This window comes from Zea mays, chromosome 1 (assembly GCF_902167145.1).
Source record: "Zea mays cultivar B73 chromosome 1, Zm-B73-REFERENCE-NAM-5.0, whole genome shotgun sequence".
NCBI classification, from domain to species: domain Eukaryota; kingdom Viridiplantae; phylum Streptophyta; class Magnoliopsida; order Poales; family Poaceae; genus Zea; species Zea mays.
This window is the reverse complement of record NC_050096.1, coordinates 266435583-266578888: the sequence shown is the minus strand read 5'-3', so window position 1 is coordinate 266578888 and position 143306 is coordinate 266435583. Positions and strand designations below refer to the sequence as shown.

General features: G+C 47.1%; 6 protein-coding genes and 1 pseudogene across 16 annotated transcripts; 4 read left to right on the top strand and 3 right to left on the bottom strand.

The window, feature by feature from the left end:
- Positions 1 to 13680: 13680 nt before the first annotated feature.
- LOC103643809 (elongation factor-like GTPase 1) lies at positions 13681 to 17507 on the top strand. Of its 2 annotated transcripts, XM_023301355.2 has the most exons (2): positions 13681 to 16918; positions 16993 to 17507. In XM_023301355.2, exon 1 carries the CDS (start codon positions 13754 to 13756, stop codon positions 16886 to 16888), a length of 3135 nt encoding a protein of 1044 aa, XP_023157123.1. In that variant the 5' UTR covers positions 13681 to 13753; the 3' UTR covers positions 16889 to 16918; positions 16993 to 17507. The 2 variants fall into 2 exon arrangements, with proteins under 2 accessions (XP_023157123.1, NP_001361539.1); NM_001374610.1 differs by having other exon boundaries at positions 13699 to 17055.
- Positions 17508 to 19557: 2050 nt separating this feature from the next.
- Positions 19558 to 24188, top strand: LOC100275636 (uncharacterized). 2 transcript variants are annotated; one of them, XM_020549044.3, is made up of 3 exons: positions 19558 to 21182; positions 22905 to 22951; positions 23913 to 24188. In XM_020549044.3, exons 1-3 carry the CDS (start codon positions 19830 to 19832, stop codon positions 23953 to 23955), a joined length of 1443 nt encoding a protein of 480 aa, XP_020404633.1. In that variant the 5' UTR covers positions 19558 to 19829; the 3' UTR covers positions 23956 to 24188. The 2 variants fall into 2 exon arrangements, with proteins under 2 accessions (XP_020404633.1, NP_001143155.1); NM_001149683.2 differs by lacking the exon at positions 23913 to 24188 and adding an exon at positions 23046 to 23499 and having other exon boundaries at positions 19704 to 21182.
- Positions 24189 to 25380: 1192 nt separating this feature from the next.
- Positions 25381 to 30514, bottom strand: LOC100274874 (uncharacterized). Of its 2 annotated transcripts, none has more exons than XM_008670792.4 (7): positions 30115 to 30514; positions 27906 to 28124; positions 27073 to 27317; positions 26727 to 26996; positions 26390 to 26527; positions 25994 to 26052; positions 25381 to 25913 (listed from the first exon to the last, which is right to left on the bottom strand). In XM_008670792.4, the coding sequence occupies exons 2-7, from the start codon at positions 28114 to 28116 to the stop codon at positions 25808 to 25810; spliced, it is 1029 nt and encodes a 342-aa protein (XP_008669014.1). In that variant the 5' UTR covers positions 28117 to 28124; positions 30115 to 30514; the 3' UTR covers positions 25381 to 25807.
- Positions 30515 to 76635: 46121 nt separating this feature from the next.
- On the bottom strand, positions 76636 to 101154 carry LOC100192896 (uncharacterized). Of its 7 annotated transcripts, XR_004849971.1 has the most exons (15): positions 100841 to 101149; positions 100154 to 100319; positions 93185 to 93488; positions 91611 to 91643; positions 91407 to 91498; positions 91238 to 91311; positions 91036 to 91130; positions 90893 to 90965; positions 89767 to 89909; positions 89398 to 89617; positions 82635 to 82686; positions 82491 to 82544; positions 81947 to 82277; positions 77211 to 77285; positions 76636 to 77085 (listed from the first exon to the last, which is right to left on the bottom strand). XR_004849971.1 is itself a non-coding variant. In XM_020538784.1 (13 exons), the coding sequence occupies exons 1-13, from the start codon at positions 100862 to 100864 to the stop codon at positions 77080 to 77082; spliced, it is 1146 nt and encodes a 381-aa protein (XP_020394373.1). In that variant the 5' UTR covers positions 100865 to 101149; the 3' UTR covers positions 76636 to 77079. The 7 variants fall into 7 exon arrangements, 4 of the variants coding, with proteins under 4 accessions (XP_020394373.1, XP_020394390.1, XP_035815502.1 ...); XR_004849951.1 differs by lacking the exon at positions 81947 to 82277; XR_552448.3 differs by lacking the exon at positions 89398 to 89617 and having other exon boundaries at positions 100841 to 101139.
- Positions 101155 to 102782: 1628 nt separating this feature from the next.
- On the top strand, positions 102783 to 104409 carry LOC103645520 (5-amino-6-(5-phospho-D-ribitylamino)uracil phosphatase, chloroplastic-like; annotated as a pseudogene).
- Positions 104410 to 105011: 602 nt separating this feature from the next.
- LOC103643791 (nuclear pore complex protein NUP96-like) lies at positions 105012 to 117755 on the top strand. Of its 2 annotated transcripts, XM_020547273.1 has the most exons (3): positions 105012 to 105142; positions 105228 to 105325; positions 117300 to 117501. In XM_020547273.1, the coding sequence occupies exons 1-3, from the start codon at positions 105113 to 105115 to the stop codon at positions 117499 to 117501; spliced, it is 330 nt and encodes a 109-aa protein (XP_020402862.1). In that variant the 5' UTR covers positions 105012 to 105112. The 2 variants fall into 2 exon arrangements, 1 of the variants encoding a protein (XP_020402862.1); XR_002266864.2 differs by lacking the exon at positions 105012 to 105142 and having other exon boundaries at positions 117315 to 117755.
- Positions 117756 to 121859: 4104 nt separating this feature from the next.
- Positions 121860 to 122561, bottom strand: LOC118473243 (uncharacterized; the record flags this gene model as incomplete). Its single annotated transcript, XM_035962026.1, has 2 exons — positions 121860 to 122402; positions 122481 to 122561. Coding segments are annotated over 2 exons (624 nt in total), but the record flags the coding sequence as incomplete, so codon positions are not given.
- Between the last annotated feature and the right edge of the window lie 20745 nt (positions 122562 to 143306).

Below are 143306 nucleotides of genomic sequence, written 5' to 3'. Positions count from 1 at the left end.
CAGCGTCAACATACCAGCCCGAGAGCTTGGGCCCCGACTGTGCACCCGGGCTACGGCCAGTTCGCATGAGGGAACGACTAGACCAGCCGAAGCATTACGCAAGGCATTAAGACCTCGAAGGAGTGTAACCACTCCTCCGAGGCCTCGGGGGCTACACCCGGCGGGTGCGCTCGCGCGCACCCACCGGAACGAAATGCAACCGAGAAAGGCTGGTCCCCTTGCAAAAAAGTGCGACGGAAGCCTCCAAGCGAGTGCTAACACTCCCTTCGAGGCTCGGGGGCTACTGTCGGGGACCATAATTAGGGGTACCCTCAAGACGCCTAATTCTCAGCTGGTAACCCCCATCAGCATAAAGCTGCAAAGGCCTGATGGGTATGATTAAGTCAGGGGTCAGTCCACACGAGTGACTCGATCACGCTTCGCCCGAGCCTAGCCTCGGCCAAGGGCAGCCGACCTCGAGAGACTTCCGTCTCGCCCGAGGCCCCCCATTTTACGGCGGACACACCTCCGGCTCGCCCGAGGCCTTGGCTTCGCTTAGAAGCAACCCTGACTAAATCGCCGCGCCGACTGACCAGGTTGCAGGAGCATTTAACGCAAAGGTGGCCTGACACCTTTATCCTGACACGCGCCCCCCGGCAGAGCCGAAGTGACCGCTGTCACTCCACTGCTCCACTGACCAGTCTGACAGAAGGACAGCGCCGCCTGCGCCACTCCAACTGCAGTGCCACTCGACAGAGTGAGTCTGACAGGCAGTCGGGCCCTGCCAAAGGCGCCATGGGAAACTCCGCTCCACCCGACCCCAGGGCTCGGACTCGGGCTAAGACCCGGAAGACGGCGAACTCCGCTCCGCCCGACCCCAGGGCTCGGACTCGGGCTAAGACCCGGAAGACGGCGAACTCCGCTCCGCCCGAACCTAGGGCTCGGACTCGGGCTAAGACCCGGAAGACGGCGAACTCCGCTCCGCCCGAACCCAGGGCTCGGACTCGGGCTAAGACCCGGAAGACGGCGAACTCCGCTCCGCCCGACCCCAGGGCTCGGACTCGGGCTAAGACCCGGAAGACGGCGAACTCCGCTCCGCCCGAACCCAGGGCTCGGACTCGGGCTAAGACCCGGAAGACGACGAAACTCCGCCTCGCCCGACCCCAGGGCTCGGACTCCGCCCTGGCCGCGGCCGAACGACCTCCGCCTCGCCCGACCCAATGGCTCGGACTCGGCCTCGGCAACAGAAGACAGACTCAACCTCGGCTTCGGAGGAGCCCCCACGTCACCCTGCCTAGGGCACAGGCCTGCCACGTCAACAGGAAGCGCCATCATCATCCTACCCCGAATCGACTCGGGTCATGGAGAACAAGACCGGCGTCCCATCCGGCCAGCTCCGCCGGATGGGCAATGATGGCGCTCCACAAGCTCTGTGACGACGGCGGCCCCCAGCTCTCTTACGGAAGCAGGGCGACGTCAGCAAGGACTCGACCGCTCCAACAGTTGTCCCTCCGCCAGGCTCCGCCGCACCTCCGACAGCCACGACATCACGCCAGCAAGGTGCCAAGACCTCTCCGGCTGCCACATTGGCATGTACCTAGGGCGCTAGCTCTCTCTCCGCTAGACACGTAGCACACTGCTACACCCCCCAATGTACACCTAGATCCTCTCCTTACGACTATAAAAGGGAGGACCAGGGCCTTCTTAGAGAAGGTTGGCCGCGCGGGACCGAGGACGGGACAGACACTCTCTTGGGGCCGCTAGCTTCCCTCACCCGCGTGGACGCTTGTAACCCCCCTACTGCAAGCGCACCCGACCTGGGCGCGGGACGAACACGAAGGCCGCGGGACTTCCACCTCTCTCACGCCCGACTCCGGCCACCTCGCCTCTCCCCCCTTCGCGCTCGCCCACGCGCTCGACCCATCTGGGCTGGGGCACGCAGCACACTCACTCGTCGGCTTAGGGACCCCCCTGTCTCGAAACGCCGACAAGGACTATGACGAGTTCTAGTTCTTTCTTAGTGGCAAACCCCCAGTCAGCTGCCTGTGTAGGCTTAGATTCTACGTTTCGTATTTCCACACTTCAATAGTTATGTTAAAGACAATGGTTATGTAATAGACTCTGTGGATGTCTTGGACATCTTGTTGTAATAAAGTGCCTTTCCGCTATTTATTTTGAGCATTGTGTGATGATGTCCAATTATGTAATCGCTGTGTACGTGAGTTCTGATCCTGGCACGTACATGGTTCGCATTCGGTTTGCCTTTCAAAACTGGGTGTGGCAACAATGTTAGCGACACTAATATCGTTGGGGTTTATGGCACCACCAACAAGGCATTGGTGCATACGTTAGGTTGTAGTAGTGATAGTTGCCTAGAGGGGGTGAATAGTCAACAACTTGAAAAATCAATACTTGAAACAAATTAAATCCCAAATTAGAGGTTAGATCAATATAATCAGTACAAATAGGAGAAATGAGAGGGAAGTTCTCTTATGAATATAGAATTTACTAAAAGAGCAACTCAAGCGACATCAGTCAAAGTCCAATCAAGAGAACTTAGATAGGGAGAGAGATAAGAACAAATCACAATGAAAAGTAAAGAACACAAGAGACATGTGATTTGTTTGTCGAGGTTCAATTACGAAGAACCTACATCCTAGTTGAGGTGTCCCAAAGGACGAGTGTCGGAGCACAAAAATCTAGGCCCTTGCGCCCATGAGCCAGCGAGGGAAAAGAGATAAACCATTGTAAGAGGCCCCTCCTTCTGCTATAAAAGGATGAATCTTTTTTTACCTTTTCACGCTCACTTCCAAGATAAACCATTGTAAGAGGCCCCTCCTTCTGCTATAAAAGGAGGGGTTAGCCTCATGAGTAGAAAAACAGGTAAGAGAACCAAAGACAACTACACACTGTACGATAGGAACACTCACACCTCATAGAGACTTGGGAATTCTCCCACACCCGCCCCTTGTAAACCCCTAAAGGCACTCCACAAAGTCTAGATCCTCATGTTAGCCTTTACAAAAAGTATCACAAAAAGCAAGAGCAAAGACACATCAACAACACTAAGGAAACAACTGCTCAAGCACACTTTCTCTAACATCACTATCTCAGCTCAGATGGAGTGTTTCGATCTCTTAAAATGTCATGGATGTGTTGCACAAGTGTATGGGAATGTTGCTCAGCTCTAAAGGTGATTCTTGTGTAGAGTATGCTGGTCAGGGGTATTTATAGCCCCCAAACCCCAAAAATAGACATTATAAGAAATATGTAAAATCCGCTCTTTCCTCGTGGGCACTGGACCGGTCCGGTGCACCACATGACCTCCAATGATAACTTCAATCAATGGGATATGCTCTGGCCCTACCTTCTGCAAACTCACCAGACCGGTCTGGAGCACCACCAGACCCTATCACGTGTCTTGCCATGTCAGCTAGCCATTGAAACCGATTGTTGAAAGCTAAAACTTCCCCTTGGACCTGATTGGTCTGGTGCACACTAGACTAGTCCGACGTGCTATGGTGCTTCGAGCTTCTTCTGCAGACTTCTCTAGAAATCTGGCCCGGCGAGCCACCGGTGCGCTACACTAGAATTGCGCTTCTATAGTGTTATTTGGTAAAGTGGTTCGGCTCACCATTGGACTGGTCTAGTGCACGAGGCCATCGAAGCCACCGGAAGAAGGGTTTCGTGCGCCATTAGACTGGTTCGGTGGACCCCAGAACAATTGGAACTTGACAACTTTTTGCATATCTTCTTCCAAATAAGTCTGCTAACTTCGAAAACCTTCATGTGACTTAGACAAACTTATTTTGAGTATTTCCAACCGATCTAAGTCACAGATTCTCATTTTTTCTTGCCTTGAACCCAGAATCTTGTTCTAGGTTCAAACTCGGCTCTAAATGCACCTTTTTTGAAATATGTCATTCCAAAGCCTCTAAGGCACTCAAAAAAGTTGCTAAGGGCAATTAGAATTTATCCAAACCTATGAACTAGTCATAATTCACCTTATCCAAGATTTGCCCTATTTGCCTCTATTTGAGCTGTAAGTTGAGCTAGATTCCACAATCTAGCACTTATGGACCTGCAAGTACACACTTAGAAAACTAGTTAGTACTCGAGGTTATGTTGGTCATTAATCACTAAAACCAAGTTAGAAGTGCATATAGCTCATTTCCCTTTCAAGTAGGCCCAAGACCATCATCGAGCTAATGGTAATCGCCAACGACCATGCGTCTGGAGAAGAGACGATTAGCACCACCTTCAGCAATCGAATAAAGAACCATCCCAAACATAAGTGCGAGTGTGCGACCTTAGTGATTGGAGGGAGAAACAATGTCGACATCATGACCTCCCCCGACCATACGACACAAGAATGATCACCACCACCGAACAAATGGCCTAAGCTCCATGACCTCTATGCCTGCCACTAGGCCCTTGAGACTAGCATGGCCGACGTAGATAAAAGACTTGGCCATGCACTGAACCCAACTAATTTTAAAAGCTCATGAATGCACCATGTTCGCATCACATTCTACTCGTGGGGCACACGTACCACGATTACGAGCTCCTTCGGCGCTTCCTCACACCACGACCAACCATCTCGCCTACCAACGATGTGTTGCCAAATGAGGCGATAGAATGAGATGATGGTCGGTTCCCTAAGACTAATGGTGGCTTATCAATTTTTGGCAACTTTGTGTGAAGACCATCCACCACCACCACGAGCTCTAGTACAACCATGGCGACCAACACATGGCAACACCTAAGAGATAAGATATTTCTATATATTCCCAAGTTCTTTGATCTAAGGAATTTGTGTACCTTCATTTGAACCAACCAACAGCTCGCCATAGCGATGATCTCATGACACCTAACCCCGCCTAACAAAAAACCCTAAGTGAGGACTATGCTCGGTCTATGCTTGCCATAATGATGGCTTTCGGCTACACAATTCTAACCTAGGACAACCGAAAAGTGAACAATATGCCATGACTAACTAGGTTGGGCACACACCAACACATGTTGCCCCTCTTACAGCTAAAGGCCCCACGCGTCAAGAAATCAGCAGAAATCAACACGAGGAGGAAAACGAGATATCACGTTATGATTGAGCTCATCACGTACAAAGGGAACAACTTATAGAAAGTCACAAAATCCTAAACCCTAAACCATAAACATTCTACCACAGAGACACTTCTTTGGCTTGTACCTAACAAAAAAGATACCCAGATAATACCATGAACCCCGTCGGCAACCGTGCTTGGTCTTAGAATGTACAGTGTATGTGCATAGGCCTAGACATGACCACTTCCGTCGAAATGGGCCACCCACCACAATTCCCATTCATCACCTACTATCACGTCGCCCCCCTCGCATCGATGCCTCCCCACTTGAGGATGTCGTGCTTGTCGCTCACCACACCCTTGAAACATCATGAAAAAAATCAAGGTTGGTGGCTGTGAGAGGGCGCTGAGGGGACCACAACCATCACCATGTGTGATAGTTTTCATCCTTGGAATGGTCACAACATCACTATGGCAAAGACGAGAAGGCCCCGATCAAGTGGTGACAATTGCTCTGGGCAGTAGTACTCCTCCAAGGAGTGGTGACCAGAGCGTAGTAAGAGAGTGAGGAGGCCAAAGCCCTCACCTTGTGCAATAGTACACCTAGAATGATTCCTATGTCCCCATGATGTTAAGGGAAATCCCTAAGGGGCAACTATACTCCTACGAGGAATCAACGTCCCCACTCCCTAGGGTGCAAAGGACCCCTAAGATACATTAAGGGTAGAAGCAAAGGCAAAAGACAACAACCCTCAAGGCACATGATTACATAGCTTGACAGTTAGATAAACAATACCAGAGAAGGATTTTCTTTTAGCTAAGATGAAATTTGTTAGATGGTAATAATGGTATTGTTGGGTACTTGTTCTCAAGTACTATGAATTAAGAACAAGGCAACACAAAATGTTAAGAGTTAATACCCTTCGTCTTTCGAAGCATTATTTCCCATAGGATATAATAATCTTCAGACGAAGGTGATGAAGGACATACCTTCATCATCATAGCGCATGTTAATGAAAGAAGTATATGCAATATAAAAGACAACATGAATAATTATACGACATTGTTAATATATTCCTCATTATCATGGATAAATAGAAACAATATTGAATTACATTTATACCTTCGACTTGACAGAAAGCAAAAGTCCAAGTGTGACGCACGAGCGAGTACAAGTCAGCGTGAACAGTACAGGGGAACTGTTCATCTATTTATAGGCACAGGACGCAGCCTGTGAGAAATTACATTCATGCCCTTTATATTTACTATCGATTTATAGACGAAACTATGAGGACTAGATTGTCTTTTCCCCTTTAAGTCAGTTCCTTCTTTCCGCTATTTAGTCGAAGCTTCCTTGCGCATAGCTTCGGAGCGACTCCAACCTTCGTCACGATCATGCTTTCCACATCGTACATGCTTTTAACCCGAGTCCAAAGGTACCTGTTTATATGTCACACTTGGAAGATATTGTTAAATCACGTTTTTGAGGACCTTTGGAGGACGAAGGCCCCCAACAGTAACCCATCGCAGTATTAATTTGTTAAGATAACGAATTCAGACTGCGACATGGACGAAGGCCTTAAGCCAAAGGTCCGAAAAAACACCTTCCCTTTGCTAGAATAGCAACAGTCATTGACAAACGGGGCCCCCCAATTTGGAGCACGCTGAGCGTATAAATAAGAACTCGCACCAGCTGTATTTGATACGCTGCTTGTGCCATTTGTTTTACTTCCTCAATTTTGCAGCACTTGCTCACTAACGCTTGCTAGTTTTCAAGCTTTCTGAGCTTCGGCTAAGAAGTCGCATTTTTTGTCCTTGCTGAAGGAGAAATGTCTCAAGACAAGAAGGTTGTTGCTGAGACGAAGCTGACTGAAGAGGAGAAGCTTTTAGAGGAGAAGAAGGCTATGAATCCCTGCATTGCTAGATTTATCGAGTCAATGGCAAAAACAAATACAGAGAAGATTACTAAGGAGATACTGGAGGGCTTGTCTGAAGATACTAGTGATAGTGACAGTTATGATGCAGAAAGCGGGGGCGAAGATTCTGAGGATCGGCCCTGGAGGCCAAGCCATACAATATTTGGGAAATCAACAATTAAATAGAGTCATCTTGACAATATGAGAGGAAGATACTTTTGGGATATGTCTATTGTAAAAGTTGGTGGAGACAGCAATGTCCCTGCCCCCGAGGAAAACGAAGTTGTGATCTACCGAAGCTTTTTGAAAGTTGGGCTTTGGTTCCCACTAAGCAGGTTTGTAGTTGAAGTGCTAAAAACCTACCAAATCTTCCTTCATCAGTTGACACCCGAAGCCATACTGAGGATGGGAGTCTTCGTCTGGGCAGTAAGAAGCCAAGGGATAGAGCCCAGCACAAAATGTTTCTGCAGCATGCACGAACTTCTGTATGAGACGAAGGCCATGGGCAAAGAACAGTATCACAACAACTTCAGTTGTTATGGATTTGTCGCCCGCGCCAACGCAAGCCACCCAGTGCCAACATTTCGAAAGAGATGGCCCGGAACTTGGATGGAAGAATGGTTTTATGTGAAGAATGACTTGACGGCGAGGGAGGACATCAAGGAGGTTATCATGCGCCCCATATGGTCCCGCTTTGGTCTCTGAAAGCCGAAGGTTGAAATTGATGATGCTGCGGAAGTGTGTCAGAAGGCCTTCGCACTGTCTGCTTTTTCATTGGTACAAGAGATTTGATTCAAGAGCACATAGCATTCAGAGTGTGGTCGCTTGCGGAAGGCTGGGAAATGCCGAAGGAAATCATCAATGATCCTAGCGAAGGTGATTTGGTCCGGCTGAAATACGCCTTCAGGTTTGGAGATAAATTTGATGAACCAAACGATGGTTGGCTGAAGTGTATTGAAGTTACAAGTGATGAACTGCTTGGATCATATTCCAAGGCAGAAGATAATGCATTATCCACAGCCTTCGGAAGTCGGGGAAAGAAGAGATTGAATAGAGTTTTTGATGCTATTGGCTTCGTCTACCCCGACTATCGCTACCCACTGCGGGGACAGGGGAAGAAGAGAAAAGTTGATGCAACGACCGCCCCAGTTGAGCCTGTGTCGAAGGCTACAAGCAAAAAGTTGAAGGTACTTACCAACCGGGCGCGTTACATTAAACCGGTCGTGGTTCCTGAGTTTGGCGCAGGGACATCTTCTTCTACCGAAGCAAAGCGCGTTGCCCCGACCGTGCAGAGTACTGAAGAGACGATTGTAGTGCCGAAGATGCCTACAGTCGGGCCAGCCGAAGCTAGAGATGACAAGGTTGAAGAGCTACAGGTGGAAAAGGTGATAAAAATGCCAGAAATCTTGAGCCCACCGATAGAGACAGATTTGCCAAAGATGCAAAAAATTCCTGCCGCCACTCCTAGAAGGAGGAGGATGGCCAACGTATTAGACGCTGTTATAGAGACTACGAAGGCCTTGAGCCCTGCTCCTAAGAAAATTGTCGAAGCTACGAAAGCTCAGGCCGAAGCCGAAGCTAGGCCTTCAATGTCCACCGAGACGGAGCCTACCGCACCTGAGAACAAAACAGCAGGCAGAGTGTACGAGAAAAGACCAACACTCCTGCTCGCGAAGCTCCGATCGAAGATGTTGACTACATTATTCGGCATGCTGCAGGAAAAAGATTGTCCAAAGAAGAAATTTTTGAAGCTAAACACTATGCCCAGGAACTAAAGTACCCGAAGGGGGCCTTAGTGTTCAACGGTACAGACGAAGATGATTTCTTGTACTGTCTCCCGGACAATAAAGAATTATCTGTGTGCCGGGAGATGGCCAGAAGTATGGGCTTCCCGAAGCTCGAAGCTGGCCTTTGCGCCATGACGAAGGTCGATCTTGCAGATAGTCTTGCATACAACAGTCTGAAGGTATAGAAATTATGAATTTTGAAGCTTATGAACTCTGGAATGAAGTCTTTTGCTCTGATATTAATCCTTTTATTCTTTCTTGCAGGGCTTAATACTTAGCAACGCCCTAAGGGCGCAAAAAAATGCTGAAGACGAGAGCTGCACTATAGCTCTCAACAACCTTCGAACAGAGGTTATCAGGCTGAGAAATGAAGCCTCAGAAAAAGACAAAATTCTACTTTCATTGGTGGATAAAGTAAAATAAGATGAAGCAAATTTCAAGGCTCAAGCTGAAATTCAAAAGAATGAGATCGAAGACCTTCAGAAACAGCTGGCCGAAGCCAAAGAAAAATGTGGGCTCGCTGAGGCCAACTGAGATATTAGTGAATATTGGAAAAATTATTTAGAAAAAACAGTTGAAGAACTGCGCGCATCCAAAGAAAGATGCTTCGAAAAATCCCTGGGCTGCGTGGAGAAGATAAAGGCTAGCATCGCCAAAGTGGGTGCCTATTCTAACAAAGATAACTTTATACGAGGTGACCCTGAAGGTGTTATCAAATGGATAAGCAGAGAGGCCAAAGCTTTTGAAGAAATTTTAAGTGATCGCGGGGATGTCTGCGCGTTCTCTGGTGCGAGAGAAATTTCAGCCATCCTGGAGAAGGCAAGTTGCGATCATGTCAGGACCCTGGCTCAAATCGAAGCTGCCTTCTCCGTGGATGACACAAAGGATCCTTCAGCTGAAGCAAGCTTAATGGGCGGAAAATTTTACACTGACATCTGGGCGAATGGTGGCCGTGAAATAGCTCACGAAATTATGAAGAAGAGCGAAAAAGACATCCATGACGCTCGAGTACAAGCTAAGCAAGCTGAAGAAGCTCCAGAGCGCGAGAGGCGCATAGGTATTGTTTCGCGGCATCTAGCTTCGACATTTGTTTTCGTGACTTCAAAATAATTACTTTTTTCTACTGCGCATATGTAAATTATTTCTAATTCAGTTCTTTGCGTTGCATGAAACTTTATATTCATACCATTTTTGAGCCTTCGGCGAAAAAAGAACACCTTCCCTTCTTTTCATGTTTCGTAAAGAAGAAAACCCGTACTTCGTGAAAATATCCATGCTTCGTAAAAACATCCCAGCTTCGTAAACAAAAGATCCCTTCTTTTGCAATAGAGCTGACAAAGCTGTATTTCTCAGCTTACTTTGTGCCTTAGCTCATTTTTATTTTTTATAAAGCAGTCTCCGAAGGTCGACTTCGTATTCAATTCATGTCATCGGTGCAATATGATGTATGATGTGATGTTATACGGGATGATGTGATGATATGATGCGAATTATGATGCTAACGCCGAAGATATGCTCCCACACGCCCACACTAGAACACACCATTTCTACGTCCCCTTAGGAACGATCGGAATCTCTTTGCCGTTTTTTCGGTTTCACTGCTTATTTTTCGGTGTAAGTTCTGCATCCCCTTAGGAACGTCTTTTGAACTTCTTCGCCTTCTATTTCGGCGGTATCACCGTTGACTTTTTGGTGTAAGTTCTGCATTCTCTTAGGAACGTCTTTTGAACTTCTTCGCCTTATATTTCGACGGTATTTGGCTCTGCATTCCCTTTGGAACAACTTTTGAGCAGAAAACTTACACTGCGCTCCCTTAGGAACGACTTTTTTCTAGCTTCGTCAAAACTTACACCGCTCCCTTAGGAACGACTTTTTTGTAGCTTCGGTAATTTTCGAGCTTCGTAAATCTGTGAAGAAGATATATTTCACTATTACAAGGAATTAAAACTAGATCTACATTACTTGTTCTTTATTGAAAAACAAAAACTGACATATAATATAAGAAAATTTTCAAAGGTAGGATATTTCTCAATAAATGTTCTTTGATTCCGGCACAGTACTATTGACTGTGTGAGCTTCGGATTCCTCCCTGAATTCCCGTTGCTGTTGAGAGTACTGGTGCCCTTCTGGCTGCTGGCTTCGAGAATAGGTCGATTGTAGTGGTGGTGGGGGTGGTAGTTGTGGCCAAGAAGCCTGTGAATGGCTAGCCGAAGCACCAAAAGCTGCAGGATGATTGCCCACATACTCTGGTATGTAGGGAGAATGGCACGAAGCAATGTGCAATACCTGCTTCGGCTGATTCTACCGAGCTTGGGCTTCTGCTATCTCCTTTTGCTTCTGAATGGTGATTTGGCACATTCTTGTAGTATGGCCCTTATCTTCACCACAGAATAAGCAATAGATCTTTCTAGGATGATCCCCAAATCTTCCTCCAAAGCCCCTGGCGCCTCTGCCCCTTAGAACTGGTGGCCTGAAAGAGCTTTGCTGTTGCCCCGAAGATTGTGAGGGGTATTGCGACCTCTGAGGCTGACTCCCTTTGTCATCACTCTGAGTGGAATTATGGATTGACCTGACATGTCTCGGGTGGATTCTTCCTCCGAAGCCCCTGGTCATTTCCGAGAATCTGTAAGCTTCCTCCCTTCTTTGGCGGAAGTCGTTGTCAGCCCGGATGTACTCATCCATTTTCTCAAGCAGCTTCTCCAGAGTTTGTGGGGGCTTCCTAGCGAAGTACTGAGCCATAGGTCCTGGTCAAAGGCCCTTAATCATGGCCTCAATGACAATTTCATTGGGCACCGTGGGCGCTTGTGCCCTCAATCGCAAGAACCTTCGGACATACGTTTGGAGGTATTCCTCATGATCTTACGTGCATTGGAACAAGGCCTGAGCTGTGACTGGTTTTGTCTGAAAACCTTGGAAACTGGTCACCAACATGTCCTTAAGCTTCTGCCACGATGTGATGGTCCCTGGCCGAAGAGAAGAATACCATGTTTGAGCTACATTCCAGACTGTCATGACGAAGGACTTCGCCATAACTGCAGTATTTCCCCCATACGAAGATATAGTTGCTTCGTAGCTCATCAGAAACTGCTTTGGATCTAAGTGCCCATCATACATGGGAAGCTGAGGTGGCTTGTATGACGGGGGCCATGAGGTAGCCTGCAGTTCTGCTGCCAAGGGAGAAGCATCATCAAAAGTAAAGGTATCATGATTAAAATCATCATATCATCCATCTTCGTTGAACAAGCCTTCTTGACGAAGCTCCCTGTGTTGGGGCCTTCGATCTTGTTCATCTTGAACAAGATGACACACTTCTTCAGTAGCTTCGTCGATCTTCCTTTGAAGATCAGCCAGCCACGCCATCTTCTCCTTCTTCCTTTGTACTTGCTGATGGATTATTTCTATGTCCCTGATCTCTTGGTCCAACTCCTCCTCCTGGAGTGTTGGACTGGTGGCTTTCCTCTTTTGGCTTCGAGTCTCTCGGAGAGAAAGAGTTTCCTGGTTTGGGTCCAGCGGCTGCAGTGCAGCAGTTCCTGGCGCTGAAACTTTCTTCGGCGGCATGACGAAGGTCAGTGCTTGCCGAAGGTGGTCGAAAGAGTTCACCGGAGGTGGGCGCCAATGTTGGGGACTTGTTCTCAAGTACTATGAATTAAGAACAAGACAACACAAAATGTTAAGAGTTAATACCCTTCGTCTTTCGAAGCATTATTTCTCATAGGATATAATGATCTTCAGACGAAGGTGATGAAGGACATACCTTCATCATCATAGCGCATATTAATGAAAGAAGAAGTATATGCAATATAAAAGACAACATGAATAATTATATGACATTGTTAATATATTCCTCATTATCATGGATAAACAGAAACAATATTGAATTACATTTATACCTTCGACTTGACAGAAAGCAAAAGTCCAAGCGTGACGCACGAGCGAGTACAAGTCAGTGTGAACAGTACAGGGGAATTGTTCATCTATTTATATGCACAGGACGCAGCCTGTGAGAAATTACATTCATGCCCTTTATATTTACTATCGATTTATAGATGAAACTATGAGGACTAGATGGTCTTTTCCCTTTTAAGTCGGTTCCTTCTTTCCGCTATTTAGCCGAAGCTTCCTTGCGCGTAGCTTCGGAGCGACTCCAACTTTCGTCACGATCATGCTTTCCACATCGTACATGCTTTTAACCCGAGTCTGAAGGTACCTGTTTATATGTCACACTTGGAAGATATTGTTAAATCACGTTTTTGAGGACCTTTGGAGGACGAAGACCCCCAACAGGTATAATGCAGATATATTTTACACATGGACACACGAGTATAGGTTGTACACTGCACACGTCTACCCAACGAGTAGAGATTCTTGCCCATTAATATACTCATGGGTTAAAATCATTCTATACTCTCCTTTATATCAAGTATTTGGGTTTCAAGTACCCGTTAGCATCTCTACTCAAAAGGAAATAGTTTCTACGGTACGACAAAACACATTGGATTGCAAAATTTCAATTGTTTGCAAAAAGAAAAATCACTTTAAAATGAACTGAAATTGGGCAGAGCAACACAAAAGTCTTCCCCGTTGGTTAACTTAAGACTATCTATCTCACTTTATAAACAATATAGTTTATGGTATAAAACAATATTTTTATACAATTAATATACACGACCTGCTAAGCCTAAGAATATTCGCAGCTGTCCAGTTTTTTGCTTAGGAGGAGAGGCAAGGGGAGGGGTGACGGTGGCGGTGACGACACGAGAGTTTTCGTTCCCGGATTGCCAATTGTGTGCCGCTGTTTATTTTTTGTCCGACAATTGACGATCGGACGGCATGAGTATAACTTAGCCTCAGATCCAACGGTTCGCGTAGCTTACTTGTCCGGTACGAAGCAAAGTCGGCCCTATAAACACTGTCATCCTGGACCCGCTCCAAGGCCCAAACAAGCCTTTTTCTGCCTGCTTCAGACCGCTCCAAAGCTCCCCAAGCCCAAACCCTAGCCACCACGGCAATGGCGGCGGTGGAGAGGGCCGACGAGTCGGCGGCGACCGCGGCGGGTGACCCGCGCCACGTCCGCAACACGTGCATCCTCGCGCACGTGGACCACGGCAAGACCACGCTGGCCGACCACCTGGTGGCGTCTTGCGGGGACGGGCTCCTCCACCCGAAGCTCGCCGGACGGCTCCGCTTCATGGACTACCTCGACGAGGAGCAGCGGCGGGCTATCACCATGAAGTCCGCCGCCATCGCGCTCCGCTCCCGGGCCGGCCACCGCATCAGCCTCATCGACTCCCCGGGCCACATCGACTTCTGTTCCGAGGTCTCCTCCGCTGCGCGCCTTTCGGACTCGGCGCTCATTCTCGTCGACGCCGTCGAGGGGGTGCACATCCAGACGCACGCCGCGCTGCGCCAGGCCTTCATCGAGCGCCTCCGGCCCTGCCTCGTGCTCAACAAAATCGACCGCCTTATCACCGAGCTCAGCCTCACCCCCGCCGAGGCCTACGTCCGCCTCCACCGCATCGTCTCCGACGTCAACTCTATCTATTCCGCGCTCCGCTCCCACTCCTACTTCTCCCTCCTCTCCGCACTGGAGGACAACCCCTCCACAAGCTCTTCGTCCTCAGCTGAGGACCTACCGGAGGACTTTGAAGACGACGATGACAACGAGGACGCCTTCCAGCCCCTCAAGGGCAATGTCGTCTTCGCCTGTGCACTTGACGGCTGGGGCTTTCGCCCCCAACAGTTCGCCAACCTCTACGCCAGAAAGATCGGGGTCAACCCCTCTGCCTTCCTGAAAGGATTGTGGGGCCCCAGATATCTAGATAAGAAGACGGGGAAGGTTGTAGGGAAGAAAGCCATCAAGAGCTCAGACCCACAGCCAATGTTCGTGGAGTTTGTGCTAAGTGCCCTGTGGAAGATGTACGAGCTGGTGCTGAAGGATGGTGGTGAGAGTAAGGGGGTGAAGAAATTGATTGTAAACTTTGACTTGAAAATTCCCGAACGAGAGCTGAAGAACAGAGATACAAAGGCTGTGCTGCAGTCCGTCATGAGCCGGTGGCTGCCGCTGGCAGATGCTGTGATGGATATGGTGGTGGAGTGCACGCCTGATCCTGTTGCTGCTCAAGGGGTCAGGGTTGCAAGGCTTATGCCAAAGAGGGAGGTTACTCCAGAAGATGCTGCTGGATGCCCTGAGGTTGTTTCGGAGGCAGAGAGGGTGCGGAGGTGTGTTGAGGCCTGTGATGTGAGTGCTGATGCGCCAGTGGTAGTTTATGTGTCAAAGATGTTTGCTGTGCCATCTAAGATGTTGCCATTGAAGGGAGTGTATGGGGAACTATTGAACCACCAAAGTACCAGTGAGTCAGAGGAGTGCTTTATGGCATTTGCGAGGGTCTTCAGTGGCGTCCTTCATGCAGGGCAGAAGGTATTTGTGCTATCACCATTGTATGATCCAGTAAAAGGGGATACGGTTCAGAAGCATGTGCAGGAGGTGGAGCTGCAATACTTGTATGAGATGCTAGGACAAGGCCTGAAGCCAGTTGCCAGCGTGGGTGCAGGGAATGTGGTTGCAATCCAGGGTCTTGGGCAGCATATATTGAAGAGCGCCACATTGTCGTCCACCAAGAATTGCTGGCCCTTCTCGAGCATGATGTTCCAGGCGTCTCCGATGCTTAAGGTTGCAATTGAGCCCTCAAATCCAGCTGATTTAGGAGCTCTTGTTAAAGGGCTTAGGCTTCTTAACCGGGCAGACCCATTTGTTGAGTATACAGTTTCGCAGAGGGGCGAGCATGTCCTTGCTGCTGCTGGTGAGATACATTTGGAGCGGTGCATAAAGGATTTGGAGGAGAGATTTTCAAAGGTCAAATTGGTGGTCTCAGACCCCCTAGTTTCTTTTAAGGAGACAATCGAAGGGATGGGTGTCAGTTTAGTGGAGAGCTTGAAGAACCCACAGGAGTTTGTTGAGAGGACTACTCCAAATGGTAGGTGTACTGTGCGAGTCCAGGTCTTGAGGCTTCCCATTGCCCTGACTAAGGTCCTTGAGGAAAGTGAACAGTTGCTTGGTCAAATAATTGATGGGAAAACAGCAAAAAGGGATGGTGTTTTGGATCCTCGCCTTTCTCAGGAAGATGGTGATTCCGCTGCAACTCTAAGACAGCGGATGATCGATGCCATAGACAGTGAATTAGAAGCAATATCTAAGCAAGTTGATAAAGAAAAACTCGACAGGTATAGAAAGACATGGCTTGGACACCTTGAAAGAATCTGGTCACTAGGTCCTTGGCAGGTTGGTCCAAATATCCTTCTTTTGGCTGAATCAAAATCAAGTGGTGGTGCAGTAACTGTCCAGGATGGAAGGCAAGGTGTACTTGTGAGTGGTCCAGCTCATGTCTCTGAGAAATTGGGGTTTGTGAGGGATTGCGATACCAAAAATAACAACAATCTTGACAATGGTGAATATGCAACGGATGCTCCTGAATCATTGCATATAGAGTCTACAACACTAAGGAACAGCATTGTCTCAGGATTCCAGATTGCCACTAATGCTGGGCCTTTATGTGATGAACCTATGTGGGGTCTTGCGTTTATTGTTGAGCCTTACATATTTGCTGATGGCTCTGATGCTGCCAACCAATCTGATCAATACAATGTCTTCAGCGGTCAAGTAATCACTGCGGTTAAAGAAGCATGCAGAGCAGCTGTTCTTCAGAACAAGCCAAGGCTTGTTGAGGCTATGTATTTCTGTGAGTTGACCACGCCAACCGAGCAGTTAGGTGCAACTTATGCAGTTCTTGGTAAGAGGCGGGCAAGGATTCTGAAAGAAGAGATGCAAGAAGGAACCTCGTTATTTACAGTGCACGCTTACCTGCCAGTTGCGGAGAGCGTTGGATTTTCGAATCAACTTAGGAGTTTAACTGCAGGTGCAGTTAGTGCTCTCCTCGTTCTTAGCCACTGGGAAGCTATTCCTGAGGACCCCTTCTTTGTCCCAAAGACGCAGGATGAGCTCGAAGAATTCGGGGATGGTTCAAGCATTGGGCCAAACTTGGCTAAAAAGCTTATGAATTCTGTCAGACGAAGGAAAGGACTGCATGTCGAAGAGAAAGTTGTGGAGCATGGCACAAAACAGCGGACTCTCGCTAAAAAAGTGTAGTTGTTGGCCAATGGCCTCCATACAGATGCGGTAGGAAAACCACATCTCTTTTTGTCCAAGGTTCTGTCTTGGTATACTGAAACATACTCAAAATTTATATGCAGTGAAATAGCTTTCATTCAGTACGACATTGTTGTTTGAGAGAGTTGAGATGGGATATGTACGGGCGGCATTGGTGGTGCCTTGGTCTACAATATTAGAAAGATCACAGTTTGTTGTGAGGAAAACGGGGACGATTTACCAAAAAAAAAAAGCCCTTCATGATAGGTATTTTCTGGACCTTCGTATCTTGCAATACCAATGAAATAGCATAGAGCGCCCATTTTGTCCTGGGAGCAAGAGCAAACTTCGTCTATTATTGGTTTGCATGTGTACTGAGTGAGTGAGAAGCTATGTTCTTTGTAGGAAGCTATGTGTACTGAGAGTGAGAAGCTATGTTCTTTGTAGCAAGCTGTCTTGTTGCTCTAACAGGGCGACAGAACACTCGGATAAACATTTTTGTAAACCTACCCTTTGTGGAAGGGACTGTTGGAGCACAAAAAACTAACTCCCTACATGGCGTGTATAGAGTGATACTATTGAATGGCATAGAATACCTTCTACTATTGAATAGCTTTTATTTTGAGCTTGTCTTTTCTTGTTAGGGTGATTTTCATTTTGTTAATGGTTATTGGTTTGCATGATGGCTACGGCATCTTTCATAGGATCGGAGCCAACATTTTTACGGATGTGGCTCCAGTGTCTTTCGGCGCGTGGATGCACATTAGTCCGGGCTTGTTTAAGAGTCAGGGATGGCTATTCAATTTTGATATAGCAAGAGTATTTTAGACCTTTCAATCCTCTCAATGCCTTAGCGATAATCACCGCCTCCTTGAAACACACACAAGAGCCCGTTCCCGTGCACCACCGGGGGGCCGCACGAGTTTATGATGATGCCGATGGGGACAGAAGCTAGCATATATGACGTGATAGTTCATAGAACCAAACTAGTATCAGCGACGACGACGCAAAAGCTAAAAACGAAGCAGTCTGGGACTCGTTTATTCAGAACACATACCGCCATCTTTATACTAGGCTAGATGGCCTTGTTACCGCTAAGCTACTTTTGGCAGTAGTTTTGAATGAAAGCCAATCTCTTTTAGTTAGCCTTTTTTTTGCTCAAAAGAAAAATAAAACAGGCTGACGAAAAAAAAAAAGAACCCATAAGTCAGAAACAGCGCGCCCAGTTCGTTTTGTGGATCTGCGGTTGCCGATCGAATTTTAATCGAACTGTTGTGGCGCGCCACCCCATCTGATGTCTAGTCTAGTCGTCGTCAAGCTCAGCAGAATGCACGCCCGTTGATCTTTATTCAAAAACTGAGAGGTATACTGCACTATGCCAGAGGAAGCCTAATCTACTATATGACAAAACATGGTAAACCATCATAAACGAATAACAAAGAAAAACAATACAACTCGCGACATTGATAATGTCGATAAGGCTAGAATAGTTACTTGGTACTGCTGAGTATTTTTCACATACGGTACCATCCGATCTTGTCCTACGGAGGACTCATCTCTCTCTCTCTCTCTAAAACATATAGTAAAATTTGTCTAATAAATCAAATATGTGCTGGTAACATGTACGGAGTAAACCTTAGCATTTTTTTTTTGATTACATGTTTTTATTTTGTTTTCTGAACCGGCAGGAGCAGGAGACGCAGGCGTCGATAAGGACGGCTGGCAATGGCATGGCCAGCGCAGAAGGATCTCAGTTCCAGCGGAAACAGAGAAGCGTACTTGCTTGCAAGTTGAAACTTTGCAAGGATTTAATCAGGCCACGTGTTGAAACCATCGTCGTGCCTACGGATCAATGTCGTCCGACCCACGGTTAGACTAGCAGGACAGCATCCGTGCTGTACTGTACTCCCCTCCTGATCCTCTGGTGAACTTGGAACTTGCGAGTCGCACGAAAAGGGCAGATGGAAGGACACGGTGGGTCCACCTCGTGGTCTCCCGTCCACGTAAACAATTATTTAACTGGCTGGTCAATAGTGTTGTGCTTAACGGTTTTCATCACATTATTATTATTATTATTAAACCTGACAGCTCTCATTATCGCTGTACTACCCTTTTCCTATTAGATTGATCGCCACCATTAAATATATTTGACTGGGGATTAAAATGCTGAAACGGTAGCCTGCAGATAAAAAACCCTGCGGGGGATCGATACGGCCATGCAGCCCATCATTAGGAAAAATCTGCGTACAGAAAATTAACAAAGAGTATCGAAGGGAATGCATTATGGGTTGCTTAATAATTCTATCCATCCATCCGCCCGTCCGTTCGTTCGTTCGAAACACATACCGTATCGGACGGCCATTTGCAATCGTTTTTCACCTGTTCGCGACGAACAGTACAACCAAGCTAGCTAGCTAGCCTGTTGTGCTGTGCTGTCCACATGCAACTGCCGTTTTCTTGACTGGCTCCAGATCCTTGGAACGCGTCCACGTCTACGATCCAATACACAAGCATGCATCAACCTTTGCTCATAAATATCTCAAGAGCGTCGCGCTCTGGGGATGGGCAAAAAGTGTGGACGCTCCGTGTACTAGGCGGTGTTCACTGAGAAAATTGGGCGACATTGCAATGGACAAGTTCCACAGTCGACGACATACTGTATCTGTATGTAGGGCGCCACACCGTTCAAGACTGCAACTGCACGTACCTTTCTCACAGACCCCACTTGCAGCCGGAGGAGCCTACTTGGGGCCCACCTCGCGAAGGGGAAAAGCCGAAAAGAAGAAGAGAAGGCGGCTCAACACATCAAACCCAACTCCCCGCACCAATTCCTTCCAAGTTCCTTCCAACTCGCTCCCAAATCCAGACGAGAAAAAGCTCCGCGTCTGCGGTTTGATTGCGCTCGCGCCCCTTCCGAATCCTCTCGCCACCCCCCGCCGTCATGGACGACGACCACGACCACGACGCGTCGTCGCCGGCCGCCGGGGAGCGGTGCCCGTGCTGCTCCTCCCCCTCCTCCTCGCCGGCCGTGCCGTGGCGGCGGTCCGTGAAGCGGAAGCTGGGCGCGGAGAAGGGGGAGGAGGGCGGGGAGGCGGGGCCCACGGCGCGGGTCGAGGCGGAGGACGAGTGCGCGGCGCTGCGGGAGGCGGTGGCGGCGGCCCAGTCCACGGCGTCGGCGCTGCGGGCCGAGGTCGAGGAGGAGCGCCTCGCCGCGGCCAGCGCCGCCAGCGAGGCCATGGCCATGATGCTCCGCCTGCAGCGCGACAAGGCCGAGGTCCAGATGGAGCTCCGCCAGTTCCGCCGCTTCGCCGACGAGAAGATGGCGCTCGACGCCGCGGACATCGACCAGCTGCGCGCGCTCCTCGCCCAGCGCGCGCGCCGCCTGGTGCGCCTCCGCGCCAGGCTCCGCGAGTACAGGCGCCAGTTCCTCCACCTCGGCATCCCGCTCCCCGAGGGCGAGGACCTCCTGTTCGCCCAGACCGCCGCCGAGGAGGAAGAGGACCTACTCCTCCTCGAGGGCGAGGACGGCTACGCCGATGGCGATGGCGATGGTGATGGAGGGTACTACCCTCAGCTCCGCTGCAACGACGGGGAGTACTACTACGAGGACGAGGAGGAAGAAGATGCGGTTGCCCTCGATCTGGAGCGCCGGATCTGCCGCCTCGAGCACGATCAGGAAACTCCCCTGCTTGAGCCACCCCTTCAGGAAGACGAAGAGGAAGGCACCCACCTCTACACAGAAGAGGCGTTGCCGGACTTGTCTGGGCATGAGCAGGGTGGCCTCTATGCTGATGACATGTTATCTGTGGACGGTGTGGAAGAACTGAGCGACCTCCACAATGACGATGAAGAGCTGCCAGAGTCTCCTACTGCTGGCCGTGGTGATAGGGTGGAAGCAAGCGAGGCTGATGGTGTTGACAGTGGCAGTGATAGGGTATACACCATTGACAAGGTGCATCAAGGTGAGTCTGCGCCTATTGCAAGGGTCATGGATAAGTACCAGGGTGAGGCGGTGGAGCCAGACATTAAGAAGCTTTACATGAGGCTGGAGGCACTGGAGGCTGATAGGGAGTCGATGAGGCAGGCCCTTGTGGCAATGCGCACAGAGAAGGCACAACTTGTTCTTCTTTGTGAGATTGCGCAGCATCTTGCCAAGGATGGAGTTCCAGCTGGGGTGGGGCCAGGTGTACACCGTTCCCCTAGAAAACGAGCAGTTGGGATTGTAGAAAGGAGATTCACGGAGGACAAGAGGGTGGCACTCCTCAAGACATATTCCGTGGTTGCCTTGTTTAAGGTATGTTGCTTGTTTTACTGGTAGGATACTGGCTGTGCAAAACATTGCAAGATTTTGCTGGAGATCGCCTCCATTTAGTAGATTATTAATACCGTGTGGTCTATTAAGATCTAAGTTACGATGGTTGTGTGCTGATTTAGTATAAAATCACTTGTAGATTCATTCATTTGATCAAACTAGGATGCTGCTATCTAATATCTATGACCTTTCCAGCAGATATTTGAGCATATTTAGGAATTATTGTTGTAGAATGCATAATATTGCTGTTGCTGCAATGCAGCATGTAGTTAATATGATTATCTATTTGCAACTGTTTTCTTAGTTTATTTCATTAGGGGCCAAAGTAAGTTGGGAACTGTTATTTGCTTTACACAATATGAATTCAAGCCAGGTTGGTTCTGTGCAATATTAAATGCAGCACACCTGAGACTGTCCGCAGCGGTTCTCCCAAAATTTTCCCCTCTATTACTCTATATCCCCCTTCTCTTCTCCCTCCCACAGTGGTTTCTCCTAAATTATCCCCTATACCCCACTACAAACATAAAATATTATTTTTGCATATTTATTCATCACTCTATCTATTTTTCTCCAAATAAAAAATACCGATAGGCACATAACTCCAGGTAAGGGACCGGCTGCCGTTTCCCCGAATCTGGCGGTTCACTGTTTTCACCTCTTAAACTGTAGCGCGCAGGGGCCTGTTTAGTGTGCGGCGTTGCAGCTCACGCGGCACCCTAAACCCCTACAGGGCTAGGGGAGCGCGAGTCAGGCGGACGCTGCTGCAGCTAGCCTGAGCTCATCTATTCTTTACATCAACCAAGAGATAAATTTGGAATATCAGTCTCCATGGTTCTTGCTGACTGTGACTTATTTTATTGAAATTCATGTTGCTTATTGCTGTGACATAATTTCTTCCATATATATATATTTTTTAAGATAAGGCCAGAGGATAGCACTTTCAGAGTTCTGTTTGTAATTTGTTAATCCAGTTCTGCTCACCTTTAAGTAGGGGTGGTAATGGATCGCGATCCAAATGCTTCTTCACAAAATGATAGGGGCATAAATAAATTTTAGTTAAAAAATGAATAGAAATAGAGTCTGATCCTAATTTGATCCGATCCTTAAATCTTATAGTGTAAAATTTAGAGCCCATTGTCACCCCTACCCTTGAGCATCTGTTAGAGAAAAAGTACATGGCATGAGTGAAACTTAGAGGGTGTTTGTATGTGTGTTTAGGTGGCAGGGTGTGTGTGATTCCTTGCCACTCTTGATGTCATATAATTGTAGTGCTTGTGGCAAATGGCTTGCTGGTCAACCGTGGATTGCCAGACAATAAATGGCAAGTTGTGTACTTTCACTGTCCTAATTGCTTTTTGCTTGTACTGCCTGTGCCTATTTGTGGGGTGTGATGTTTTTTCTTCTGCAGTCACTTCTTAACCATGTGACCAACATACCATTAAAGCACTAACACATGAATATCTATCTACCTAGCATAAAAGTTGAGTAAAATAAAAACAATTAAATAAATAAAAACTGGATGTAGGCATTATTCCAGAAGAGTTTAATTGGATTGCTACATTACACCTCTACATAAATGTCAAATGTTCTTTAGACGTGAGCTCGTGCCGTGACATCCCTTTGTGCTTACACGGTCCTTCCTGTTCATGATGATAACCAAGTAGTCTATTCCCAAACCTAAGTATTTGTTGTTATCTTTTGCAGTGGGTCCTCACTTTATTTGGCAAGAAAAAGAAGCTATCTCAAAGCAGGTAGGGGACTTCAATTGGAATTCAGTTCATGTTATATACTTATTTTATCTGTAAAGCACGATGATATTGACTTCTTTTCCTACTTGGTTGATAGGTATACTTTTGGCTTATCAAGTAATAATGTTGGTTTGCTCCTACTCTTGGATAAGTGCCCACGGATCCAGAAAACCCTCATGAGAACAAAGTAAAACCTGCCGAAAAGAAGCAGCAGCAGCAGCTGTACAATGTAAATAAATAGCTGTCAGTTGGGAAGTTTGCATCGGATTGTTTTTTTTGTTAATGCTGGGTGGAGCCAGAGTTCTTTTGATTCTTTAGTTGATGATTTTCTGATTTCACATCTTTGGTGATGAGGATATGCGCGTTGGTCTTGCAATCGTTCAAGTCACAAAAAAGCTATTGCTTTGCTTCTTTCTCACCAGCAAGAGCTACAATGCATGTATAGTAATACACTGGTGGTTGGTTTACTTGCTTGCAGGTTGATGAGTGAATATTTATGACTTTTAGCTTACATGTCCAAACTGCAAACTTTTGTAAAAAAATGTTCCTTGTATTCAAATTAAATCTGTTTATGCTTGTAGCCTAGCGGTTAAGGACTTCTGAGTAGCACCTCCAAGACTTGAGTTTGATTCCTATTGGGATCGAATTTTCAGGCTTGGTTAAAAAAATTCCCTCGTTGTGCCCTATCCGCTCTCGGGTTGCGATGTCTTGTGTGCCATCCTTCGGTTGGGCTGTTGTAGAGTGGACAGTTGACGTCGACCCGTTAGTGATGGAGGGTCAGGGTTTAGAGATTTTTTCGGTCGGGACCATTGTTTCGGTCTCTTCTTATATGGAATACCGGGAGGATGGACTTTTTCCTCCCCGACTGGGTTTTGTATGTTCAGATTTGCTGGATTGGCAAATCTGTTAACCAGAAATTTGTGTAAAATTCCTGATCTGAACCGCCCTTCCAAAATATATGCAGGTGGAGCCAATACAGGTACGTTGTCTTTATGCTCACGCATTGACTGAAACCTGATATTAGCTGGGTGTGTTAGCCGGAAAATATCTCGCAGGACCTATGCTATGCATATCAGCATATCTGTACATATTGATTCTCTTGTAGTCTATATGTACACCCGCGGATGAGTTAGCTGAAGTTTTTGTGAAATTCTTTACCTGGACATCTGGCGCTTGTAAGCTTACATAAATAATAAATATACTGAATTTGTCTGTGAATGACAGATCCAGACGTCCAGTACAGGTAAGCAACTTACCATTGCACTACTTCAGCCGAGCCAGCAAACTATTTGGAATTTTGGATGATATATATACTTCAGTGTACCCACATGGCCACATGTATCCCAAAAGTGCTGTTTTGTTACATGATGTGGTCTGTACTTTAGACTTTCTATTATATTTAAGTAAAAAAAAACTCTCTCATCTCTCCACACACACAATGTCTCCAACCATTTTCCCTATCCAGTTTCTCTATACACTATAACTCGGTTATCTAACATTTTTTTCATTAGTTTTTCGACTCTAAAAAATCATAATCTATTCATACTACAGTAATGTATATTATTATCATGTTACAGAGCTTAAAAAGGTTAATATTGCAAAGAAATGAAATATTAAAGAATAGAGGGAGATTAGAGCTCACTCCATATATGGAGTAGCTATAGAGGCATTATGGAGGGGCAAAAGAAATGAAATAATTAAAAATAGAGAGATTAGAGCTCACTCCATATATGGGAGAGCTATCACCATAGGGTTGGAAAAGAGCCAAGCTCGGTGACCCAACAAGTCAAGTTCGGTTCGACTCATTTACATTCGGTGTGATTGGTTAGGTAGACGAGTGTGGCCTACCTCGTACGAGCTTGGCTCGTTGGAAGCGGACGCTCGCTGCGTACCTACGCATGCAACCGGGGGTGATCATTTTGTCCTCCGCTGTAGCTGTAGGGCTTGGCCTTGCGTGCACAGGTAAGCAAACAAAAGTGGTACTTTGGTCGATGCATCTAGAGAGTCTGGATAAGTAAACGCAGGCAACCAATCACACCGATTGTGATTTCGGAGATTAGACTTGGCTCGGACTAGCGAGTCACCACACTAAGTCTCATTAACATAAATTGTATATTTTATTATATATTTTTATTATATATAATCTGACAACATATTCTAAACTATACATAGCATTGTGTCTATAAAAATAAATCAATAACATAATAACGTAATAATGTAACAATATAGCACCGTGTCATTAGACTGGATCAGACTTGTTTAGGCTTAGCTCGCTGTTTCAGCTCGGATGGCTCAAATTCATTTAGGCTCATGAGCCTCTCTGAGTCTGAGGGAGTCCGAGTCGGCTCGCGAGCCTCGAGCTTTTTTTTAGCCCTAGACAAGGAGCACTATAGGGAACTGTTGGAGCCGTTGTCGCCATAGTACACTGAATATGAGGTGGGGGTTGAACTTTGGAGATGGTCTTAAGAGGTTCAGGGCAGCTGGACAACATTTGACTTCACTTTTACAGGCAAATAACACACCAACAATCAGTAAATAGGGTAAATAACCCAATAATCAGTAGATATGTAAATACAATATGAGTTTCGTCATTTCAAGCTTGTAGTAGAACGGAAGGAACAAAGAAATTAGTTAAATCCGTTCGATTCTTCCAAATCTGAATCAGGCGGAGAATGATAGAATGCAACTGATTTTGTTTGCTTCTTCGATGGGCTCAGCTTCTGCTATGTCAATTTCTGTTATGTGAGCGCAGTTAACTTAATTGATTGACGCTTGCCAGGAACTAAAATATGTAATTAGCCAGAGAACCTTCAGATGTAATTAGCCACAACAATTGAACTGGTAAGAACATTGTAGCTTTCAAATCCCCATCGATAGCATTGCCTGTGAGTCCCAGTATTCTTTGGCCTGCTTCACCATCACACTTCGCTCTTCGCGCAGTCTCTGCAGAAAGTAATCTTTGTCCCTGGTTAAACAAGAGATGCAAGTCAGCTCTAGCGCACACATAATTCTGTCTCACAAGAGGTGCAAGTTAGATTCCAATACCTTCTCTTGAGGAGCAATTCTAGTTCAGTCATACGCACAGCACGATCAAACACACCAACCTGTAGATCGAAATCATCACCATGTTAGCTGAAACAATGTACGTACACAACTTTTGTCATGTGTTTATGGGACAATACATCGTTTAGAACGTAGCATGAACACCAAGGTGATTTATGGGTGGTGTTAAAAAAACAAGAACAACCTAGGATAAACTAGGTGGCTTTGCATATTAAGAAGAAAAAAAGAAACTATTTTCGCCTCGACGGTTTATGGGTGATGTAGCAAATACGGTTAAAGAAAACATGTCACAAACAGAAGACACGTTTCACCACAGCAAGGAGGTCAAGGAGACTGAACAAGAATGATCTCTGGCAGCAAGTAGGATTGCTCACATACCGCTCGGCAGACAGGGCACTTGGCCTCCGGAGGTGCCGACTTGACACCCTGGAAGATGTAGACAGAAGCAGCACCACATGCACAGGCTTTGCAGAACAGATGCCCACAGCTAAGCGCATAAGGGTTGAACAAAGTGTCCTGTACACATTGCAAGTGGAAAAAACATCACAAATGGATGTTAAAATCAGCTCACATATATTCAAGCAAACTGGAGAAAGAAAAAAAATACCCTGCAGAGACAACATGCAAAGTTTTCACAGCAATCTTCCCTACCAACAAGGGCTATCCTTTTAGATATTTATGAGCCAAAGAAAACAGAAGTTAAAGAATATCTCACCAAGCAAATTGGACAAGTTAGGCTGTACTCATACTTCAGAGTTTCAGAAATGGTCATTGTTAGTAGTGGCTGTGCTCCACTCAGGTCACAGGAAAAATTCTTGAAGAATCCATTCTTGAAGAACTCTCCAGCTCTAGGTTCATCAGCATCTGAATCATCGCAGTTAAGATGGAAAGCAGCAAGCTCTATCAGCCAAGGTGACTGCAACAGTTCAATATGCTCAGTTTGCATCTTGCTCTTGAAATCTCTGCCACTCACAGAACCATGTATCTGCAGGATTATAACTATATAAATACACAAAGATACATTCAATATGTCTGCTGGCAATAAGGAGGTCAACACTTACCTTGTCATATTTCTTGAGAATTTTGCGAATAGCAATAGCATTCATGGTCACATAATTGAGAAGCATTCTGCCTTCTTGAACCATTATTTGCTGATCATCTATGAAACACTGCCTAAAACGCCATATACAGCGTTGTAGTCCTGAAGGAACATGAAGATGGAGGAGACGTTGTACTCTAGATCTGAAACAACCTGCTATTTCTGATGCTTCCTTGTTGAGTTCTGTAAAGAACATCTCATCACACACTGAACAAGAAAGATACTAAAAGTTAAAATCACAGCAGTATAGATTGTAAGACAAGCATAACAAGATGAAAAAAGGAGTAGCAAAATGTTAAGTTCATGATCTTAAGTAAACAATTCTAGCTAGGCTATCTAGTTCTAGATTTCCAGCTATGAATTTATATGGTGGGACCAGGATTAGTCCATAGTTAGGTCAAACAGACATGAATACTCACCCATCTGAAACTAATAATATTTTTAAAGCAAGGGGCCCAATTGTACAAAATGAAATCACTGCTATTCTTTCGTGGAAGATAATAATGACAGTTGTAATATTATTTTTTTTGGTTTTTAAATCTTGTGTCATCAAGTTGATGCCAAATTAGTCCATTTCTTATCATAAAAATATAACTATTTCCTCAAAAGTTCATGAGTTGCAAATTGTAATAAGATAATCACATGTGGTTCAAAGTAACAAACCAAACGTCAAAATGCAAACAGAATGATTTTTAACTATGGTGACAACACATTATTTTGCTTCCATATCATAAACACAAAACACACGCATCAAGATGGAGGAGCTTGGTCTGCGATGGTGGAATATGGGCATACATGTGCATGAGTTGCATTCACAAATGTTTGAAGATTCGTCTCTCCCCTCCTGCTGCTCATCACCATTTGTGCCATCTGCTTGCAGTGAGCGACCAACTCTACATTTCTTCAATACCTTTTTGAGGCGTTTGTATTCTACATGGGAGCATTGCCCTAGGAATTTGTCCCGCTCTGCCCGGAGATACTCCTCATATGTGGCGCCGAACTTCATCTTGTCTGCTGGAAAAAGAAATGATAATGAACTATAGCCATACAACGTTGAGGAGGTTAGGCACTCCATTGTGAATTTTGACAACGAAATAAATCAGCAGACACTCCATGCACTATGACATCTGATGGGTATATTGGTCACAGCATTATGTTCAAGATTGATCAAGGGATATTTTCAGCTGCAATTTATAATCTGTCATTGCGCAACCAAAAATTCACGGGACGAAATATGTTTTAACATACAAATCCATTTTCTTTGGGAATAATTTAATTTCGATCAAAATTAGCTTCGCATGCATGACTTAACTGACACAGATAACTGTATTCTGCAAAAGAATACATGGCATAGAATCTAAACTGTAATGGATAAAAAAGAAGATTAAATGAAATAGTAATACTAATACACAGTGGAAGGAGTAAAGGACTAAGGGCTTGTTTGGAACCACCCAGTTTTTAAGAAAATGGTTTATGAAAAATGTGGTGGTTCCAAACATACCCGTTTATGTTCCAATTTATAGAAACTAGATTTCTGGTTTCTTAAAACCAAGAAGATAGTCTCCCCTAGCTAAAATTAGTTTATAAAAACCGAGGTGGTTTCAAACACCATGAACCGGTTTTTTTATAAACCAGTTTCTAGAAACTAGAGACAGAAACCGAATTATTAAAAACTAGGTTGTTTCCAAACAAGGCCTAAGAGAACTGATTTAGCTATAGTCCTATATCCTTTTTATGGACCATAAACATGTAAAATTGGTATCTAGAAAATGTAATAGAGAATGTGGAATTATAACTCTTGCTGCATGTTAGCTAGCCAGTAGCTACAAACATCATTGCCCGGTATAGTAATCCTACCTATTGATCTTTCATCAGTCACAGTTTGTGCTGCTATGATTATTTTAATTTTATAAGGTTATAATAATATGTTCTATATATTTTCGTAATTTAAACTATGTGAATTCAACTTTCTCTGTACGACTGCAACTGCATACGCAGAAATTTCAAAAAGAAAAGAACATATTGGCTTCTGCACCAAATGGACCAATATTATAATCGTGCAGAACAATGCAGGTGCTGACTTTTGAACCTTAATTAAAAGGAAAAGATTTGATCTTATCGATCCTAGGGTATAATATAAATAACATCAGTGCCAACTTGTGCGAGAACGTCAACATCATTGCACCAGAAACGTAACACTCAAGCTAACTGAATGTAGTATTTTGGAATTTCCTCATAGTTTGTCATATTGCATAAACATATTGACAGTTGTTTCAGGAAAAAAACAAATGGAATTGCTTGGTAACCAATAAAAAAACTTTTGAATGTAAAAATATGACGTGCAATGACCAACCAGTGGATCTGTGGATGAGAACATGGCTGAGGCAAATATTTACGGTAACAGGATAGAGCACTAGAGTTTGCTCAAAGTTCGCGCGCGCGGCTTAAATTTAAAGGCACGTATATATTGAGTGATATAAAGCCCGGCAAAGAAGAAAACGCCCAGTATAGAATATTGTTGACGACGTTGCAACTGAGTTGGTTGGTTGATCCGAGGAAGGAAACATGATAGGGAGGGAGGAGAAGAGCATGCAGACAAACGGAAAAGGAACGACAACAAAGACATGACGTGGCCCAGCTAAGTGCATTTACATTCCTATATAAAGAATCGAATCGGTTGATCGAGGACGAAGGGACAGGAGAGGTTTGAAACTCTCCCGGCCGCCCTGGCCCCGTACGCCGGGGGCTAGCTTGGAATCGGGAACAAGAAAGAGTTCATGTTCGCTCGGACCAAATCCCCAAATCTCGTCTATCTGAGCTGAGCTGGCGCACAGAAAGTCCTCTGAACCGTGTAAACGATCACGGGCTCACGGCGACCGCGCCGACAAAAAAAAACATGCACGGCGCGTGACTGCGTGAGAGAAGGAAATAGAATCGGACGTGGCCGGAGAAGCCATTGCGGTTCCCGCAGCGGCGGCGACTGCGCACGGGATGGCGTAGTTACCTGCACGGACCACCGCAGCGCGTTAGGGCGGGGATCGACGAGGATCGCCGGATCGCCGCTTGCCGCTCGTGCAGAGGCAGCGTGCGTGCATGCGGCGGCGACGGCGGCGGCGGCGGCGGCGGCTGGTGTTCAGGGGGAAAGTGAACGGCGGCAGCGGCGGTGCTCGCGTGACGCGCTTGCTTGGGCGCAAACCAAAACGAGGGAGATATGCTGGCCTCCGCGGCTCCGCCTCTCTATCTGCTAGTCTGGCTGTGGCCGCCTTCTCTTGGTTCCGTTCCGTTGCGGCTTGCGAAGCAATTAAAAGGGGTGGGTGGGTGGGTGGGTAGGGGACGCCACGGGTTGCCTTTTTCTCCACCTTGGACGGGCCCCACAAGCCGCAAGGTCGTCTGCACCGGGCCCAACCGCAAGTGAAACTGGGTGGTAGATGTGTTGGTCTTGGCCTGTTCCACCTCCTCTTGCAAACAAAAGAATTCTTCCGTGTGCCGTGCGCGTATATCCAGTGGCAGCCGCCGTGGAGCACCCGCCCAGGCCAGGTGTAGGTGTAGCATAGCGTGGCGTAGGCAGGCTTTCTTTCACTCTGGACGGGTAAGGGGCGCCCTGGGTCCACCTGTCTGCGGACAGCGGGCCGATGGTGTGCTTTCACCTGGCCATGGTGGTCAAACAGGTCATTAGCGGCGGGCCAGCGACGACACGGGCGCCATCATCATTAGCAGGGCAGGAGCCAGTCCAGCGTCCATCGATGAAACGGAATGGATGGACGGCGCATGCTTTTGGTGCTAGGATTATTCGCCAGACTAGCATTATTAGCGGCAGAGCTTTGCCCTCGTAAAAGAAAGACAAAAAAAAACGGCAGAGCTTTTTCCAGCCTCAGTGTGCATGTGATGGACATAAAAAGTCACGGAGCACCAACACGACATAGGAGGAAGTCACGGACAGTGAGCACCGAGCTCGGCCGCGAAACGCCGGGAAAAGTGCCGGAGAGGCCCAAACCGACGAGGCCGGCCGGGCTCTCAGCTCTGGGCAGTGGACGATTTGAGTGGGCCGGGCCACACCACGCAAACCGATGAGATGGGATGAGACGATGAGGCTGCATCGGTGACTTTAGGGAAGCTGGGACCAGCGAGCGACGCCGGCCATACTCTCCGGCCTCCGCCAGCAAGAGACAAACTTAAATAGAAAAAATCTCACATAAATAATTAAACATTTTATTAAAATAACATTTCTTAGGGATGGCTACCTAAAAAATAACGGAGATTTCGAACTAGCCCTTAATGGTATAGCCTCTCTACTGAAATTCGACAAGACGATGTAGCCTCTCTGCTGAATGCTCTGGTTTAGACAATTTCTTAGTATATGTACTTTTAAGTGGGGAACCAATGCACACATGCCATAGTGCATTGCTAATTTCAGACTAGAAATGCTTTGGATGATTCAAACTTTTTGCAGACGGTAAATATGTCTCACTATGATCTCTCTAAAGTCAGCGACTCAATTTCCTCTAACTTAAGTTAGAGTAGAGCTCATCCCTAAAGTCATTCAAGTATACACATATTTCTCATAGCTTCACCGTGAAAAGAATATAGCCGCCAATCGTTTTAGAAGATGTTGAGTACACATGAAAGGTTGAAAGCGGTGAGAGACTAACTAGATGAACATCCTCGGTCGACACTCGACACCTTTGCACCAATGAAGGCACCTTTCCAAAATAAATGATAATATGTTTTTAAAGGGAAATTTAACTATTTGACATCCTTATGGATGGTGTCGGGGACCATAATTAGGGGTACCCCCAAGACTCCTAATCTCAGCTAGTAACCCCCATCAGCACAGCTGAAAAGGCCTGATGGGTGCGATTAAGTCAAGGCTCGGTCCACTCAAGGGACACGATCTCGCCTCGCCCGAGCCCAGCCTCGGGCAAGGGCAGCCGACCCCGGAGGATTCACGTCTCGCCCGAGGGCCCCCTCAAGCAACGGACACACCTTCGGCTCGCCCGAGGCCCAGTCTTCGCCGAGAAGCAACCTTGGCCAGATCGCCACACCGACCGACAGTATCGCAGGAGCATTTAATGCGAGGATCGCCTCACACCTTATCCTGACGCGCGCCCTTCAGTCGACAGAGCCGAAGTGACCGCAGTCACTTCGCCGCTCCACTGACCGGCCTGACAAGAAGACAGCGCCGCCTGCGTCGCTCCGACTGCTGTGCCACTCGACAGAGTGAGGCTGACAGCAGCCAAGTCCGGCTTCAGGCGCCATAGAAAACTCCGTCTCGCCCGACCCCAGGGCTCGGACTCGGCCTCGGCCCCGGAAGACGACGAACTCCGCCTCGCCCAACCCCAGGGCTCGGACTCGGCCTCGGCCCCGGAAGACGACGAACTCCGCCTCGCCCGACCCCAGGGCTCGGACTCGGCCTCGGCTCCGGAAGACGACGAACTCCGCCTCGCCCGACCCCAGGGCTCGGACTCGGCCTTGGCCCCGGAAGACGACGAACTCTGCCTCGCCCGACCCTAGGGCTCGGACTCGGCCTCGACCCCGGAACACGACGAACTCCGCCTCGCCCGACCCCAGGGCTCGGACCCAGCCTTGGCCTCGGACGACGGTCTCCGCCTCGCCCGACCCGGGGCTCGGACTCGACCTCGACCTCGGAAGACAGACTCGACCTCGACCTCGGAAGAGCCTCCATCTCGCCCGACCTAGGGCTCGGACCGACCACGTCACAAGAGGGGCCATCATTACCCTACCCCTAGCTAGCTCAGGCTACGGGGAACAAGACCGGCGTCCCATTTGGCTCGCCCCGGTAAACAAATAATGATGGCGCCCCGCGTGCTCCATGACGACGGCGGCTCTCATCCCCTTACGGAAGCAAGGAGACGTCAGCAAGGACTCGACAGCCCCGATAGTTGTCCTTCCGCAAGGCTCCAGCGCTCCTCCGACGGCCACGACATCACATGAATAGGGTGCCAAGACCTCTCCGGCTACCACGACGACATGTACTTAGGGCGCTAGCTACTCTCTGCTAGACACGTTAGCACACTGCTACACCCCCCATTGTACACCTGGACCCTCTCCTTACGCCTATAAAAGGAAGGTCCAGGGCTCTCTTACGAGAAGGTTGGCCGCGCGGGAGGACGGGACGACGCGCAAAGTCCCTCGCTCTCTCCCACGCGGGCGCTTGTAACCCCCTACTACAAGCGCACCCGACCTGGGCGCAGGACAACACGAAGGCCGCGGGTTTCCCCTTTTGCCTGTCTCCCTCCTTTTTTCCCTCCTTCGTGCTCCGTCTCGCGCCGACCCATCCGGGCTGGGACACGCGGCGACAATTTACTCGTCGGTACAGGGACCCCCCGGGGTCGAAACGCCGACAGTTGGCGCGCCAGGTAGGGGCCTGCTGCGTGTTGACGAACAGCTTCCCATCAAGCTCCAGATAGGTAGTCTCCAGCAACCTTTCCAACCCGGAACAGTGCTCCGTTTCGGGAGTCTTGAGTTCATGTCCCTCGACGGCAGCTACGACATGATACTCCTTCCTCCGCCGCGCGACAGCGACAATGGCGGCCGACAGCCCGCCCGCTGGCGGCGGAATCAACGACGTCTTCCCCACGTGGCGGAAGAACAACATCCGAGTTTGTCCCGTCACCTCCCCCGCCGACGGAGGAGGAGGCGGGGCAGTCGTGGCCAAGCAGGAGGCGGCACCTCGTTGGCTATCGAGCGAGTCGACGGCGTCGGCGCCCCAACGGGGGACACGTCGGGCGTCGACCTCGCGTCTGAGACGAAGACGAGCGTCGTTTCCCCGCAACACGCCAACTCCAAGCGGACGAACGACGCCAGCACGCTCGCAAAGGACTCGCTGGGCGTCACCCTCGTACCCGAGACGACGGTGCAGTCTGCCCCTGACGCGACTTCGTCACCGCCTGTCGACCAAGAGGTACCGACCGATTCCCATCTCGTGCCTTTTAGATTCAGCGTCGACCCACCAAGCGACCCCGCTTCGGTGGAAGCCTTCATAGAGGCATGCACCAACCCTCCGGGGTATCATATGCGGTCACCCTGGGACCGGCTGACGGTCGTCTCGACCTATGGACCCTCAGGTTTCGAGGAAGAAGACGAGCCCGACTTTGGTTGGGATTTCTCCGGGCTCGGTAACCCCAGTGCCATGCGGGACTTCATGACCGCATGCGACCACTGCCTCTCCGATTGTTCCGACGGCAGCCGCAGCTTCGGCGACGGAGACTGCGGCCCAAGTCGTGAATGTTTCCACGTCGATCTAGGGGGTCCCAACAAAGGCAACCATCTTGGTATACCGGAAAACAGTGATCCCCCTAGGCCCGCGCCTCGCGTTGACATCCTTCGGGAGCTAGCTGTGGTCCCAGTCCCTGCGGGGGGTCAGGACGCATAGCTCGAGCAAATCCGCGGGATGTAGGCCAGGCTCGACGAGGGAGCAGGAACACTTGAGCCGCTCCGCCGGAACATCGGGCAGGAATGGGCAGACCAAGCTCCGGCCGGAGAAGCGCGTCATCTACCCCAGGGCATCCAGCTCCGCATTGCCGACGACGTCAGGGCAAGGCCGCCACCGGCTTCCAGTGGGGTCGGCCAAAACCTGGCTGCAGCAGCAATACTTCTCCGTGCAATGCCGGAACTATCAACCACCAAAGGGCGGCGTATCCGGGGAGAGCTCAAGAATCTCCTGGAGGATGCCGTGGTCCGATGGGCCGAAAGCTCTGCCTCCCGAAGGCAGGGATACCCCTCGGAGCATCGCGTCGCGACTTCCCGATTCATGCGGGAAGCCTCGGTCCACACCGGGCGCACGCGCAACACAGCGCCTGCGGCCCCAGGTCGCCTCGGCAACGAGCACCACCACCACAACCATCGAGCCCACCTCGACGAGAGGGTGCGCCGAGGCTACCACCCCAGGCGTGGGGGACGCTACAACAGCGGGGAGGATCGGAGTCCCTCGCCCGAACCACCCGGTCCACAGGCTTTCAGTCGAGCCATACGACGAGCGCCGTTCCCGACCCGGTTCCGAACCCCGACTACCATCACAAAGTACTCGGGGGAGACAAGGCCAGAACTATGGCTCGTGGACTACCGACTAGCCTGCCAGCTGGGTGGAACGAATGATGACAACCTCATCATTCGCAACCTCCCCCTGTTCCTCTCCGACACCGCTCGAGCCTGGCTGGAGCATCTGCCTCCGGGGTAGATCTCCAACTGGGACGACCTGGTCCAAGCCTTCGCCGGCAACTTCCAGGGCATGTACGTGCGCCCTGGGAACTCCTGGGATCTCCGAAGCTGCCGCCAGCAGCCGGGAGAGTCTCTCCGGGACTACATCCGGCGATTCTCGAAGCAGCGCACCGAGCTGCCCAACGTCACCGATTCGGATGTCATCGGCGTGTTCCTCGCTGGCACCACCTGCCACGACCTGGTGAGCAAGCTTGGTCGCAAGACCCCACCAGGGCGAGCGAGCTGATGGTCATCGCCACCAAGTTCGCCTCTGGCCAGGAGGCGGTTGAGGCCATCTTCCGGAAGGACAAGCAGCCCCAGGGCCGCCAGCCGGAAGATGTTCCCGAGGCGTCCACTCAGCGCGGCACCAAGAAGAAAGGCAAGAAGAAGTCGCAAGCGAAACACGACGCCGCCGACGCGGACCTTGTCGTCGCCGCTGAGTACAAGAACCCTCGGAAACCTCCCAGAGGCGCCAATCTCTTCGACAAGATGCTCAAGGAGTCGTGCCCCTATCATCAGGGACCCGTCAAGCACACCCTTGAGGAGTGCGTCATGCTTCGGCGCCACTTTCACAAGGCCGGGCCACCTACGGAGGGTGGTAGGGCCCGCAACGACGACGACAAAAAGGAAGATCACAAGGCAGAGGAGTTCCCCGAGGTCCGTGACTGCTTCATGATCTACGGTGGGCAAGTGGCGAACGCCTCGGCTCGGCACCGCAAGCAAGAGCGTCGGGAGGTCTGCTCGATAAAGGTGGCGGTGACAGTCTACCTAGACTGGTCCGACAAGCCCATCACCTTCGACCAGGGCGATCACCCCGACCGCGTGCCGAGCCCGGGGAAATATCCGCTCGTTGTCGACCCCGTCATCGGCAACGTCAGGCTCACCAAGGTCCTCATGGACGGAGGCAGCAGCCTCAACATCATCTACGCCGAGACCCTCGGGCTCCTGCAGATCGATCTATCCTCGGTCCGGGCCGGTGCGGCGCCTTTTCACGGGATCATCCCCGGGAAACGCGTCCAACCCCTCGGACAACTCGATCTGCCCGTCTGCTTCGGGACTCCCTCCAACTTCAGAAGGGAAACCCTCACATTCGAGGTGGTCGGGTTCCGAGGAACCTACCACGCAGTGCTGGGGAGGCCATGCTACGCCAAGTTGAGAGCACCTGGAGGGGGGGTGAATATGTGATCCTGTAAAAACTTGATATTTAACTCACAAAACTAGATTAGGAGTTAGCACAAATAATGCCAAGTGGCTAGAGAGGAGTCTTAGCAAAACACAATAACCACAAGAAGATCAACACAGATAGACACAGTGGTTTATCCCGTGGTTCGGCCAAGTCCAACACTTGCCTACTCCACGTTGTGGCGTCCCAATGGACGAGGGTTGCAATCAACCCCTCTCAAGTGGTCCAAAGACCTACTTGAATACCATGGTGTTTTGCTTTGCTTTACTTTATCCCGCTTGCGAGGAATCTCCACAACTTGGAGTCTCTCGCCCTTACAAAGATGTTCACAAAGAAGCACGGAGTAAGGGAGGGATGAGCAACTCACACAAGACACAAAGATCACAGCAAATATGCACACACAAGACCCAGACTTGAGCTCAAGAGACTATCACGAGTTTCACACTAGAACAAAGCTCAAATCACTAAGAATGTCGAACAAGTGCGCAAGAATGAAGTGTGAGTGATCAACACTGCTCAAGGAATGCTTAGTATTCTCCTCCATGCGCCTAGGGGTCCCTTTTATAGCCCCAAGGCAGCTAGGAGCCGTTGAGAGCAATCCAGGAAGGCAATTCTTGCCTTCTGTCGCTTGGCGCACCGGACAGTCCGGTGCACCACCGGACACTGTCCGGTGCGGATCTCCTTCCTTATTTGGCGAAGCCGACCGTTGCAGATTCCTAGCCGTTGGCGCACCAGACACTGTCCAGTGCACACCGGACAGTCCGGTGCACACCGGACAGTCCGGTGCCCCTCTCGATCGTTGGCTCTTGCCACGCGTCGCGCGCGGATTCCGCGGCCGACCGTTGGCTCACCGGACAGTCCGGTGCACCACCGGACAGTCCGGTGAATTTTAGCCGTACGCCGCCGATGAAGTCCCGAGAGCAGCGAGTTCGCCAGAGCCAGCCTGGCGCACCGGACAGTCCGGTGCACCCAGACTGAGCAGACTTTGGCTGAACAAGGCCATCTCTTTTCCAGTTTGATTTCTCCTGTTTCCAGCACTTAGACACAATACATTAGTCCATAAAACAATGTACTAAGTCTAGAAACATACCTTTTGACTTGATTTGCACTTTATCCACCACTTTGCATAGATTAACACTTAAGCACTTGTGTTGGCACTCAATCACCAAAATACTTAGAAAAATGGCCCAAGGGTACATTTCCCTTTCAATCTCCCCCTGTTTGGTGATTTATGCCAACACTATAAAAAGCAACTAAAAGAAGTGCAACATCAATACAAATGAGAACTCAAAATTGTTTTTAATTCAAATTTGGCATATTTGGATCATTCGTTGCCACCACTTGGTTTGTTTTTGCAAATCAACCTCAAACACACTTGTAGAGACATAAAGAGAGTTGTTCCAATAGAAATTGATCACAGTATCAAAAACTCCCCCTATTCCCATAATCAACCATTTTCCCACAAGAGACCAACTTTTGACAAAAAGAGCCAATAAGAGTATTTTGACAAAACAAAAGCTCTATTCTATTATTTTCAAAATTCTCAAGTGGTAGCTGATCCATTTATTGCTTTGGCCTTTATTTTCTCCCCCTTTGGCATCAAGCACCAAAACGGGATCAATCTTGGCCCTTGAACCCCATTGCCTCACCAAAGTCTTCAAATAAGAATACAAGAGCAATAAGAGTACATGAGATGAACTTGGAATAAGTTACCCTCTCATCGGAGTGTAGTGGAAGTCTTTCATGGTCCAAGTCCACCTTTTCCCTTTTAAACCTTCTTTGAGACTAAATTAAGAAAACTCAAACACATGGTTAGTCTCAAAGGGTCAAGTTGTAGCACATCTCCCCCTAAATATGTGCATCACTTGCAAGAGGACGTGTGAGGTCTGGGGAGTGTATGTACAACTTGAGCACCACAAGTAAACAACAAAATGCATAAGGAACATGATCAAAGGCATAAACACATGTATGCTATAAATCAATCCAAGTTCTGCGAATCTAAGACATTTAGCTCACTACGCAGCCTGCAAAAGGTCTTCTCATCTAGAGGCTTGGTAAAGATATCGGCTAGCTAGTTCTCGGTGCTAACATAAAACACTTCGATATCTCCCTTTTGCTGGTGGTCTCTCAAAAAGTGATGCCGGATGTCAATGTGCTTTGTGCGGTTGTGCTCAACAGGATTTTCCGCTATTCGGATAGCACTCTCATTATCACATAGGAGTGGGACTTTGCTCAGATTGTAGCCAAAGTCCCGGAGGGTTTGCCGCATCCAAAGTAGTTGCGCGCAACACTGTCCTGCGGCAACATACTCGGCCTCAGCGGTGGATAGGGCAACGGAAGTTTGTTTCTTAGAGTTCCATAACACCAGGGACCTTCCTAAGAATTGGCACGTCCCTGATGTACTCTTCCTATCGACCTTACATCCAGCATAGTCGGAATCTGAATATCCAATCAAGTCAAAGTTGGACCCCTTTGGATACCAGATCCCGAAGCAAGGCGTAGCGACTAAATATCTAAGAATTCGCTTCACGACCACTAAGTGACACTCCCTTGGATCAGATTGAAATCTAGCACACATGCATACGCTAAGCATAATATCCGGTCTACTAGCACATAAATAAAGTAAAGACCCTATCATGGACCGGTATGCTTTTTGATCAACGGACTTACCTCCTTTGTTGAGGTCGGTGTGTCCGTCAGTTCCCATCGGCGTATTTGCGGGCTTGGTGTCCTTCATCCCAAACCGCTTTAGCAAGTCTTGCGTGTACTTTGTTTGGGAGATGAAGGTGCCATCCTTGAGTTGCTTCACTTGGAACCCAAGGAAGTAGTTCAACTCGCCCATCATCGACATCTCAAATTTCTGCGTCATCACCCTGCTAAACTCTTCACAAGACTTTTGGTTAGTAGAACCAAATATTATGTCATCGACATAAATTTGGTACACAAAAAGATCACCATCGCAAGTCTTAGTGAAAAGAGTTGGATCGGCTTTCCCAACCTTGAAAGCATTAGCAATTAAAAAGTCTCTAAGGCATTCATACCATGCTCTTGGGGCTTGCTTAAGTCCATAGAGCGCCTTAGAGAGCTTACACACGTGGTCGGGGTACCGTTCATCCTCGAAGCCAGGGGGTTGCTCCACGTACACCTCCTCCTTGACCGGCCCGTTGAGGAAAGCGCTCTTCACATCCATTTGGAACAACCTGAAAGAATGGTGAGCGGCATATGCTAGCAAAATACGAATTGATTCTAGCCTAGCCACAGGAGCAAAAGTCTCCTCAAAGTCCAAACCTGCGACTTGGGCATAACCTTTTGCCACAAGTCGAGCCTTGTTCCTCGTCACCACCCCGTGCTCGTCCTGTTTGTTGCGGAACACCCACTTGGTTCCCACAATGTTTTGCTTGGGACGAGGCACCAGTGTCCAAACTTCATTCCTCTTGAAATTATTGAGCTCTTCCTGCATGGCCAACACCCAGTCCGGATCTAGCAAGGCCTCTTCTACCCTGAAAGGCTCAATAGAAGAGACAAAAGAGTAATGCTCACAAAAATTCACCAATCTAGAGCGAGTAGTTACTCCCTTGCTAATATCACCCAAAATTTGGTCGACGGGATGATTCCTTTGAATCGTCGCTCGAACTTGGGTTGGAGGTGCCTGAGGTGCTTCTTCCTCTTCAACTTGGACATCTTGTGCTCCCCCTTGATCACGCGCCTCCACTTGAGGTACCTGTTCGTCATCTTGGGTTGGGGGATTCACCATTGTTGAGGAAGAAGGTTGATCTTGCTCCAATTGTTCCTGTGGTCGCACATCGCCAATCACCATGGTGCGCATTGCGGCCGTTGGAACGTCTTCTTCATCTACATCATCAAGATCAACAACTTGCTCTCTTGGAGAGCCATTAGTTTCATCAAATACAACGTCGCTAGAGACTTCAACCAAACCCGATGACTTGTTGAAGACCCTATACGCCTTTGTATTTGAGTCATAACCTAATAAAAACCCTTCTACAGCTTTGGGAGCAAATTTAGAAGTTCTACCTTTCTTCACAAGAATATAACACTTGCTCCCAAATACACGAAAGTAAGACACATTGGGTTTGTTACCGGTTAGAAGCTCATACGAAGTCTTCTTGAGGAGGCGGTGAAGGTAGACCCGGTTGATGGCGTGGCAAGCCGTGTTCACGGCTTCCGACCAAAAGCGCTCGGGGGTCTTGAATTCTCCAAGCATCGTCCTCGCCATATCGATGAGCGTCCTGTTCTTCCTCTCTACTACACCATTTTGATGTGGTGTGTAGGTGTAGCATCCCAAAAATCCTAACCCAGGTTTGAAACCCTAATCTACCCCTTTCCCCTCCCTTCATCCTTTAATTCCAATACCTCCACTAGTTTTCTTTCATCATATGCATGCATTTTGTTTGATCACAAAGCACCTCACTTAGATTCTATTTTCTAAACACTTAGAGTATTCACAAAATATTTTTGTTCAAAGAAAAAGGGGCAAAATGGGAAATAGAAATTAGAAAGTAAAAAGAAAAAGGGAAAAGCTCTCTCCTCCCCCTGCTGGACCGAATCCCGGCCCAAGCCCGCGACCTCTCCCTTCCCACGCGCCCGCATTCGGCCCAACTTCGGCCTGCTTCCGCGCGCGCGACAGCCGCTCCACACCCCGCCCTCCCTCTCGCTGACAAGACGTCCCCACCCGTCAGCCACCCGCTCTCTCGCACGCTCGCTCCCTCTGACCAAGCGACCCCACGAGTCAGTTGCTTCGTCGTCCGTCCGCCGTCCCCTCGCCGAAGTCACCTCCGGCCGTCGCCTCCGTCCTCCCCTCTGCCATCCTGCCGCACAGGGAAGTTTGGCACCGCTCCGTCCTCCTCCCCTTGACCAGCGTCCTCGCCGGTACCGCCCCGCCGTAGCGTCCCCTCGGCGGCGTTGTGCGCCATTTATGGCGGCACCGAGAAGCTCGCCGGAGTCAGGGAGCTCCACCGCCCCCCTTCCCCCGCACGCCTATAAAAAGCTCCCCCCGAGTTCCTTCTTCCTCGCACCAGCTTCGGCCATCCCTCTCCTCCCCTCCCCCGAGCTCAATTCGCAAAGCGCCGGCGTCGTCTTCCCCTCCGGTGAGTCTCTTCCTCCTCCTCCCTCTCCTTCTCTGTTGGTCCGGCAAGGAATTGAGTGAGCCGAGCAGCTCCCTCGCGTAGCCACGAACCCGAAGCGCCACCTTCCAGCCCCCGTTCCCCACCCAGAGCCCACCGGCGGCGATCCCCGCCGCGGAACTCCGCCCCCTCCCCATGGGCAGCCCCCTCCCGACCCCCTCTGGCCAAATTGAACTTACCATGAGAATCGCCAACTGCCGCCCGTGCTAAACCACCTGCTCACTGTCCAAAAACCGGGCCACCGGCGGCGAACCGCCGCCGAGCCCACCGGCGGCCGGGTCCTCCCCGCGGACGGCCGGTTCATCCCCCCCCGTCAACCTGACGTCGTTCTCTTCCCCCTCCCGTTCTCTCTGGCAAGTGGGGCCCGCGGCGACGCCGTCACCTTCGCGCGCCCGCGCCGTCCCTTGCCCTGGGCCGCAACTGGGCCGGCGCATTCGTGCCCGCGCGCACTCGCGCCTGGCTGGGCCAGATTCCTTCCACCCGGCCCACCAGAGCTGAAACCCTTTTTCTTTTTCCTTTTTCAGCATTTTCCTCCTTTAATTAGTCTCCTCAATATTTTATGCACTAAAAATTATCAAAAATAATTTCTAAGGTCACATGCAATAATGATGTTAGAAAATGACACACTATAATTTGTGAATCCTTGTTGATGTATTGTTTTATTGCCTGTTTTCCTAGAGGAAGCGGGGACCGTTAATCCGGAACCCGTAGCCCCGGGAGAGGGACCAGAGCCCGAACTTCCGGAAGTAGATCTTCTGTGCCAGGAGAGCTTCGACGAAGGCAAGTCCATCCTTCCCTTGATGCATAAATTACCTATTCTCTCTACCATTGCCTAGGCCGGGAATCATGGGGGAATATTGCATTGTGAGTGAGAGATGGCCCGCATTAACATATTATTCCGGTTACGAAATGTGGATCTGGAAGTAGGGCAAAGTGTTTCTCCAAATAAAACCTCTTTTTGGAAAAGTTATGCGATGAAGGGTACTCACCCTCATCACCTTGAGAGTGGGATGATCTGGGACTCCCTGGTTTAGGGGAGGGCCTAAGGTGTTGGCTCAGCTGGTTTAGGCGTGAGCAGAAGGATTGTCCCCTCATATAAGGACCGGCTTGTCATTTTCACTACCTGTACTCCTTTATCGTACAACCACTCGAGACTGTGTGGGCAGTCACTCGATCCGAACTCGTGCGGTCCAACCCCAGGGTTAAGAAGGCTGGGGAGCACCGGGAGGATAAGGAAGGGGAAAGTTTTGTCCGGTTTGGGCATGGTGGTGGCCTGACTCCTTCCGGATAACCGTTAAGGTTAGGACGTACGGGTAAGGAAAGAGATCCGGCATTCGGGTCTCGCGACGGTGAGATCGCAGAAACCGGGCTAGTGGGTAAAGTGTACCCCTCTGCGCAGAGTTGAAACCTATTCGAATAGTCCGTGTCCACTGGTATGGATGAGTCCGGTATGGTATGGCAATTAGAACTTTCTCTATGAATTTCAAGAAAAGGGGGAATGTGTGAATGAGTAGGTGTTAAGGAAGAACTAAGGCCACGGGAGCGGGAAGCTCAGTGGCGGTTGAGTTTTTGGTTACTTTTAAGACCATGGGGTAAACCTTCAAGCAACTGCCTTTCTCTAAGAAAATGATGAGTGACTTCAACTCCACCAAATTGAGCATGTACATCATAGGCCTCTTTCTCTCTACGGGAGCGGGGTGGGCTTGCGGAATACCTAGTGTATTCACCCAGATTTATTTTATGTTTTTCAGCAGCCGAGGACTTCTTTTCTGCTATGCTTGATTAAGAGGGCTATGTCTGCACCCAGTTCTGCTTGTGGCTTGGGCTAGTGTATTTTCCTACTGCGCTTCTCTATTTGGCTCTCTCGAGCTTGTACCCCGGTATTGTAATAAATTTTATCTAAACTCTGTACTATTTGAAGTAAGGAATGTGTTTACTAGCCTCCTGGGACTAGTAATTGTTTCACATTTGAGTCCCAAAGGATCGGGACGCTTCAGGTGGTATCAGAGCCATAGGACTGGCCGTAGGTCGCAGCCCTGACCCTAAAACTTACCTTAAAAAGAAAATACCTCTTACCTCAAGAAAAGTTTTCTCTTCCCTTCCCCGGTTTTAACAAGACCCTTCTTTTCCTATTCCAGATGGAAGACTCTCTGGCCATTAAGTCATCCTACTGCTCAGAAGTGGAAGGGTTCCCACGCCTCTTGCGAAGCTATGCGCTCCGCATGGGAATCCGCAAGAAGCCGGAATACGTCTGGACGGAGCATATCGAGGGCGGAATGATGAGATGCTCTATGGCAGTCTACCTGGGGGAAAGCCAAAGCTATCCAAACCAACGTTCCTTCCAAGTCACTTTCACCGGAGACCATTTCCTAGATGCTTGCCAAAATGTCGCCCGAAAAGCCCTCCGACAACTGTGTCAGAACTACAACAAAGTAATCATTGAAACCCCCCTTCGCTACTTTCCACCCAGCAACAAGAATACCCCCACCTGGAGGAAAAGACTTCAGGCCCTATCAGGAGGAGATCCTATTGAGAATGATCCCACCATTGTCTACATGGCTGGATACCTTCATACCCTTGATAACCAATATGATGACCTCGCCCTCCACTGCACCTCCCTAACCTCCCGGGTGGAAAGCCTGGAGCAAAAAGTCAGGGAACTTTCAGAAGAAAAAGTGTCCCTTCAAGAGAGCCTCTCGATAGCTGAAGGCGAAGAGACCAATACCCGTGAAGCTTACCGCACCCTCAAAATGGACTACGACAAGAAACTGAAGAAGCTTGCCCCCGCAAGAAAAATCCGCAAGAAGACCAAAAGCCAAGGATGTCAGACTGAGCAGCAAGAAGAAAACCCTCCTAGGAACCAGTCTGACCCCGAGGACATGTCCCTGGCCAGCCTTGATGACCTTCTCAAGGAATTTGGGGACACGTTAGAGAAAGAGTTCGGGGGTACCTTAGATAGCAACCGCGTGTGATGAGCTAGTGGTAGCAGTGTATTGTGTTATGTAATGGCTTGATGTAATGAATAAAATAACTAGTTAAAAAAATGGCATGTGCATAATAGTGACTCTCTTCCCATGGCAGATGGCTTCGGATAGAACCACGCCTACCGCCTCCGGGATTGGAGCAAGACTTCCTCTAGGAGCTGAAGGAGAGGCTGGCGGAGAAGGGGGTGAGACCCACCTCCCCGCACCTCCGGAACTACCACTAGACCTAGCCCAAGTGCTGGCCAATCAAACCAGACTCATTGAAGTCCTCACTCGAAGTCTGGAAAAACCAGCGCCCAGGCGGTGGAAGGCCCCAGGACAGAATGGGAGAATTTCTGAGACTCAAGCCTCCCACGTTTGCGGGGTCCAGCAATCCCCTCGATGCAGATGACTGGCTTCGCACGATCAAGAGGAAGTTAGAAGCCATCGCTTGTCCTGAGAATCAGCGTGTTCAACTGGCAGCTCATCAGCTTTCAGGAATGGCTTTAGCATGGTGGGACACTTTCAGTGAAGCCGTCAGAGATGCTACATGGGCAGAATTCGAAGCAGCCTTCCGTGAGCACCACGTACCCCAGGGGATAGTTCAACTCAAGGAGGATGAGTTCCGGGAGCTAACTCAAGGCGGGAGAACAGTCAGTGAGTATGTGCACAAGTTCACAGAGCTGGCCCGCTACGCGCCTGAGGACGTCAGCACAGAGTCCAGAAAGATGGCCCGTTTTCTGAGAGGGTTAAGACCCGAGCTTAAGACCATCCTCGCCAGCCAAGACTTCCACAGCTTCTCTCACCTCTCCAACAAAGCTATTCAAGTGGAAAGAGCAAAAGAGGAAGAAAAAGGGCACATCAAGAGGAAATTCCAGGTCCTCCGAGCACAACAGCAAGAACGTCACCAGAGAGCTCGACCCTTTGGGCTTCCACCCAGGGGTCCAAGCTTCAATAAGCAATCTGGACCCTCTCCATCGTGCTACAGTCAGCAGAGTCAGAGCTCCCATCAGGCACCCTCCGTTGCAAGCAACCAGCCGCCAGCCAACACCTGTTGGCACTGCGGGGACCCCAGTCACTTCAAGAACAACTGCCCTCAGTTGAAGGCACCAGGACCAACCTACTCCAACTCGGTGAATGGCCCCAAGATTCCATCGGCACCTACCTCCAAGGCGCTTCCTTCCAATAGCCAGCAGAGCAGGACTCAGTACCAGGGCAGGGCCCGGGTCAACCACATCGACGCTCAAGAGGCTCAGCAAGCCCCGGGAGTAGTGCTCGGTGAGTTCCTTGTTGAATTTACTCCCGCTACTGTGCTTTTTGATTCAGGAGCATCCCATTCTTTCATAGCTGCTAAGTTTGTGGAAAAGCATGGCATTCCCTCTACACCACTAGCTATCCCTTTGGTCACCCGAACCCCGGGATCAGACCTCCTGTGCAAACTCAGGTGTTCCCAAGTCAGAATCCTTTTAAGTGGGGTAGTGTTCCTGGCAGACTTAACCATCTTGCCATCCCAAGGAATTGATGTAATCCTAGGAATGGATTGGCTAGCTAAGCACAAGGGTGTTATCAGCTGCGCAAGCAAGACTGTTCTTCTCATAGATCACCAAGGAAAGGCAGTTTCCTGTCAAGTCCAACCGCCCGCAAATGATCCAATGATATTTAATCTGGCAGTAGAAAGCATGTCTGTAATCAAGGAGTTTGAAGATGTATTTCCAGAAGAGTTGCCCGGGATGCCACCAGAGAGAGGAGTAGAGTTCTATATAGATCTCATTCCCGGCACTGCACCCATCACGAAGAGACCATACCGCATGGCCCCCACTGAGTTGGCAGAATTGAAACTCCAGATTTCAGAACTACAACAAAAAGGGTACATCCGTCCCAGTTCGTCTCCCTGGGGAGCACCCGTTCTTTTCGTTACCAAAAAGGATGGGAGTATGAGGATGTGTATTGATTATCGATCCTTGAACGAAGTTACAATCAAAAATAAGTACCCTCTCCCTCGGATCGATGACCTCTTCGACCAACTGCAAGGAGCCAAATACTTCTCCAAGATAGACCTCAGGTCAGGGTATCACCAACTGAGAATTAAGGAGGCAGACATTCAGAAAACTGCATTCGTCACCAGATATGGGCAATATGAATTCACAGTGATGCCATTTGGGCTAACAAACGCACCCGCCTTTTTCATGAACCTCATGAATAAGGTATTTATGGAAGAATTGGATAAGTTTGTCGTAGTCTTCATCGACGACATCCTTATTTATTCCAAGAATCGCAAGGACCATGAGCATCACCTTCGAATCGTCCTCGGAAGACTCAGAGCACATCAACTTTATGCTAAGTTCAGCAAGTGTGAGTTCTGGTTAGAGAAGATAGCTTTCCTAGGGCATATCTTGACTGCAGAAGGGATAGAAGTGGACCCATCTAAGGTAGAAGCTGTTTCAAATTGGAAGCAACCATCCAATGTCAGTGAAGTATGAAGCTTTCTGGGAATGGCAGGGTATTATCGCCGCTTTATCAAGGGATTCTCCAGCATAGCAAAGCCCATGACCGAACTTCTCAAAAAGGACAATAAGTTTGTGTGGACTCCCAAGCGTGAAGAAAGTTTCCAAATCATCAAAGAGAAACTCACAACTGCACCAGTCCTGACTCTGCCAGACATACACCAGGATTTTGTCATCTTCTGTGATGCTTCCAAGCAAGGCTTAGGGTGTGTCTTAATGCAAAATGAGAAAGTCATTGCTTATGCATCCCGATTACTCAAACCGCACGAGCAGAACTACCCTACCCACGATCTGGAATTGGCAGCCATAGTGCACGCCCTAAAAATATGGAGGCATTATCTGATTGGGAACAAATGCCACATCTTCACTGATCACAAGAGTCTAAAGTACATCTTCACGCAACTGGACCTCAACCTCCGTCAAAGAAGGTGGCTCGAATTGATCAAGGATTACGACCTTGAAATCCACTACCACCCGGAAAGGCCAACGTAGTAGCAGACGCCCTCAGCCGAAAACCTTTCGGGGTTAAAGGAACAAACTTTCTGGAAGATTGGAAGAAAGAATCAGCTCAACTAAATACATGTCTGGGAGACAACGGTGGCCTAGAAGTCAAGCCAAATCTAGAAGACCTCATATGCAAGGCCCAACGCCTGGACGCAGAAACAACCAAGCTTATAGAAAGAACACGCAAGGAGCAACTTCCGGACCTCAGGACAGATAAGCAAGGAGCCCTCTGGTTCAAGGACCGCCTGTGCGTGCCAGTGGGAGAAGCACGAGAAACCCTGCTCAATGAAGCCCACAACTTAGCTTACTCTATCCACCCAGGGACCACCAAGATGTACCTAGACCTTAAGGCCAGATATTGGTGGAAAGGGATGAAAAGGGAAATAGCACAGTATGTGGCCCGATGTGACACCTGTCAACGAACAAAGGCCGAACATCAGAAGCCTGCAGGCCTACTTCAACCCCTCCCAATACCCGAATGGAAGTGGGAAGAAATAGGCATGGATTTCGTAACAGGACTGCCCAGATCACAGAGAGGAAATGATTCCATTTGGGTGATAATCGATCGTCTCACCAAGGTAGCCCACTTCGTTCCAGTGAAGACCACTTTTGGAGGAGCAGCCCTTGCCCGATTATACCTTAAAGAGATAGTCAGGCTACATGGCATTCCACGGAAGATAGTATCAGATAGAGGAACGCAGTTCACTTCAAAATTTTGGAAGGGCCTTCAGCAAGCAATGGACACCAAGCTAGATTTCAGCACTGCTTATCACCCCCAGTCAGATGGTCAAACCGAAAGAGTCAACAAGGTCCTCGAAGATTTACTCAGAGCCTGCGTATTAGCCTTCGACAGAGATTGGGAGTCTAGTTTGTCGTACGCCGAATTCTCGTAAAACAACAGCCATCAGGCCAGCATCAGAATGTCACCATTCGAAGCACTGTATGGAAGAAAATGCCAGACTCCCCTAATGTGGTCCAATGTGGCGGAAAGGACACTAGAAGGACCCGACTTTGTTAAAGAAGCCGAAGAAAAAGTTGCTTTGATCCGCAGGAGGTTACTTGAAGCTCAGAGTCGACAGAAGAGTTACGCAGACAATAGGCGAAGGGAACTCAGATTTGAGGAAGGAGATTTTGTTTATCTCAAGGTTTCCCCAATGCGTGGTGTCAAAAGGTTCTAGATGAGGGGAAAGCTAGCACCCCGTTTCGTCGGTCCTTACCCTGTCATTTCCCGAATAGGACCCGTGGCATACCGTCTTGAGCTACCAGAATCCATGTCAGATATTCACAATGTGTTCCATGTGTCTCAACTCCGCAAATGCCTAAAAGTACCAGAAACCCGTATCGAGGCAGAGACAATTCAGATTCGAAAGGATCTCCAGTACCGGGAAAAGCCAGTGAAGATTCTCGACTCAGCAGTCAGAAGGACCCGCAATTCGGAAGTGAGACTCTGTAAGGTTCAGTGGAGCAGAGATGGAGAAGAGGAAGCCACCTGGGAAAGTGAGGACTCTCTGAGGAAGGAATACCCTTACCTTTTCTCGAGCCCCGTCTGAATCTCGAGGGCGAGATTCCTTTAAGTGGGGTAGGTTTGTAGCATCCCAAAAATCCTAACCCAGGTTTGAAACCCTAATCTACCCCTTTCCCCTCCCTTCATCCTTTAATTCCAATACCTCCACTAGTTTTCTTTCATCATATGCATGCATTTTGTTTGATCACAAAGCACCTCACTTAGATTCTATTTTCTAAACACTTAGAGTATTCACAAAATATTTTTGTTCAAAGAAAAAGGGGCAAAATGGGAAATAGAAATTAGAAAGTAAAAAGAAAAAGGGAAAAGCTCTCTCCTCCCCCTGCTGGACCGAATCCCGGCCCAAGCCCGCGACCTCTCCCTTCCCACGCGCCCGCATTCGGCCCAACTTCGGCCTGCTTCCGCGCGCGCGACAGCCGCTCCACACCCCGCCCTCCCTCTCGCTGACAAGACGTCCCCACCCGTCAGCCACCCGCTCTCTCGCACGCTCGCTCCCTCTGACCAAGCGACCCCACGAGTCAGTTGCTTCGTCGTCCGTCCGCCGTCCCCTCGCCGAAGTCACCTCCGGCCGTCGCCTCCGTCCTCCCCTCTGCCATCCTGCCGCACAGGGAAGTTTGGCACCGCTTCGTCCTCCTCCCCTTGACCAGCGTCCTCGCCGGTACCGCCCCGCCGTAGCGTCCCCTCGGCGGCGCTGTGCGCCATTTATGGCGGCACCGGGAAGCTCGCCGGAGTCAGGGAGCTCCACCGCCCCCCTTCCCCCGCGCGCCTATAAAAAGCTCCCCCCGAGTTCCTTCTTCCTCGCACCAGCTTCGGCCATCCCTCTCCTCCCCTCCCCCGAGCTCAATTCGCAAAGCGCCGGCGTCGTCTTCCCCTCCGGTGAGTCTCTTCCTCCTCCTCCCTCTCCTTCTCTGTTGGTCCGGCAAGGAATTGAGTGAGCCGAGCAGCTCCCTCGCGTAGCCACGAACCCGAAGCGCCACCTTCCAGCCCCCGTTCCCCACCCAGAGCCCACCGACGGCGATCCCCGCCGCGGAACTCCGCCCCCTCCCCATGGGCAGCCCCCTCCCGACCCCCTCTGGCCAAATTGAACTTACCATGAGAATCGCCAACTGCCGCCCGTGCTAAACCACCTGCTCACTGTCCAAAAACCGGGCCACCGGCGGCGAACCGCCGCCGAGCCCACCGGCGGCCGGGTCCTCCCCGCGGACGGCCGGTTCATCCCCCCCCCCCCCCGTCAACCTGACGCCGTTCTCTTCCCCCTCCCGTTCTCTCTGGCACGTGGGGCCCGCGGCGACGCCGTCACCTTCGCGCGCCCGCGCCGTCCCTTGCCCTAGGCCGCAACTGGGCCGGCGCATTCGCGCCCGCGCGCACTCGCGCCTGGCTGGGCCAGATTCCTTCCACCCGGCCCACCAGAGCTGAAACCCTTTTTCTTTTTCCTTTTTCAGCATTTTCCTCCTTTAATTAGTCTCCTCAATATTTTATGCACTAAAAATTATCAAAAATAATTTCTAAGGTCACATGCAATAATGATGTTAGAAAATGACACACTATAATTTGTGAATCCTTGTTGATGTATTGTTTTATTGCCTGTTTTCCTAGAGGAAGCGGGGACCGTTAATCCGGAACCCGTAGCCCCGGGAGAGGGACCAGAGCCCGAACTTCCGGAAGTAGATCTTCTGTGCCAGGAGAGCTTCGACGAAGGCAAGTCCATCCTTCCCTTGATGCATAAATTACCTATTCTCTCTACCACTGCCTAGGCCGGGAATCATGGGGGAATATTGCATTGTGAGTGAGAGATGGCCCGCATTAACATATTATTCCGGTTACGAAATGTGGATCTGGAAGTAGGGCAAAGTGTTTCTCCAAATAAAACCTCTTTTTGGAAAAGTTATGCGATGAAGGGTACTCACCCTCATCACCTTGAGAGTGGGATGATCAGGGACTCCCTGGTTTAGGGGAGGGCCTAAGGTGTTGGCTCAGCTGGTTTAGGCGTGAGCAGAAGGATTGTCCCCTCATATAAGGACCGGCTTGTCATTTTCACTACCTGTACTCCTTTATCGTACAACCACTCGAGACTGTGTGGGCAGTCACTCGATCCGAACTCGTGCGGTCCAACCCCAGGGTTAAGAAGGCTGGGGAGCACCGGGAGGATAAGGAAGGGGAAAGTTTTGTCCGGTTTGGGCATGGTGGTGGCCTGACTCCTTCCGGATAACCGTTAAGGTTAGGACGTACGGGTAAGGAAAGAGATCCGGCATTCGGGTCTCGCGACGGTGAGATCGCAGAAACCGGGCTAGTGGGTAAAGTGTACCCCTCTGCGCAGAGTTGAAACCTATTCGAATAGTCCGTGTCCACTGGTATGGATGAGTCCGGTATGGTATGGCAATTAGAACTTTCTCTATGAATTTCAAGAAAAGGGGGAATGTGTGAATGAGTAGGTGTTAAGGAAGAACTAAGGCCATGGGAGCGGGAAGCTCAGTGGCGGTTGAGTTTTTGGTTACTTTTAAGACCATGGGGTAAACCTTCAAGCAACTGCCTTTCTCTAAGAAAATGATGAGTGACTTCAACTCCACCAAATTGAGCATGTACATCATAGGCCTCTTTCTCTCTACGGGAGCGGGGTGGGCTTGCGGAATACCTAGTGTATTCACCCAGATTTATTTTATGTTTTTCAGCAGTCGAGGACTTCTTTTCTGTTATGCTTGATTAAGAGGGCTGTGTCTGCACCCAGTTCTGCCTGTGGCTTGGGCTAGTGTATTTTCCTACTGCGCTTCTCTATTTGGCTCTCTCGAGCTTGTACCCCGGTATTGTAATAAATTTTATCTAAACTCTGTACTATTTGAAGTAAGGAATGTGTTTACTAGCCTCCTAGGACTAGTAATTGTTTCACATTTGAGTCCCAAAGGATCGGGACGCTTCAGTAGGGAGCAGAGAACTCGTGCTTGATCCCTTCCTCCTCAAGATACTCCTCCACTTGAAGGTTCTTGAACTCGGACCCGTTGTCGCTCCTTATCTTCTTCACCTTGAGCTCAAACTCATTTTGAGCTCTCCTGAGGAAGCGCTTGAGGGTCCCTTGGGTTTCAGATTTATCCTGCAAAAAGAATACCCAAGTGAAGCGGGAAATATCATCAACTATAACAAGACCATACTTACTTCCTCCTATACTTAGATAGGCGACGGGTCCGAAGAGGTCCATATGAAGCATCTCCAAAGGTCTTGATGTGGTCATCACATTTTTGGTGTGATGAGAGCTTCCCACCTGTTTGCCTGCTTGACAAGCTGCACAAGGTCTATCTTTTTCGAAATGCACATTAGTTAGACCTATCACGTGTTCTCCCTTTAGAAGCTTGTGAAGGTTCTTCATCCCCACATGTGCTAAGCGGCGATGCCACAGCCAGCCCATGCAAGTCTTAGCAATTAAGCATGCATCTAGACCGGCCTCTTCTTTTGCAAAATCAACCAAATAAAGTTTGTCGTCTAGTACACCCTTAAAAGCTAGTGAACCATCACACCTTCTAAAGACAGACACATCTACATTTGTGAATAGACAATTATATCCCATATTACAAAGTTGACTTACAGATAACAAATTATATCCAAGAGACTCAACTAAAAACACATTAGAAATAGAGTGCTCGGACGAAATAGCAATTTTACCTAACCCTTTTACCTTGCCTTGGTTCCCATCACCGAATATTATTGAATCTTGGGGATCCTTGTTCTTGACGTAGGAAGAGAACATCCTCTTCTCTCCCGTCATGTGGTTTGTGCATCCGCTGTCGATAATCCAGCTTGAGCCCCCGGATGCATAAACCTGCAAGGCAAATTTAGGCTTGGGTCTTAGGTACCCAACTCTTGTTGGGTCCTACAAGGTTAGTCGCAATAGTCTTAGGGACCCAAATGCAAGTTTTGTCTCCCTTACATTTGGCCCCTAACTTCCTAGCAATTACCTTCTTATCCTTTCTACAAATAGTAAATGAAGCATTGCAAGCATGATATATTGTTGAAGGTTCATTAATTTTCCTAGGTTCATTAACAACATTTCTCCTAGGCATATGATGAACAACATTTCTCCTAGACATATCTCCACCATGCATATAGGAAGAACTAGAAGCAAACATGGCATGAGAATCAAAAGCATTATAACTTCTATAGGCATTCCTAGAATGTCTCCTATCATGATACATGTAAGCATGGTTCTTTTTAGCACTACTAGCCATAGGGGCCTTCCCTTTCTTCTTGGCGGAGATGGGAGCCTTATGGCTTGTTAAGTCCTTGGCTTCCCTCTTGAAGCCAAGTCCATCCTTAATTGAGGGGTGTCTACCAATCGTGTAGGCATCCCTTGCAAATTTTAGCTTGTCAAATTCATTCTTGCTAGTCTTAAGTTGGGCATTAAGACTAGCCACTTCATCATTTAATTTAGAAATGCAAACTAGGTGTTCACTACAAGCATCAACATTAAAATCTTTGCACCTATTGCAAATCATAACATGTTCTACACAAGAGTTAGATTTACTTGCTACTTCTAATTTAGCATTTAAATTATCATTAACACCTTTTAAAGTAGAAATGGTTTCATGACAAGTAGATAGTTCACAAGAAAGCATTTCATTCCTTTTAACTTCTAGAGCAAGTGAATTTTGTGCACTAACAAATTTATCATGCTCTTCATATAAAAGGTCCTCTTGTTTCTCTAAAAGTCTATCCTTTTCATTCAAGGCATCAATCAATTCATTAATCTTATCAATTTTAGTTCTATCCAATCCCTTGAATAAACTAGAGTAATCTATTTCTTCATCACTAGACTCATCATCACTTGAAGAAGTATAAGTGGTATTCCGAGTGCATACCTTCTTCTCCTTTGCCATGAGGTATGTGTGATGCTCGTTTGGGAAGAGGGATGACTTGTTGAAGGCGGTAGCGGCGAGTCCTTCATTGTCGGAGTCGGAAGAGGAGCAATCTGAATCCCACTCCTTTCCGAGATGTGCCTCGCCCTTGGCCTTCTTGTAATTCTTCTTCTTTTCCCTTTTGTTCCCTTGTTCCTGGTCACTATCATTATCGGGACAGTTAGCGATAAAATGACCAACCTTACCACATTTGAAGCATGAGCGCTTCCCCTTCGTCTTGTTCTTGTTAGGTTGTCCCTTGCGTTCCTTAAGCGTCGTCCTGAAGCGCTTGATGATGAGGGCCATCTCTTCATCATTGAGCCCGGCCGCCTCAACTTGCGCTACCTTGCTAGGTAGCGCCTCCTTGCTCCTCGTTGCCTTGAGAGCAATGGGTTGAGGCTCATGGATTGGACCGTTCAACGTGTCGTCCACGTATCTCGCCTCCTTGATCATCATCCGCCCGCTTACGAACTTTCCAAGGATCTCCTCGGGCGTCATCTTTGTGTACCTAGGATTCTCACGAATATTGTTCACAAGATGTGGATCAAAGACGGTAAAGGACCTTAGCATTAGGCGGACGACGTCGTGGTCCGTCCATCGCGTGCTTCCATAGCTCCTTATCTTGTTGATGAGGGTCTTGAGCCTGTTGTATGTTTGGGTTGGCTCCTCCCCTCTTATCATCGCGAATCTCCCGAGTTCGCCTTCCACCAACTCCATCTTGGTGAGCATGGTGACGTCGTTCCCCTCGTGTGAGATCTTGAGGGTGTCCCAGATCTGCTTGGTATTGTCCAAGCCGCTCACCTTATGGTATTCGTCCCTGCACAATGAAGCTAGAAGAACAGTAGTAGCTTGTGCATTTTTGTGAATTTGCTCGTTAATGAACATGGGACTATCAGTACTATCAAATTTCATTCCACTCTCTACTATCTCCCATATGCTCGGATGGAGAGAGAACAAGTGACTACGCATTTTGTGACTCCAAAATCCGTAGTCCTCTCCATCAAATGAGGAGGTTTGCCAAGTGGAATGGAGAGCAATTGAGTATTTGTACTTTGTGGAATACGAGAGTAATCGAAAGAAAAGTTTGAATTAACCGTCTTTCTTTTGTCGTAGTCGTTGTCGTCGTTGTCCTTTTGGGAAGAAGTGGACTCGTCGCTGTCGTCGTAGTAGACGATCTCCTTGATGCGCCTCGTCTTCTTCTTCTTCCCATCTCTTCGTTTGTGACCCGAGCCCGAGTCGGCAGGCTTGTCATCTTTCGGCTCGTTGACAAAGGATTCCTTATCATTGATCACAATCCCCTTGCCCTTAGGATCCATCTCTTCAGGCGATTAGTCCTTTCGTGAAGAGGACGGTTCTGATACCAATTGAGAGCACCTAGAGGGGGGTGAATAGGTGATCCTGTAAAAACTTGATATTTAACTCACAAAACTAGATTAGGAGTTAGCACAAATAATGCCAAGTGGCTAGAGAGGAGTCTTAGCAAAACACAATAACCACAAGAAGATCAACACAGATAGACACAGTGGTTTATCCCGTGGTTCGGCCAAGTCCAACACTTGCCTACTCCACGTTGTGGCGTCCCAACGGACGAGGGTTGCAACCAACCCCTCTCAAGTGGTCCAAAGACCTACTTGAATACCATGGTGTTTTGCTTTGCTTTACTTTATCCCGCTTGCGAGGAATCTCCACAACTTGGAGTCTCTCGCCCTTACAAAGATGTTCACAAAGAAGAACGGAGTAAGGGAGGGATGAGCAACTCACACAAGACACAAAGATCATAGCAAATATGCACACACAAGACCCAGACTTGAGCTCAAGAGACTATCACGAGTTTCACACTAGAACGGAGCTCAAATCACTAAGAATGTCGAACAAGTGCGCAAGAATGAAGTGTGAGTGATCAACACTGCTCAAGGAATGCTTAGTATTCTCCTCCATGCGCCTAGGGGTCCCTTTTATAGCCCCAAGGCAGCTAGGAGCCATTGAGAGCAATCCAGGAAGGCAATTCTTGCCTTCTGTCGCTTGGCGCACCGGACAGTCCGGTGCACCACCGGACAGTCCGGTGCACCACCGGACACTGTCCGGTGTGGATTTCCTTCCTTATTTGGCGAAGCCGACCGTTGCAGATTCCTAGCCGTTGGCGCACCGGACACTGTCCGGTGCCCCTCCCGACCGTTGGCTCTTGCCACACGTCGCGCGCGGATTCCGCGGCTGACCGTTGGCCCGGCCGACTGTTGACTCACCGGACTGTCCGGTGAATTTTAGCCGTACGCCACCGATGAAGTCCCGAGAGTAGCGAGTTCGCCAGAGCCAGCCTGGCGCACCGGACACTGTCCGGTGCACCCAGACTGAGCAGACTTTGGCTGAACAAGGCCATCTCTTTTCCAGTTTGATTTCTCCTGTTTCCAGCACTTAGACACAATACATTAGTCCATAAAACAATGTACTAAGTCTAGAAACATACCTTTTGACTTGATTTGCACTTTATCCACCACTTTGCATAGATTAACACCTAAGCACTTGTGTTGGCACTCAATCACCAAAATACTTAGAAAAATGGCCCAAGGGTACATTTCCCTTTCACAAGTTCATGGCCATCCCCAACTACACCTACCTCAAGCTCAAGATGCCGGGCCCCAACGGGGTCATCACCGTCGGCCCCACGTACCGACACGCGTACGAATGCGACGTGGAGTGCGTGGAGTATGCCGAGGCCCTCATCGCCGACCTGGGGAGCCTCTCCAAGGAGGCGCCAGACGTGAAACGCCATGCCGGCAACTTTGAGCCAGCGGAGACGGTTAAGTCCGTCCCTCTCGACCCCAGCAACGACGCCTCCAAGCAGATCCGGATTGGCTCCGAGCTCGACCCCAAATAGGAAGCAGTGCTCGTCGACTTTCTCCGCGCAAACGCCGAAGTTTTCGCGTGGAGTCCCTCGGACATGCCTGACATACCGAGGGATGTCGCCGAGCACTCGCTGGATATCCGAGCTGGAGCCCGACCCGTGAAGCAACCTCTGCGCCGATTCGATGAAGAAAAGCGCAGAGCCATAGGCGAGGAGATCCATAAGCTGATGGCCGCAGGGTTCATCAAAGCGGTATTCCATCCCGAATGGCTTGCCAACCCTATGCTTGTGAGAAAGAAAGGAAGGAAATGGCGGATGTGTGTAGACTACACTGGTCTAAACAAAGCATGTCCAAAAGTTCCCTATCTTCTGCCTCGCATCGATCAAATCGTGGATTCCACTGCTGGGTGCGAAACCCTGTCTTTCCTCGATGCCTACCCAGGGTATCACCAAATCAGGATGAAAGAGTCCGACCAGCTCGCGACTTCTTTCATCACACCTTTTGGCATGTACTGCTACGTTACTATGCCATTTGGTTTGAGGAATGCGGGTGTGACGTACCAAAGGTGCATGAACCACGTGTTCGGCGAACACATTGGTCGAACGGTCGAGGCTTACGTCGATGACATAGTAGTCAAGACGAGGAAAACCTCCGACCTCCTTTCCGACCTTGAAACGACATTCTGGTGTTTCAAGGCGAAAGGCGTAAAACTCAATCCCGAGAAGTGCGTCTTCGGAGTCCCCCGAGGCATGCTCTTGGGGTTCATCATCTCCGAGCGGGGCATCGAGGCCAACCCGGAGAAAATCGCGGCCATCACCAACATGGGGCCCATCAAGGACTTGAAAGGCGTACAGAGGGTCATGGGATGCCTTGCGGCTCTGAGCCGTTTCATCTCGCGCCTCGGCGAAAGAGGCCTACCTCTGTACCGCCTCTTAAGAAAGACCGAGTGCTTCACTTGGACCCTCGAGGCCGAGGAAGCCCTCAGGAACCTGAAGGCGCTCCTTACGAACGCGCCCATCTTGGTGCCCCCCGCCACCGGAGAAGCCCTCTTGATCTACGTCGCCGCTACCACTCAGGTGGTCAGCGCCGCGATCGTGGTTGAGAGACGAGAAGAAGGGCATGCATTGCCCGTCCAGAGGCCGGTTTACTTCATCAGTGAGGTACTGTCCGAGACCAAGATCCGCTACCCGCAAATTCAGAAGCTGTTGTACGCGGTGATCCTAACGCGAAGGAAGTTGCGACACTACTTCGAGTCTCATCCGGTGACTGTGGTGTCATCCTTCCCCCTAGGGGAGATCATCCAGTGCCGAGAGGCCTCAGGTAGGATTGCAAAGTGGGCGGTGGAAATCATGGGCGAGACAATCTCGTTCGCCCCTCAGAAGGCCATCAAGTCCCAAGTCTTGGCGGACTTTGTGGCTGAATGGGTCGACACCCAGCTCCCAACGGCTCCGATCGAACCGAAACTCTGGACCATGTTTTTCGATGGGTCGCTGATGAAAACAGGGGCAGGCGCGGGCCTGCTCTTCATCTCGCCCCTCAGGAAGCACCTCCGCTACGTGTTGCGCCTCCATTTCCCGGTGTCCAACAATGTGGCCGAGTACAAGGCTCTGGTCAACGGGTTGCACATCGCCATCGAGCTAGGGGTCCAGCGCCTCGACGCTCGCGGCGACTGAGAGCACCTAGAGGGGGGGTGAATAGGTGATCCTGTAAAACTTAAACTTATAGCCACAAAAACTTGTTAAGTGTTAGCACAGTTAATGCCAAGTGGCTAGAGAAAAGATCTTGCACAATACGATAACCACAAAGAGTTCAACACAGAGAGGACACAGTGGTTTATCCCGTGGTTCGGCCAAGTACAAAACTTGCCTACTCCACGTTGTGGCGTCCCAACGGACGAGAGTTGCACTCAACTCCTCTCAAGTGATCCAATGATAAACTTGAATACCACAGTGTTTTGCTTTGCTTATCTTTATCCCACTTGCGAGGAATCTCCACAAATTGGAGTCTCTCGCCCTTACACTTAAAGTTCACAAAGAAGCACGAAGTAAGGGAGGGAAGCAACACACACAAATCCACAGCAATATGCGCACACACACGGCCAAGAAACGAGCTCAAAAGACTATCTCAAAGTTCTCACTAGAACGGAGCTCGAATCACTGAGAATGACAAACGAATGCGCAAAGACTGAGTGTGGATGATCAAGAATGCTCTAAGGTTGCTTGGTGTACTCCTCCATGCGCCTAGGGGTCCCTTTTATAGCCCCAAGGCAGCTAGGAGCCGTTGAGAGCAATTCTGGAAGGCTGATCTTGCCTTCTGTCATCGGGCGCACCGGACAGTCCGGTGCACACCGGACACTGTCCGGTGCCCGATCTCCTTCCTAAAATGTCGCAGCCGACCGTTGCCCGCCAGAGAGCCGTTGGCGCACCGGACATGTCCGGTGCACATCGGACAGTCCGGTGCCTCCTTCTAGCCGTTGGCTCGGCCACGTGTAACGCGCAGATCGCGCGGCCGACCGTTGGCCCGGCCGACCGTTGGCTCACCGGACAGTCCGGTGCACACCGGACAGTCCGGTGCACACCGGACAGTCCGGTGAATTTTAGCCGTACGCCGTCATCAAATTCCCGAGAGCGGCCACTTCGCCCGAGCCAGCCTGGCGCACCGGACACTGTCCGGTGCACCACCGGACACTGTCCGGTGCACCACCGGACACTGTCCGGTGCCCCAGACCGAAACAGCCTCTTGGCTGTACACAGCCAACTCTTCTCTTTTCTTCTTCTTTCTGTTTCTAACACTTAGACAAGTATATTAGTACACAAAACCAATGTACTAAAGCTTAGAAACATACCTTTACTCATGATTCACACTTTGTCCATCCATGGGCATAGATTCACATTTAATCACTTGTGTTGGCACTCAATCACCAAAATACTTAGAAATGGCCCAAGGGCACATTTCCCTTTCAATCTCCCCCTTTTTGGTGATTTATGCCAACACAACATAAAGCCACTAGAACAAGTGCAAAATTACTTCAAATAAAACTCAAATTTATTTTGATTCAATTTTGGCATATATGGATCATCCTTTGCCACCACTTGGTTTGTTTTTGCAAATCCAACTCAAAATCCTATCTCTAAGTCAAATCCACTGGTAGAGACATAAAGAGAGGTTTTCCAAAGAAAATTGATTCAAGATTCCTAAAAACTTCCCCTTTTTCCCATAATCAACACTTCTCCCCACAAGAGGCCAACTTTTGACAAAAGAGACAACAAAAGAGATTTGACAAACCAAAAGCTCTATTCTACTGTTTTCAAAATCTCTCAAGTGGTAGCTGATCCATTTATCACTTTGGCCTTTATTTTCTCCTCCTTTGGCATCAAGCACCAAAAATGGGATCAATCTTGGCCCTTTAACCCCATTGCCTCACCAAATTCTTCAATTAAGAGCAAATAGGCAATAAGAGTTTAAAGATGAACTTGGAATAAGTTACCCTCTCATCGGAGTGCAGTGGAAGTCTTTCATGGTCCAAATCCACCTTTTTCCCTTTCAATCCTCCTTCGAGACTAAAACAATCAAACTCAAACAAACGGTTAGTCTCAAAGGGTCAAGTTGTAACACATCTCCCCCTAAATATGTGCATTACTGGCACCAGGACTTGTGAGGTCCAGGGAGTGTTTGTACAACTTGAGCACCATACTAAGCAACGAAATGCAAAAAGGAACATGATCAACAGCATAAATACATGTATGCTACAATTCAATCCAAGTTCCGCGAATCTAAGACATTTAGCTCACTACGCAACCTGCAAAAGGTCTTCTCATCTAGAGGCTTGGTAAAGATATCGGCTAGCTGGTTCTCGGTGCTAACATGAAACACTTCGATATCCCCCTTTTGCTGGTGGTCTCTCAGAAAGTGATGCCGGATGTCTATGTGCTTTGTGCGGCTGTGCTCAACAGGATTTTCCGCCATGCGGATAGCACTCTCATTATCACATAGGAGTGGGACTTTGCTCAGATTGTAGCCAAAGTCCCTGAGGGTTTGCCTCATCCAAAGTAGTTGCGCGCAGCACTGTCCTGCGGCAACATACTCGGCCTCAGCGGTGGATAGGGCAACGGAGGTTTGTTTCTTAGGGTGTGTTTGGTTGAATGGACAAAGAGGGACGGAACGAGGCGGCCACAGTTTTAGTCATGTTTGGATGAGGGTCAAGCAGGGGCGAGTTGAACCCCAGACCATTTTTCGGTGGCGGCGCCGTCCCCAAAAAACGAGCGGATGAGGTCGCCCCCACCCCTGTCACGGTGCTGGAAAAATCGTGTTGCCTCCCAACAAGTGACAAAACCACCATCCAAACAAAAACTGTGTTGGTTCCATCCAAGTTTATCCCTTCAACCAAACAAAAACAGTAGTGACTCTTAAGGATGACCCTGCCCCTAAATTAGGGATGACCCTATCCCATCCTATTTTGACTCCAAACCAAACACATCCTTAGAGTTCCACGACACCAGGGACCTTCCTAAGAATTGGCACGTCCCTGATGTACTCTTCCTATCGACCTTGCATCCAGCATAGTCGGCGTCTGAGTATCCAACCAAGTCAAAGGTAGACCCCTTTGGATACCAGAGCCCGAAGCAAGGCGTAGCAACCAAATATCTAAGAATTCGCTTCACCGCCACTAAGTGACACTCCTTAGGATTGGATTGAAATCTAGCACACATGCATACGCTAAGCATAATATCCGGTCTACTAGCACATAAATAAAGTAAAGACCCTATCATTGACCGGTATGCTTTTTGATCAACGGACTTACCTCCTTTGTTGAGGTCGGTGTGTCCGTCGGTCCCCATCGGAGTCTTTGCGGGCTTGGCGTCCTTCATCCCAAACCGCTTTAGCAGATCTTGCGTGTACTTCGTTTGGGAGATGAAGGTGTCGTCCTTGAGTTGCTTCACTTGAAACCCAAGGAAGTAGTTCAACTCGCCCATCATCGACATCTCGAATTTCTGCGTCATTACCCTGCTAAACTCTTCACAAGACTTTTGGTTAGTAGAACCAAATATTATGTCATCGACATAAATTTGGCACACAAACAAATCACCATCACATGTCTTAGTGAACAGAGTTGGATCGGCTTTCCCAACCTTGAAAGCATTAGCAAGTAAAAAGTCTCTAAGGCATTCATACCATGCTCTTGGGGCTTGCTTAAGTCCATAGAGCGCCTTAGAGAGCTTACACACGTGGTCGGGGTACCGTTCATCCTCGAAGCCAGGGGGTTGCTCCACGTACACCTCCTCCTTGATTGGCCCGTTGAGGAAAGCGCTCTTCACATCCATTTGGAACAACCTGAAAGAATGGTGAGCGGCATATGCTAGCAAGATATGAATTGATTCTAGCCTAGCCACAGGAGCAAAAGTCTCCTCGAAATCCAAACCTGCGACTTGGGCATAACCTTTTGCCACAAGTCGAGCCTTGTTCCTCGTCACCACCCCGTGCTCGTCCTGTTTGTTGCGGAACACCCACTTGGTTCCCACAACATTTTGCTTCGGACGAGGCACCAGTGTCCAAACTTCATTGCGCTTGAAGTTGTTGAGCTCCTCCTGCATAGCCAACACCCAGTCCGGATCTAGCAAGGCCTCCTCTACCCTGAAAGGCTCAATAGAAGAGACAAATGAGTAATGCTCACAAAAATTAACTAATCGAGATCGAGTAGTTACTCCCTTGCTAATGTCACCCAGAATTTGGTCGACGGGATGATCCCTTTGAATCATCGCTCGAACTTGGGTTGGAGGTGCCGGTTGCGCTTCTTCCTCCAACACATGATTATCTTGTGCTCCCCTTTGATCACACGCCTCCTTTTGATGAACCTGTTCATCGTCTTGAGTTGGGGGATCCATCATTGTTGAGGAAGAAGGTTGATCTTGCTCCAATTGTTCCTGTGGTCGCACATCACCAATCGCCATGGTGCGCATAGCGGCCGTTGGAACGTCTTCTTCATCTACATCATCAAGATCAACAACTTGCTACCTTGGAGAGCCATTAGTCTCATCAAATACAACGTCGCTAGAGACTTCAACCAAACCCGATGATTTGTTGAAAACTCTATACGCCTTTGTATTTGAGTCATAACCTAACAAAAACCCTTCTACAGCTTTGGGAGCAAATTTAGAATTTCTACCCTTCTTCACTAGAATGTAGCACTTACTCCCAAATACACGAAAGTAAGATACATTGGGTTTGTTACCGGTTAGTAGCTCATACGAAGTCTTCTTGAGGAGACGATGAAGGTAGACCCTGTTGATGGCGTGGCAAGCCGTGTTCACGGCTTCCGACCAGAAACACTCGGGGGTCTTGAATTCTCCAAGCATCGTCCTCGCCATATCGATTAGCGTCCTGTTCTTTCTCTCTACCACACCATTTTGCTGTGGTGTGTAGGGAGCGGAGAACTCGTGCTTGATCCCTTCCTCCTCAAGGAACTCCTCCACTTGAAGGTTCTTGAACTCGGACCCGTTGTCGCTCCTTATCTTCTTCACCTTGAGCTCAAACTCATTTTGAGCTCTCCTGAGGAAGCGCTTGAGGGTCCCTTGGGTTTCAGACTTATCCTGCAAAAAGAACACCCAAGTGAAGCGGGAAAAGTCATCAACAATAACCAGACCATACTTACTCCCTCCTATGCTCAGATAGGCGACGGGTCCGAAGAGGTCCATATGCAGCAGCTCCAGGGGTCTTGAAGTGGTCATCACATTCTTGCTGTGATGCGCTCCTCCCACTTGTTTACCTGCTTGACAAGCTGCACAAGGTCTATCTTTTTCGAATTGCACGTTAGTCAAACCTATCACGTGTTCTCCCTTTAGAAGCTTGTGAAGGTTCTTCATCCCCACATGTGCTAAGCGGCGATGCCACAGCCAGCCCATGCTAGTCTTAGCTATTAAGCATGCATCTAGACCGGCCTCTTCTTTTGCAAAATCAACTAAATAAAGTTTGCCGTCTAATACACCCTTAAAAGCTAGTGAACCATCACTTCTTCTAAAGACAGACACATCTATATTTGTAAATAGACAGTTATACCCCATGTTGCATAATTGACTAACAGATAGCAAATTATATCCAAGAGACTCTACTAAAAACACATTAGATATGGAGTGCTCATTAGAAATTGCAATTTTACCTAACCCTTTTACCTTGCCTTGATTCCCATCACCGAATATAATTGAATCTTGGGAATCCTTATTCTTGACGTAGGAGGTGAACATCTTCTTCTCCCCCGTCATATGGTTTGTGCATCCGCTGTCGATAATCCAGCTTGAACCCCCGGATGCATAAACCTGCAAGGCAAATTTAGGCTTGGGACTTAGGTACCCAACTCATGTTGGGTCCTACAAGGTTAGTCACAATTTCCTTAGGGACCCAAATGCAAGTTTTATCACCCTTGCATTTTGCCCCTAACTTTCTAGCAATTATTTTTCTATCCTTTCTACAAATTGCAAAGGAAGCATTCAAAGCATGATATATTGTAGAAGGTTCATTTACTTTCCTAGGAACATTAACAACATTTCTCCTAGGCATATTATGAACAGCATTTCTCCTACCAACATTTCTATCATGCACATACGAAGAGCTAGAAGCAAACATGGCATGAGAATCAAAGGCATTATATGCATTACAACTCCTATAAGCATTTCTAGGTTGTCTTCTATCATAGTACATAAAGGCATGGTTCTTTTGCACACTACTAGCCATAGGGGCCTTCCCTTTCTCCTTGGCGGAGATGGGAGCCTTATGGCTTGTCAAGTTCTTGGCTTCCCTTTTGTAGCCAAGTCCATCCTTAATTGAGGGATGTCTACCAATCATATAGGCATCCCTTGCAAATTTTAGTTTATCAAATTCATTCTTGCTAGTCCTAAGTTGGGCATTAAGACTAGCCAATTCCTCAGTTAATTTGGAAATTGAAACTAAATGATCACTACAAGCATCAACATCAAAATCTTTACACCTAGTGCAAATCTCAACATGTTCTACACAAGAATTAGATTTACTAGCTACTTCTAGTTTAGCATTTAAGTCATCATTAACACTCTTTAAAGTAGCAATGGTTTCATGACACGAAGATAGTTCACTAGAAAGCACTTCATTTCTTTTAACTTCTAAAGCATAAGATTTTTGTGCCTCTACAAATTTGTCATGCTCTTCATACAAAAGATCCTCTTGTTTTTCTAAGAGTCTATCTTTTTCATTCAAGGCATCAATCAATTCATTAATTTTATCTACTTTAGTTCTATCCAATCCCTTGAACAAACTAGAGTAATCTATTTCATCATCACTAGACTCATCTTCACTAGAAGAATCATAAGTGACATTGTTTTGATTACATACCTTCTTCTCCCTTGCCATAAGACATGTGTGACGTTCGTTGGGGAAGAGGGATGACTTGTTGAAGGCAGTGGCGGCGAGTCCTTCATTGTCGGAGTCGGAGGAGGAGCAATCCGAATCCCACTCCTTTCCGATATGTGCCTCGCCCTTGGCCTTCCTGTAATGCTTCTTCTTTTACCTCTTGCTCCCGTGTTCCTGGTCACTATCATTGTCGGGACAGTTAGCAATAAAATGACCAAGCTTACCGCATTTGAAGCATGATCGCTTTCCCTTGGTCTTAGTCTTGCTTGGCTGTCCCTTTCGACCCTTTAGCGCTGTCTTGAATCTTTTGATGATGAGGGCCATCTCTTCATCATTAAGTCCGGCCGCCTCAAACTGTGCCACCTTGCTAGGTAGCGCCTCCTTGCTTCGTGTTGCTTTGAGAGCAAGGGGTTGCGGCTCGTTGATCGGACCATTCAAGGCGTCGTCCACGTACCTTGCCTCCTTAATCATCATTTGCCCACTAACGAATTTCCCAAGAACTTCTTCGGGCGACATCTTGGTGTACCTGGGATTTTCACGTATATTGTTCACCAAATGAGGATCAAGAACGGTAAATGACCTTAGCATTAGGCGGACGACGTCGTGGTCCGTCCATCGCGTGCTCTCGTAGCTCCTTATTTTGTTGATAAGGGTCTTGAGCCGGTTGTATGTTTGCGTTGGCTCCTCCCCCCTTATCATCGCGAACCGTCCAAGTTCGCCTTCCACCAACTCCATTTTGGTGAGCAAGGTGACGTCGTTTCCCTCATGAGAGATCTTGAGGGTGTCCCAGATCTGCTTGGCATTGTCCAAGCCGCTCACCTTGTGATACTCGTCCCTGCACAAAGAGGCTAGCAATACAGTAGTAGCTTGTGCATTTCTATGAATCTGTTCATTAATAAACATAGGGCTATCCGAGCTATCAAATTTCATTCCACTTTCCACAATCTCCCAAATGCTTGGATGGAGAGAAAACAGGTGAGTACGCATTTTGTGGCTCCAAAATCCGTAATCCTCTCCATCAAAGTGAGGGGGCTTGCCAAGTGGAATGGGAAGCAATTGAGCATTTGAACTATGCGGGATGCGCGAATAATCGAAAGAAAAGTTTGAGTTAACCGTCTTTCGTCTATCGTAGTCGTCGTTGTCCTTTTGGGAGGAGGAAGATTCGTCGCTGTCGTAGTAGACAATTTCCTTGATGCGCCTTGTCTTCTTCTTCCTCCCATCTTTTCTTTTGTGGCCCGAGCCCGAGTCGTTGGACTTGTCATCCCTTGGCTCGTTGACGAAGGACTCCTTTTCCTTGTCGTTGATCACCATCCCCTTGCCTTTAGGATCCATCTCTTCGGGCGGTTAGTCCCTTTCTTGAAGAGAACGGCTTCGATACCAATTGAGAGCACCTAGAGGGGGGGTGAATAGGTGATCCTGTAAAACTTAAACTTATAGCCACAAAAACTTGTTAAGTGTTAGCACAGTTAATGCCAAGTGGCTAGAGAAAAGATCTTGCACAATACGATAACCACAAAGAGTTCAACACAGAGAGGACACAGTGGTTTATCCCGTGGTTCGGCCAAGTACAAAACTTGCCTACTCCACGTTGTGGCGTCCCAACGGACGAGAGTTGCACTCAACTCCTCTCAAGTGATCCAATGATAAACTTGAATACCACAGTGTTTTGCTTTGCTTATCTTTATCCCACTTGCGAGGAATCTCCACAAATTGGAGTCTCTCGCCCTTACACTTAAAGTTCACAAAGAAGCACGAAGTAAGGGAGGGAAGCAACACACACAAATCCACAGCAATATGCGCACACACACGGCCAAGAAACGAGCTCAAAAGACTATCTCAAAGTTCTCACTAGAACGGAGCTCGAATCACTGAGAATGACAAACGAATGCGCAAAGACTGAGTGTGGATGATCAAGAATGCTCTAAGGTTGCTTGGTGTACTCCTCCATGTGCCTAGGGGTCCCTTTTATAGCCCCAAGGCAGCTAGGAGCCGTTGAGAGCAATTCTGGAAGGCTGATCTTGCCTTCTGTCATCGGGCGCACCGGACAGTCCGGTGCACACCGGACACTGTCCGGTGCCCGATCTCCTTCCTAAAATGTCGCAGCCGACCGTTGCCCGCCAGAGAGCCGTTGGCGCACCGGACATGTCCGGTGCACACCGGACAGTCCGGTGCCTCCTTCTAGCCGTTGGCTCGGCCACGTGTCACGCGCAGATCGTGCGGCCGACCGTTGGCCCGGCCGACCGTTGGCTCACCGGACAGTCCGGTGCACACCGGACAGTCCGGTGAATTTTAGCCGTACGCCGTCATCGAATTCCCGAGAGCGGCCACTTTGCCCGAGCCAGCCTGGCGCACCGGACACTGTCCGGTGCACCACCGGACAGTCCGGTGCCCCAGACCGAAACAGCCTCTTGGCTGTACACAGCCAACTCTTCTCTTTTCTTCTTCTTTCTGTTTCTAACACTTAGACAAGTATATTAGTACACAAAACCAATGTACTAAAGCTTAGAAACATACCTTTACTCATGATTCGCACTTTGTCCATCCATGGGCATAGATTCACATTTAATCACTTGTGTTGGCACTCAATCACCAAAATACTTAGAAATGGCCCAAGGGCACATTTCCCTTTCAGCGACTCGCAGCTCGTCATCGACCAAGTCATGAAGAACTCCCACTGCCGCGACCCGAAGATGGAAGCCTACTGCGATGAGGTTCGGCGCCTGGAGGACAAGTTCTACGGGCTAGAGCTCAACCACATCGCCTGACGATACAATGAGACTGCGGACGAGCTGGCTAAGATAGCCTCGGGGCGGACAACGGTTCCCCCGGACGTCTTCTCCCGAGACCTACATCAACCCTCGGTCAAGACCGACGACACGCCCGAGCCCGGGAAGGCCTCGGCCTTGCCCGAGGCGTCCTCGGCTCAGCTCGAGGCGCCCTCGGCTCGGCCCGAGGCGCCCTCGGTTCGGCCCGAGGCATCCTCGGCCCCCGAGGGCGAGGCATTGCGCGTCGAGGAGGAGCGGAACGGGGTCCTGCCTAATCGAGACTGGCAAACCCCGTACCTGCAATATCTCCACCGAGGAGAGCTGCCCCTCGACCAAGCCGAGGCTCGGCGACTGGCGCGTCGCGCCAAGTCGTTCGTCTTACTGGGTGACGGGAAGGAGCTCTACCACCGCAGCCCCTCCGGCATCCTCCAGCGATGCATATCCATCGCCGAAGGCCAGGAGCTCTTACAAGAAATACACTCGGGGGCTTGCGGTCATCACGCAGCGCCCCGAGCCCTTGTTGGAAACGCCTTCCGACAAGGTTTCTACTGGCCGACCGCGGTGGCCGACGCCACTAGAATTCTCCGCACCTGCCAAGGGTGTCAATTCTACGCAAGGCAGACCCACCTGCCCGCTCAGGCTCTGCAGACAATACCCATCACCTGGCCATTTGTTGTGTGGGGTCTGGACCTCGTCGGTCCCTTGCAGAAGGCACCCGAGGGCTACACGCACCTGCTGGTCGCCATCGACAAATTCTCCAAGTGGATCGAGGTCCGACTCCTGAACAACATCAGGTCCGAACAGGCGGTGGCATTCTTCACCAACATCATCCATCGCTTTGGGGTCCCGAACTCCATCATCACCGGCAACGGCACCCAGTTCACCGGCAGAAAGTTCCTGGACTTCTGCGAGGATCACCACATCCGGGTGGACTGGGCCGCCGTGGCTCACCCCATGACGAATGGGCAGGTAGAACGTGCCAATGGCATGATTCTGCAAGGACTCAAGCCGAGGATCTACAACGACCTCCACAAGTTCGGCAAGCGATGGATGAAGGAACTTCCCTCGGTGGTCTGGAGTCTAAGGACAACGCCGAGCCGAGCCACGGGCTTCACACCGTTCTTTCTAGTCTATGGGGCCGAGGCCATCTTGCCCACGGACTTAGAATACGGTTCCCCGAGGACGAGGGCGTACGACGACCGAAGCAACCAGACCGACCGAGAAGACTCACTGGACCAGCTCGAAGAGGCTCGGGACATGGCCTTACTACACTCGGCGCGGTATCAGCAGTCCCTGCGATGCTACCACACGCCGAGGGGTTCGGTCCCGAGACCTCCAGGTGGGCGACTTGGTGCTTCGGCTGCGACAAGACGCCGAGGGCGGCATAAGCTCACGCCTCCCTGGGAAGGGCCGTTTGTCATCGCCAAGGTTCTGAAGCCCGGGACATACAAGCTGGCCAACAGTCAAGGCGAGGTCTACAACAACGCTTAGAACATCCGACAGCTACGTCGCTTCTACCCTTAAGATGTTTTCAAGTTGTTCGTACACCTCGTCCACGTACAAAGTCTAACCATCAAGGAAGGGTCAGCCTTGCCTCGGCAAAGCCCGACCCTCCCTCGGGGGCTAGAAGGGGGGAACCCCCTCTGCGTTAAAATTTTCCTCGGAAAAAGTCTTTCTGCTAGAACATCTTTCGTGCTTTTTGACTACTTCAAAAGTGGGATCCTGAAAACGACGGAGTACACGTAAGCAGCCAAGGCCGACCGAGCCGAGGGACTCCTACGCCTCCGGGATACGGATACCTCACTCATCACCTTCTGCGATAAGTAACTCACGCTCGGATAAGCGATTCCGCTGACCGAACAAGTCTTAATGCTCGGAAACCTTTCAGCCGAAACGATTTTTCGGGCCTTCTCGACTACATCGTTAGCAGAATCCTACAGACGAGTAAGAGTACACATAAGCGGCAAGGCCGATCGAGCCGAGGGACTCCTACGCCTCCGGGATACGGATACCTCACTCGTCACCTTCCGTGGAAAGTAACTCTCGCTCGGACAAACAATTCTATTACCGACAAATAAGTCCTGATACTCGAAACAAGGGGAAAAAGAAACGCAGCTTTATAACACAATGACAATATGTTTGGGCCTCGACAGCCGCAGAAAACATACGCACACTACAAGATAAACCGACCCTGCAGGCTCAGACCTCGATGGAGGGGGAGCAGCAGCACCCTCGGCGTCAACACCACCTTCGGCGAAGTCCGACCGAGCCTCGGACGGCAACACAGTCGGAGGATCTCCGCTTCGAAGGACGACATCAGCACCGCGCCCGGGCCATCGCCGCCAGGGTCTCCTCCAGGAGTCCGGCTCGAGCAGACGGCTCGGTCGGCCGCCCCGAAGCCTCAGCCAGCTGTCCCCCGAGGACATCAGCCTGGCTCATGGCCTCGGCAACTCGACTCCGGCGCTGGTCCCGCCAGTGGACGGCCCGGTCAGGCTCCGGCCGACGAAGTCTTCTTTTCGAGCCAACTCTGCCTCTGTCCACACTGACACCGCTGCCTCCGGCTCCGGCTCATCGAAGAGCGGCCAAGGGTTTCTTTAACTAAGCAAGAGAAGCCTCGGGCGGCAAGGCCGACCGAGCCGAGGGACTCCTACGCCTCCGGGATACGGATACCTCACTCGTCACCTTCGCACGAGGCAACTCACACTTGGTGAAGCGGTTCAGTTAGCTGACAGGCGAGTCCTAGTGCTCGGAATGAGGAAAAAACACGGCTCCGTGCCAAAAATACATACATGTTCAGGCCCCGACAGCAACACAATGAACAAACACCGGCACTCAAGGTGCCATTACAAACGGAACTCCGGTTCCACCTCCGCAGGTACGAACAACCCCCACATTGGAGGGCCTGCGGAGCAACAGAAGGCCGACGGATGGCTCACCGACGCCCGAAGAGCAGCAGCGACAACGACCTCTGCTCCGAGCGGCCGAACAGCAGCAGCGATGACCTCAGGGCAGATGCTGATGCCATAAGGCCCTCGCCCATGTCCCCACTCGAAGGGCGAGGACAAGCAGAAGGCCGTAGAGTTGGAGGTCAGTCCGCGGGCGGCACCGACTATCTCGTCGGCGGAGAAGCCTCTTCCGGCTGCCTCGGCGGGAGGTGGCACCGGAAGCGGCACCAAAGTCGCTCGGGCCGGAGAGCCAGACACGCGGCAGCTGCCAGCGCCACGAACGGCGAACGCCCTTCCCCCCGATCACTGAGGGAAGGAGCGGGCCGCTGCCTACGCGGAGACAGGCCCCAACTCGGCGCACTCCCCTCCCTAGCACTGATGATGAACATCCTTGAAGCTGAGGGAGGGGCAGAGGCCGCAGCCCGGCTTGCTTCTCCCCACCCTGGAACTGGTGGTCACCGTCTTGGGTGACCACCGGCGAGGGGATGCAGCCGGGCTGCCTGATGAAAATCCTTGAAGCCGAATGATGGCTGAAAGGTACCAACTTCCGTGAAGTTGTGTTCCTCCAACGACAGCAAGACGAAAGCGACGCGAGTGTTCCCCATCCGGGGGCACGGAAGGTGGAAAGACGCGATGCATGAGGGGAGCGCGAAGACATGGTTGCCTTCCAAGGGGGTCACCCTCCTTTTAAAGGCAACTCTCCCCACTTGCGTTCTCAGCCGTCGCGGACTGAGTCTTCTCCAACACGCTCCAAGGTCCTCCCCCTACGACACGGGGGCTGGGTCCCACGCATCGTGCAAGCTGGCCCAGGACAGAAGGGGCCAAAACCGCCGCGCGCGGTGCGCGCAACTGCCCAGCGGTTACAAGCATTCCTCCACTTTTGCCCAGACCAGCGGGTGAAAGGGCAGACCGCCGTGCAGACAACATGCAACCGCACCCAGGGGGCGCACCCTTTCGACTTCGACGTGTCCAGCATGGAGGCCTAGGCCCACACGTCATGTAACCGGCGCGCCGGTTACTACGTGCAAGCAACTGCACCGCCACTCGCGCCAGTACCGCGCCTTCTCGACTGCGGAACCAGTGCCGCGACTCGAGGCGACCCTGCGCATGACCCGACAGTGCCAACCGAGCACATCGGTCATGGGTCAGTCAGCCGCGGGAGAAGGCGCGACGGTCGATACGGCCAGAAATGGGCCGGCAGTAATGGCGGTGGCAGGCGGGCGGAAGCGGTAGTCAAGTCGTCAGCAAGCTCACGTCCCCTCCTGGGACAACGAGAGAGCCCTCTCCCACGGCGTGAAGACAACGCGCCCGTGTTCCGTTCCTCGAATGGCACGCGCACGCACAACGGCCGCCCCGCAAACCACTCGTCCCGTCGCATTAACTCTGCGGCAGGACAGGCGGCACCTTTGGCAGGCGAAGCAGGCGACGCTTCACCTCCGCCATAATGACCGCGTCAGAAGAAGGTGCGCCGCGTCATTCGATTTCGTATCCTTTTCCACTTCCTCTTTCTCTCTCTTGCCACAGGGACCGGGAAAGGGGATACTCTGAAAGGGATCCTTCTCCACGAAGGAAGCGGGCTCCGAGCCCCCCCTACTGATCAGAGGTTCGAAGGTTGGCCCCTCGGAAGGGTTCAACAGCCGCCTCAGAGCACTTAGGCTCCGCGCCCACTACTGGTCAGAGGTTCGAAGGCCGGCCCCTCGGAAGGGTTCAACGGCCGCCTCAGGCCACTCGGGCTCCGCACCCACTACTGGTCAGAGGTTCAAAGGTCGGCCCCTCGGAAGGGTTCAACGGCCGCCTCAGGCCACTCGGGCTCCGCGCCCACTACTGAGCAGGGGTTCGTAGGCTGGCCCCCAAAGGGTTCGACAGCCGCCTCAGACGCAGAGCGAGGGATGACCCTGGGTACGTTCGATACATAACCAAGGCTCGGGCTACGCTCCCGAGGTACCCTAGGATATTTCCGAGACCAACGGGAACGATTTTGTAACGGAATCCCACCAGAGGGAGGCATCGAGCCCTCGGACCCCGTCAAAAGGGGACCGGGTCCGGCAAATCACCCGCGTGTACTTTTGGAGCGCGCCTCCGGGCCACTAGCCGACCCCTAATAAATGGGGCACGGGCGTCCACTCGGATTACCCGTTAGCAACTCACTGGAGACGCCATGTTCGGCGCCCTCCGAGGGCAACATGGCGCTTTCCCCCCTCCTCCTTGCGGAAAGGCGACGCAGGGGCGTATGCGAAAAGCCGAGTCTGTCCTTGACCGTCCTCTCGCTCTATGCGGAGGCTCGGGGGCTGCTCTCGCAAACCCGGCTCCGGCCAAACCGTTGACAGAGTCAACATACCAGCCCGAGAACTTGGGACTCGACTGTGCACCCGGGCTACGGCCAGTTCGCATGAGGGAACAACTAGACCGGCCGAAGCATCACGAAATGCACTAAGACCTCGAAGGAGTCAAACCACTCCTCCGAGGCCTCGGGGGCTACACCCGGCGGGTGCGCTCGCGCGCACCCACCGAAACAAAACGCAACCGAGAAAGGCCGGTCCCCTTGCAAAAAAGTGCGACAAAAGCCTCCAAGCGAGTATCAACACTCCCTTCGAGGCTCGGGGGCTACTGTCGGGGACCATAATTAGGGGTACCCCCAAGACTCCTAATCTCAGCTGGTAACCCCCATCAGCACAAAGCTGAAAAGGCCTGATGGGTGCGATTAAGTCAAGGCTCAGTCCACTCAAGGGACACGATCTCGCCTCGCCCGAGCCCAGCCTCGGGCAAGGGCAGCCGACCCCGGAGGATTCACGTCTCGCCCGAGGGCCCCCTCAAGCAACGGACACACCTTCGGCTCGCCCGAGGCCCAGTCTTCGCCGAGAAGCAACCTTTGCCAGATCGCCACACCGACCGACCGTATCGCAGGAGCATTTAATGCTAGGATCGCCTGACACTTTATCCTGACGCGCGCCCTTCAGTCGACAGAGCCGAAGTGACCGCAGTCACTTCGCCGCTCCACTGACCGGCCTGACAAGAAGACAGCGCCGCCTGCGTCGCTCCGACTGTTGTGCCACTCGACAGAGTGAGGCTGACAGCAGCCAAGTCCGGCTTCAGGCGCCATAGGAAACTCCGCCTCGCCCGACCCCAGGACTCGGACTCGGCCTCGGCCCCGGAAGACGACGAACTCCGCCTCGCCCGACCCCAGGGCTCGGACTCGGCCTCGGCCCTGGAAGACGACGAACTCCGCCTCGCCCGACCCCAGGGCTCGGACTCGGCCTCAGCTCCGGAAGACGACAAACTCTGCCTCGCCCGACCCCAGGGCTCGGACTCGGCCTCGGCCCAGGAAGACGACGAACTATGCCTCGCCCGACCCTAGGGCTCGGACTCGGCCTCGGCCCCGGAAGACGACGAACTCCGCCTCGCCCGACCCCAGGGCTTGGACCCAGCCTTGGCCTCGGACGACGGTCTCCGCCTCGCCCGACCCGAGGCTCGGACTCGACCTCGACCTCGGAAGACAGACTCGACCTCGACCTCGGAGGAGCCTCCACCTCGCCCGACCTAGGGCTCGGACCGACCACGTCACAAGAGGGGCCATCATTACCCTACCCCTAGCTAGCTCAGGCTACGAGGAACAAGACCGGCGTCCCATTTGGCTCGCCCCGGTAAACAAATAATGATGGCGCCCCACGTGCTCCATGACGACGGCGGCTCTCAGCCCCTTACGGAAGCAAGGAGACGTCAGCAAGGAGTCGACAGCCCCGATAGTTGTCCTTTCGCAAGGCTCCAGCGCTCCTCCGACGGCCACGACATCACATGAACAGGGTGCCAAGACCTCTCCGGCTGCCACGACGGCATGTACTTAGGGCGCTAGCTCCTCTCTGCTAGACACGTTAGCACACTGCTACACCCCCATTGTACACCTGGACCCTCTCCTTACGCCTATAAAAGGAAGGTCCAGGGCTCTCTTACGAGAAGGTTGGTCGTGCGGGAGGACGGGACGACGCGCAAAGTCCCTCGCTCTCTCCCACGCGGGCGCTTGTAACCCCCTACTGCAAGCGCACCCGACCTGGGCGCAGGACAACACGAAGGCCGCGGGTTTCCCCTTTTGCCTGTCTCCCTCCTTTTTCCCCCCTTCGTGCTCCGTCTCGCGCCGACCCATCCGGGCTGGGACACGCGGCGACAATTTACTCGTCGGTCCAGGGACCCCCCGGGGTCGAAACGCCGACAGATGGTAACTCTCTAAAAATCATTTTTACGACCCATAACATAATTACCATCGTTTTTTAAAGATGCTATGTTTTTACCACTTTTGGCTACGTGGCTGTCCACAAACGTTCGACATGTCCTCGCTACGTGGAATGGCCCAGGAAATGTCTCCTTTGTCCTCCCTTACTTGCTAACCCGATCCCCTAGCGTGTTCTCACTCTAGTTCATGTTCCCCACTTCACCTCCTCTCCCTCTCTCTCTCTCGGAACTCTAACCCTAGCTACGCAGACGATCGGATGCAACAGTGTAAGTCTTAGTTGTGATTGCAGAAAGAAAAGAGAGAATCATCAGTCGTAAAGCAATAGGCAAACGTTGCTATGTGATGACAGTCCTACTCCTGCTAGAGGACCATGATTGACATTTTGCATAGGTCTTAGTCTTAGTTTTTTAGTTATTATGTTTTGCATGTAGGTTTTACATGAAATAATATTATTAGCAACGTTACATAGGTCTTAGACTCAGTTTTTTTAGTTGCTATGTTTTGGATGTAGGTTTTACAAGAAAAGTCTATTAACTGTGTGACTATAGGCTTGTTGGCCAATTGATGGTTGATTAGACTTATCGGTCATCAGGCGTCTGATAGGTCTCTTATCGACGATCATCGGTTGCCATGTTATTGTCACCTGGCAATCCATAACGGTGGTGGTGCATGGCCCAGGGCTAGACCTGATCATAGGGCCACCGGACCCGACAAAAAAAACCTGGTCCACCCCGACCTGACTAATTGAACGGACAAGTACGGACCATAATTTTTTACCCATAATAATTCACGGGCTAGGTACGAGCCATAATTTTTGACCCAAAACCTAACCCAACTCGGAAAAAAACCGACCCAAAGCTAAAAAACCCGACCTAACCCATAAAACCCGACACGTCAAACAGGGGGTCATAGACCAACCCGACCTGACACTAGACATAAGTACGGGCCATGCTAAATGGTCCACAACCCGACCTTTGAACATGCCTACATGAGGCATAATCCATGTCTTTACATGCCTTTATTATTTTTAGACTAAAATATATAGAACTCTAATGGATTAAATAAGCTGATTCAAGGCGTGATCAGATCCTAAACCTGTGCTTAACCGCTAAGTTGCCCATAAAGCAATTGTCGCATCGTTAGATGCTATATTTAGATAACCGACATTGTATATATAACTTCTTTATTCGTAACTAATCATTAAAAATATTATTTAAAAAATCGACGCAAACATCCACAAGATTGAACGCATAGAATATCCATGGCTTAAATCTTCAATAATTCAGGACGCTAAGATTGGCAGCGTAAAAAGTCAATAGTATCTACCTCGCAATATTGCTCAAAAACGTTCCATGGTGTCATAGTGCTTAACTGCTTCAAGTCACCAGCCAGTGCAGTTACCTGTAGGTAATGACCTAGTGGGATAGACGGCCCTGTTGATTTGAGGTTAAAGATTATGCATTATTTTTGCAGATTTTTCCCATGTGAAAATTCATAGGCCGCTAAAAAGGTCTCAACGCAGGACGGATCCACAATCTCAAAAGGGAACCAGTCCCAACGTCAAAGTCTTATTGTTACAGCCCAATAATCTAGTTTCCCCTGGCTTGTAGATTGTAATAATCTGCAAGCTAAAACAAACACACTGGCTATTTTCAGACTAAATTCAGCATTTTCTGATTGTTCGTATTTAACAGAACATCCAACGTTACTTTCTACCTTACATAAAGCCTTGAGAATTGCAATTAGGCTGCACGTTGTTTCTGCACCCCCGGTATAAACAAGATTGCAGCCATCCTTTTTCAGACTCCCCAAACCACAGCCTACTTTTTGAACCTTTGTAAGAACAAAAAATGGCTCGATACCGTGCTTCCTTTCAATTTGTACTTTATGGTCAAACTTCAACCCTAGATTTGAAGTCATAGGAATGAAAAAAAATACAAATTAAAGTCAAGAGGAACAAAATTATATTAGTAGTTGGAACATCAACTGTTTACCAACAATTAATTAGCTCAAATTTAACTATACAAACCTGCTGACTCATCAGAATCTCAATGGCAACATTTGGATCCCCATCAGCTGCAGCAAGAGCAACTTCAGCCTGAGTCTGAAGCAATATGATCAATTCATCAGTGAGGTAGTTGACAGCCATAGCATATTCGCACAACATAAGCATAACCAGGTACATTGTACATGGATGAAAAACCGAATGGACTGTGGGCTCTTAAAAAAAACATGTGACTATTAAGGTGTGATCTTTTCCTTCTAACATTAGTATAACCTGGCATGTGTATCCCCTAATGCACTTCCCTGAAACCTCTGAAAAATTCAGCACCAGGTAAACACAAATACCCAACAGTGCAAATAGGCTATTTTTTGTATTTGTGAAGCATTTTGTTGCGGATCTTACAACAATGTTATACCTAGTGTTCAAACAGATGATGAGAACATGGATGACTGTAACACCCCGACCTCAACTCTCCAGGTCGTTTGATATATAGTTTAGTTGTATGCCAGGTTGTGTGATTACTATTAGGCCTAGTTTGGATACTCTAGGATTAGAGTGTTTTGGAGGGATTGAAGAGGTTGTAAATCCCCAATAGATCAAATACTCTCTCAATACATCTCAATCCACTTCAATCCCACTCGTTACTAGAGTATCCAAACTAGGCCTTAGTGGGGATGATTTTGTGGCAAATTTAATGGAGATCCTACTGTCGATCTCCAATGTCATCCTTGGCATGGATTGGTTACATCGACATCAAGCTAATATATCATGCTTTTAAAAAACAGTTGCTTTGGAGACTTCCTCGGGGGTCGGGGCACACATTAATTTTTCAAGGCAGTACTTCAGATTCTCCATTATGGCTGAGTTGTTTCCCAGTAGTCGTGCGATAAAAACTGGATTTCTGTATACCTTAGATGAACAGTCTGCCAAGTTATTGGATGAGGGAATTCCTATGGATCGGGGCTATCCTAATGTCTTTCCATGAGTTTCCTGGAATGCCACCCAAGTGTGAGGTGAAGTTTAGTGTTGATATAATACCTGGCACCAGACCTATCTCTTTTGCACCACATCAGTTGTCTCGCTCTTTTAAGAAGAGTTGAGGAAACAATTGAATGATCATTTGTCCACGAAGTTTATATACGCAATGTGTCTGGGTTGAACGCAGCGGCTATCAAGAATAAATATCCATTGTCTCACATTGATGAGTTATTTGACTGTCTCAAGGGTGCTAAAGTGATTTCAAAGATCGACCTCCAAGGTTGTTATAACCAAATCCCAGTGAGGGAAGACCGGAAGAGGATATTGAAATGACTGTATTTGCAATGATGTATGAGCATTGTGACTTTAGAGTTATGTTGTTCAGGTTGATTAATGCACCTCCCTATTTCATGAAAACCATGAAAAAAATGTTTTATAATTTGGGCCAATTTGTGGTGGTATTCATTGATGACATGTTGATTTTCTCAAACACTAAGGAAGAGCATGAGCAAAATTTTGGGATGGTACTCCAAACATTGTGTGATAGCATGTTTTATGCTAAATTGAAAAGGTGTGAGTTTTGTCTTTTACGAGTTGGTTTTTTAGGCCATGTTATCAATGAGGGCACCTCTGTGGATCTAAACAAGGCTTCCACGGTAATGGAGTGGCAAAGGTCATCTAATGTCAAAGAGGTGAGAAGCTTCCTGGGCATGGCTAGGTATTATCGGAGATTTGTGAAGATTTTTTCTATTATTGCTAATACCTTGTCTAAGCTCACCCACAATAATGTGAAAGTTCAAACGGACGAATAAAGTGTGAGCGAAGCCTTTAAAAATTGAAGGAGATATTGATGTTTGGTCCAGTCCGTACCCTTCTAGAGGTGGGTAAGCGCTTTAATGTATATTCTGATCCCTCCCAAGTAGGTCTTGGGGTAAGTGCAATCAACCTATTGAGGGTTTCGGTAATTGAATGACAAAACAAATTAAAAGTTCTAACAAGTTTACTTGAAGTATGTGTTCAGTTTGCTACACTAGGAATGCTTTGAATCAAGTCGAACGACAAATAGAAGCAAATCTCTGTGTGGAATCACACAGTTCTACAGAGGATTTGACCCAACACTCTAGATTCTAAATGACCATGCTTTAATTTTTGTGTCATTGGGTTTTAGGAATCGTCATACTATCAAGAGGGATCCACAAATGAGTATTGGTACTTGCACTAAAGCTCAAAATACTTGCTTCAAAACATCACATTTTGTCTCTGCTCAACTATAGGTGAAGTATGCAGTTCAACCTGTTCAAAGCAAACTTCAACCGAGGTCTTCTCTGATGGAGGGCGGTTCAACGGGTCCTGCCCCGAGAACCACTCCGGTGAAGGACGGTTGAACCTGCCCTGGGTGTGCTTCAACCGGTCCTACAATGGTTGAAGTGGGCGATTCAACCGCTCAGCTCAACCGCTTTTCTATCTACTGAGAAGCGGTTGGACCGGTCCTTTATGTAGTTCAACCGCATATCTCGCAGACCCTCTCAAACGGCTAGATCTAGACACCACACATATATATACTCACTCATTCCTCTCTCCAACCACAGATAGCACGAATTTATTTCAAACCTAACCTAAGACAAACACACCCAAGATCATTTACTCCTCCCTGATCTCTCTCCCACCTTGAGACCCATTCACTTCAAATCTTGAGCGAATCTCGGTGTGAGGTTAAGATCTATGGGTCGTGGAGCTTCTCTGTCTGATTCTCCTAAATCTATCTTGCTTTGAGCTTTGGGGTAACATCAATATTTTGTGGATTCATTACTCTTGGAGCTTCGAGCTCCTAGACGGCTAGGCGTCACTTGAGAGTCTCCAATCTTGTGGAAGACCTCAAGAAGTTTGTATTACCCACTCTTTGAGCAACTCAAGTGACTTCACCTAGAACATTGTGGTCGGTGAAGTGAGGATTAGGATTGAAAAAGATACGGCTCTTTGTGGGCTCCTCTTTGAGAAAGTAGGGCACCTAAGTGGTGTGACCGAGCCTTGGAGTAAATCTCGTGTGTCATCGTGTGCTTGACTTTTGTATCTATTGTTTGTTCTTCATATTCTCACCATCTCGTGCAAAGATCTGCCCAAATATTTGTGGTGTATAGGATTTGAGAAGTTTCCCTCTCAGATCTACTTCATACAACCCTAAGAAACACCAAGGACACCACATACGTGAAGTTTATTTAGTGATTCTAGAGATCAATTTAGTTTTATACCTCGTTTAAAAGTTGAACGGTTGAACCGGTTCAGGACGGTTCAACCATCCTAATAGCGGTTGAACAAGTCTGCACCGGTTCATCCCAGTTTGTTGAAACGGCCTGCTACTTTCACTTGGGTGTTCTTATGTAGGATGGAAAGGTGATTTCCTATGTGTCAACACAGTTTAGGAAGCATGAGGAGAATTATCCGATGCATGATCTAGAGCTTGTTGCAGTTGTCTTTGCATTAAAGATATGGAGGCATTATCTATATGGCAAGTCTTGTGATATTTACACAAATTATAAAAGTCTAAAGTACATTTTCACCCAAAAGGACTTAAAATTTGAGGCAGAGACAATGACTTGAGTTGATAAAGGATTATGATCTTACTATTCACTATACTCCTGGCAAAGTACACGTAGTGGCCAATGTATTGAGTCGCAAGTCCATCCCACTCATGTTGAATTATCTGATTGAGAGGTTTGAGCAGATAGATATTTCTTATTGTTATCTTAGAGTAACTGAGACAGAGATGAGAGTAATTCTGAAATCTACTATACCTAAGAGGGTTTTGGAGGCACAACATCATGATCGGTTGTTATAAGGGTGAAGAAACTTATTGTTGAAGGAAAGGTGGGTGATTTCGCTTTGGACGATGTTAGAGCTATTCAGTTTCATGGTCGTCTTTGTGTACCACAAAAGGCTCAAGTCAAGAAAGACATACTCCGATAACATCCACGATACAAGGTACACTACATTTGCTTCTTGTAGAGTATAAAAATAGATGTGGCAAAATATGTAGCTTCTTGTGGAGGGGCCCTCTTGTGGAGTATGCCAACAGGTCAAGATTGATCATAAGTGTACAACAGAAAAATTGCAATCACTAAATGTTTCATTATGGCCTTGGGATGATATTATCATGGTTTTTGTGATTGGATTGCCACATAATCTGAAAGGGATGGATGATATCTGGGTTATTATAGACCGTTTGAGTAAGACCACATTTTATTTTGTATCGTTATATAAACCCAGTGAGTGATTTGGTTCCAATTCACATGTGGGAGATTGTGAGATTGCATGGAGTGCCTCGTACCATCATTTTTGACAGAGATGCCAAATTTAATTCTAAGTTCTAGGAGAGTATGCATAGTGCTATGGGAACTGATGTGAGACTCAATTCTGCTTTTCATCCTCAGACAAATGGGCAATCTGAGCGTACAATCTAGACCCTTAAGGACATGTTGAGGCCATGTGTTCTATCGTGGAAAGGTAGTTGGTGTTAGATAAATCTGATGTGATTGTATTGGCTTGTGCCTGGCATGTCAGCCAGCCAGCCTTTGGAATGTATTAGGAAAGAGAGATTATAGGGGAGAGAATCGGATCCTGCAGAGATGCAGGTTTCCATAGTCATAGGATTGATTCCTACATATCTGCAGGTTTCCATAGTCCTGATAGGTTTCCTTTAGCCGCCGCCGCCTTCTCCCCTATATATGTACTACTACCGGCTCTCATTCAATATAATACAATTCCTCCAGATCTCCTTTACTTACATGGTATCAGACACCTAGGTTCCTTTTTCCATTCTCCGTTTCCGCATCAGCGCACCCCATCTGCTCGGTGCTGCTCCATGGCTGGCACTCCCCCGCCGCCGACCGAAGACACCTCCTGCACCAGACACCTCCTGCACCGAGGTTCTTCACCTTGGGATGCCCCACGCTTCCCCCACCCACGCCACTGCTGCCACGTCTCTCCAGCGCGCTGAGGAGCTTCGTGCTGCATAGGAGGAACGTGAGCGCGTGGCCCAGGCTCAGGATCGTGCTACTCGTGAACGAGCAACAGCTGCCGTCTCTTCTCTGGTGGACGACGTCCTCTCCAACGACGCTGCAGATGACGGCGCTGAGACGGTGAATGGGAAAAAAGCTATCCACGTGCAGGAACTTTGATCTATGGATTATGTTGAATTTCAACTCTAGCATACCACAACTAGCATACCACGGCCAGGAAATGATCAAACAGTATACCATCATGATAGGATAAATGGAAAATGTACTAAGTGCAATAAAGAATTGACATTCCGGACATAACTTGAAATACCTTTTCAAAGCCCATTCCAACCAGCTTCTTAAGTTCTTCATCAAATGTATCAACCTGCAGTAAGGATGTAAGTAACCAAGAAATGTTAATAAACCAATAGAAACAACCAATAAAAAAGTCAAAATAAGGTACAGAACACTGAACCTGCTCAGCTGTCACTGTTGCATCAGCTCTGACTGTGTTCACAGCTGTATGCCTGTCGACATGAGCCTCATATTAGAGTACTGATTCACGGATGTGTCCATAACAACAAATAGCTTGTAGCATGTGGTTGTCCACTAATTCTAAAATTCATGAATAGAGATTCCAGATGCAAGTTGCATCATTCTCAGCACCCGCATGAATTCAGGTTACCTTGTCAACAACATTATCCATTTACAAAGCTAGATAATGAAAACCTGTGTTGTTTATTTTTAGTTTCAGTTATTCCTTCAGTATGCATGCTTCCACGATTTGTAAAAGATCTGCTAGGTCTGGGAAACAAAACCAAATGAGCCGCAAGGCTGTGACATGATGCAACATAAACTACCTCTTCTCTTTGTATCATATGTTAGAATAGAATGCGCTTGTATATCAGGCAACCGTCATATCTGTTAGACATGTGTGTTACAGTTGTAATGGACTTAGGCCCAGCCCATATACTAGTCCATCTATTAATATAGCAGCCCAACCCAAATCAGGGTTTGGGGTTTCCAATATGGTATGAAGCCACACCACTCCTCCCTCCCTCCCTTTCTTCCCAAACCTCAGCAGCCGGTTGCTGCTCACCAGCCGCCTCCTCCATTGCTGATAGCCATCCTCTCTCCCTTACCCTTCTCTCTCAATGGTGGGCTGCAGTAGCAGCCACCGCCCCCATGCAGGTGTCCTGAGTCCCCCTCCCCCTCCCCGGCCGACGCAGCCACCTGCAGCAGCGTCGCGCCTCTTCCTCATCATGCAGGATGCTCCACGTGTGGTGGCCTAGCGCTTCTCAAGCGCGTTCCTCCCACAGAGCGTCTAGTTGCATCTCTTCCCACCAGTTGCAGCAACCACTGGCGCGTCCTTACCCCTCTACGACGCTGGCGACCACATCCCCTGCCTCCCACCAGCGCGTCGCACACCCTGCTTCCGTTGGCACGTCCTTCCCCCTCCGCGACGAGGACCCCAAACCCTTCCTCCCGCTGATGAGCTCCTCTCTCTCCGCCAACCGACGGCGCAGACCCACGCTCTCTCGCTAACTGTGGCAACTGTGGCCGCAGCGCCGGCGACGGCCCGCTCCAGCGTGAGCGCGACTGCGGTCGCTGCAGTGGCCGCAGCGCCGGGTGCAGCGGTGGACGCAGCGCCAGACGTGGCGGGGGGTGCGGCCCCGCGTCCCCCACCGGCCTCTTCCCCAGCCCGCCAGCTCCACACAACCTAGGGTCTTCCCCTACACCGCGCTTGGCCGGCCGCGGCATTTCCGACCGCACCCACCGGAGTTTGGGCCACCCCAGCATGCGCCTTCCCCACCTCCATAGCTCTCAATGTTGGCACGCCCGCTGGTGACCTACAGGCAGTGCCCCCCATCCCTGCCCACGCGTCGGACCTCATTCCTGCTCCCGACGCGACGAACTCTGCTGCTACTACGACCATGTGGGCTCCACCATCCTTGAGCTCCCCTGCTCCACCGTGGCCCACCACACCGTTACCAACCGTCCCCTTCATCCGGCAACATGGGGCTTCCCTGCGCCTGCCCCCGTGACGCATGTCCTTCGCTCTGTCCCAATCCATGTGCCTCCCTACCATATTTGTGTCTCCCATCACGACAACCAGCTTCTTCGGGGCATGCTTGTGGCCTTTGATCGGGCCATGAACCATGTTCTTCGTGAATGTGTCGAGCTCTACCACCCTCTGGCCCCTGTCCACACTAAGGAGAGCCGCCACGCCATTGGACCGTTTGTGTTTCGCAGTGCCGAGATTGTCTCCATGATGGTCGGGGCCTTGACGTATCCATCGCCCATACTCGTCGTCAGCATTGCTCGCCATTGGTGGCCCTAGCGCCTCTGCCAGTGGCTCTGTAGGGGTGCCTCCCTAAGCTCTCTCTCCTTGTACCACAATGTCATCGCAACCCACTCCTACTCCCACCGGTTGGGTTGCTGACCCCGACGCCTCGTACCACACCACTCCTAACCCCAGTATAGTTTCTTTACCCCATCCCGGCAACCTTACCAATGTTCAAAAAAGCGCGATTAAGCGCCCGCCTAATCACGATTAGACGCTAAGCGGCATGTTAGCGCTGCGCTTAGGCCCTGGGCGGTGGTTTCCGCGGTGGGCGCGTGTAGGCGGCGCGTGATTTGCGCTATGCGCGCTGAGGCGGAAAGGAGGCGTGTGGAAGCGGGGTTCGGCGCGCGGGGAAAAGGTGAGCACGGAAGCTGCTGCGCGGGAATAGAAAAAAGCTGCTGCGCGGGAATAGAAAGTGAATAGGAGGGAAAGAGGTGGGAGCTGCTGTTGCCCGGGAGAGAGTGAAACAGGTTGGGAGCTGCAGCTGCTGTTGCATGGAAGAGGAGGAAAACAGGGCCGCTGTCAGACTGGTCCTCTTCCCCAGCCGTCCAGGGCCGCCACCATCGGTGTCCTCTTCCCCTTCTGGTCAAGTCGTCCAGGCCACCGGGGTCAGCGCCTCTCTGCTCCTTTTCCCTAGCTATCCAGGCGTGCTCTTCCTCTCCCTCTCCCTCTCCCTCTGCTCTTGCTCTACTCCATCTCTTCTGTTCTATACTTTTATTCATTATTCCAGGTAAGTACCCCTAATTCCTAGCTAAAACTGTTTTTTCTGTGCAAATATATATATTATATTGTATATTCCTACAAACGCTTAAGCACGATTAATCTACGCCTAAGCTCTCTAGGCGCTAAACAGTGGCCTAACGCCTAGAGCTTATTGTAACCTTGAACCTTACCTTTCCTTCTTCCATCATTGTCGGTAATGGGTCGACTTTGCCTGTCACCTCAATAGGTGACACGGTTCTTCCTGGTCCTTTATACCACAATAACATTCTTGTTGCCCCTAACATCATACAAAATCTTATCTCGGTTTGTCGCTTCACCACTAACAACCATTGTTTCATAGAGTTTGATCTCTGGGGGCTCACCATATGGGATCTTATCGCTCGTGATGTGGTCGCCTGATGCGACAACTCCGGTCTGCTATATACTATTTGTTTTCCACCCCCACCTCCCTTATCCCATGGTTGCCACACCCCACACCCTACGCGTCCGTCGCTACTAAATCTAGCTCCACTTGGCACCGTCGTCTTAGCCACCCTGGCCACGACCTCATCTCCAGACAATCGTTCACCTCGGCCATTCCTCGGCCCCGTGACAACGCTGCCTCGCCTTGCCATGCTTGTCAGCTTGGTCGCCACACTCGTTGTTGGTCTTGCTTTTGATCACTAAATGGTATCAGAAACAAGAAAACAAGTTAGAGAATGATGACCTTCTCCCTTTGGTTACCTCTTCTTTGAAGGGTAATCCAAAGGGAGAAGGTAAAAAAGAGGGAATGCAGATGAAATAACAATGTATGGAAGCATGATGGAGAGCAAAGTATGTTACTCATCTCATATGTCTTAGCACTTTTAATTCCATCTTCCTTCATATGATACAAATATACAACGTACATTCGGCTTCACACACGAGACAGCTCGAAGGTACTTCGAAGGCTAGGAGAGACGAAGTTTAGGGACCTCTAAAAGGTGAATGTATGCATGGCATTGTTCACCTATTTATAGGGGATAGGTACAACTTCGTATGAAATTACAAGCATGCCCACAAAGTTTACAAATATTTTGAGCGCATCAATGTCTTCTCTTTCGTTCTTGTTGCACAAGTCTTCGGCCTCTTCTCCTTCGTCGCTTTGCATAGAAAACCTTTGCCACGCCAAAGCCACACATGTGCCTTGTCGAAGCCTCTTCTCAGGCTGCTTCGGCCGAAGGCTATCTTCGTCTGCCCTTTGTTATGTGCCTGAAGCACATTTGCTTATGCTGAAGGTTAGGTGTTTTGAGAATCTTCGGTGGAGTAGGCCCCCAACACTCACTTACTGACTTACCCTTCGCCGCTTTCATGTCCCACACAGGTCGCCCTTTTGATCTCGTCCACAGTGACCTTTGGACATCCCTGATACCGAGCATTTCTGGTTACCAGTACTATCTAGGGGTGGTAATGGATCGTGATCCAAATGCTTCTTCACAAAATGGTAGGGCCCTAAATAAATGTTAGTCCAAAAATGAATAGAAATAGGGACCGATCCTAATTCGACCCGATCCTTAAATCTTATAGTGTAAAATTTAGAGCACATTGTCACCCCTAGTACTATCTGGTCATCCTTGATGACTTCTCTCACTAGCTTTGGACTTTTCCTCTCCGTCGTAAGTCTGACACCTTCCCCATCATATCTCACTTTTTCGCATGGGTGTTGACTAAGTTCAGTTGCACTGTCTGGGATGTTCAGTGTGACAACGGGCGGGAGTTCGATAACTACAAGTATTGTGCCATCTTTCTCTCCTGTTTCAAGCATCCATTTCTACTCGTTACCGAGCTAAGGGCCTCCACACTACCACCTACCTCCTAAATCGTCTCCCCTCCAAGGCAGTCAGTCATCCCACTCCTTTATTCGCCCTCTTCGGCACCTCCCCTTCCTATACGCACCTCCGCGTCTTTGGTTGTGCCTGCTATCCTAACACCTTCGCCACCGCTCCCCCACAAACTTGCGCCCCGATCCACCCACGGCCTTTTTCCTCGGGTATTCCTCTGATCTCAATGGGTGTGGGTACCTCGATCTTCTCACCCAACGCATCATCATCTCTCAACATGTTTTCGATGAGGATGCTTTTCCTTTTGCTGGCTCCTCCCCACCTCCTGACCTTGACTCTCCTCAATGTTGATCCCGACGACGTACCTCCTCTTCCCCTAACTCTGGTCCCGGCGACCTCTTTCACGCCATCTGTAGCCCCATCACCTTTGACTATGCCACGCGCGGTTCCGTCGCCTGCGCCATGCACAACCCTGTTGCATCCGCTCGTGCCATGCGCGACCCCGCCTCTCGACCATCTTCGGCTCGCTTTGTCGATCTCACATGCGTCTATCAGCGGTATGTGCAGTCCGGTCTACCGGTCACCTCCTTCGACGAGTCGCCCAGTGCCCTGGCCTGCTCCTGTGATGAGCCGTCGATGTGTCATCCGGTCGCCATCCACCATGACCACCACCACATCCACCCGATGGTCACACGTCGATCGACATGTGTTATTCGACCAGTTGACCGGCTGGTGCTTAAGGCAGATACTGCTCTAGCTCCCTCGCTTATCCCCTCCATCCATATCGCGCTCGCCGATCCCCACGGGCGTCGTGCTATGGAGTACGTGCCCCTACTGGCCGGTCGCCATCCACCATGACCACCACCACATCCACCCGATGGTCACACGTCGATCGACATGTGTTATTCGACCAGTTGACCGGCTGATGCTTACGGCAGATACTGCTCTAGCTCCCTCGCTTATCCCCTCCATCCATATCGCGCTCGCCGATCCCCACGGGCGTCGTGCTATGGAGTACGTGCCCCTACTGGCCAACCACACGAAGGATTTCAAGGAGCCATGTCCCCCTGGAACCAACATGGTCACCGGCAAGTGGATCTTCCGTCACAAGCTTGAGCCGACGGCTCCCTGGATCAGTACAAGGCTCGTTGGGTCCTTCGGGGCTTCACTCAGTGCCCGGAGTGGACTACGACGAGACCTTCAGCCTCATTGCCAAGCCCGCCACTGTTCTAACCGTCCTCTCCCTCGCACTCTCCCGGACTAGGCGGTCCACCAGCTAGGCGTCAAGAATAGGGATGTCAACGGATCGGGTTTGAGTTGGATGGAGCAAAAACTTGCCTGCGATCGCACCCGTGAAGTCTACTTAAACCTAGCAAAAAACGCAATCGCCCAAGACTTCCAAAGTTGTTCCCATGGTTCGAAAGCGATGGAACCCGCTAAAAATCTTATAGGCTAGTCTTGTAAAATAGATACATGACGCTTCAAACTTCCAATGATGAATATCTTCACTAATATAGTATTTAGCACAAATGCAGGAATGGTGTCCCACAAATGAGGATACTCCACAAGAATTGATTTGCAAGTTACCATAATTCAACCATGTGTGCATCCGAATCACGCTCAAATTGGCTTAATCATTTTGACCTGAACTTGCTCACTAAAAGCAAGCCTACAAGTGCTAAACAAAACCAAACAAATCTCCACCATGATCCATTGCTACAACCCAGAATTTTACTTCAGATTAGAGTCATTAAAAAACTCGACCTGTAGAGGGTGAGACAGCCCCAAGCATTATATTAAGATCTTCTCACGCAAATCGAGAAAACCCCGAACCTCTACCCCACTCATACACAGCGGTACCGTAGCCCATGTGAGAACAGCCACGACCAAGGACCAGGCCTTAGACCTGTGCTTTGGCATGGGACAGATGAGGGAATTTTTTTTACACCCAGCCTGAAATTCGCTCACACAAGGAGTCGAACTCAAAACCTGAGGGTTGCAACTCATACCACCTAACCAACTCAACCAGCGGAGCCCTTTCGCGATCAGAGTCATTACAAAAGTGATTTCACAAAATTTGTCATACAGAAACGCATTAACAATTTGTCAATAAAAAGGAAACTTATAACCGATATGATTTATATCATAAGGGCTATAACAAAGCTTTTCAGGGGAGAATTTGACATACAAGAAGCAGGAAGTTTACACGGTGCAGATATACGAACAAAAGACAAGTACTAAAAGTAGTTTTTACCTAATTATTTATTGAGGATAAGTACCTGGTTTAGAATAGAAGAAAACAGCGAAAGGACCTCTAGCCCGAGTTTGATTCCCCTCGAGGGTGAATTTTCAGGTTTGGTTAAAAAAATCACCTCATTGTGCCTCATCCGCTCTTGAGTTATGATGTCATGTGTGCCACCCTCCGGTTGGGCCGTTGCAAAGTGGACGGTTGACGCCGATCTGTTAGTGATGGGAGGCTATGGTTCGGGGATTTTCCGGTCGGGACCTTTGTTTCGGTCTCTTCTTAATATTATATCGGGAGGGCAGTCATTCACTCCTTGGCCGAGTTTTTTATAGAAGAAAACATGAGTCCTAGTGTTTGTGGAAAAAAATAACTTAGAAGAGATCGTCTGATTTATTCTAGGTTGCTATTGCTTCATGTAATTTTCTGATTTCAAAGCATACGTGGAAACACATGATGTGTAATACATTAAAGCAATGTCAAGTAGAAAATGCATTACTGTGTATTCGTTAGTGGGTCACTTGGAGTTGTGTTATCCAACAACCTAGCATGCAAATGCGCACTTGCCTCCCTTGCAGTGGGTTCAGTTCCTACAGAACCAAGTGTTCGTGCTCTCCCAGGAAACCTTGGGTCTTCTCCTTCCTGAAGGATAAAAATCAGCAGATTCATAAGCTCATACTACCCCTGTTCCGAAAAGAATACGGCTTTAGTTTGGCAAGTCAAACTATCTTAGGCTTGACCGAGCTTATAAAGAAGATTATCAACATTTATAACACCAAATAGGTGCACTACAAAAATAGTTTGACTTAGGAGAAAACTAGAATGAGATTCTTTTTGGAAGGAGGGGATATACTTTAAGTAACTAGCTAATGACAACAAAACTTTTAACTCCAAGCAAGATAGTTAGGTAACACATATTTCAGAAAGATAGTTTATGAATTTGTAATGTATTAATCGACACAGAAGAACAATATGTGACCTAATATGTATCAAGTGGTATTAATCTTGAAATTAACTGCCATAACCAGGAACCTAGCAGGCCATAGCTTTTACTGTGTACCTGTCCAACATAGCTTTCTGTTAATGAAGCTTTTGGTTTCTTTTAAAAAAAAACTAACAGCAAGGTGTTAAAAAAGCGCAGTGCTCTTTTAAATGCAAATACCAGCAAAGGACAACCTTTTGTTTTACTTAGAGGAATGTTTGGAATATGTTTCTATTAGTTGGATGATCAAATTGGCAAATTGCAAAAAGGTCACGTAAAAAATGCTAATATGTTGTATTCTTCCATGGACGGATTCAGTTTTGATTCAGGCTCCTCAGAAGCTTTAACAAACAGCTTCCAGGAAAATATATGTGAAACAGAGAGATATATCTAATGATTTCTCAGTAGATCAAAACTTTTAGCACACATTCTAGAACTCCTACCATAAGCCATGGCTTGATACTTAGGCCACCACAGAATAGGTGAAAAATAAAATCAGATTGGAGAAGCCCCAAAAGCCTTGGGTTACAGTAAATTTCTACAATGGTTGCTTAAACCCTAAGCAGATGATTAACATCACCAACAGAAAACCATTGCAAGTATGAGCATATTTGAGTATATGGCATTGTCGATTTTTCAATACCTGAGCAGTTGATGTGTGTCTGCTAGGCATCCATGAAGATATATTTCTCAAGAAATTTCCATTTATGAGAGCACTGTAAATTAAACGAATAACATGTTACTTCTGTGAGCATTACATAAAAGGAATGAATCTGAAAACAGTACCTTGGTGCAGCAGACGTGTTAGAGTATGTAGGAAGCTGACCATAAGTAGTGCCTCCAGTACACATAATAAAGCCAGGACGCCTCACACAAACAGACTGACATCCAATACATCAGACAATAAATACAGATATAAGAAACATCTCATACAGAAGATGATATGGTCATTGGTCAGGATAACTTAAACCATCTAAGCAAAACTTACTAGTGCTGACAAGCCTTCGATTTTAGAATAAAATGATGGCCCAGGAAGCAAGTAGTTGAACAGCCCATAAGTGTCTGGTGCCAAATAAATAGGCTTAGCAAGGAATATGATTAAAAATAAAATATAGCTCGTGAAGAATTAACAAATAAGAAGGATATAAAGGACAAACATGCAAATCCTGACAAGATGCCACAAAGGTGTCCCAGCAATGAAACATTGCTTGCGAGAAACTGAAATAGCACTAGCAAAATCCATGCGTACCTGGCATTGTACAAATTTAAGTTTTTTTACATAAGATATGGGTCTCCGATATCATCTAGTAACCAGAAGTGAATACTGAATACCATCAACACATGCAAAAAAAAAAGAGTACCATTTTGCAGGAACATTGAAGAGGCCGAAGACACTGGAAAACGAGAAAGGGTGTCAAATTATATGCAATTAATATCACAAAATTGAAACACAACAAATATCATTTAGGAAGTTGAAAAAAGAATAGAAATTCTTGGGGCATACAATTAAGGAAAAATCATCCTAAATCGAGATTTTTTTTTTTTGCTGTTGGCATTATCAGCTCTTGCCACTACATATCGGGCATACAGGTTAGAAAAAAATTTTCTGACCAAGGGGAGAGACGCCCCCTGACTTTTTCACTTAAGAAGTTGATGCCGCGACTCGAACCCGGGCTGGCCCAGCAGACCGCTTCTTTGGCGTGTCCGGCTGACCAGTCGCACCGTGAGAGTGTTGGCATACAGGTTAGAAAATAACAAGAACTAAAAGGTCTTGTTGTAAATTATTGTGGGAAAGATATCTAATGCAAACTCATGTTCGGGTGTAGTCATCTGTGTTTTCAAGTCGTCCGACTAATCGCGATTAGTCGCGATTAGTCGGGCTAGTCGGTTAGCAGAGCTCGATTAGGCAGCCGACTCGACTAGAGTACCTGGTCGCCCTGGTCGTCCGACTAGTCGACGATTAGGGCCGATTAGTCGCTCGATTAGCCGGTTCTGGGCGACTAGGTTTAGGACCTAGATTTTTTTTGGACTTGTAGTATTAATGTGTGTTGTGTGGTACTGGTATCTGGGACTTGTAGTATTAATAACTAGAAGTGTTCCTCTGCTGTTTTCACTTTTCAGTATTGCTGAATTCATGTCATGTTTACCCTATCCTTCATAATATAGTATATGAAGTTCATATATACTATATAGTTATATAATTATTTACTATATAGTATAATAGTATATATTATATAGTATATACATAGGTCCTGGTCTCCTGGATGAACAGGACGACCAGTAAACGACCAGGTCGATCAGAGCTCGATTAGTCGGACCTAGTCGACGACTAATCGAGATTAGTCGCTGGTCGGTCCCCCAGTTCGACTAGCTGGTCGAGCGACCAGAAAACATAGGTAGTCATGATAACTTTCCACATGAATTACAGGGCCAGCATGCATCGATACCAAGGTCAAATGGAAAACTTTCTGAATGGCTCGCTCTCGTAGTCACATTTAGGAGAATCCTCCTTGGATTCTCATCTCCTCTAGACCCACCAAATTGTCCCATAACTGCATAACTTCAGCACATACGAAATTGCACACTAGATATGTGCACTTATAATAGCGTGAATGTATTTCAGTAACCACTTGGAATAGATAAAATAATAATAAACAATACTCAAGCTGTGTATAGACTATTTGAATGTATAACCATTCAATATAACAAGAAATTCAAACATTTTATACAGTTCACAATCAATGGAATCATATATTCGGCATGCACAAAAGATGGACAAAATTCCTAGGCATCCCTCGGCAATCAGCACGGACAATGAGTAGACAAAATTTTACTTTTACATAAAATGTTTATGTTAGGTTTTTGTAAGACATTCGTATATTTGCTAAAAACTTGTGTAGATCATCAAATATGATCACCATAGAAAGAAACGCACCTTCGTGATTGCACACCACTCAGACTTGTCTCAATGACAATCATTGAGAATATAACTCCAGAAAAGCCAATGGAGCATTCATTCACAAGATTTGGAACGTGATACAGAGGATTGTAAGCCACCAAGAAAGCAATTGTGAGATGGAGAATTGCATTTGTTGTTGCAAGAAGGAGCATCAAGAATAAGAGACGGACTGATCCCATGATTCTCTCCAACTCAGTGCCCAAGGGTACCAAGGCAAGCATGTTGAATAGCACATGAAGCAAAGAACCATGAAAGAGAACAGATGTGTAGAACCTGTATACTGAAGAAAATTAAGTATGTTAGGGTCTCAGGGTGGACAATTAGATATATATATATATAAAAGGCAAGTATGGGATAATCTGAACGGATAGAAAGTAACTATGGCTAAAGCATGTGTACACCATATAGTTCGCTCGAAAAATGTATAAGTAGTTTTGCAGCTTCTTCAGTGTTCAGACTTCAGAATATCAGAGTGGCGAAGATTTTATATTAGCAAAAGCTTGTCGTCGTTTCTCAGGATATCTGTCATGTACGGTCGCACGTACAGAAGGTCCTGTGACAGACGGCGCGCAGCAGAACGGCCAGGCAGCGCACGCGCCAGGGCCACAGGGTTCGGTTTAAATAAAGGCTAGAATCAAGGAAAGGATCCTAGAATTTAGGAGAGATTTGTTAGTCTCAGTTTAGATAGAATCTAGAATATAGATAAGGATAAGAACATATGAGAGTTAGTTCGATGGATAGCTCCCTTATCTTATCTGAAGTTTGTTAAGATCTTGATAGATTAGACGGGTAGCACTCTTATCTTATCAGAAGTTTGTTAGGATGTACTAGGCAGCCTTGGCTATAAAATGCCAGGGAAGGAAGGAATGAAGTAAGCAAGAACAATTATCCTATCTATCTCTCCTCTAACAGCAGGGCAGAGGGGTAAAACCTCGCCCCCAACACGGACCGCCGCTATGATCTACGTAGCCGAGGGCCGGCCACTCTATCCCCCAACGCCCTTGACAACCTGGTATCATGATCCAAGCGATCCAGTTTGTCCCGTGCCTCGCCAACCCCGCCATTATCCGTTGTGCCGTCGTTCCCAAACCCCTCCGACACCATGAGGGACAACAATGCTGCCCTGCAAGCAACCCTGGACACCCTAGTCGCGTCCATCAAGTCCCTGCAGACGTCCATGGAGGCCAATGCCCATGCTATCAAGCGTCTAGAAACCGCGTGCACGCCGTCAGCGTCCTCGTCGACCTCCTCCCACACGGGGACCGGGGAACATCATCAAGATCAACCGCCGCGTTTTCAGAAACTCGACTTTCCACGCTACGGTGGCAAGTCGGATCCCCCTGATCTTTATCAATCGCTGTGAATCGTATTTTCATCAACAGCGAATCATGGAGGAGGTCTGGATGGCATCGTACAACCTCGAGGATGGCGCACGGTTATGGTATTACCAAGTCCAGCAAGACAATGGTACTCCTTCATGGCCCCATTTCAAGGCGTTCCTACACCTACGCTATGGGCCTCCTCGATGAGTTGGCACCTTGCCACCGATCCGGCACCGTGGAAGAGCACCAGGACAAGTTCCATGCCCTGCTACCACGCGCAGGCCGCCTCTTCTCTGCTAATACCTCGTCGCCCAGCCGCCAAAACCAATGTACACCTCCTCTCTCCCCCGACCTCTAGCCTTCAGAACTGGTCACTGACGGCTGCCCCAGACCAGACATCCTGCTCTAGTGGCTGCGCCACAGAACACCTGCAGCTGCTCACCTGTGCTCTCATACTGGCCTGCTCCACCGGCGCCTCTGCCTACTCGTATGTTGTCTTGCTGCAGTCCAAAAGACCAGCACCGGCGGTGGCTGTGACAGAGTATCGGTGTCTCCACTCTCTAGAGGTGAAAACGGGACGAATACAGCCGGATACAGGGTCATCCCGTATCCTACCCTAATGTATTTCTCTCGGACAGGACCGGATACGGGTAGTTAAAATTCGGGACGGATACAGGACGGGACTAGGTAATAATTTGGGCTAGTAAGAAACAAATATTGGATATTACTTAGGTAGATAATAGATATTTGTCGAGTAGTTCGCCCCGATAATATTAATTATCCAACCATCCAACAAACAAATAAAATAATAAATACATAATCATGCAAACCTCTACACCTCCGGTTTCAAATAGCAAGCATGAAAGTGTTATAAGCAAGTCAATAAATAATACTCCCTCCGCCTTAAAATAGTAGTTGTTTTAGCTCTAGATTTTTATGTCCATATTCATATGGATGATTATGAACCTAGACATATATATAGAACACATATATTAATTATTGTATAAATCCAGTAAAAAGGTACAAACGAATTTTAATTTGGAACGGAGGGAGTAAGTGACTCAAATAATCATGTAGGCTTTGATCTCATTTTTCATCTCGTTTTTGCACTCAAATGTCCTGACTAAAACCATTGTGTAAAGCATGCTAATGTGTGGACTTTATGATGAATAATGTGATGAAATAGACAAGCTAATGTGTAAAACGATACAAAAATAATGTGTACACTTATTTTGAAACTAAGATAACCAGCGGCCAGCCTCACCTAATGTCGTGTCGAGTGCTACCGTAATAGCTAATGGGCCATCCCCCAACAGATTTCACTATTCCAGAGTTGGGCCACCACCAGGGAGCAGGCCCAGCTGCACGGCCAGCAACTGCCCAAGCCACATCGCACACAGGACCGACACAGACACAGTGCCAATCGCCACTTCAGACATGGACCGAGTACCCGACCGTAGGTACCCGTATCCTACCCGAGATTTATGGGTATTTCCAGGGTATTAGTGATTCTATATCCTACCCGTATCCAGGAGTTCCATATCCGAATGGTACCCGTATCCGTCCCGACAAAAAAAATACTCGTATCCGTATCGAAAAATTCATCCCATTTTAATACTTGTAACTGGTACCCGTCCTGTTTTCATCCCTACCACTCTCCAGCAGACCAGCACCATTGAAGAGATGAGCTCGTCATCTCAAGGTTCCTCCTGCCCCCCTTCTCCCCTTCTCTGTATTTATGGCAGTGCTAAACTAGTGGATGTCAGGTAAGTCACAAATCACAATAAAGTAGTTTGTTATTTTGTTTATCCTAGCTGTTTGTTCTAGTTTATATAATGAATATATATATATATATATATAAGTACAACTACTAGTCTAAAAGGTCTAGGACGGCCAGGGACCGACTAGGGGTCGACTAATCGCCCTGGTCATCGCCTAATCGCGACTAGTCACCTGGTCGGTCCTAGGGTTCGACCAGGCAACTTGAAATCATTGCAAGCGATTGTTCCTCCTCGACGACGTCCTATAGGACGACACCACCACGGGCACGGAGGCCGACGAAGAAGTCATCGAGGAAGAAACCCCACATTTCTCCCTCAACGCAATCGTAGGGGTTTCCATCAGCGACACCATGTAGGTCAGGGTGGTCGTGGAGGATGTCGTTCTCCACACCGGGTTGCCCCTGCAGCATCGTCCACGCCTCATAGCAATAGTGATGAATGGTGAACATGTCACCTGCCCGGGCGTCAACCGGCAAGCGACGCTCACCGTCGACAATGACATGTTCTACGTCAACCTCTTCGTAATGTCAGTCGCCGGGTATGACTTGGTCCTGGGAACGCAGTGGCTGGCAACCTTAGGGCCGGTACTCTGGGACTTCAGCGTTCGACAGATGTCGTTCTAGCGCCTAGGGCGCACCGTGTGTTGGTCGAGCGCAACGACGCCAATCGTGCCCGGCATTCGGACAACGACAACCAGCAAATCTCTTCTGGACGAGTTGTTGGACTGCTTCGAGGACGTAATCACCGAGCCCAAGGGGCAACCGCCGCCGCACACCCACGACCACAGCATCGTCCTCAAGCCGGGCACGCAGCTGGTGGAAGTCCGGCCATACCGGTGCCCAGCTATGATGTGCGGATACTTCACAAAACTCACGTACCAGTGTCGGATACCGTATCGGATACTGATACCTCTCGGATACTCCCGGATACGTATCGGAGACGTATCGGATATTTCTGCAGATTTAAATAAATAAAAAACGGATACTCCATGGAAAACTCCGATACCTGCGGGATACGTCCCAACCCTAGTTCGTAGTATACACTCGTGCTCCTATATCGCATAACCACTGCCCAAAGCCGCCTCCCTGCCTCCTCTTGCGCGTCCCCAACCGCCATAGTTCGTCGGTTTGTGTTCGCCTCTGCTGCAGTTCGCCGGTCTGGTCACCTCCGTTGCAGTTCGCCGGTTTGTGGCCGTCGTCGTCGTCACCCGTCTGTCACCGATTAGAGCAGCCGTCGACGCGTCGCGAGGTCTGTGACCATCAGCATGCCAGTCGCCGGCGCGCAGCAAGGTCTGTGGCTATCAGCCTACCAACTGTCGATTGGTGCCGCCGCCACGAGATCTGTGGCCGCCGTTCATTGATTGGAGTCGCCGCCTGATGAGCCGTGGGCTTGTGGCCACTGCTGCAGTCGATTTGTGGTTATCAGTCCCTGATTGGAGTTGCCGCCCAATGATTGGGGGGTCTATAGCTGCCGCCGCCAGACTGTGGGTTTGTGGCCATTGTCACTGATCCGTGTCAGTGCCGCCCATTGATCCACAGGTCGACGTCGGTGTGTTTTGTGGTTGCCTGCACACCTTTGCCACAAATCAATCTGTAGGTCTGTGTTCTTATCTTCCCTTCTTGCTTCTCAAACTCCTTGCTTCTCAATCTGTTGACTGCTACAACTCCAATTTTGTTAGATCCCATGGCAGCAACCAGCGAGTTCAAATGCTTCTGCTTCTGCATCTACTGAGGTCAGTGGCAGCGAAGGTAGTTTTCACGTTGCTAATAATCCTGCTATTTATTTTTATTTATAATAAATATTTACATATCGCCGTATCAGTGTTTTTTGAGAAATGGTGTATCGGGGTATCGACGTATCGCGTATCCGTATCTGTATCCCCGTGTCAGGGTAACATAGGTGCCCAGCAGCCCACAAGGACGAGTTGGAGCGACAATGCGCCGCCATGATGGAGCAGGGCATCGTTCGTAGCAGCGTGTCGGCATTCTCTTCACCGATCCTTCTCGTCAAGAAGGTGGACGGATCCTGGCGTTTATGCGTCGACTACCGCGCCCTGAACACCCTCACTGTCAAGGACGTGTTCCCCATTCTTGTGGTGGATGAACTGTTGGACGAACTCCACATTGCCCAATTCTTCTCCGAGTTGGACCTACGATCCGGGTACCACCAAGTCCGCATGTGACCCGGCGATGTCCACAAGACGGCGTTCCGCACACACGAGGGCCTCTACAAATTCTCGGTGATGTCATTCAGGCTATGCAACGCCCCGGCGACATTTCAAGCACTCAAGAATGACGTCTTGCGACCCTTCCTCCATCGGTTTGTCCTTGTTTTCTTTGACTACATTCTGATATACAACAAGTCTTTGGCTGACCACCTCCGCGCCATCTTCTCCATGCCGCGCTAGCACCAGCTCTTCATCAAGCGAACGAAGTGCGCCTTCGGCATCGCCTCGATCTCGTACCTCGGCCACGTCATCTCCAAGAGGAGCATCACCATGGACCTAGCCAAGGAATAGGCCATCCATAACTAGTTGGTGCCTCGGTCGGCACAAGCGGTTGCGAGGTTTCCTTGGCCTAACCGCTAACCGGTACTACCGCAAATTCGTCCAAACTTCGGCTCCGTCGCAACACCACTAACAGCGCTCCTCAAGAAGCACTACGACAAGCTCCACCGACATGTCGCGTACGAGGTGGTCGATTGGGCCCTCCTTCATCTCCGTCAGCGGGCAACTTCATCCATCCCCCCAGGTCGTCACTGGGAAGCTCAAGACGCACTACTTCGGTCCATACCGCATCGTCGAGCTCATCAATGACGTTGATGTCCGACTAGCTCTACCACCTCACGCCCGGCGCACGATGTGTTTCACATCGGAGTCCTCAAGAAGTTCTGCGGACCACCACCAGATGCTCCTTCGTTGTTGCCCATCATCCACCATGGTGCATCAGTTTGGGAACCAGACCAAACCGTGCAGCCCTGGTTGGCGCGCGGGGTACGCCATATCCTCGTCCAATAAAAGGGTGAGACAGCTGCCTCAGCTACATGGGAAGATGTCGAGTCCTTCACCGCCAAGTACCCAGACTTCCAGGTCGAGGACGAGCTGCTCCTCGACGGGAAGAGAGATGTCATGTACAGTCGCATGTACAGAAGGTCCCATGACGGACGATGCGCAGCAGAACAGCCAGGCAGCGCAAGCGCAGCGCACGCGCCAGGGCCACAGGGTTCGGTTTTGATAGAGGCTAGAATCAAGGAAAGTATCCTAGAATTTAGGAGAGATTTGTTAGGCTCACTTTAGATAGAATCTAGAATATAGATAAGGATAAGATCATATGAGAGTTAGTCAGATGGGTAGCTCCCTTATCTTATCTAAAGTTCGTTAAGATCTTGATAGATTAGATGGATAGCTCCCTTATCTTATCAGAAGTTTGTTAGGATGTACTAGGCAGCCTTGGCTATATAATGCCAGGGAGGGAATGAATAAAGTAAGCAAGAAAAAATATCCTATCTCTCTTCTCCTTTAATAGCAGGGCGCAGAGGGGTAAAACCTCGCCCCCAACACGGACCGCGGCTACGATCTACGTATCCGAGGGCCGGACACTCTATCCCTCGACGCCCTTGACAATATCACACCAGAAAATAGCAGATAACCGACTATTCACTACATGAAGAGGTGCAAGTAGAACTTTGATTTAACACAATTGAAGTTTGCCACAAAACAAGAGTGCAAGTAAGGTCCCAAAAGGCTCATACTAACAATGAAAAAATATATTTCCTTTATCTACCTTCTAAAATGTTGAAGAAACATGTGAAGTTATGAAAAGAAGTGTGAGTTGAAGACATACCTTGAAAATGTGATGCTACAGCAGAAGGCAAGAAGCATATCTCCACATAGGAATCATAGCCAATCAACAAGCAGAGCAGATAAATTACTCCACATATCAAGATAACACCAGAAGTAACAAACGGAATGCTGCTCCACCACTGATTCAACCTAGTTGGAATCCCAGCCTGCGTCCATGAAAAAATGGCATCGTAACCCATAAGCTAAACAGTGTATCAAAACAAATCCCATGATATCATGTAGATACACCAGTACAAGACAATAAACCCCATTCGAAGTGTCTATAGCCCAAACAATTTCGTGACAACCTAATACCCAACAGCAGCAACCACACCAAAACCCGGCAAACCCTATGCGCAGAAACAGCATGTTAGAGAAGAAATTTGCTTACAAAGCATGTAAACCACCCCATCCCTAGATCAATCTACATGGCCACTCCCCTGATCCCCTCACATACAAACCCCATAATCATAACACCACCCCCATCCCTTGAACTGCACCCCCAATCCCTGCAGCCGCAGCAACCAGCTCAGACCCTGCCAATTGAGACGGATTTCACCATCCTTGGCAGCGCCCCCACACCAGATCTCGCCTGTCTCTTACAAAGGGGATTGAAAACCATTTCCGCAGCGACGTGAAGCGAATGCGCCTTAGATCCAAAGTATTGGTTCAATAATAGAAATCGCACCTCTGTGATAATGTTGGGGCGCATCTCGACACGCCGCTGCCGCGAGTAACCGAGGAGTTCGGATCGATGCTTCGGAGCGGAGGCGAGAGGGAAGAGCACCCCACCCCACCACACCACCAACCGAGATCTCGAGGGTTTTGGAAGACCCGGGCAATCGAGCTGTTGCTTTTTTTCCCCGGATTGAAGGGTGTGGGGGTCGCCGGGACGGGTCTTTTTTTTTTCAGGACACGGCGTCACGTCTCACGAGCTGACGAGCATTCATGACGTGAAAAGTAAGGGTGAAGAATCGGCAGCTGTCGGTTGAGTTCGAGAGGGCCAAACACGGTGGATCTGTCGTGCCGGAAAAGGATTATCGGACTTTTGCGGGTGGCTCTGAGAGGATGTTTCTAAAATATCGACAAATCTATATTTTAATATAAATATATATAGAATTTGAAGCTAATTTATTATCATGTTATTGAAAATATTATGAAGTATAGTAATAAAAATTTATATAATTTTTTTATTAATTTCTCTCTAGAACAAAAAAAAGTGAAAAAACACTCCAATCCATATTCGAATAGATATCCGAATTTTATATCAGTTATTTAAAAATATATAGAAAAGGTTTAATTTTTATTAATATTAATATTCTCAATACTAAAAAAATATAAATTTGTATAGCAAATTCTATAGATTATTTATTCCCAATCAAAAAGAAAAAGAAGAAGACAAAAAAATTAACATACAAATAAGTATCGAATAAGTATCCGGATTCATACCTACTCTCCATTTGTTCGTTTGCGTTGGGTTTGGTTTGGCCACGTCAACGTATCGAATGCACGTAATGCAGTAGTGGATTCTAAATTTTACACTATAAAACTTATAAAATTTAAAGATTAGATTAGATTAAAATGTAACTCTATTTTCTATTTTCAATTAAAATAGTTAAGGGCTTAAATAAATTATGGAGAAATATTTGGATCATGATCTTTTATCATACCTAAGAGTATATCTAACAGTGCCTTAAATCAGTGTCTTGCCTTGAAATATAATGCTTAACTCATGAAAAATAGCTCTAACAGTATCGTATTTAACAAATTTAATAAGAAAGCAGGGCACACCATGAATTGACCTAAATATACTACACTCTAAATTAGTGTCATATCTTTGTTTTCAACATTTTATTTCCTAATAATGTAATTTGCTTTCTAAAATACATGATTTAGGACTTAGATGTTAGATTAATTGCTTTAAGTATCTGAAACACTTTATATGATTTAGTATTCAGATTTTAAAGATATTATTTTGAAGCACCTTGTTAAAGATGCTCTGAATGCGCACTTTGTGCGACGTACAAAGGATCTGCTAATCAAATTACAGAGAAATGGCTTGAGTTTGGTTTATCTCCCATAAGTGAGCCTTCTTTATTAACGGGGATTTGGAATTTATCCACCACTTTTATCTCTACAACTATTAAGAACCTATTGTAGACTGCCCCCGCTCGCCCGCCTACCTAAGCCCGCTCGCCGCGGCCGCCGCAAACGCCGCAACCTGCACCCCCGCCCGCCGCGGCCGCCGCGAACGTCGCGACCTGCACTCCCGCCCGCCATCCAGCCCGCCCCCCGCCATCCAGCCCGCAAGCCGCAATTCCGTCGCGGCCGCAGGAGCCGCCGTGACCCCGCCCGCCGCAATTCCGCCACGGCCGAAGCAACCTCCCGTTCCTCCGCGACCCAGCGACGCCTCCGCGGCCGTCCGATCGCCCTATCCGCCGTCGGTACCGCCTCCTCCCTCCTTGTCTCCTTGCCTCGTCCGCTTCCCCTTTCCTCTCTTTCCCCCACCCAATCATTGATCTCGGCTTGAGCTTCAACTGCCGATTGATTGATTGATTGGGTTCCTGGTGTTAGTTTGGTAGCCGTGCCCTTCCTCTTGCTTGTTGGTTCTTGGTTGCCTTCATCTCCTTTCATGTGTTGGATTGGAGTCTCAGCTATTCGTTTCTCCCTCTTTTCTTGCAGCGCGATTCCGGCAGAGGAGTAGACGGTTCCAGCAAATTTGGTCCAACAATTGTTTGTTTGGCCGCTTGGGCTCCGGTCTCTCGATTCTTCGTAGCTAGGTGGGAGGGCGCCGGATCCAGCGACCATCATGGTTGTCGACACGGTCAGCGCGAGCACCTCCATAATAGCCCCCCACCTGTTCGACCACAGGTCCAGGGGCGCCGCCGCTTCCCACCACCACCACCTCTGCCGGACGTTCCATGTCGTCGCCTGCCGACCCCTGCCCACCGCCTTCGCCAGCCGCCGCCTCGTGGCCCGGGTCACCAGGCAGCCATCGTCGCGCCTCGCCGATTGGCCGGTCAGGGCGCTGGCTATGGGGTCACGAAGGAGGCCAGGGCTAGCCCTCGCAGGGAGTATCGGGGGATCCCCGGGGATGGTGGCGACATGGGGGACGTTGGGGTCACCAGCCCCACGCCGTCATGGCCTCCGCGGAACAGGGCAGATGACCCCAAACTGAAACTTTGGTTCCACTTTTGCTTTTCCAAGGCTCTCAATTTCATATTTCACCATCCAGCACTTACACAAACCATTCTGGGAGAACATGGCGAATTGAACTGAAAGAAGACCATAGTTTCTTTCTGTATAAAAAATATATATACGTTGGTCTTGACCATTCTCTCATTTTTGCTAAAACTTTTGCAGGCCGAGCATTCCTTGCCCCAGCAGTACATTCACGCGTTCAAAGACGGACAATTTACGACATCTCCAGTGTCTCATTCTGGGGCTTGATTGTCTGCACGGCTGCCATTTCTTATTTCCTTTTGTTTACATCAGCTAGCTTATTACCTGCCATCTAGACTTATATTTTGTAGTTAGCAAGGTAACTAGATATTAGAACGGGTCAAAATTTTCACCATTTCTTATTTCCTTTTGTTTACATCAGCTAGCTTATTACCTGCCATCTGAAATTTTAATTAAGTAAACTGAAACTTTGGTTCCACTTTTGCTTTTCCAAGGCTCTCAACTTCATATTTCACCATCCAGCACTTACACAAACCATTCTGGGAGAACATGGCGAAATTGAACTGAAAGGAGACCATAGTTTTTTTCTGTATAAAAAATATATATACGCTGGTCTTGACCATTCTCTCATTTTTGCTAAAACTTTTGCAGGCCGAGCATTCCTTGCCCCAACAGTACATTCACGCGTTCAAAGACGGACAATTTACGACATCTCCAGTGTCTCATTCTGGGGCTTGATTGTCTGCACGGCTGCCATTTCTTATTTCCTTTTGTTTACATCAGCTAGCTTATTACCTGCCATCTGGACTTATATTTTGTAGTTAGCAAGGTAACCCACTGCACAACCAGCTGCTCCGCCTCGAGCGCATGTGCTGCTGGTGGCTCGGCGTCATCTTCGAGTGGGAGGGGGTCATCGTTGAGGATGATGCCGAATTGGAAAGGCAGGCGTGGTTGACCCTGGCACAGGAGGAGGGCAAGTCGCCGCCTCCCGCTTTTGTGCTGCGGAGAGTCGAAGGGATGAAGAACGAGCAGGCGATTTCTAAGGTTCTCTGCTGGTCTCGGGATCCCTCCGAGCTTAGAAGTTTTATCACAGTATTGCGAGTCATGGAGTAGAGATGATGCTCAAAGGCAGTACATTGTAGAACTTGTATACCAGAAGAATGGATGCATGAAGCTCTGGTGAGTAGAAAATTTCTTTAGTAATATGCTTTGCAAATGGTTTATAATGCCAGTGCATGAAAAAACATCACACATGAAGCATGTGTAGCTAATGAGCTCTATATACAGGCTCTTTATCACGAATACTATGGAGATAAACAGGGCGCACTGGAGAATTTGATTCAGTGTGGCAACTGGAAGAAAGCTCATACTATTTTCGTGACTTCTGTTGCTCATTCTATGTTTCTGTCATGTAAGTTTTGCTTACAGTGCCCTAAACATTTTTTCAATGAATTTCTTTATTTGGTAAATATATTACCCTTTTTTCACCATGGTTGAAACATATTGCTTTTGCTGTGCATAAATATACAGTTGCACGTATTTCCTAGAAACCTCATGATGAGTTTGTTCAAACAATCTATTCATTTTATTATCATTTTTTATAAACATGGCATTCCTGGTATGAATATGCAGTCACTTCATTCGTTGTTATTTTGGCTCAGCTAACCATTAGGAGATATAGAGGATCACAAGTGCCTTGGAGAACCACAAGTATGAAATTGCTGACTGGGACCTTGGTGCCGGAATATACATAGACTTCTACGTTCTGAAGAACTCAATGCAAGAAAGAAATGCCATGGATGATTCGGTACAAGCCCTACTTCAGAGACAAACTCACAAACATTTCCTTGTAGAACTGTGGCTGAGGTCAGCATTACTTTTTTTTGTTTCAGGGTTCACTCGAGGAGATGAGTGAATCATGCAGAAGTTTCTTTGGCCGATTAATCGAGTCGTTGTTAGTCTGGGGAAGCAAATTACCTGTTGAGTCAAGGTAACGTTCGATTCTACAGTATGTGACTGATCCACATCCACTATCTGAAACCATTTCCTTTTGTACCATGTTTTGATGGAGTTGGGTGTCACACCCGGTTCCAGGGGGCGGAACCAAGCGCATAGCATATGTGTGCCAGGATCTATTTCCACACATATGTTGACGTCACAAGTGTAATATATCAAAAGAACAATGCATAAAAGCGTAAATAACGATTATATTAACATATTACACTTCGAACAGACATAATGTCTTAACCTTTATTCATCAAAGTACAGCGAAACATGGGCATCCATCCACAGGAAGATGACCGGGGGTATCACTAGACTAGCATCCATGGAGTTCAGCATCATATCTTCATCTGCAACTTCTGATCAAAATTAAGCAAGGGTGAGCTCACTTATGGTCGGGGCTCAGCAAGTGGGGGAAAAACTAATGCAAGGTAACAAGGTGAGGCTAAGGTTGAGCAGTAAGCATTTTAGTTGGTCCACATTTTATTAACAACACCTGTCTTACTAATAAGTGTGAATCCCAGGTATTCCCATTAAACAAAGGTATAAGAATATATCAACAACACTTAAGTGAAACCACTTAAGCAAACCATTGGCAGATCATCGGATCTCGATTTATTTTCATCTTCAAGTTCAATTATCATGTGAGGAGTCCAGGCTGCTCATAACCGTGAGCACGGCTGATATATCAGTTTTACACTCTGCAGAGGTGGCGCATCTTTACCCATGAGTCGCGATTCCCTTCTAGCCCGGGTTAGCTAGACCCGTATTCACTTCCGAGGTGAATGGCCAGGGTCTCACTACGAGGCTTCTCCCTAGAGTCCTCATTACGCAAATGCTGGAAATGGTCAAACTGCATAAGGCACACCTACTGTAACCAACTTATAGTCCAGACTACAGGGTAAAGCTTTGGGAACTATGCCCGTATCCAATCTGCCTGAGCCGGAACTATAAGAGCTTGCCAGATGCCCCCGTTCCTGTCGACCACGACCAACACCCAACATAAGACTTCCCTAGTTATTTAGCCAAGACCAGAGCCATGATAGTTCTCATGGTAGCACTGTTTTCCCGAGTGGTCACTCCATGTTCCAATTAATATGCAATAATCTTGTTTAACCATCGGGTTAACAACAATAGAGTAGACTTACCATTTGGAACATTAATATCATAAGCGGGAGTGACTGCATAAAGTTAAGTTGTAGCAATAGCATAGCTACTTGATTAAATTATAATTCCCAGGTTTGATCAAGGAATAAGGTTGGAAAGATTATCTAAATAAGTAACCCGTCAAATTATGCATATATATCCAAAAGAATAAACCTTATTAAATGTATTGTTTGGGATCAAATAGAGTATGCAGAGGGAGAAGTCCACTTGCCTTGCTTATTGAAAACTTGCGGTTCTTCCACGGATAGGAATAGATCTTGATTCTTAACTACTAGATCAACCACTGAATATCACACAAACAAACAAGAAGAACAAACACCACTCAATAACATACAACATTCATCATACGTAAAGCTAAAAGAAAGCCTAACGAAAAGAGCATCCGCTTTATAAAAACGTCGCAAGTAGTGGTTATAATAAGAAGGTATTCTTTTCAAAAATGTGTGATCTATATATATTTTATAAAACAAGACATTAGCTTAATTAAAATATACAAATATTTGGTTTACCAATTTAGTCTTTTATAAAACACCATATGTGATATGTCTAAGATTAAGGGTTTATAAGATGAGAAAATACGTTATAACATTATTAAACCTTTTTAACCTTTTAGAAAGGATATATGTTATATATCTAAGGTTACTGTGTTACTAATAACGTTATTAATTTTAGAAGCATTATGGAACATATTATAAATATTGTTAACCAATCACTTATGACAAATTAAGATATAAGTCTAAATAGGTTTTATGTGAAAAGATCATTACTATTAAACACCTATTTATGGAAAGTTATGATATATGCCTTAAATGAACTTTTATGTAAGAAACAATGAACAAACAACTATATTTTATTTTTATTAAAAAGTACATGTCCTATATTCTTTGTTAAGAAAGCTATATACAAAACAAATATGTAAACTAACATTTTAATTATAAAAAGGACATGAACACTAATTTTCTTTATTTTATCCTTTAGGGACCACTAAATGATATATATAACATGGACTAAATGTGATGGAATGATTAATCAAGACTATATAACTAGTTATGAACAAATTGAGATATAAGCTTAATTAATAGATTATCAGAAAGGCTAATTAATTAATTATCTTTTACTGCCATTGAGAACCGTATGTTCTACATTTTCACATAAATTTCTATTTAAGAAAGCTATACTTAAACATCTATAATGAATATTATTAAATTATAAAAACATGATATATATTGAAAAAGTCATTTTAATATTTCTTTTGTAACAACCGTAATTCTAGTGAAAATACGTGAACTATTGGAAACACTAATTAAAAATATTTATCACATAAGTGTGAAACTAACAAAACCATTTCTATTTTATTTAGGTTCCAAAATATACATTTTATAATAAAACTGTAACAGAAACTAAAACATAATTAAAGATAGACTATGAGAGGTAGATTTATATTTTTATGTACATATATCATTATAAACATCTATCTTTTTTTATTATTATAAAACATCAAGGTTATAATTATTTTTAATTTCTTAATTTGATGACTACATATGAATCGAATCTAACGATCATAAATTAATGAAACGTGTAAACTATTGTGAATGCTGAAATAAATTATTTTGCATAAACATATAGAACTGATATTACATGAATCAATTTATTTGCACTCCAAATAATCGTTTTACATAAAAAAACGTCATACGTATGAATAACAACAAAAAATGTCATCTTCTACCTTGCGACGGGGAAGAAAGCAGGGGGCTTCAGGCGCGGGGTTTCGGCACGGCTGAGAAATCTGTGGCGCGGGAGAAGGTCCGGTGAGGAGATAGTTCATCGGCAAGGGTTTCCAACGACACATGACGATGGTGAGTAGTAGACATCGTGGCGGAGGAGCAGAGAGCCGGGCTAGTAGATAGTGCGAGGCACGAGGGTTGAGCAGCACCGGTGTAGTACAGACGACAAAGCAGACGGAGCTCCGGCAACGGCAACAACACAACGTGGTGGCGCGAGCACAACGGTGCGCAGCAGCAGGGAGGCTCAGTAATGGAGCAGGGGGTCAGCGAGGCGTGAACTCCGGCGAGCACAGCCGCGGCAGCTGCGAGCCAGTAAGCACATGTGATGTTGTGATTTGTGAGCGAGAGAGCGATCAGGGGCAAGGAGAGAAGGACTGGGCGCAACCTTTTATAGCCCAAAGGGAGGAGGAATTTGCAACCGCGACCATTGAAGCCGGTCTTGAATTACAGAGTTAAAACGACTGCCAATAAAATCCATTAACGGTGTCGGATGGTGAAAGGAGGAGAGGAGGGGGTGCTGCGCCCTATATAGTGGAGGAAAGGAGGGAATCAGTGTCGATTAAGACCCTATAAAGAGATATTGATGCACTGCTATTAATCCGTGAGTAATTAACAGCCAGAATCAACATCAATGGCCGCTGCGGGGGAAGGTAACTGCTGACGGGGATGCCGCGAGGAGGGAGAAGGGGAAAAATCACAGGAGGAGAAACGTCGCCGCAATGGTGCTCCACTACGCAGGCGAGGAGACAGAATGGCTGGCAAACGGGTACGGTCGCGAACAGCGAACAACAAACATTTGGCGAGGAATGGAGAAGACGGATAGTGTTGATGGCTGGGGGCTGGGGCTGCTTGTAATAGGAAGAAAGGACGGAGGTGAGAGGAGCCCGGGTGAAGTTCACGTGACGGTGTTGGCCGAGCGGCCGATCGTCCACAATTTTTTTCCCCTTTTTTTCAATTTCGAAATTCATTTTTTATAATAGGTTTTTCAATAAAAATTATAAATAAATATATTTTTTAAATATCCCAATAAAAATAACATAAATATAATCCTTGCAATGTATTAGGAAACAAATTTTATGCCTCGTCATTAATGCATCAAACACTTGACAAAATTTTATCTAATCAAGAAATTGTCCCATTCATTTATGTCACCATTTCATTATTTTAAAATAATATTTTTCATATCTTTTGGAAATTAGTAAATTAAATTGGGTTATTTTTAATTGATGAATTTTAGGGTGTTACAAAATCTACCCCTCTTAAAAGAATCTCGTCCTCGAGATTAAGGAAGGCTAGCACGAAAGCAAAGGAGATATATGGTTCTTTGTAGGTTCTTAGTTCACATTGAACTATTCTAAAATTAAGAAACTTCCTTTTTTCTTTGCTCTGCAATGTATACTAATCAAGCGACCTTCATTATCGTACTTATAAAATGGTTGGTCTTATGAACTATTGCTTAGGTCATGCTTGGCAGCTTTCTTCTCTAGTCGGTCTAGACGCTTCTTGGGGCATTCACGAATAAGATGTCCTTCGTTTTTTGCAGTAGCAGCAAGCACCTCTTGCTTTGAGTTCTTTGCGAGTCAACTTTGCTTGACCAACTTTGTGAGGGTTGATTGGGTGTTTGTATCTCAAATGACTGAGCCTGACTTGATTCTTCTGTTTGGGTATCAATGTGTTTTGGGGCTTTTGCTTGTGGTTGAGGTGGACTAATCATGTATCCAAACATTTTTCTATTCCTTTTGTCGTTCTTCATTCCATTCATTGAATATCTCTGTGACTCATTTTTCTCGTTCATAGTTGTTAAGGTAGGAATTTTGTTGTTGGCATCATTTACTTAATTTCCATTGGGGGTTCATCATCTAGTCAGAGGGTAAAAGGGTTAGTGAGACAAACTGCATAAGAGACTTGTATGACATTAAGATAGAGAGCGAACACAACTTTTTGATTTCCAAGATAAGATTAGTCAAGGAACAAGGATGGTTTCATATTTCTCCTAGCTTCACCATACTACAAGAGTGTACAAGTGTTATAATCCTTAACAAAGATCTTTTGAACCTTATAGATTTCAGAGCATGATATCCAAATCATCTTTCTGATCCAACAGTATTTCTTTGAGCACAAATTGAGAGAAAGACTTGAGCGGGACTTTAGGGCAACTAGAATAGAGCATCATATTGTTTGCATATAGCAGATGACACCATACTTTATTCTCTTTGTAAAGGGCAAAACACAATAGGTGCGAAAGATTCTCTAAATTTATTCATATATCACTTAACACAATTACAAATCTTGAAAGGGGCAACACCTTGACATTTTTTTCGTGAGACATACTCCTTCTTCTAGCTAAATGATATATTATTCTTCCTTGTTAGATGTACCAATCTTCAGGGCTGGAGGTCGATTGTCTTCAACTACTATTCTTTCTCCGGATGGGGTTTCCAAACACATGGTTCTCTCAGTATGTTGGATTACTGCCTTAGTTCTTTGTAACCAATTCTTTCCAAGAATCACATCCTTTCCCATTGATTCTATACTATAAGATCAGCTGGAAAATCTATCCCATTGATTTTAACACTTACTTTTGGACATATGTAGTTTACTAACATTTTTCCTTCGGGTGCACTGATGGTCTTCCTTGATCTCAAGGGACACTTAAAGATACCATACTTTGTTGCAAATTGGGCACTAATAAAAGAATGTGTTGTATGAGGATCATACAACACGGTGGCGACGGTTGAGTGAATGACTAGTGTTCCAAAAATTACTGCATCATCATATGGAATGGTTCCTGTCACTACATAACTTATCTTTCCTGTGGTCTCTTTCCGTTGTTTATTCTTTGTTGATGCATGGGTTTGAGGGTGTTGTCTTTTCTTTTGGACCTTATTGATCTCCACATCTTTCTTAGGACAACCATTAACAAGATGGCCGGTATCACCACAGCCAAAGCAAGCACGACTTGATAAGTTACATGGTGGAGTTGTCTTTACGGTGTTGTTAGAAGTTTTTGTGCATTTTTGTTCACATTCCATGTCTGAAGACTGAGATAGCTTCATCTCAGAGGTGATCTGTAGTGAACTTTTCTCAGGACAGTTACGGAAGTAATGACCTTCACGTCCACATTGATAGCAAGCTTTTCTTGCAGTTATTTCTTGACTTTTTCCATGTTTCCCTTTTTGTTTCTTGGACCTGATGCGACGACGAGGCTGAAACTGTGTGCAAGTAATAGTCCATCCATCAATGTAACACATGTATTTCTTCTTGGGGCTGGGCATCCTTGTGATGTTTCCTTTCTGGAATACTTTGCAATTCATCAACTGACAGTGCATTAGGTATGATAGAATCTGCTATTAGTTGTTCTTGGGGAGACATATGTCTGTTTATGCCAGAAAATAAAATCCGGTTCTTCTGTTTTGTAGTTTCACTTTCGTTTATACTGATCTGGCGACAAGGAATTCCATAGTACTCATAACAACAACAACATGTTCCAAGGTCACTTGTTTGTTGGTTTGGTTGTGCATCCTTTTGCGTCTTGAATGTCTGTTCATCAGCTGTTTTATTTATAGCGTTGTTTTGATTTGCCAACACACCACATTCTTTGCACTTAGTGACATCACTTGTAGTTGACATTCCAAGGTCTGACATCTGTATGGGTATGGAAGAATGAAAGGGACGAAAGGGTTGAGTAAAGACAGATTATAGAGAGCAGAGAAAACCCATCTATCTAAGGTTTTTCCTAGCTAATTGATGCCATTGTGGACAAAAGTCACACAATACACCAACAATCATAACAAAGAAGCAAATCAAACAAGGGCACAAAAACAACTAACATGAACTCAAGCATACCAGCACAACACAATCCAATTCTACTCATTCAACCAAACAAAAGGTGAGACAAGGAATAAGAAAGATATTATAAAATCAAGGAGTCGGGAAAGAAATAGCAAGGAGTTAGACAAGACATATTTGTTGGTGGCCAAGAGAGAAATAAGATAACCGTGAACTATTAAAGTGAGGATAAATGATACAACCAAGGATATGAGGTGAGTTAGGTAGAAAGCTTTATCAAGGAGACAAAATAGAGAGGCATAGGTTCAATATATCAAGGTAGATATTGCGCAAGAGTGGCAATACAATGGCACGAAAGCAAAAGTATAAGAATTCAATAGGGAGAAAGCATTATCAAGCAGAAAAGTAGAGAGGCAAAAGTTTAATATATCAAGGTAGATATTGTCCAAGGATGACAATACAATGGCAAGAAAACAAGAGTAGAGGAAATCAAGGGTTATATAGCAATATTATGAGTTAGAAAACAACAATAATATAACGTCGTCCTTACCGATCTAGTCGAAAACTTAGCACTATAGAACTATCCTATCAACCTAACCAAGAAGAATGGTAATAGATCCAAGAGATCTATAACGAAACTTCTTGCGGGGCGGGGATAAGACATAGAATGGGGCATCTTCCATAGCTTCTAAAGGGTTCCTTCCGGTAGACTTCACTTCAAGTTCCTCAATCCTAACTTGATCATCTTGTAGTACTTCTGAGTAGAGTCTTCTCATAGACCAAAATCAGACTAGAAGAGTTGAAAATAAAAGAGACAAGTTTTGATATAAAGTAGGTTTTTATGGAGGAAAATATATCAAGCTTTGAAAGATTGACTGGGCTTTCCATTTTTAACTAATCTAGCGACCTACGGTCACATTGTTCTGATACCACTTCTGTCACACCCGGTTCCAGGGGGCGGAACCAAGCGCATAGCATATGTGTGCCAGGATCTATTTCCACACATATGTTGACGTCACAAGTGTAATATATCAAAAGAACAATGCATAAAAGCGTAAATAACGATTATATTAACATATTACACTTCGAACAGACATAATGTCTTAACCTTTATTCATCAAAGTACAGCGAAACATGGGCATCCATCCACAGGAAGATGACCGGGGGTATCACTAGACTAGCATCCATGGAGTTCAGCATCATATCTTCATCTGCAACTTCTGATCAAAATTAAGCAAGGGTGAGCTCACTTATGGTCGGGGCTCAGCAAGTGGGGGAAAAACTAATGCAAGGTAATAAGGTGAGGCTAAGGTTGAGCAGTAAGCATTTTAGTTGGTCCACATTTTATTAACAACACCTGTCTTACTAATAAGTGTGAATCCCAGGTATTCCCATTAAACAAAGGTATAAGAATATATCAACAACACTTAAGTGAAACCACTTAAGCAAACCATTGGCAGATCATCGGATCTCGATTTATTTTCATCTTCAAGTTCAATTATCATGTGAGGAGTCCAGGCTGCTCATAACCGTGAGCACGGCTGATATATCAGTTTTACACTCTGCAGAGGTGGCGCATCTTTACCCATGAGTCGCGATTCCCTTCTAGCCCGGGTTAGCTAGACCCGTATTCACTTCCGAGGTGAATGGCCAGGGTCTCACTACGAGGCTTCTCCCTAGAGTCCTCATTACGAAAATGCTGGAAATGGTCAAACTGCATAAGGCACACCTACCGTAACCAACTTATAGTCTAGACTACAGGGTAAAGCTTTGGGAACTATGCCCGTATCCAATCTGCCTGAGCTGGAACTATAAGAGCTTGCCAGATGCCCCCGTTCCTGTCGACCACGACCAGCACCCAACATAAGACTTCCCTAGTTATTTAGCCAAGACCAGAGCCATGATAGTTCTCATGGTAGCACTGTTTTCCCGAGTGGTCACTCCATGTTCCAATTAATATGCAATAATCTTGTTTAACCATCGGGTTAACAACAATAGAGTAGACTTACCATTTGGAACATTAATATCATAAGCGGGAGTGACTGCATAAAGTTAAGTTGTAGCAATAGCATAGCTACTTGATTAAATTATAATTCCCAGGTTTGATCAAGGAATAAGGTTGGAAAGATTATCTAAATAAGTAACCCGTCAAATTATGCATATATATCCAAAAGAATAAACCTTATTAAATGTATTGTTTGGGATCAAATAGAGTATGCAGAGGGAGAAGTCCACTTGCCTTGCTTATTGAAAACTTGCGGTTCTTCCACGGATAGGAATAGATCTTGATTCTTAACTACTAGATCAACCACTGAATATCACACAAACAAACAAGAAGAACAAACACCACTCAATAACATACAACATTCATCATACGTAAAGCTAAAAGAAAGCCTAACGAAAAGAGCATCCGCTTTATAAAAACGTCGCAAGTAGTGGTTATAATAAGAAGGTATTCTTTTCAAAAATGTGTGATCTATATATATTTTATAAAACAAGACATTAGCTTAATTAAAATATACAAATATTTGGTTTACCAATTTAGTCTTTTATAAAACACCATATGTGATATGTCTAAGATTAAGGGTTTATAAGATGAGAAAATACGTTATAACATTATTAAACCTTTTTAACCTTTTAGAAAGGATATATGTTATATATCTAAGGTTAGTGTGTTACTAATAACGTTATTAATTTTAGAAGCATTATGGAACATATTATAAATATTGTTAACCAATCACTTATGACAAATTAAGATATAAGTCTAAATAGGTTTTATGTGAAAAGATCATTACTATTAAACACCTATTTATGGAAAGTTATGATATATGCCTTAAATGAACTTTTATGTAAGAAACAATGAACAAACAACTATATTTTATTTTTATTAAAAAGTACATGTCCTATATTCTTTGTTAAGAAAGCTATATACAAAACAAATATGTAAACTAACATTTTAATTATAAAAAGGACATGAACACTAATTTTCTTTATTTTATCCTTTAGGGACCACTAAATGATATATATAACATGGACTAAATGTGATGGAATGATTAATCAAGACTATATAACTAGTTATGAATAAATTGAGATATAAGCTTAATTAATAGAGTATCAGAAAGGCTAATTAATTAATTATCTTTTACTGTCATTGAGAACCGTATGTTCTACATTTTCACATAAATTTCTATTTAAGAAAGCTATACTTAAACATCTATAATGAATATTATTAAATTATAAAAACATGATATATATTGAAAAAGTCATTTTAATATTTCTTTTGTAACAACTGTAATTCTAGTGAAAATACGTGAACTATTGGAAACACTAATTAAAAATATTTATCACATAAGTGTGAAACTAACAAAACCATTTCTATTTTATTTAGGTTCCAAAATATACATTTTATAATAAAACTGTAACAGAAACTAAAACATAATTAAAGATAGACTATGAGAGGTAGATTTATATTTTTATGTACATATATCATTATAAACATCTATCTTTTTTTATTATTATAAAACATCAAGGTTATAATTATTTTTAATTTCTTAATTTGATGACTACATATGAATCGAATCTAACGATCATAAATTAATGAAACGTGTAAACTATTGTGAATGCTGAAATAAATTATTTTGCATAAACATATAGAACTGATATTACATGAATCAATTTATTTGCACTCCAAATAATCGTTTTACATAAAAAACGTCATACGTATGAATAACAACAAAAATTTTCATCTTCTACCTTGCGACGGGGAAGAAAGCAGGGGGCTTCAGGCGCGGGGTTTCGGCACGGCTGAGAAATCTGTGGCGCGGGAGAAGGTCCGGTGAGGAGATAGTTCATCGGCAAGGGTCTCCAACGACACATGACGATGGTGAGTAGTAGACATCGTGGCGGAGGAGCAGAGAGCCGGGCTAGTAGATAGTGCGAGGCACGAGGGTTGAGCAGCACCGGTGTAGTACAGACGACAAAGCAGACGGAGCTCCGGCAACGGCAACAACACAACGTGGTGGCGCGAGCACAACGGTGCGCAGCAGCAGGGAGGCTCAGTAATGGAGCAGGGGGTCAGCGAGGCGTGAACTCCGGCGAGCACAGCCGCGGCAGCTGCGAGCCAGTAAGCACATGTGATGTTGTGATTTGTGAGCGAGAGAGCGATCAGGGGCAAGGAGAGAAGGACTGGGCGCAACCTTTTATAGCCCAAAGGGAGGAGGAATTTGCAACCGCGACCATTGAAGCCGGTCTTGAATTACAGAGTTAAAACGACTGCCAATAAAATCCATTAACGGTGTCGGATGGTGAAAGGAGGAGAGGAGGGGGTGTTGCGCCCTATATAGTGGAGGAAAGGAGGGAATCAGTGTCGATTAAGACCCTATAAAGAGAAATTGATGCACTGCTATTAATCCGTGAGTAATTAACAGCCAGAATCAACATCAATGGCCGCTGCGGGGGAAGGTAACTGCTGACGGGGATGCCGCGAGGAGGGAGAAGGGGAAAAATCACAGGAGGAGAAACGTCGCCGCAATGGTGCTCCACTACGCAGGCGAGGAGACAGAATGGCTGGCAAACGGGTACAGTCGCGAACAGCGAACAACAAACATTTGGCGAGGAATGGAGAAGACGGATAGTGTTGATGGCTGGGGCTGCTTGTAATAGGAAGAAAGGACGGAGGTGAGAGGAGCCCGGGTGAAGTTCACGTGACGGTGTTGGCCGAGCGGCCGATCGTCCACAATTTTTTTTTCCTTTTTTTTCAATTTCGAAATTCATTTTTTATAATAGGTTTTTCAATAAAAATTATAAATAAATATATTTTTTAAATATCCCAATAAAAATAACATAAATATAATCCTTGCAATGTATTAGGAAACAAATTTTATGCCTCGTCATTAATGCATCAAACACTTGACAAAATTTTATCTAATCAAGAAATTGTCCCATTCATTTATGTCACCATTTCATTATTTTAAAATAATATTTTTCATATCTTTTGGAAATTAGTAAATTAAATTGGGTTATTTTTAATTGATGAATTTTAGGGTGTTACATTGGGCCACTGGATTATAATGAGTTGATGCAAATAGCAAACCTGAACTACCTGAGGAACTTCACTGTTATGTTAAATTGTTCAAATCCCAGCTGATCAGCGCCATTTGGAATTCTAAAGCATTCTTGTTTAGGTTTATATTTGGAGTATTCTCTCACTGGGCTTGCTGACAGTGTCGTGTTTGACAGGGCATGCTACTCGAAGATGGCAGAGGAGCTATGCGCGCTTCTGGTGGACACCCCAAGCGAGACGCTGAACCTACCCATGGGGTGTCTTCTAACGATGCTCAACGCTCCAGTTCCGGACGAGAGCAGGTCGTCGTACCTGCAGGACGCACTCTCTGTCTTCACCGAAATCCTTTGCAGTGATCCGTAGCACAAGGGTCCACGGTGTTGCCGTAATCTGGGTGAAGGGAAGTGAAGCCTACAGGCAACACGCCGAAGAGTTTGTACGTCTCATGTTTGGTACTTGTAGAAAAAATTAGGAATGTATAACTATGACCTGATTTGCTCCGGTGAATTTGTAACTCCGTCTGAAGACATGTGTCGGGATTTTCGTTGTATGTGAGTACCAGGTCTTGTGAAACGTTGACTTGCGAGCTGTACCAATAGGGAGTGATTTCCTGGGCTTCATTTCCTGTGTATCCGTGTGTGTGTTTGTGTGATTATTACAGGGAAGGGCAGCGTCACGGCGACCCGTGCTTCGGGGTACATTGGAGATTATTGAGGACTTCGTTTCAGCCGTAAATCACAGGGATTAAAGAGTGCGTTCGTTTGTTCAGGATTGAGGCCAGGAATGGTTCCAGTTGATCAAAGCTTATACAAATTAGATAAACATTTCTGGTTGGATTGGTTTTAGGTCATGATTCTGGAACAAATGAACACACCCACTTGGAAATGATTTAGTCCCCCTCAATACCACTCATTACGATCTTGATTCAACCCACCTGGAAATGATTTAGGCCCTGTTTGGTTTCTTTAGTCACTAAACTAAATTTTAGTGACTAAAGTTTAGTCCCTAAAGCACCCCGTTTGGTTCTAATGACTAAACCGGACTAAAGAGCATTAATTGCTATAAATAATGACTGTTTTACCCCTATTAATTAATGAATGTTTGCTATAAAAAGAAAGTGGAGAGGGCAAATAAGGTAAAAATATTATTTTAGTCCCTTTTAGTCATCCCCTTGGTGACTAAAAAACTAAAGTTTAGTCACCCCACTTTAGTTAACGTGTTTACTTATTTAGGGACTAAAATTGTAAACTTTAGTCACTAAACTTTAGTCACCTTAAACCAAACGGGGCCTTAGCCCCCCTCAATACCACTCATTACGATCTTGATTCGGGAGTGTTGATCTTGCTCTGGCGTGCACGTATGAGGTTCAGGTCACGCCTGTTGAAGGAGGCAAGGACAATCATGAGTCAGCTAAGATAGGGATATATATCATCCGCGATGGACTGATGTTTTAAAAAAAATAAAAAAAGCATATTCGCTTAGCTTTAATCTGTATTAGCTTCAAATAACCGACTTTAATTCGAAACAAATAACCCTAAGACCTCTAGGATACCAGCGCGTAGTACCTTGTTTGTGATTGATTGAAGCACAATTGAAGCACAAGGTACAGCGTGGGGGTGGCGTGGCTCTGGTCGGTGCAACTGCTACACTAGCGCACCTAAGGGCTTTTGACTTACAAAATCAAGTGTTTTTATGGTGTCAGATAAGGATATCTCTACTAACTATTAAGTTAGCAGTGTAAACTGCCCCCGCATCCGCCCGCACGCCCTCCCGCAAACCCCGCCGTGCTTCCAACCACCTCCGCAACCGACAGGACGCCGTTGCGGCGGCACTCGCTCCGGCTGCTGGCGCTCGTCGCCGGGGAGCACCCGCGGGACGCCATCGCGGCACTCGTGCCCAGGCTCCTGGCCGCCGCGATGCGCCGCGTCCGGGACCCGGACTCCTCCGTGCGCGCACCGCCCGCGGCGTTGGCCCCGCTCACCTATGTCGTGCTCCACGAGCAGGACCAGTGCGCGCAGCTGGCCGCAGCGCTCACCGCCACCGCTGGAGAAGAGGCCGTCGGGGTCGTAGGCGTCCTTGACGCGCAGGAAGCGCGGCAGGCCGGGGTACTTGCGCGCGGCAGGCCGGGGTACTTGCGCGCGGCACCGACGAAGGCGAGGTTGCGGTTCTTGCCCCAGTGCGGCAGGCCACCGTACTTGAAGATGCCCATCTGCTCGACCTCCTCCAGCACGTCCTCGAACAGGCGCGCCTGCCCGGGGTCACAGCTGCGGTAGTATGTGATGTCGAAGTCCACCATGTCTCCCGACGGCTCCCCGCGCGGCGCGGGCTTGCCTAGGTAGGTTGTGGACGCCTTCACGTAGCGCATGAGGATGCCGTCGTAGAGCTCCACGCCACACAGCGCCCTGGGCTCCAGGTCCCGCAGCCGGTGCACCTCGACGACGAACAGCACGGCGCGGCGCACGGGGAGGCTGAAGGTGGTCTGGTGGAAGAGGGTGCCGCCCCGCACGCGCGGGTCCCAGGGGCACACCGTCAGCAGCACGTCCTCGGGCCCACCACGGGGTACCCCGCGAACAGCCCGCCGCTCAGGGGCGGGCTCCCGCAAACCCCGCCGCGCTTCCAACCACCTCCACAACCGACAGGACGCCGCTGCGGCGGCACTCGCTCCGGCTGCTGGCGCTCGTCGCCGCCGCGAACAGCCCGCCGCTCAGGGGCGGGCTCCCGCAAACCCCGTCGCGCTTCCAACCACCTCCGCAACCGACAGGACGCCGCTGCGGCGGCACTCGCTCCGGCTGCTGGCGCGCCATGTGGATCACAATGGATTCCGAAACATTTTCTCATAACAATATAACACACATTTGTACATAAGTTATCATATTATTAGATGTTCCCGTTGCAACGCACGGGCACTCGTCTAGTAAAAGTTTTAAGTATGCATGCACATGTAAGAATGACTTTTGAAATCAAAACCAACCTAAAAAACTGAAGCGACTTTTTTGCGATAAGTTGAAGCCGTGGCTTAACCGTTTTTAGAAAAAAAAACTTATATTAAAGAGGACCTAGAACAAAACTCCAAGTGGAATAACGATCTTTTATCATTTTTTATACTACGCAATGCTGTGAATACAATCGATCTACGTGAAAATGAGTAAAGACAGGATAAGGAACAGCAAAATGAAAACGCTAACGAAGGAAATTGTTTCTCTCCACCTACCAATCAAAGAACAGTTTATTTCAGCTTATAAATTATATATAACCTATATTATAATCTGGATTATAAAATTTAGATTATAATATGTGGAGATTATAATCTGTGTAGCTGTTTAGATAGCCAGATTATATAAATGAAAATTATTGATCTTTGAGACACAAAGACAAAGACAACATTACCCTCCCCCCGTGTGTGATTTGGGGAAAGAAGCGAAACATTTCTATATATTAAACCAGGGAACAAAGTTACCCATTCATAGTGTCCACGTCAGTCTTTTGTTTTTCAGCCGTTTGATTGGAAATCCACGGACACGCAACCGCCCACTCTACTGTCATTACCAAGCCTCACGAAGCTTCTATGGGTGTGTTTGCGACCCTGCACCAGGCTGGCTCGGCTGCCCTACTGGCACAGCCCTAGGTTGGCTTGGCCCAGTTGGTGCAAGTCACCTTGTTTGTGTTGCTGTACAAAATGAGCTCGGTCTAGGCGAGATCGTGTTTGTGACCCTTTTTGACAGCTGGGCTAAGAGGCCAACTGCCCAACTGCCAAACTGGGGATATGTTTGGCAGCTGGTTGTGGTCGGCCTGGCCCATAAACAGAAAATAGAGATGGATATTGCTGACAAAAAATAGAGATGGACCTTGCTGACAGAAAATAGAGCATTACAACAACATATGTCAATTACTGTCATTGTTGGCTACAAGTTACAATCAAAGAAGCCATGAAAGAATAACATATCCATCTGCAACATAGTCAGGTAGTTGGGCATCCATCTGCAACATATCCATCAAAGAAGCCATCCAAGATTGACAATAGCAATGATTTTCCTCAGATATAATTGCCATTTTCATGTGATCTTTTAACTTGGAGCATAAGGAACATAGCTGGGCAGCCATGAAACCATGATATTCATCCAACCCAGCCATCAAGTCATATTTGGTGGATAACAGTTGCATTGGGCATGGATGTGCTCCATGGTTTCATGGCAATAATCACAACATGGTGGAAACAACATAATTTTCAGCATATGCCCAGTACCTCACAATTTAAAGATCATCCACATTAACACGGGCAATAGTGACAACATGGTTCCATGGCAATTATGTCATCATAGGCATAAAGGAAAGCACAAGTAAACACGGGCCTCAGCTGCAGTACAACACATCAAATGCAAATGCATCTTAGATTAGTGTATATAGCATCACTGGCCAAGTAAAAACTTCAATCATAGTATGAAATGGATGAAATAATATAAACTTACCACAACAGCCAATAGAGGCTACACAAATAGTGCCTTACAATAAGTTTGAGCCCAATAGCTTAGGGTTCAAATGGTGTCCACCCAAATGTTACCTATTGTTAGCCACCCTCCTAGGTAAATTAGACAAAAGGACTGGTGGGAGTAAACCAGACTGCACACCAAAATGTCTACAACAAACTATTCCCAGTTGTAGTCAAAAGAGAGAGTGGGTAGGAAGAGAGAGTGGGTGGTGGTGCACACCAACATGTAATTCACCTACATGTAGTAGTTCTTAGCTAGGAAGGTCCTAAGCCAAATGTTTCTATGTGCCTCAGTCATGTGAACAAAGCCCCTGCCTTGAGCCTTGTTGTCCAGGAGGAAGGTGTAGGCAACAATCAGTGCCTCCTCAGAATAGCCAGGCATCTCCATCACAGCTAGGTAGAGGTTAGCATCCACATGGGCAGGTCCAGTCTCTCTAAGGGCATTAGCCACATTGTTCACTGCATCAGACATATTGGTCAACATAAGCATCTCATCCTCACTGAAGTTCCCTATCTTCCTCTTCCTACCCACAGCTATGGAGGGGATCTCGGTGGCCTTGCTACCCTCTCCAACATCAGTTTGTGCTCTCTCTTCAGAGATATAGGTGAAGGCAGGTCCCTCAACCTTGGTAGCAACACTATCAACCTGGTTCTGTCCTAAGGCTTCACCAGAACCAAGTGCAAATTTGCCAGTGGCCATAGCATGGCTAAAAATGGCCTCCATCTTAGTGTAGAACCTAATAGGGCAGTTTAGGAACTCTGCATCTTTTGGATGGTCCTGATCAAGTAATTGAAAAGATAGTGTTTTAGACAAGTAAAAAAGCAAGGAGACATAGGAAACAAATCATAGTGCTACCTTGCAGTGGCCAAGGTAGTGCTCCTGATCAAGCAAGATAGCATTGGAGTCACTATCCCATAAAGCCCCACTAAGGTCTTTGAGGTCAAAGTCCACAGCAACCATCACATTTTGTGTCGGGTTAGTTTTCCTACCCCTGAAAGCTTGCTGCATGTGTCTAGGCACCCTTGCCAGCACATGGGTGCCATCAATGGCACCAATGCAGTCCTAAAAAACATATATGTAAGATAAATGAACATGTGAATATGAACAACTAATGAACCCAAGGTAGGCAAATACCTTTAAATATGGATTCCATCTATAGCTTCCAGTGATCTTTGGGTGAGTGGTAGGGCTAGGTGCCTTGATAAGTTCCTTCCTAAGCTCTCCAACAACATACAAAACCTGATGAAAGTGCTTGTGTACTGTCTGAATGGACCTCCTAAAGGCCTGGTGCACAACTCTAAACCTTCGGTTGTGACCAACAACATGCAGGAACATGGCAACTTGCTCCTCTACTGACACCCCTGTAACACCCCTGGTGTTACTATAACTAAAACTTGAGCATGGCATCATGAGCATTGGCATTGCATATGTTTGACACACCTAGAGTGCATTCACTAGGCAAAAATTTCAAACAAGTTGTATTGTTTTAAGTGTTTTGCAACTAGAACCCTGGTTAAGGAACCTAACCCTAAATGGGGATTATAGGGGTAAAACTTTACCCAAGTTAAGAAAACCTAAATACTTTAGGGTAAAAGTCATAAAATGACCCTAAGAATAAGCTTGAATCACTTTTGTACCCCTGAGATACCAGAAACCCTAATTGGAACCCTGGAAAACCCTAAACCAAACCCTAGGGGCTTATATGCAAAATTAGTCCACTTTTGGGCTAAAGTGCAAAAACCAAGTCAAATAGGTTTCTTAAGTCCCTTGGTTCAAAAAAATGTGTACTTGAAAACAAAACCCAAGGTTTTGGACCTAAGTGCAAAATGGACCTCATTTGAGTTGTGCTCTAAGTCTGAAAATCAGTGAATGGGCTCAACTTTGGGACTTTGTAACTTACAAAGTATAGGGTTTTTACCCTAGGTCACCACATCAAAGTTGAAGACCCATTATAGGAGAACAACTTTGCTTAAGGTTGTGAGCTTAGTTGTTAAGAAGAATTTAGAGAAAACCAAGCCTAAAGTTGGGTTGTCAGGCTGTTATGTCTGAATTTTCAGACTAGCAGTGAACTGACCTCGACTTCAAGCTAGGTTTTGAGCATAATCCAGTGCTCAAATATGTTCAAGTCCTATAGTCGAATTGTAGATGGTATATTGCTCTACACTTTTGCTGCAGAGCTCGACATGTGTTGACATTAGAAATTAAGAGATAATAATGCTCCAAGTTCAGCTGACAGACTGTCTGAATGGGATCGCCATGGTACAGTACTGAAGAAGATCACAGGTTCACCCCCCCTGCCCATCGCCGGTGACCGTCGCCGTCGATCGTCGTCGCTGTGATTCGTGCTCGGCGGTCACTAGATAAGTCTGTCGCGGTAAGGTCCTCGTCACCAGTGAGCTGGCCACCACTCCGACGAACCCCCCTGTCCTCCTTCGACTTTGCGGCTGGCGGTGAGTACTCGCCGTCGACCGCCGCCTCTCGGCCGGGTGCCGCGTGGCTCTACACTTTCACCGTGTCGCCGTGACCTCCTTTGGACTCCCCGTGGCTCACCGGAATTACTGCCACGCTATGGGACACGTACTCCGCGCGCCAAGCTTCTTCCCTGCCTCCGGCCGTCGCTCATCTCCATCCAAATTGAGCACCACCGCCGCGAGCACTATAAATTGAGCCCCTAGGCAGCTGTGCTAGGTCATCCCGAAGCTATTGCACCTGCTCCCACCCTCAATCCTCCACCAGCACGCTCCAATTTCTAGTTTCCCCCAATTCTGTTCTGAAGCACCGCCGAATCGAGCTCACCGCAGCCGGCTCAACCCAGGTTAGTTCAAGCTGCACCGTTGCTTGTTCTAACATCCCTAGGCTTTCCACATGTTCTCTGACCCTTTTGATTGAACCAAGCCACCATGGATTACCGGGAACACCTTCACCCATCCGCAATGTTCTCGGTTCACGTGGACAGAGCGTAATAGGTCGCCATTCGTGCAATTTAGTTAGGGGAAATGCTCGGGTAAGCCCCGATTTGGTGTCCACCGCTCGGGAGCGCCGGTCATTGCCTTAATCGGCCGGCGTAGATGCTCGCCGGAGCCTCTCCGTGCGCTGCCGTGGTCGGGGACCTTCCCCTGCGAAGAAACAGAAACCCGAGGGTTTTTCTGTGATTTGTTAGTGACTTGCGAAAACAGTAAGCGACCCTGTTCTGGTTTAGTCAAAACGCCGAGGGCCTCTGCGCAAAATCTCCCTCGCGGGCGCGGGCGCGTCCCGTTTTCTCTGAGGCTTGGGCCGTCTGGGCCAGAATCGGCCCAGTTCTGTTTATCCCTTTTCTTTTTCTTTTTCAGGAAAACTTTATAAATGTGTAGAAAAATATAGAAAAATGCTAAAATTGTGAAACTAATTTTCCTAGGTTTGTTATTTTCCATAGTATTTAATAAAAATAAGTTTGTGATTTTTAGTGGAAGTAAGAAATTTTAGGGAATTTAAAGTAGCTAAAAGTCTTGGTTATAGATTTTTAGAAAATAATTAATAAGTCCTAAAATGCTCAAAATTTTTATATGAGTATTATACAATATTTAGAAGCCTAGGGTAGAGTTTGAATTGATTTGGACCTTGTTTGATCACCAAACCCCAAAACACCCCCCCTGTCCTATGAACTCCTTTACCGACTCCGGAAACCCTAAGTTCCCGGAACTCCGTGAAGGCAAGTTGTATTCAAGACATAAATAATAAGTTTATGTTGTCTTTGCATCCTCATGAGCATCCCATGGCATCCATTCTTATACATACGTATGGTTATGATTAGAACGAGAAGAAATAGAAGTAACTGAAGAGCAAGTGCAACCACCTTTGGACACTCAGGCCGGGAATAGTTTCTACTTCGACATTTGTGGATCCGAGCCTGAATCACCTGCAAACGAAGGCAAGCCCCGGTGCATTTGCCACCTTCCTTGATGTTTTTAAAATCTTTCTCACTTGATTGCTGCATTAGGTGATAGGAGTTGATTGCTAAAACAATTCCTGCATTACCTTCCTTGAACTTGATTACCTTCCTTGATCACCCGTTTTACAAAAAGATTTTGATGCTTAGTCTTGCTTTAGAAAAACAAAATGTTTTGTTTTTACAAAATATGATGTGGCAAAAGTGGGTGGGATGTTTTCGAAAATAAAATTTGATGGTGGATCCATCATGGCCATGATGGGTCCAACATCGGAAAAGATGTACCTCTGTCAGGTACCAAGTTTTTTTGGTTAAAAAGATTAAGCTGAGACCGGGCGGGTGACTTGCACGAGAAGAGAGTCTCGGTGTAGTGTCTCCGTCTGAGTCGATTAAGGACCGTCTCGATGTAGGCCTGCTGACCGAGGACCCTTTAACTGGTCACATGCCTCGTCATGGGTAAGCCTTGCCTCGGGCAGACTAAGGCCGGAATAAGACAACACGAGATGGGCGTGGAGCGGTGGCGAGAGTAGCGTGTACCCTCCGTGGCAAGAGGCTGGACGGTGGTGTATCTGTGCTCTCGGTCTGCGTGAACCTGATCCGGTCTTAAGAACCCCGGTGGCGGGTTGACATATGCAAGGGTTAAGTGCTACATATGTCGTGTGATTGGAGATCCTCAGCTGAGTATAATCGATTCGGATCGCCGTACCTCCGCGGTTATGGAGACTTGGCCACTGACTTACACGTAGCATTCCACTAAAGATGATGGGTTTTTGTTAAGAAATTGGCTAGTGCAGGACCAATGATTGAACTAGGGTAGAAAGAACTCTAGTACAGGTAATTTTACTTAACTTGACAAATTAAAACTGGATTTTTAAGGATCCACTTTAGTAAGCAATTCCGCAAAACAGAGTCTTTGAATATTGAAAAGCCTTACCTTGACTCCCACATAACCAGCATACCCTTGAGAGTCTTTTCTTTAGTCGGGTAAGACTTGCTGAGTATTCCATACTCAGGGTTTATCCCTTTGTTGTTTTTAGGTGAGGAAGTAGCAGACTTTTGCTACTTCTGTGCCAAGGTGGTTCCAAAAGAAGAAAATCAAGACTGAGGTGCGGGAGGACTCGGTCCTCCGTTTAGGATCTTTTGCTTTTAGCTTCTTGGGAGGAGTTTTTGCCTCCCTGGTTTGTATAATATTACTCCTATGCACTCACTTTTAGGCTGGTCTGTAATAATATAACTCAAGCTTACTTTTGAAATAAATGTAAAGTTTATGTAATTCGCTTCCGCATTTCTTTATCTCCGATGTTCTGTAATGTCTACAAGATGGGTGAGACGTTCCTGGTAAGGTAAGGAAAGATACCGAACTTGTCAAGTAGTTCAGGGGCACCTACAGGGTTGTCTGATGTCTGTGTGACAAGGACAACTGTAGGTGGGCCTAATTACTTGGGAGGTTCCGTCACAACCCCCTCCCTATCAGTTACCAGTCCCCTCTCTCTAAAGGTCGTGCATAAAAGCAAAAAAGGGGCTCTCTTCATCCTAAGCATGGAAATGCACTCTACATCAGTGGAGTTATAAATCATGTTGAGGGTCCTCTGTCTGTAAAGTTCACTTTGTTCCCTAAGTACATAGACTAGAGGATCAGGCTCTACTTCAGGATCAAACCTTTTTCTTTTAAGCCTAGTTGTAACAAATGAAACCATCACTACTATCAAGGCAGCTGCTTGCTTACACAACAGCTCACGGCTCAAAGAGGGATCCATCTACATGCATATAACAATGATACAAGAATTAATCTAATCATACCCTGCTTGGCCTCAGCATGCTTGCAAAATGAATCAGTAAGGAAAAAGAACACGGCTGCATCATCTATATGATACCTCCAAGTGAACGTAAAGGACAACATCATCGACCATTTTAATATAAATCCAAAGAAAACCACATGAAAATCAAAATCGCAGCAGGTATAACATGAACAACACATTGTACCAAACCCTAACTCATGAAGCATGAACTAGAAAATAGAACGATTGGGGGTTGATTTCACCTTAGGGTCAAGGCCATAGCAACGGAGACAGAGCAGATCTAGAAGTATAGGAAGCAGATCGACCAGAGATGAAGCAGATGCCCAACACCACAGAGTCCCGGCACCAGGCGGAGCTGGACGCAGCCGCGACGCGCAGCCGCTCGTCGTTGGTCTCTCACGAGGGGGGAGGGGTGGAAGAAAAACGAGTAGCGAGAGGAGGGGAAAAGGAGGGAGCACTGTCGTCGTATATAGCCGCAAGAGGATTCACCGGAGCGCACCTCCCCCCGCGCGAAATCTTCACCATTCCCGCGTGAGCTCCCGCCAGCCACCCCGCCCACCGCAGGTTCCGCCTGCGTGCGCCGCGCGCAGCCGCGCTCCCAGGAAACGAACCCTAGCCGTGTTTGAAAGGGAAATGTGCCCTTGGGCCATTTCTACAATATTTTGGTGATTAAGTGCCCTTGGACTACTCTTCATCCGACTCTGACGATGAAGGACTGGCAGTCTCGGCCTTCAACAAATCTTCGCTCTTCCCCAACGAATGCCACACCTGCCTCATGGCCAAGGAAAAGAAGGTGAGTGTTCGAGATTCCCCCAAGTACTCTACTTCTAGCGATGAAGATTCTAGTGATGATGAAGTAGATTATACTGATTTATTAAAGGGCTTAGATAGAGCTAAAGTAGATAAAATCAATGAGTTGATTGATGCTCTAAATGAAAAGGATAGATTGTTAGAAAAGCAAGAGGACATTTTATATGAGGAGCATGATAAGTTTGTTAGTGTGCAAAAATCTCTTGATTTAGAAATTAAAAGGAATGAAATGCTATCTTCTGAATTATCTGCTTGCCATGAAACTATGTCTAGCTTAAAGAGTGTAAATGATGATTTAAATGCTAAGCTAGAGGAAGCAAGTAAATCTAGTTCATGTGTAGAGCATGTTAGCATTTGTAATAGATGTAAGGATTTTGATGTTGATGCTTGTAATGAACACCTTATGTCTATTACCAAATTAAATGATGAGGCGGCAAGTCTTAATGCTCAACTTAAGACTTGCAAAATTAATTTTGATCAATTAAAATTTGCTAGGGATGCCTACACCGTGGGTAGACACCCCTCTATTAAGGATGGACTTGGTTTTCGAAAGGAAACCAAGAACTTAACAAGCCAAAAGGCTCCCGTTCTCAACAAGGAGAAAGGGAAGGCTCCTATGGCTAGTAGTTCCCAAAAATATCATGCTTACATTCATGATAGAAAACTTTCTAGAAATGCTCATTATAATAGGAGTTATGATACGTTTAATTCACATGCTATGTTTGCTTCTAGCTCTACTTTTGTGCATGGTAAACCTAGGAGAAATCATGTTATGCATCATGTGCCTAGGAAAGTATGTAGTGAACCTTCTACTATTTACCATGCTTGCAATACTTCGTTTGCAAATTTTTGTAAGAATGAGAAAGTAGTTGCTAGGAAGTTGGGATTCAAATGCAAGGGAGATAAGACTTGTATTTGGGTTCCAAAAGCAATTGTGACTAACCTTGTAGGACCCAACAAGAGTTGGGTACCTAAAACCCAAGTGTAAATTACCTTGCAGGTTTATGCATCCGGAGGCTCAAGCTGGATTATCGACAGCGGATGCACAAACCACATGACGGGGGAGAAGAAAATGTTCACCTCCTACGTCAAGAACAAGGATTCCCAGGATACGATCATCTTTGGAGATGGGAACCAAGGCAAGGTCAAAGGCTTGGGCAAGATAGCCATCACCAACGAGCACTCCATTTCAAACGTATTTCTAGTAGAGTCGCTTGGTTACAACCTCCTATCTGTAAGTCAATTGTGCCACATGGGCTACAATTGTTTGTTTACAAATGTTGATGTTTCTGTCTTTAGAAGGAGTGATGGTTTATTATCATTTAAGGGTGTATTAGACGACAAACTCTACTTAGTTGATTTTTCGAAAGAGGAGGCTGATCTAGATGCATGCTTAATAGCTAAGACTAGCATGGGCTGGCTGTGGCATCACCGTCTAGCATATGTTGGGATGAAGAACCTTCATAAACTTCTAAAGGGAGAACATGTGTTAGGACTAACCAATGTCTGCTTCGAAAAAGATAGACCTTGTGCAGCTTGTCAGGTAGGGAAACATGTGGGAAGCACTCATCACAGCAAGAATGTGATGACAACGTCAAGACCACTGGAGCTTCTCCACATGGACCTATTCGGACCCGTCGCCTACCTTAGCATCAGGGGAAGTAAGTATGGTCTTGTAATTGTAGATGACTTTTCCCGCTTCACTTGGGTGTTCTTTTTGCAGGATAAATCAGAAACCCAAGGGACCCTAAAGCGCTTTCTAAGGAGGGCTCAAAATGAATTTAAGCTCAAGGTGAAAAAGATAAGGAGCGACAATGGGTCCGAGTTCAAGAACTTACAAGTTGAGGAGTATCTTGAGGAGGAAGGTGTCAAGCATGAGTTCTCCGCTCCCTACACACCACAACAAAACGGTGTGGTAGAGAGGAAGAACAGGACGCTTATCGACATGGCGAGGACGATGCTTGGAGAGTTCAAGACGCCCGAGCGGTTTTGGTCGGAAGCTGTGAACACAGCTTGCCACGCCATAAACCGGCTCTATCTGCATCGTCTCCTCAAGAAGACCTCCTACGAACTCTTTACCGGTAACAAACCCAATGTATCTTACTTTCGTGTATTTGGGAGCAAATGCTACATTTTGGTGAAGGAAGGTAAACATTCCAAATTTGCTCCCAAAGCTGTAGAAGGGTTTTTACTAGGATATGACTCAAATACAAAGGCGTATAGAGTCTTCAACAAATCATCGGGTTTGGTTGAAGTCTCTAGCGACGTTGTATTTGATGAGACTAATGGCTCTCCAAGAGAGCAAGTTGATCTTGAGGATATAGATGAAGATGATGTTCCGACTGCCGCAATACGCAGCATGGCGATTGGAGATGTGCGACCACAGGAACAACAAGAGCAAGATCAACCTTCTTCCTCAACGATGGTGTATCCCCCAACTCAAGATGATGAACAGGTTCATCAAGAAGAGGCGTGTGATCGAGGGGAGCACAAGAAGAACAAGTTATGGAGGAAGAAGCACCACTTGCCCCTCCAACTCAAGTCCGAGCGAAAATTCAAAGGAATCACCCCGTCGATCAGATTCTGGGTGACATAAGCAAGGGAGTAACTACTTGCTCAAGATTAGCTAATTTTTGTGAGCATTACTCGTTTGTCTCTTCTATTGAGCCTTTCAGGGTAGAAGAGGCCTTGTATGATCTGGACTGGGTGTTGGCCATGCAGGAAAAGCTCAACAACTTCAAGAGGAATGAAGTTTGGAGCCTGGTGCCACATCCAAAGCAAAACGTTGTGGGAACCAAGTGGGTGTTCCGCAACAAGCAAGACGAGCACGGGGTGGTGACAAGAAACAAGGCTCGACTTGTGGCAAAAGGTTATGCCCAAGTCGCAGGTTTGGATTTTGAGGAGACTTTTGCTCCTGTGGCTAGGCTAGAATCTATTAGAATATGATTAGCCTATGCCGCTCACCACTCTTTCAGGTTGTTTCAAATGGATGTGAAGAGCGCTTTCCTTAACAGGCCAATAAAGGAGGAGGTGTACGTGGAACAACCCCCTGGCTTTGAGGATGACAGGTAGCCCGACTATGTGTGTAAGCTCTCTAAGGTGCTCTATGGACTTAAGCAAGCCTGAAAGTCGCCTAGAGGGGGGTGAATAGGGCGAATCTGAAATTTATAAACTTAAGCACAACTACAAGCCGAGTTAGCGTTAGAAATATGAACAAGTCCGAGAGAGAGGGTGAAAAACAAATCGCGGGCAAATAAAGAGTGAGGCACGATGATTTGTTTTACCGAGGTTCGGTTCTCACAAACCTACTCCCCGTTGAGGTGGTCACAAAGACCGAGTCTCTTTCAACCCTTTCCCTCTCTCAAACGGTCACTTAGACCGAGTGAGCTTCTCTTCTCAATAAAACGGAACACAAAGTTCCCGCAAGGACCACCACACAATTGGTGTCTCTTGCCTCGGTTACAATTGAGTTTGATCACAAGAAAGAATGAGATAGAAAAGAAGCAATCCAAGTGCAAGAGCTCAAATGAACACAAATGTCGCTCTCTCTAGTCACTATTTGATTTGGAGTGATTCCGGACTTGGGAGAGGATTTGATCTCTTTGGTTGTGTCTAGAATTGAATGTTATATCTCTTGTAATGTGTTGAAGGTGGAAAACTTGGATGCCATTGAATGTGGGGTGGTTGGGGTATTTATAGCCCCAACCACCAAAAGTGGTCGTTGGAGGGCTGCTGTCGCATGGCGCACCGGACACTCCACGTCACTCGGCCGTTGGGTTCTGACCGTTGGAGCTCTGACTGGTGGGGCCTCTGGGCTGTCCGGTGGTGCACCGGACAGGTACTGTAGACTGTCCGTTGCGCCAACTGCGCGTGCTCTGACTCTGGCGCGCACTGTAGCGCATTGAATGCGGTTGCAGTCGACCGTTGGCGCGAAGTAGCCGTTGCTCCGCTGGCACACCGGACAGTCCGGTATGACACCAGACACTGTCCGGTGCTTCACCGGACAATCCGGTGAATTATAGCGGAGCGGCCTCCAATTTTCCTGAAGGTGGCGAGTTTAGCCTCGAGTTCCCTGGTGCACCGGACACTGTCCGGTGGCACACCAGACAGTCCGGTGCGCCAGACCAGGGTACCATTTGGGATGTCTTTTGCTCTCTTTGTTTGAACCCTTTCTTGGTATTTTTATTGGCTTATTGTGAACCTTTGACACCTGTAAAACTTATAGACTAGAGCAAACTAGTTAGTCCAATTATTTGTGTTGGGCAATTCAACCACCAAAATCAATTTAGGAAAAGGTGTAAGCCTATTTCCCTTTCAATCTCCCCCTTTTTGGTGATTGATGCCAACACAAACCAAAGCAAATATAGAAGTTCATAATTGAACTAGTTTGCATAATTTAAGTGCAAAGGTTACTTAGAATTGAAACCAATATATTCTCATAAGATATGCATGGATTGTTTCTTTATATTTTTAACATTTTGGACCATGCTTACACCACATGTTTTGTTTTTGCAAATTCTTTTGTAAATTCTTTTCAAAGTTCTTTTGCAAATAGTCAAAGGTAAATGAATAAGATTGAGAAGCATTTTCAAGATTTGAAATTTTCTCCCACTGTTTCAAATGCTTTTTCCTTTGACTAAACAAAACTCCCCCACAATAAAATCCTCCTCTTAGTGTTCAAGAGGGTTTTAGATATTAGTTTTTGAAGAGGGTGTTCCAATTTGAAATTCTATCAAAAATAGGATACCAATTGAAAAAATCATCATTTCAAAACCTTTTCTTAACTCAAATTTTGAAAATTGGTGGTGGTGCGGTCCTTTTGCTTTGGGCTAATACTTTCTCCCCCTTTGGCATGAATCGCCAAAAACGGATACTTGAGTGAAATATAAGCCCTTCTAACTAATTTCTCCCCCTTTGGCGAACATAATATGAGTGAAGATTATACCAAAGTTGGAGAGAGGCTCGGAGCGACGGCAAAGGATTGTAACTTGATGGAGTGGAGTGGAAGCCTTTGTCTTCGCCGAAGACTCCAATTCCCTTTCAATCTATGACTTGGTTTGAAATATACTTGAAAGACATATTAGTCATAGCATATGAAAGAGACATGATCAAAGGTATATTAATGATCTATGTGTGCAAAACATCAAAAGAAATTCCTAGAATCAAGAATATTTAGCTCATGCCTAAGTTTGGTAAATGTTTGTTCATCTAATGGCTTGGTAAAGATATCGGCTAATTGTTCTTTGGTGTTAATATATGCAATCTCAATATCTCCCTTTTGTTGGTGATCCCTTAGAAAATGATACCGAATGACTATGTGTTTAGTGCGGCTATGTTCAACGGGATTATCCGCCATGCGGATTGCACTCTCATTATCACATAGAAGAGGAACTTTGGTTAATTTGTAACCATAGTCCCTAAGGGTTTGCCTCATCCAAAGCAATTGCGCGCAACAATGGCCTGCGGCAATATACTCGGCTTCAGCGGTAGAAAGAGCCACATAATTTTGCTTCTTTGAAGCCCAAGACACTAGAGACCTTCCCAAGAACTGGCAAGTCCCCGATGTGCTCTTTCTATTAATTTTACACCCCGCCCAATCGGCATCCGAATAACCAATTAAATCAAATGTGGATCCCCGAGGGTACTAAAGCCCAAACTTAGGAGTATAAACTAAATATCTCAAGATTCGTTTTACGGTCGTAAGGTGAGCTTCCTTAGGGTCGGCTTGAAATCTTGCACACATGCATACGGAAAGCATTATGTCCGGTCGAGATGTACATAAATAGAGTAAAGAACCTATCATCGACCGGTATACCTTTTGATCTACGGATTTATGTCACACCCGGTTTTGAAGGTAAACCGAATGCGAACCATGTACGTGCCAGGATCAGTGATTCACGTACACGGCGATTACATAAATGACTCATCATAGCACAATGCTTCGAATTACAATAAAGAGTAAGTAATAATACAGACTAGAGCCATTTACATAATATAAATCAAAGTACACAGAATCAAAACGTAGCCAACGTAAACAACCCACCACAGGCAGCTGACTGGGGGAGGTCGCTAGCCTAATCCTCGAACTCGTCGAAGTCCTAGAACTCCTGGAGATCCGCCTCGACGACTTCTTCTTTACCTGAGCATAGATTGCACCAAAGGCAACCTGGTGTTTTGTGAAAGCAAGGGTGAGTACACATCAACGTACTCAGCAAATGTCCCATTTGGCTAAAGTGGACTAGCTTTATGTGGGGTTAAGCTCAAGCAGTTGCTTTTAGTTGGTCAGGTATTTATTATTAGTAGAAGCCAAGTTTTATCATATACCCAACCCGTGAACTTTTTCCTCATCGAGGAACATCATTATCATCATCGAACCAAAATATTAAATAGAACCATTATATATATCGAACCATCTGTATCTCTAATCAAAGAGGATCCCAAGGCTGCTCTTAACCGTGAGCACGGCTGATATATCAGTTTCAATACCCTCTGCAGAGGTCGCACACTTTACCCATGAGCCGTGATTCCCGTTTTGCCCGGGGATCATGACTCCCCATTGATCACTTCCTAGGTGGTCCGGCAGGGTATCACTACGTAGCTTTTACAAAGATTCCCTAGAGGTCATAGCCGCCCGTTAGGTTTCTCCAGTTTGATAAACACAGTACCTCTCCCCGCAGGAGGGTGACTAACAAAAGCAAAACGAAAGAACCTCGGCACTCAGCCTCGGCAGAGCAAGCACTGTGCCTGGACCCCATTGACGGCACGACGGCGAAGCAACTACACCTCTAGTTCCTCTAATTAATTAGCTAAGGGCATCCCATTTCACCCTCATGGTTGCATTGTTATCCCGGGTGGTCTCTCAATGAACAGGTCCTTACGGAGAGGTACTCGGGAAACAGCCCGAGTCCCCTAAATGCCACAAGTATATCATCATATCCAGAATAAAATCATAGTATCATCATTGTATCTCATCATGTTCATTGATTAAAGTAAAGCGCTAGCATGTAGCTAACCATAGTAACCCAAAAGGTAAATCAAGGACAAGGTAATTAGAAAGCTAGTAAATCCTTAGGTTTCAATTAAGTAGTGCAGGACAGTGATTTATAAATAGATAGGACATAATGGGTCAAAGGACACTTGCCTTCACCAAATAGATGCTCAGGGTCTTCAAACTTGTAGAACTCGAAGAGCCTGATCACTTGGTCGCCAACGCTTGGTCTTCGATTCCTCGAAGCTCGGGAACGACGCTATAATCGTAACGCAAAGCGAAGACAAACATATACAAGCAAACAAACACATATATGCATAAGAACATTACACCATACAAGATAAAACATAATAAAAACGTGCAATATAAAATAGAGAGCGCTTCTACGGTTACGCGAGCATAAGAAACGCGACGGTCGAAGCTACGGTCGAGAAGTTATCACGTTTACACTGAACATGTATTAATTACAACATTTAATTCGACATTTTTCAAATACAAATTATAACTATTATTTAGTTTTGACCAACTTACTTATATAGTAGCAGACGATTAAACAAATAATTAATTAACCGACGCGAGTGATTATAAACGAACGGTTTAATATCGCGCACGAACGACGTGCGATACACGAAAACGGTGTGCTCGACAAACACATGCGAAAGACGCGCGAACAACACGTGCAACACACGCGAACGACACGTGAATCAGCATGCTGGCAGCGTGCGAACGACGTGCGGCAAGGCGTATGGCACGCGAAAACAGCATGCACGACAAACGCGAATGACGCGTGACGACACGAACAGCTCGACGACAACGAGGGCCACTCGCGCGAACGGCGCGTGCGAACAACGCGCGACCCATGCGAATGACGCTTGACGACACGCGACACTGTGCGAAACAGCACGCGGACAGCATGCAAAACAACGCACACGATAGTGCACGACACGCGCGAATCAATGCGACTACGCATGCGAACAGCACAATGACGTGCAAACGATGTCACGCGCGAATCAACAACAAACAAATAAGTAGTTGAAAGTATTTAAGCTGATATTAATCAAGTTAGTTAACATTTATATTTATAAAAGCACGAGTTAAAACTATAGACTCGTTCTAATTAAATTGTTATTTTAATAACTCTCGAACAAACCAACAACTAATTGTTCAACTAAAACATGTGTGGTGACAACGTAATAATTTTAACGTGTGTACAAGATCATTATACGGTTAATGTAACTAGAACGGAAGGAATCGAATATCTAACGCAAAATTAATATATATTTTAATAAATAGCGTAATAACGACGATGTGGCGTGATCCTATCGGTCGGAACCGTGCCACGCAAAGGGTCACATGGATCTCAGCCACAACCGGTCAAAACGAGTGGGATCAAGTGTGGGTGATCAGTTTTCTCTCTCCTTTGAGGCACCACGCGCACAACACAATAGGGAGGGAGCGGTTCCCTTCTTCAACCTTGGGAAAGAAGAAGAAAAAAAACAGAGAACGACATGGAGAAGGGAGAAGAGGGGATCGTCCATGGGATCTCTGCCCACGGCGGTTTCCACGCCTGGGGAGGGGTCGGGCTCGCCTACACGCCACCAAGGGCCTCCTGGCCGCGCCCTAGGGGCTCGCCGGGGGTGCTCGACTGCTGGGCACACAGGGAGATGCAACTAGGAACGACACCGGCAGGGGCGAGACAGCCATGGACGCGATCGCGCAGACTACCTGGAGGCGGGGCGTCGGCACTGAGGGTGTGCAGTAGGACAGGTGGAGCAGCGATGCTGCTCGACCAGGGAGCAGGGGGCACCGAGGCTGGGCAGGCTGGGAGCCACACGCGCAGGACCTGTCGACCGCGCCGTGCAGAGAAGACGAGGGGGAGGGGCTCCTTACCTCGACGGGGAATAGCAGCTACAGCCCATGGATGAACCTTCAACTCGCCATGGATCATCGACGACTCGTCAGAGTAGTGGCTGGCCGGGGCACCTCAGTGGGGCTGCGTGCAGGGGCTTCGAACGACCACGCAGAGCGCACACGCCGGGAGGCCGCTCGGCCGGGGGAACAGAGGGAGGACGCACGAGACGGGAGAGAGGAGAGGACTCACCTGGAACCGCCATTTGCAAATGCGCGATTTGAATCTGGGGAGGGAGACGAGGAGTTATGCGACGGTGGGGTGAGTATATAGAAAAGAACTCATCATTAATTAATTGTGTCGCGATCGAGTGAGAGAGGCGGTTGCGAGCGCGACAAATTACGCGAGACAGGGTAAGACGGAGACTAAGTCGGACGAGTGGTAGACAGAGTTAAATAAAATTAGAGGAAGACGGTCAGAGCTGGCCCACGGGTCCAAGACGATGAGATAGACGTCGGAGGGGTAGGTAGGGATAGACGAGGATAGCCGCCGCGAGCAGCATGCCGTTCGCGAGAAGAAGCAGTTCGGTGATTTCGCGAAAAAAGGCACGAGATCTGGAACAGGCTCGACGAGAGGTAGAAGAAATATATATGTATTATCGAAATTCCAGAGTTTTATAGTTTTTCGCAAATGCTAAATTTTTAGGTATTTAAATAATATTAGAAAAAACTGAAATTCATATTTAATATCCAAAGAAACGTTCCAAAGATTCCAACCACTCTTGGGAACGTTCTCGAGATATTCTTTTAACATGTTTTCGATAACATTTTGCACTCATAAACACTATGCATCGGCATGAATGCAACACTCAAGCTCCTCTAAGATTTTATTTTACTAGGCTTACACCTAGATATAAAACAAAATAATTCTCCACTTTTTAGAAAGAAAAAAAAACAAAGCAATAAGAGAGTAACACCTGAATTTGGTGGATATTAGAAAAGAAATTTTATACTTCCAAATTCAGGGTGTTACAATTTACTTCCCGTGTCGAGGTCGAGATGACCATTTGTTCCCATGGGTGTCTTGATGGGCTTGGCATCCTTCATCCCAAACTTGTTTAGAATGTCTTGAATATACTTTGTTTGGCTAATGAAGGTGCCCTCTTGGAGTTGCTTCACTTGAAATCCTAAGAAGTACTTCAACTCCCCCATCATTGACATCTCGAATTTTTGTGTCATGATCCTACTAAATTCCTCACATGTAGATTCGTTAGTAGACCCAAATATAAGATCATCAACATAAATTTGGCATACAAACAAATCATTGTCAAGAGTTTTAGTAAATAGAGTAGGATCGGCCTTTCCGACTTTGAAGCCATTAGTGATAAGAAAATCTCTTAGGCATTCATACCATGCTCTTGGGGCTTGCTTGAGCCCATAAAGCGCCTTAGAGAGTTTATATACGTGATTAGGGTACTCACTATCTTCAAAGCCGAGAGGTTGCTCAACATAGACCTCTTCCTTGATTGGTCCATTGAGGAAGGCACTTTTCACGTCCATTTGATAAAGCTTAAAGCCATGGTAAGTAGCATAGGCAAGTAAAATGCGAATTGATTCTAGACTAGCTACGGGTGCATAGGTTTCACCGAAATCCAAACCTTCGACCTGTGAATACCCTTTGGCCACAAGTCGGGCTTTGTTCCTTGTCACCACACCATGCTCATCTTGCTTGTTACGAAAGACCCACTTGGTTCCTACAACATTTTGGTTAGGACGTGGAACTAAATGCCATACCTCATTCCTAGTGAAGTTGTTGAGCTCCTCTTGCATCGTCACCACCCAATCCGAATCTTGTAGTGCTTCCTCTACCCTGTGTGGCTCAATAGAGGAAACAAAAGAGTAATGTTCACAAAAATGAGCAACACGAGATCAAGTAGTTACCCCCTTTTGAATATCGCCGAGGATGGTGTTCACGAGGTGATCTCGTTGGATTGCTTGGTGGACTCTTGGGTGTGGCGGTCTTGGAATTTGTTCATCTTCCTCATCTTGATCATGGGTGTTGGGGACTTGTTCTCAAATGCTATGAATTAAGAACAAGGCAACATACAATGTTAAATATCAAAGCCCTTCGTCCTTCGAAACATTATTTCCCCTTGGATATAATGAATTTCGGACGAAGGTTATGAAGGTCACACCTTCATAATCATTATAAAAGATAAGAAAAGATTTATGCATAAAGTACGAAAAATGATATGATTACTTTAAACATTATTATTAATTTATTTCTATTTATTTTACTTATATAAACGATAATAGATTACAAATGTACCTTCGGCTTGGAGGAAAATAAGGGTACAAGCGTGATGCAAATACCGAGTCAGCGTGAACAGTACAGGAGTACTGTTCATTTATTTATAGGCACGGGACGCAACCCATGTAAAATTACATTAATGCCCTTTGCTTTTATCAATAACTCTATAGTAATTCTTCGAGGTCTAACTTGGCTTTTCATCTTTAAGTCGGTTCCCCTTTTCTGCTGTCATGCCGAAGCCTTTCTGCATGTAGCTTCGTGATCGCTTCATCCGTCGTCACAATCGTCTTCCATTTCAGTCAAGCTTCGTCTTGATCATGCTTTTGTATACCTGCAACCTGATTCCGAAGATACCTGCTCGCATACTTGGAAAACATTGTCAAATTATGTTTTTGAGGACCTTCGGAAGCCGAAGGCCCCCAACAGTAGCCCCTCTCAATATTAATTTGCTGTAATGATAAATTCATATTACGATATGGACGAAGGCCTTAAGCCGAAGGTCCGAAAAAACACCTTCTCTTTGCTAGAATAGCAACAGTCTTTAACAAGCGGGACCCTCCAATTTTCAACGCTCTGGGTGTATAAATAAGAGCTCATCCCGATTTTATTTGACACGCTCTCTTGCCAACTGCCTTTACTCACCCAGCTATTAGCCTGCGTGCAGCAATACTTGCTTGGCCTTTTGGATTTTTAAGCTTCGGTTTCGAGAGCACTTTCTCAGCGTTTTCAAGGATGTCTGAGGATAAAAAAGTTGTTAGTGATTCGAAGCTAAGTCTTTCTGAGGAGATGCATCTGGGCTTTCTTCAATCAATGTTGAAGACTAATACAGAGAAGATTACTAAAGAAATTTTGGAGGGTTTGTCTGAAGATACTGGTGACAGTGACAGTTATGATGTAGAAAGTGGGGGCGAAGACTCCAAAGATCGACCGTGGCGACCGAGTCACACAATCTTTGGCAAATCGAGCATTAAGCAGAGTCATCTTGATACCATGAAAGGAAGGTATTTTCGTGACATGTCTATTGTGAGGGCGGATATTGGGGAGAAAACTGTGCCTACTCCCGAAGAAAATGAAGTCGTGGTATTCCGAAGCTTCTTGAAAGCTGGACTACGATTTCCCTTAAGCAGTTTTGTTGTGGAAGTGCTAAAGGTATTTGAAGTCTACCTTCACCAACTCACTCCTGAATCAATCATAAGGATGGGCATCTTCGTCTGGGCCGTGAAGAGCCAAGGTTTGGAACCAAATGCTAAAAGTTTTTGCAACATACATGAGTTGTTGTATGAGACGAAACCTTGGGGCAAAGAGTAGTATCACAACAATTTTGGCTGCTACAGCTTCGGCGCCCGATCTGGGTCAAGTTGCCCCGTGCCAACCTTTCGGAAAAGATGGCTCGGCAACTGGATGACAGAATGGTTTTATGTGAAGAATGATTTAAAAATCCGGGAAGATATTAAAGATATCATTATGCGCCCTGTTTGGCAACGCTTCGGCCTTCGGAGGCCGAAGGTGGTGATGGATGAAACAGCCAAAGAATGCCAACGAGCCTTCGACGCAGTGTGCTCTTTTATTGGGACGAGGGATTTGATGCAGAAACATATTGCCTTCAGAGTATGGCCACTTGCAGATAACTGGGAAATGCCGAAGGAAACCATTAAAAAACCTGACGAAGGTGGTCTTGTCAGGCTAAAATACACATTCAAGTACGGAGACAAATTCGTTGAGCCAGATGATGACTGGCTAAAAAGCATTGAGACTATAAGTGATGAACTGCTTGGGGTATACTCAAAGGCTGAAGATACTGCATTATCAGCGGCCTTCGGAGGCCGAAAGAAAAAGAGGCTTAACCGAGTATTTGACGCAATTGGATTTGTCTACCCCGACTACCATTATCCAGTGCGGGGTCAAAAAAGAAAGAATACTTCCTCTGCGAAGGAAACTACTTCAGCTGCTCCTAGTGAGCCGGCGCCGAAGAGGAAAAGGGTAAAGGTTCTCACACACCGGCCACATTATATTGAACTGGCCACAGTGTCTGAGTTCGCCGGTGAGACCTTTTCGGCCACCGAAGCTAAAGAATCAACTCTGCTGCCAGAAATCGAAGAGTTGGCCGAAGTGCCAGCAACAGAAAAGATGGAAGAACCAAGGACTGAAGAAGCAAAAACATTAGAAGTTTTAAGTCCTTCAGCAAAGTTTGAGACAGGAAAAAGCCAGAAGGGTCCAACAGTGACCCCGAAAAGAAAAAGGATGGTTAATGTGTTAGATGTTTTGGAGACAATTAAATCTTCAAGCATAACTCCAAAGGAAACTGTTGAAACTTCTGAAGTGTCTACCGAAGCCTTTGTTGCTGAAGCTTCGAAGCAACAATTTGAAACTGAAGCTGGGCCTTCAGAGCCCACCAAGGTAAAACCTTTGGAAGCCGAAGAAACAAAAATTGCAAAGGCAGCCGAAAAAATGAAAATGTCAGAGCCAATTTTGGTAGAAGAAATTGAACTGCTGCCCCCGAAGCACCTTCCAAAATATACGATTATATTGTGCGACATGCTTCGGGGAAGAAATTATCCGAAGAAGAGATTTTTGAAGCTAATCACTATGCCAGAGAATTAAAATATCCGAAGGGGGCACTAGTGTTCAATGGGACAGACGAAGATGACTTCCTATACTGCCTCCCAGACAACAAAGAATTATCTGTCTGCCGGGAGATGGCTAGAAGCATGGGGTTTCCGAAGCTTGAAGCTGGACTCTGCGCTATGACGAAGGACGATCTTGCGGATAGCCTTGCATATAATAGTCTGAAGGTGTGAGAATTGTATATTTGGAAATTTACAATTTTTGAATCATTCTTCTATTCTTATAGTAATTCTTTTTTCATATAGGGTTTAATACTGAGCAACGCTTTGAGAGCGCAAAAGAATGCTGAAGACGAGAGCTATAATATTGCTTTCAACAACCTACAAACAGAGGTTATCAAGCTGAGGAATGAAGCTTTGGAAAAAGATAAAATTCTGCTTACACTAGTGGATAAAATAAAGGAAGACGAAGCTACCTCTAAGGCTCAAGCTGAAGCCCAAAAACGCGAAGTTCAGAATCTTCAGAAACAACTGGCCAGAGCTAAAGAAGAACGCATACTAGAAGAAACAAAACGAGAACTTAGTGATCAATGGGCAAATCATTTGGAAATAAATGTTGAAGAGCTTCGTGCTTCCAAGAAAAGGTACTATGATAAATCCATAGAGTGTGTTAAGAAGATAAAATCCAGCTTCGCCAGCATTGGCGCATTCTCTAGCGAAGAGAATTTCACAAGGGGAATCCAGAAGGCCCGATTGAATGGATCAGTCACGAAGCTGAGGCCTTCAAAGAAATCTTGAATAGCCGCGGAGACATATGTGCTTTTTTAGGCGCCAGGGGGATTGCAACTGTTTTGGAAAGAAAAGACTGTAATCACGTGAAATCTTTAGCACAAACCGAAACCGCCTTGTCTTCCGAAGACATAAAGGACCCCTCGGCCGAATCCAGCCTAGTTGGTGGAAAATTTTTCACCGACATCTGGGACAATGGCGGCCAAGAAATGGCTCAAGAAATCATTCAAAGAAGCGAAAAAGGCATCCATGATGCTAGGAAGATAGCAGAGGCTGCTGAGAAAGGCGCAGAGCCCGAAGGGCAAATAGGTATTAACTAGTGGTTTTTATTCTGTTGTAATTTTTGATTCCAGACTTTGTTCGCGGTTTGTAATAGTAACATAGCCGTATCTTCTTCTCCCTCAGAACCTGCTAAGGCATCTCCGGGCCCCCACCCGAAGGGGGACGATGAAATTAGAAAAATGGCCAAAGCCATCATGGACAAAGTTGTCGATCAGCTACTGAACGAAGCTACAGAAATAGTTCTTAGCGAAGATTAGATGCTATTGTAAAAATATTTGGAACGTAGCATGTGTAATACATTGTAACTTTGAATGTAATATATAATCTATTTATAGTTCAATTCTTTACGATGCATGAAATTTTGC

What these genes read in the sequence shown, in the direction of transcription:
- LOC100192896 (NM_001366970.1), bottom strand. Translation starts at nt 100,864, where the DNA reads ATGCGCCCCAACATTATCACAGAG. An exon ending in TGTAGCATCACATTTTCAAG is followed by an intron (nt 93,489 to 100,153) that starts GTATGTCTTCAA and finishes AATTTTCTTCAG; the next exon opens with TATACAGGTTCTACACATCT. An exon ending in GACCCACTAACGAATACACA is followed by an intron (nt 82,687 to 89,766) that starts GTAATGCATTTT and finishes TCATGTCGACAG; the next exon opens with GCATACAGCTGTGAACACAG.
- LOC100275636 (NM_001149683.2), top strand. Translation starts at nt 19,830, where the DNA reads ATGGACGACGACCACGACCACGACGCGTCGTCGCCGGCCGCCGGGGAG. An exon ending in CCGTGGTTGCCTTGTTTAAG is followed by an intron (nt 21,183 to 22,904) that starts GTATGTTGCTTG and finishes TATCTTTTGCAG; the next exon opens with TGGGTCCTCACTTTATTTGG. An exon ending in AAGAAGCTATCTCAAAGCAG is followed by an intron (nt 22,952 to 23,045) that starts GTAGGGGACTTC and finishes CTTGGTTGATAG; the next exon opens with GTATACTTTTGGCTTATCAA.
- LOC103643809 (XM_023301355.2), top strand. Translation starts at nt 13,754, where the DNA reads ATGGCGGCGGTGGAGAGGGCCGACGAGTCGGCGGCGACCGCGGCGGGT.
- LOC100274874 (XM_008670792.4), bottom strand. Translation starts at nt 28,116, where the DNA reads ATGAAGTTCGGCGCCACATATGAGGAGTATCTCCGGGCAGAGCGGGAC. An exon ending in AGTGCCCTGTCTGCCGAGCG is followed by an intron (nt 26,053 to 26,389) that starts GTATGTGAGCAA and finishes TTCGATCTACAG; the next exon opens with GTTGGTGTGTTTGATCGTGC. An exon ending in GAATTGCTCCTCAAGAGAAG is followed by an intron (nt 25,914 to 25,993) that starts GTATTGGAATCT and finishes TTGTTTAACCAG; the next exon opens with GGACAAAGATTACTTTCTGC.
- LOC103643791 (XM_020547273.1), top strand. Translation starts at nt 105,113, where the DNA reads ATGCAAGAAAGAAATGCCATGGATGATTCG. An exon ending in GAAATGCCATGGATGATTCG is followed by an intron (nt 105,143 to 105,227) that starts GTACAAGCCCTA and finishes TTTTTGTTTCAG; the next exon opens with GGTTCACTCGAGGAGATGAG. An exon ending in AAATTACCTGTTGAGTCAAG is followed by an intron (nt 105,326 to 117,299) that starts GTAACGTTCGAT and finishes GCTTGCTGACAG; the next exon opens with TGTCGTGTTTGACAGGGCAT.